Source organism: Anomaloglossus baeobatrachus, chromosome 4, assembly GCF_048569485.1.
Source record: "Anomaloglossus baeobatrachus isolate aAnoBae1 chromosome 4, aAnoBae1.hap1, whole genome shotgun sequence".
NCBI classification, from domain to species: Eukaryota; Metazoa; Chordata; class Amphibia; order Anura; family Aromobatidae; genus Anomaloglossus; species Anomaloglossus baeobatrachus.
Window position 1 is genome coordinate 701,480,422 of NC_134356.1, and position 142,100 is coordinate 701,622,521.

Sequence of the window (142,100 nt, forward strand, 5' to 3'; positions counted from 1 at the left end):
GTGAGGAGGGGTCGGGGGTCTGTAACTATGGCCAGAGTGGAGCCTTGTACTCTCAGACCCCCCAGTTTCCTCTTCTCTGTAAGGAGGGGTCGGTGGTCTGTCACTATGGTCAGAGTGGAGCCTTGTGCTCTCAGACCCCCCCAGTTTCCTCGTCTCTTCTCTGTGAGGAGGGGTCGGGGGTCTGTCACTATGGCTAGAGTGGAGCCTTGTACTCTCAGAACCCCAGTTTCCTCGTCTCTTCTCTGTGAGGAGGGATCGGGGGTCTGTCACTATGGCCAGAGTGGAGCCTTGTACTCTCAGAACCCCAGTTTCCTCGTCTCTTCTCTGTGAGGAAGAGTCGGGGGTCTGTCACTATGGCCAGAGTGGAGACTTGTGCTCTCAGACCCCCCAATTTCCTCTTCTGTGTGAGGAGGGGTCGGGGGTCTGTCACTATGGCCAGAGTGGAGCCTTGTACTCACAGACTCCCCAGTTTCCTCTTCTGTGTGAGGAGGGGTCGGGGGTCTGTCACTATAGCCAGAGTGGAGCCTTGTACTCTCAGACCCCCAGTTTCCTCTTCTCTCTGAGGAGGGGTCGGGGGTCTGTCACTATGGCCAGAGTGGAGCCTTGTGCTCTCAGACCCCCCAGTTTCCTTGTCTCTGTGAGGAGGGGTCGGGGGTCTGTCACTATGGCCAGAGTGGAGCCTTGTGCTCTCAGAACCCCAGTTTTCCTTGTCTCTGTGAGGAGGGGTCGGGGGTCTGTCACTATGGCCAGAGTGGAGCCTTGTGCTCTCAGACCCCCCAGTTTCCTCTTCTGTGTGAGGAGGGGTCGGGGGTCTGTCACTATGGCCAGAGTGGAGCCTTGTACTCTCAGACCCCCAGTTTCCTCTTCTCTGTGAGGAGGGGTCGGGGGTCTGTCACTTTGGCCAGAGTGGAGCCTTGTGCTCTCAGACCCCCCAGTTTCCTTGTCTCTGTGAGGAGGGGTCGGGGGTCTGTCACTATGGCCAGAGTGGAGCCTTGTGCTCTCAGACCCCCAGTTTTCCTTGTCTCTGTGAGGAGGGGTCGGGGGTCTGTCACTATGGCCAGAGTGGAGCCTTGTGCTCTCAGACCCCCCCAGTTTCCTCTTCTCTGTGAGGAGGGGTCGGGGGTCTGTCACTATGGCCAGAGTGGAGTCTTGTGCTCTCAGATCCCCCAGTTTCCTCTTCTCTGTGAGGAGGGGTCGGGGGTCTGTCACTATGGCCAGAGTGGAGCCTTGTGCTCTCAGACCCCCCCAGTTTCCTCGTCTCTTCTCTGTGAGGAGGGGTCGGGGGTCTGTCACTATGGCCAGAGTGGAGCCTTGTGCTCTCAGACCCCCCCAGTTTCCCCGTCTCTTCTCTGTGAGGAGGGGTCGGGGGTCTGTCACTATGGCCAGAGTGGAGCCTTGTGCTCTCAGACCCCCAGTTTCCCCGTCTCTTCTCTGTGAGGAGGGGTCGGGGGTCTGTCACTATGGCCAGAGTGGAGCCTTGTGCTCTCAGACCCCCCCCAGTTTCCTCTTCTCTGTGAGTAGGGGTCGGGGGTCTGTCACTATGGCCAGAGTGGAGACTTGTGCTCTCAGACCCCCCAATTTCCTCTTCTGTGTGAGGAGGGGTCGGGGGTCTGTCACTATGGCCAGAGTGGAGCCTTGTACTCACAGACTCCCCAGTTTCCTCTTCTGTGTGAGGAGGGGTCGGGGGTCTGTCACTATGGCCAGAGTGGAGCCTTGTGCTCACAGACTCCCCAGTTTCCTCTTCTGTGTGAGGAGGGGTCGGGGGTCTGTCACTATGGCCAGAGTGGAGCCTTGTACTCTCAGACCCCCAGTTTCCTCTTCTCTGTGAGGAGGGGTCGGGGGTCTGTCACTATGGCCGGAGTGGAGCCTTGTGCTCTCAGACCCCCCAGTTTCCTTGTCTCTGTGAGGAGGGGTCGGGGGTCTGTCACTATGGCCAGAGTGGAGCCTTGTGCTCTCAGACCCCCAGTTTTCCTTGTCTCTGTGAGGAGGGGTCGGGGGTCTGTCACTATGGCCAGAGTGGAGCCTTGTGCTCTCAGACCCCCCAGTTTCCTCTTCTGTGTGAGGAGGGGTCGGGGGTCTGTCACTATGGCCAGAGTGGAGCCTTGTACTCTCAGACCCCCAGTTTCCTCTTCTCTGTGAGGAGGGGTCGGGGGTCTGTCACTATGGCCAGAGTGGAGCCTTGTGCTCTCAGACCCCCCAGTTTCCTTGTCTCTGTAAGGAGGGGTCGGGGGTCTGTCACTATGGCCAGAGTGGAGCCTTGTGCTCTCAGACCCCCAGTTTTCCTTGTCTCTGTGAGGAGGGGTCGGGGGTCTGTCACTATGGCCAGAGTGGAGCCTTGTGCTCTCAGACCCCCCCAGTTTCCTCTTCTCTGTGAGGAGGGGTCGGGGGTCTGTCACTATGGCCAGAGTGGAGTCTTGTGCTCTCAGATCCCCCAGTTTCCTCTTCTCTGTGAGGAGGGGTCGGGGGTCTGTCACTATGGCCAGAGTGGAGCCTTGTGCTCTCAGACCCCCCCAGTTTCCTCGTCTCTTCTCTGTGAGGAGGGGTCGGGGGTCTGTCACTATGGCCAGAGTGGAGCCTTGTGCTCTCAGACCCCCCCAGTTTCCCCGTCTCTTCTCTGTGAGGAGGGGTCGGGGGTCTGTCACTATGGCCAGAGTGGAGCCTTGTGCTCTCAGACCCCCAGTTTCCCCGTCTCTTCTCTGTGAGGAGGGGTCGGGGGTCTGTCACTATGGCCAGAGTGGAGCCTTGTGCTCTCAGACCCCCAGTTTCCCCGTCTCTTCTCTGTGAGGAGGGGTCGGGGGTCTGTCACTATGGCCAGAGTGGAGCCTTGTGCTCTCAGACCCCCAGTTTCCCCGTCTCTTCTCTGTGAGGAGGGGTCGGGGGTCTGTCACTATGGCCAGAGTGGAGCCTTGTACTCTCAGACCCCCCCAGTTTCCTCTTCTCTGTGAGGAGGGGTCGGGGGTCTGTAACTATGGCCAGAGTGGAGCCTTGTACTCTCAGACCCCCCAGTTTCCTCTTCTCTGTGAGGAGGGGTCGGGGGTCTGTCACTATGGCCAGAGTGGAGCCTTGTGCTCTCAGACCCCCAGTTTCCTCTTCTCTGTGAGGAGGGGTCGGGGGTCTGTCACTATGGCCAGAGTGGAGCCTTGTGCTCTCAGACCCCCCCAGTTTCCTCTTCTCTGTGAGGAGGGGTCGGGGGTCTGTCACTATGGCCAGAGTGGAGCCTTGTGCTCTCAGACCCCCCCAGTTTCCTTGTCTCTGTGAGGAGGGGTCGGGGGTCTGTCACTATGGCCAGAGTGGAGTCTTGTGCTCTCAGACCCCCAGTTTCCTCTTCTCTGTGAGGAGGGGTCGGGGGTCTGTCACTATGGCCAGAGTGGAGCCTTGTGCTCTCAGACCCCCCCAGTTTCCTCTTCTCTGTGAGGAGGGGTCGGGGGTCTGTCACTATGGCCAGAGTGGAGCCTTGTGCTCTCAGACCCCCCCAGTTTCCTCTTCTCTGTGAGGAGGGGTCGGGGGTCTGTAACTATGGCCAGAGTGGAGCCTTGTGCTCTCAGACCCCCAGTTTCCTCTTCTCTGTGAGGAGGGGTCGGGGGTCTGTCACTATGGCCAGAGTGGAGCCTTGTGCTCTCAGACCCCCTGTCACAACCACCGGGGGGGGTCACTCAGAAATCCCCCGCGCTGGCTACCAGTACGTCACAATCGGGGGGTAACAAGTGGGGGTCACCCCTCCTTTATACCTCCCGACCGACAGACAGAGCACGTGACGCGCTCTCTAGCGCCCCTCTTATAGTCAGGCCAATTATGGATTTGCCCGACAATAAGCAAGGAGGCCGCTATACTACTTATGCCGATTATTGAAGGGTCCCCGGTGAGAGTAAGGTATATATTCCCCCGTCCTCCGCGGGCGGAATATATAAAATCTCCCCGAATCTCACTGGCCTCCCCACAATAATCCTTGGCACAATTCGCTGCCACCAACCGATTTACGGTAACTATTAGCCGAACACACAGACGTGGGATTCAAGATCGAGATAACAGAACAGCCCAAGATTAATTATATAATTTAATCAGCCTAAAGCACACTAGAACTACAATATATACAATAGGGAATCTACAGAATATACAGTTATGTCAGAGTACAGTTACAATCAAAGCATGGGTTACAAACAGGCATACACAGTTCCAGCAGTTACCTTGTTGCGTCTGGCCACAGGGGGGCGCTGTAGACCAGGTTTCCAGGAACTCCCTCACAGGTCTTTCCCAACCAGGCCCCCGAGCAGAAGAACCCTGGAAAATGGCCGAAGTAGGGTTATCAACCTGGGCAATCCAGGTCCCCTCCTACCTTAGTGACCTCACAGGGAAGCACTGCCACTCCCCCTGCATGGATCAGAATTATCCAGCAAAGGGGATATTGGCCATAACTTTGCCTGGGAGCGTCGTAGGCAGACGCCAATGCTCTCATTGTGACAGTTATGAATTTAGCTACAGAACGAGGGGACTCATGACCTGTCTGCCAGTTCCCCATTGGCTGATATCACGCCTGGGGCATTTCCCAATGTCCTGCTCCCATAAAAAGGGGGTGCCGGCATCGTCCACATGCGGAGACACCATTTTTATGGTTGCCATATTTATCGGAAATATGGCTTGCGAGATATGAACCATTTTTTACTGGAGTCGTTCTGTCTGGCTATTTCCATAGCCTTGCTAACTAGCTAGCAGCCCCCACTACAGGGTGACGGCAGGGAGTCATCCTGTGTCCATTGTCCTAAAGCCACCTAATTTCCATATCACAGGACATGGCCATGGGATTTGTTGCTAAACCAGTTGTGTGAAGGAAAGGGGGGGTGACACCAGGAGAGGGCTTCCTGACATACTTGAATATCATGATTTATCGTCATATCTCCGGATTTACCTCACACCTCCCCCCTTTTGAGGGCGCTAGGGGGCAGCACACTCCGGTGTTCCCCCGTGCGCCCGTCCGCGACCTCTCCTTGTCGGGACAGCCCGTCTGCGTTACCGTGGTCACGGCCCCTTTTGTGGCGAATGGTGAAGTTGTATTGCTGGAGCGCAAGGCTCCATCGCAACAATCGCCCATTCGTCCCAGAGACGGTGTGCAACCAGCTGAGGGGATTGTGGTCCGTCTCCACGATGAAGTGGCGCCCGTATAGATAGGGTTGCAGACGCTGCAGGGCCCACACTATGGCCAGGCACTCCTTCTCCATCGTGGAATAGGCCACTTCCCTTGGTAACAGCTTCCTGCTCAGGTACAAGACTGGGTGCTCTTGGCTCGCAGAGTCCACCTGGCTGAGCACCGCACCGAGGCCGAAGTCACTGGCGTCGGTCTGTACTACAAACGGCCGCGTGAAGTCGGCTGCCTGTAGCACGGGCGGGCTGGACAGGGCGTCCTTTAGGGCCCGGAAGGCTGTCTCGCAGTCCATTGTCCAATCGACTGCAGAGGGCAGCTTCTTCTTGGTGAGGTCCGTCAAGGGCTTTGCCAGGCTACTATAGCATGGAACAAACCTCCTATAGTACCCAGCGGTCCCCAAGAAGGACATCACCTGCTTCTTGGTCCTGGGGGTGGGCCAGGATGCGATGGCTTCCACTTTCTCAGGCTCGGGCTTCAGTGTTCTCCCGCCTACCCGGTGACCGAGGTACTGGACCTCGCTCATGGCCAGCTGACACTTTCCCGGCTTGATGGTCAAACCTGCCTGGTGGATCCGCCTGAGCACCTGTGCTAGATGCTCTAGGTGGTCCTCCCAGGTGGGACTGAAGACGGCAATGTCATCCAGGTACGCGGCCGCGTACCCTTCAAGTCCCTTGAGCAGGGTGTTGACCATCCGCTGGAAAGTGGCAGGGGCATTCCTCATCCCGAATGGCATCACCGTGGACTCGTACAGTCCAAATGGGGTAATAAAGGCAGAGCGTTCCCTGGCCTTGCGAGTCAGGGGGATCTGCCAATATCCCCGGCTCAGATCCATGATGGTCAGGTACTGAGCCCCGGCCAACTGATCGAGCAGGTCATCGATGCGTGGCATTGGGTACGCATCGGCGACCGTGACCGCATTGAGCCCCCTGTAGTCCACGCAGAACCGAGTGGTTCGGTCCTTCTTAGGGACGAGGACTACAGGCGAGGCCCAAGCGCTGTTGGATGCCTGGATCACCCCCAGCTTCAGCATCTCGTCAATCTCCTGGCGCATGTGTTGCTGCACCTCCAGGGAGACCCGATATGCTGAACGCCGGATCGGGGGATGATCCCCAGTGTCCACGTGATGGACAGCCAAGTCAGTCCTTCCGGGCTGGTTGGTAAACAACCCCCGGAAGGGGTGTAGGGTGGCCCACAGCTGGGACCGTTGGTCCTCCAAGAGCTGGTGGCCAACCTCCACATCCTCAATGGATCCGCCTGCCCTAACCTGGGCTAGCATATCCAAGAGGGTTTCCGCTTCTCCCTCCTCGGGCAGGTTGCACACGGGGAGCGCACATGCCTCCCGCTCATGATGTGCCTTCATCATGTTCACATGGAAGGGCTTCCGCCTTCCACGGGCAGGGTCCAGGGTGACCAGGTACGTCACAGGGTTGAGCTGCTGGTACACGAGGTATGGGCCTTCCCAGGCTGCCTGAAGCTTGTCCTGTGGTACGGGGACCAGTACCCACACCTCTTGACCCACTTGGTAGGTCCTCTCACAAGCGTTCTGGTCGTACCAACGCTTCTGATCGGCCTGGGCTTGAGCCATATTGTCGTGTACCAGTTGCGTCAAGGCCTGCATTTTGTCCCGGAAGCGCATGACATACTCGATAACCGACACTCCAGGGGTGGCCAAATCCCCTTCCCAAGCCTCTTTCACCAGAGCCAGGGGGCCCCGCACACGTCGCCCGTACAGGAGCTCAAACGGTGAGAATCCTGTTGAGGCCTGTGGAACCTCCCGGTAAGCAAATAACAGGTGTGGGAGATACCGCTCCCAGTCACGCCCATGGGAGTCGACCAACATCTTAAGCATCTGCTTTAAGGTGCCATTGAACCGCTCGCACAGGCCATTAGTCTGTGGATGGTACGGGCTGGCCACCAGATGTCGCACCTGGACTTGCTTACAGAGGGCCTCCATCAGCTGGGACATGAATTGGGTCCCCCGGTCAGTGAGCATTTCCTGGGGAAAACCCACTCGGGAGAAAATCTCCAGCAATGCGGTGGCCACCTTGTCAGCCCGAATGGACGACAAGGCCACTGCTTCTGGGTACCGGGTGGCATAGTCCACTACCGTCAGTATGAAGCGTTTCCCGGAGCTGCTGGGGATGGCCAGCGGGCCGACCAGATCCACAGCCACCCTCCTGAAAGGCTCATCGATGATGGGCAGAGATACCAGTGGGGCTTTGGGGCGTGGCCCCGCCTTCCCCACTCTCTGACAGGTTTCACACGAACGGCAGTAGGCAGCCACATCGGCCCCCATTTTTGGCCAGTAGAAATGCTGGTTTAACCTGGCCTTGGTCTTAGCGATCCCTAGGTGTCCGGCCATCGGAATCTCATGTGCGATCCGCAACAACTCCGTCCGGAACGGATAGGGTACCACTAACTGTCGGTCCCTGGGCCACGCCTCCGGTGAACCCTGCTGGACCGTGGCCCGGTACAGCCGTCCTTGGTCCCAGACCACTCGCTCCGGGTCCGAGTCCGAGGGAGGCTGTGCCGCCTGCTCCTTAAGAGCTTTCAGGCTGTCGTCAGCTTCTAACGCTGCCTGAAACCCCTGACTAGATGTGGCCAGAATCGACGAGACTGTCACATCTTCAGTCAGTACCCCGGGACCTGTGTCCTGGCCTCCACCTGACTCGGCTGCCACTTGGTCAGAAGGGGAAGAGCGATCGGACCTCCGGGAGGCCCCTTGGCTTCCAGCACTCCCACTGCGGGTGACAGCGGCCACAGCCGCTGCGACCGTGGGTCGTGCCTGCTCCTCCTCCGTTCCTGACCAAGTCGCCGGTTCAGGCAGACCTACCTGGCTTCCTGACACCCCGGTTGTGGGGGAACCATGCACCGAGATCTTACCTGGGAGCACTTCCGCTCCTGGACCGGCCCCAATCTCACCTGCCTGTTCCCCTCCTGCAGCAACAGAACCCCGCTGTGAAATCTCTGGGGACCCCACATTTGCTGTGGTAGCCCCCACCCCACACACTGGTCCTCCCCCTGCAGCACCCTGCTCTCTGCTTATCCCTGCAGAGGGCAACAGATCCCAGCTCACAGGCTGGTTACTTGTAGAGGCATTGTCACACCTTTCTCTGACCCCCTCCCCTCCTGTCACAGCTGCAGCTGCGTGTGTGTCTATGGTGTCTATGCAAGCAGAAATATCAGAGTTCACTCCCTCCTCCCTTACATCATTCATAGATAACACATTAACATTGTCCGGAGGCATGTCAATACTGGCTGAAGGTTCAGCCCTTGGTTGGGGCCCAAACTGGGAGGTTATCTGCCCCAAATCTGTCCCAAGTAGCACGTTTGCAGGGATCCGATCAGTTACCCCCACCTCCCTCACCCCTCGCCCTGCGCCCCAGTCCACATAAATGTCAGCAACAGGCAGCGCCGGGTCAATGCCTCCAATCCCGGAGACAGCGAGGGTTTTTCCAGGGATCAAGTCTTGGGGGGACACCATCTCAGGCCGCACCAGAGTCACCTCCGAGGCGCTGTCTCGCAGTCCTATGGTCACAGACCGGCCGACGGTGACAGGTTGGAAGCTGTCCAGGGACCTACCACCACCCCCACCCACACAATACACCTTGGGCGGCCCTTGGGACGGGGACGGAGCCGGGGCCTTGGGACGCTGAGGGCACATGGCCTTGAAGTGTCCAGGTAGGTTGCACTGGTGGCACCGTCTTGGTTCTGCCACGGGCCTGGAGAGGGGAGTTGAGGGGGACACCCCCTGCAGTCTAGGGGCAGGTGGGGCAGTCGCAGAATTCATCTTACCCCCTCTCCAGGTGCTGCTGGTGGCCGCTCTCCTGGCCTCAGGGGCCCGGTTGTTGGTGTAGTCATCGGCAAGGGCAGCTGTAGCCGTGGACCCCTTTGGCTTCTGGTCTCGGATGAACTGGCGGAGATCCTCAGGGCAGTTCCACAAGAGTTGCTCCGTGATGAACAAGTCCAGGATCTCCGGTCCGGTGGAAAGCTGCAGGCCTTGGGTCCAGTGGTCGGCAGCTCGGGCAAGTGCCCGCCGGTGGTCAGCCCAGGAGTCCTTTGGTCCCTTCTGTAGGCTCCGGAACTTCTTGCGGTAGGACTCTGGAGTGAGGTTGTACTGTTGGATCAGGGCCCGCTTGATGGTGTCGTAGCCCTGATCTGCCTCAGCAGGCAAGTCCCCAAGGACATCCAGGGCCTTACCCCTTAAACGGGGGGTCAGGTATTTGGCCCACTGGTCCTTGTTCAGATGGTGCTGCAAGCAAGTCCGTTCAAAAGCAGTCAGGAAAGAGTCCAAGTCTCCATCCTTCTCCAGCACTGGGAAGTCCTCAACACGGACCTTTGGAAGTTTGGTGTTTTGAAGGTCACATGTGGCTGATGAGGGCCGGAGCTGAGCTAGCTGCAGCTGGTAGTCACGGTCTGCCTGTCGCTCTCGCTCTTCACGCGCTGCCTGCCGCTCTCGCTCCGCAGCCTCACGCTCTGCGTGCCGCTCTGCCCTGCGCTCTGCCAGGAGTTCCTTGTAGCCCTTCTGGTCTCCAGCCTGGAGAAGGGCCATAGCCATTTGAAGAAGGCTATCCGAGCCTCCCAGGCTCGGTGGAATGGCACGTGGTGATCTGCGGCACGCTGCAGAGCTAGGCGATTCACTGTCCCTTTCAGAGCGGAGGGCTGGCATCTGGCTCGTTGAGGAACCTTGGGTGAGCTGCTCCTCATCTTGTCCAGCAGTGCCAGGTTGCGCAATGTCCTCGGCAGAACGGTTTTCTGGCGTCGAGCTCCTGGAGGACTCGTGGGCAACCTCCTCATTGCTGTCCACAGCACCGTCCTCCCTCTCTTCGGCTCCTGCCTTAGCATTGGCCAGTTGCATAGCTCTGCTCCTGGTGCCATCAGCCATTCTTGCAGACTTTTGGTCACTGACACAGAACTGACACCTGATGCCTCCACACACCTTACAGTATCTGCACTCTGACACTCTAGTGTTGAGCTAGTCTGAAGACCCCAGCAGCCACAGCTGCTGCAGGCAGTCTTTAGTGTCTGGGAGTATGGGTCTCACACTCACACACACTATTATCTCGATCCCACCGCTATGCCACCAATATGTCACAAACCACCGGGGGGATCACTCAGAAATCCCCCGCGCTGGCTACCAGTACGTCACAATCGGGGGGTAACAAGTGGGGGTCACCCCTCCTTTATACCTCCCGACCGACAGACAGAGCACGTGACGCGCTCTCTAGCGCCCCTCTTATAGTCAGGCCAATTATGGAATTGCCCGACAATAAGCAAGGAGGCCGCTATACTACTTATGCCGATTATTGAAGGGTCCCCGGTGAGAGTAAGGTATATATTCCCCCGACCTCCGCGGGCGGAATATATAAAATCTCCCCGAATCTCACTGGCCTCCCCACAATAATCCTTGGCACAATTCGCTGCCACCAACCGATTTACGGTAACTATTAGCCGAACACACAGACGTGGGATTCAAGATCGAGATAACAGAACAGCCCAAGATTAATTATATAATTTAATCAGCCTAAAGCACACTAGAAACTACAATATATACAATAGGGAATCTACAGAATATACAGTTATGTCAGAGTACAGTTACAGATAAAGCATGGTTTACAAACAGGTATGCAATTCAATCAGTTACCTTGTGCGTCTGGCCACAGGGGGGCGCTGTAGACCAGGTTTCCAGGAACTCCCTCACAGGTCTTTCCCAACCAGGCCCCCGAGCAGAAGAACCCTGGAAAATGGCCGAAGTAGGGTTATCAACCTGGGCAATCCAGGTCCCCTCCTACCTTAGTGACCTCACAGGGAAGCACTGCCACTCCCCCTGCATGGATCAGAATTATCCAGCAAAGGGGATATTGGCCATAACTTTGCCTGGGAGCGTCGTAGGCGGACGCCAATGCTCTCATTGTGACAGTTATGAATTTAGCTACAGAACGAGGGGACTCATGACCTGTCTGCCAGTTCCCCATTGGCTGATATCACGCCTGGGGCATTTCCCAATGTCCTGCTCCCATAAAAAGGGTGTGCCGGCATCGTCCACATGCGGAGACACCATTTTTATGGTTGCCATATTTATCGGAAATATGGCTTGCGAGATATGAACCATTTTTTACTGGAGTCGTTCTGTCTGGCTATTTCCATAGCCTTGCTAACTAGCTAGCAGCTCCTACTACAGGGTGACGGCAGGGAGTCATCCTGTGTCCATTGTCCTAAAGCCACCTAATTTCCATATCACAGGACATGGCCATGGGATTTGTTGCTAAACCAGTTGTGTGAAGGAAAGGGGGGGTGACACCAGGAGAGGGCTTCCTGACATACTTGAATATCATGATTTATCGTCATATCTCCGGATTTACCTCACACCCCCCCAGTTTCCTCTTCTCTGTGAGGAGGGGTCGGGGGTCTGTAACTATGGCCAGAGTGGAGCCTTGTACTCTCAGACCCCCCAGTTTCCTCTTCTCTGTGAGGAGGGGTCGGGGGTCTGTCACTATGGCCAGAGTGGAGCCTTGTGCTCTCAGACCCCCAGTTTCCTCTTCTCTGTGAGGAGGGGTCGGGGGTCTGTCACTATGGCCAGAGTGGAGTCTTGTGCTCTCAGACCCCCCCAGTTTCCTCTTCTCTGTGAGGAGGGGTCGGGGGTCTGTCACTATGGCCAGAGTGGAGTCTTGTGCTCTCAGACCCCCCCAGTTTCCTCTTCTCTGTGAGGAGGGGTCGGGGGTCTGTAACTATGGCCAGAGTGGAGCCTTGTACTCTCAGACCCCCCAGTTTCCTCTTCTCTGTGAGGAGGGGTCGGGGGTCTGTCACTATGGCCAGAGTGGAGCCTTGTGCTCTCAGACCCCCAGTTTCCTCTTCTCTGTGAGGAGGGGTCGGGGGTCTGTCACTATGGCCAGAGTGGAGTCTTGTGCTCTCAGACCCCCCCAGTTTCCTCTTCTCTGTGAGGAGGGGTCGGGGGTCTGTCACTATGGCCAGAGTGGAGTCTTGTGCTCTCAGACCCCCATTTTCCTCTTCTCTGTGAGGAGGGGTCGGGGGTCTGTAACTATGGCCAGAGTGGAGTCTTGTGCTCTCAGACCCCCCCAGTTTCCTTGTCTCTGTGAGGAGGGGTCGGGGGTCTGTAACTATGGCCAGAGTGGAGCCTTGTGCTCTCAGACCCCCCCAGTTTCCTCTTCTCTGTGAGGAGGGGTCGGGGGTCTGTCACTATGGCCAGAGTGGAGCCTTGTGCTCTCAGACCCCCCAGTTTCCTCTTCTCTGTGAGGAGGGGTCGGGGGTCTGTCACTATGGCCAGAGTGGAGTCTTGTGCTCTCAGCCCCCCAGTTTCCTCTTCTCTGTGAGGAGGGGTCGGGGGTCTGTCACTATGGCCAGAGTGGAGTCTTGTGCTCTCAGACCCCCAGTTTCCTCTTCTCTGTGAGGAGGGGTCGGGGGTCTGTCACTATGGCCAGAGTGGAGTCTTGTGCTCTCAGCCCCCCAGTTTCCTCTTCTCTGTGAGGAGGGGTCGGGGGTCTGTCACTATGGCCAGAGTGGAGTCTTGTGCTCTCAGACCCCCAGTTTCCTCTTCTCTGTGAGGAGGGGTCGGGGGTCTGTCACTATGGCCAGAGTGGAGTCTTGTGCTCTCAGACCCCCAGTTTCCTCTTCTCTGTGAGGAGGGGTCGGGGGTCTGTCACTATGGCCAGAGTGGAGTCTTGTGCTCTCAGACCCCCAGTTTCCTCTTCTCTGTGAGGAGGGGTCGGGGGTCTGTCACTATGGCCAGAGTGGAGTCTTGTGCTCTCAGACCCCCAGTTTCCTCTTCTCTGTGAGGAGGGGGTCGGGGGTCTGTCACTATGGCCAGAGTGGAGTCTTGTGCTCTCAGACCCCCAGTTTCCTCTTCTCTGTGAGGAGGGGTCGGGGGTCTGTCACTATGGCCAGAGTGGAGTCTTGTGCTCTCAGACCCCCAGTTTCCTCTTCTCTGTGAGGAGGGGTCGGGGGTCTGTCACTATGGCCAGAGTGGAGTCTTGTGCTCTCAGACCCCCAGTTTCCTCTTCTCTGTGAGGAGGGGTCGGGGGTCTGTCACTATGGCCAGAGTGGAGTCTTGTGCTCTCAGACCCCCAGTTTCCTCTTCTCTGTGAGGAGGGGTCGGGGGTCTGTCACTATGGCCAGAGTGGAGCCTTGTGCTCTCAGACCCCCCAGTTTCCTTGTCTCTGTGAGGAGGGGGCTTTGTCTTCGGACATAGTTTTTCCTCAGATTTGGCTTCACTGTTTTCGCTTTTCTTTCCTTCTGATTGGACGCGTCTTAGTTTGGAGACGTTTCCACTTGAAGATTTTTTGGTGTTTTTTTCCCTGATGAATTTTGGGTGATTTTTTCAGCTTTATGATCTGCTCATCCTGAGCCCTCCTGGTGCATGATAAGGGGAGAAGTCGGCCATTGTCCTACACAGGCAGCAGAAAAGCAGCCGTGCATGCTGAGCCTTGTAGTGCTCAGCAGCTGAAAACCCCACGATGATGTCAGTCATTCCTAAACTTTGTAGAAATTGTGCACTGCCCCTTTAAACCCCCCTCCCCTCTCGCCCCCTCTGTCCCTGGATTCTTTAATGTCAGCCGACACACTAGTTTCTTAAAGGGCTCATGAGTGGCATTCCTTTCAACCAATGAGAAGACAGAGCTGTGTCTGCCCCTTCTGTGATTGGACCATGCCCAGAGCTGTCTGCAGGAGGCGGGATCGAAGATAAAGGGGCAGGAGGTGATGCTCGGAGCTGCCCAGACATTGTGTCCTCGGGTGTCCGGACAGCATGAGTGGAGGAGTGTATGGGGGAGGTAAAGCTGCACTGCACCCACTGCATGCCGGGAGCAGACCCCGAGCACCCCCGAGTGCCCCCTGCTCCACCTGCACAGTGCCCCCTGCTCCACCTGCACAGTGCCCCCTGCTCCACCTGCACAGTGCCCCCCTGCTCCACCTGCACAGTGCCCCCCTCTGCTCCACCTGCACGGTGCCCCCCTGCTCCACCTGCACGGTGCCCCCCTGCTCCACCTGCACAGTGCCCCCTGCTCCACCTGCACAGTGCCCCCCTGCTCCACCTGCACAGTGCCCCCCTCTGCTCCACCTGCACGGTGCCCCCCTCTGCTCCACCTGCACGGTGCCCCCCTGCTCCACCTGCACGGTGCCCCCCTCTGCTCCACCTGCACGGTGCCCCCCTGCTCCACCTGCACGGTGCCCCCCTGCTCCACCTGCACGGTGCCCCCCTGCTCCACCTGCACAGTGCCCCCCTCTGCTCCACCTGCACAGTGCCCCCTGCTCCACCTGCACAGTGCCCCCCTGCTCCACCTGCACAGTGCCCCCCTGCTCCACCTGCACAGTGCCCCCCTGCTCCACCTGCACAGTGCCCCCCTCTGCTCCACCTGCACGGTGCCCCCCTCTGCTCCACCTGCACGGTGCCCCCCTCTGCTCCACCTGCACGGTGCCCCCCTCTGCTCCACCTGCACGGTGCCCCCCTCTGCTCCACCTGCACGGTGCCCCCCTGCTCCACCTGCACGGTGCCCCCCTGCTCCACCTGCACGGTGCCCCCCCTGCTCCACCTGCACGGTGCCCCCCCTGCTCCACCTGCACGGTGCCCCCCTGCTCCACCTGCACAGTGCCCCCCTGCTCCACCTGCACAGTGCCCCCCTGCTCCACCTGCACGGTGCCCCCCTGCTCCACCTGCACGGTGCCCCCCTGCTCCACCTGCACAGTGCCCCCCTGCTCCACCTGCACAGTGCCCCCCTGCTCCACCTGCACGGTGCCCCCCTGCTCCACCTGCACGGTGCCCCCCTGCTCCACCTGCACGGTGCCCCCCTGCTCCACCTGCACGGTGCCCCCCTGCTCCACCTGCACGGTGCCCCCCTGCTCCACCTGCACGGTGCCCCCCTGCTCCACCTGCACGGTGCCCCCCTGCTCCACCTGCACGGTGCCCCCCTGCTCCACCTGCACGGTGCCCCCCTGCTCCACCTGCACGGTGCCCCCCTGCTCCACCTGCACGGTGCCCCCCTGCTCCACCTGCACGGTGCCCCCCTGCTCCACCTGCACGGTGCCCCCCCCCCTTGCTCTGCCTGCACGGTGCCCCCCCCCCCCCTGCTCCGCCTGCACGGTGCCCCCCCCCCCCCTGCTCCGCCTGCACGGTGCCCCCCCCCTTGCTCCGCCTGCACGGTGCCCCCCCCTTGCTCCGCCTGCACGGTGCCCCCCCCTTGCTCCGCCTGCACACTGCCCCCCCCCCCCTGCTCCGCCTGCGCACTGCCCCCCCCCTTGCTCCGCCTGCACGGTGCCCCCCCCTGCTCCGCCTCCGTGGTGTTCCGTCCTGTGCTATATTCATTCAATTATCTTCCAGTCACTTCCAGAGCTACACTCACTCTTCTGCTGTTACATTGTGTCTTATCCATCCGTCTCCTCCGGAGCTGCGCTCACTATTCTGCTGTTACATTGTGTCTTGTGTCTTATCCATCCGTCTCCTCCGGAGCTGCACTCACTATTCTACTGTTACATTGTGTCTTATCCTCCAGTCACCAACGGAGCTGCACTCACTATTCTGCTGTTACATTGTGTCTTTTCCATCTGTCTGCTCCAGAGCTGCACTCACTATTCTGCTGTTACATTGTGTCTTATCCATCCGTCTCCTCCAGAGCTGCACTCACTATTCTGCTGTTACATTGTGTCTTATCCATCCGTCTCCTCCAGAGCTGCACTCACTATTCTGCTGTTACATTGTGTCTTATCCACCCGTCTCCTCCAGAGCTGCACTCACTATTCTGCTGTTACATTGTGTCTTATCCATCCGTCTCCTCCGGAGCTGCACTCACTATTCTGCTGTTACATTGTGTCTTATCTATCCGTCTCCTCCGGAGCTGCACTCACTATTCTGCTGTTACATTGTGTCTTATCCTCCAGTCACCAACAGAGCTGCACTCACTATTCTGCTGTTACATTGTGTCTTATCCATCCGTCTCCTCCGGAGCTGCACTCATTATTCTACTGTTACATTGTGTCTTATCCTCCAGTTACCAACGGAGCTGCACTCACTATTCTGCTGTTACATTGTCTTATCCATCCGTCTCCTCCGGAGCTGCACTCACTATTCTGCTGTTACATTGTGTCTTAGCCATCCGTCTCCTCCGGAGCTGCACTCACTATTCTGCTGTTACATCGTGTCTTATCCATCCGTCTCCTCCGGAGCTGCACTCACTATTCTGCTGTTACATTGTGTCTTATTCATCCGTCTCCTCCGGAGCTGCACTCACTATTTTGCTGTTACATTGTTCTTATCCATCCGTCTCCTCCGGAGCTGCACTCACTATTCTGCTGTTACATCGTGTCTTATCCATCCGTCTCCTCCGGAGCTGCACTCACTATTTTGCTGTTACATTGTGTCTTAGCCATCCGTCTCCTCTGGAGCTGCACTCACTATTCTGCTGTTACATCGTGTCTTATTCATCCGTCTCCTCCGGAGCTGCACTCACTATTCTGCTGTTACATCGTGTCTTATTCATCCGTCTCCTCCGGAGCTGCACTCACTGTTCTGCAGTCACTTTCTCACATGTTTGGCGGTAGCGGCAGCTGTCTGGCACACATGTGATGGCCGCCTTCGTGTGACCCCCCTCTGTTATGACCTGTTTTCGGACCCCCTGAATCCCCTTGTGTCTTGTAGATGAGGTCGGGGCGCTGGTGTTTGACATCGGGTCCTTCTCCGTCCGGGCTGGTTACGCCGGTGAAGACTGCCCTAAGGTACGGCCGTCCCCGGGACGCTCTGGAGGTCCTTGGTGCCCGTTGCTGTCACCAGTGGGTGCGACATTTGGGGGCATCTTGTGCAGAATAAGCCGGGGCGACCCCCACTGATGACCACACGAGACCCCCTAATCACCGCTCTTCTCCCCGCTCAGGCCGACTTCCCGACCACGCTGGGGGTCTTCTCTGCGGACGAGTCTCTGACCTCGGAGATGGAGAAGGACCGGAAGCTGAGCCGGGCGTATTACATAGACACCACGTGTCTCCACGTGCCACGGCCGCTCACCGAGGCCACGTCACCGCTGAAGAACGGCATGAGTGAGACGCATGCGCCAAAACGCAACCCAGCCATGTGTTGTCCGCAGCGCAGCGCTCACCGTGTGCCATCCTGTGCTTCCCGCTGCTGACGGCCACCGCAATCATTACCCATAATCCTTCATTGGGTGAGGGCATCTGTAGGGTGCGAGGGGCAGAAACTGCCATCCCCCGGTCACTATATACTATAACTATATATATATATATATATATATATATATATATCTATATATATATATATATATATATATATATATATATTACTATATACACCGCCCGATCTCACCTCGCTGGTGATGACACTCGCCCTCAGGCATCGCCATCATGTACTGCCCCGAAAATGCCTGTGCCCAACACAGCGACAGTGCCCTGACTACATCACCTACACAGGGCGCCCTCTAGTGGTGGCTGTAGATAGTAGTGATCCTTCCTCAGTGCTCCCTCTAGTGGTGGCTGTAGATAGTAGTGATACTTCCTCAGTGCTCCCTCTAGTGGTGGCTGTAGATAGTAGTGATTCTTCCTCAGTGCTCCCTCTAGTGGTGGCTGTACATAGTAGTGATGCTTCCTCAGTGCTCCCTCTAGTGGTGGCTGTAGATAGTAGTGATCCTTCCTCAGTGCTCCCTCTAGTGGTGTCTGTAGATAGTAGTGATCCTTCCTCAGTGCTCCCTCTAGTGGTGGCTGTAGATAGTAGTGATTCTTCCTCAGTGCTCCCTCTAGTGGTGGCTGTAGATAGTAGTGATCCTTCCTCAGTGCTCCCTCTAGTGGTGGCTGTAGATAGTAGTGATTCTTCCTCAGTGCTCCCTCTAGTGGTGGCTGTAGATAGTAGTGATTCTTCCTCAGTGCTCCCTCTAGTGGTGGCTGTAGATAGTAGTGATTCTTCCTCAGTGCTGCCTCTAGTGGTGGCTGTAGATAGTAGTGATCTTTCCTCAATGCTCCCTCTAGTGGTGGCTGTAGATAGTAGTGATCCTTCCTCAGTGCTCCCTCTAGTGGTGGCTGTAGATAGTAGTGATTCTTCCTCAGTGCTCCCTCTAGTGGTGGCTGTAGATAGTAGTGATCCTTCCTCAGTGCTGCCTCTAGTGGTGGCTGTAGATAGTAGTGATTCTTCCTCAGTGCTCCCTCTAGTGGTGGCTGTAGATAGTGGTGATGCTTCCTCAGTGCTCCCTCTAGTGGTGGCTGTACATAGTAGTGATGCTTCCTCAGTGCTCCCTCTAGTGGTGGCTGTAGATAGTAGTGATCCTTCCTCAGTGCTGCCTCTAGTGGTGGCTGTAGATAGTAATGATCCTTCCTCAGTGCTCCCTCTAGTGGTGGCTGTAGAAAGTAGTGATCCTTCCTCAGTGCTCCCTCTAGTGGTGGTTGTAGATAGTAGTGATTCTTCCTCAGTGCTCCCTCTAGTGGTGGCTGTACATAGTAGTGATCCTTCGTCAGTGCTGCCTCTAGTGGTGGCTGTAGATAGTAGTGATTCTTCCTCAGTGCTCCCTCTAGTGGTGGCTGTACATAGTAGTGATCCTTCCTCAGTGCTGCCTCTAGTGGTGGCTGTAGATAGTAGTGATTCTTCCTCAGTGCTCCCTCTAGTGGTGGCTGTAGATAGTGGTGATGCTTCCTCAGTGCTCCCTCTAGTGGTGGCTGTACATAGTAGTGATCCTTCCTCAGTGCTCCCTCTAGTGGTGGCTGTAGATAGTAATGATCTTTCCTCAGTGCTGCCTCTAGTGGTGGCTGTAGATAGTAGTGATCCTTCCTCAGTGCTCCCTCTAGTGGTGGCTGTAGATAGTAGTGATTCTTCCTCAGTGCTCCCTCTAGTGGTGGCTGTAGATAGTAGTGATGCTTCCTCAGTGCTCCCTCTAGTGGTGGCTGCAGATAGTAGTGATCTTTCCTCAATGCTCCCTCTAGTGGTGGCTGTAGATAGTAGTGATCCTTCCTCAGTGCTCCCTCTAGTGGTGGCTGTAGATAGTAGTGATTCTTCCTCAGTGCTCCCTCTAGTGGTGGCTGTAGATAGTAGTGATCCTTCCTCAGTGCTGCCTCTAGTGGTGGCTGTAGATAGTAGTGATTCTTCCTCAGTGCTCCCTCTAGTGGAGGCTGTAGATAGTAGTGATCCTTCCTCAGTGCTCCCTCTAGTGGTGGCTGTAGAAAGTAGTGATTCTTCCTCAGTGCTTCCTCTAGTGGTGGCTGTAGATAGTAGTGATCTTTCCTCAGTGCTCCCTCTAGTGGTGGCTGTAGATAGTAATGATTCTTCCTCAGTGCTCCCTCTAGTGGTGGCTGCAGATAGTAGTGATCTTTCCTCAGTGCTTCCTCTAGTGGTGGCTGTAGATAGTAGTGATCTTTCCTCAGTGCTCCCTCTAGTGGTGGCTGTAGATAGTAGTGATGCTTCCTCAGTGCTCCCTCTAGTGGTGGCTGTAGATAGTAGTTATTCTTCCTCAGTGCTCCCTCTAGTGGTGGCTGTAGATAGTAGTGATTCTTCCTCAGTGCTGCCTCTAGTGGTGGCTGTAGATAGTAGTGATTCTTCCTCAGTGCTCCCTCTAGTGGTGGCTGCAGATAGTAGTGATCTTTCCTCAGTGCTTCCTCTAGTGGTGGCTGTAGATAGTAGTGATCTTTCCTCAGTGCTCCCTCTAGTGGTGGCTGTAGAAAGTAGTGATTCTTCCTCAGTGCTTCCTCTAGTGGTGGCTGTAGATAGTAGTGATGCTTCCTCAGTGCTCCCTCTAGTGGTGGCTGTAGAAAGTAGTGATTCTTCCTCAGTGCTTCCTCTAGTGGTGGCTGTAGATAGTAATGATTCTTCCTCAGTGCTCCCTCTAGTGGTGGCTGTAGATAGTGGTGATGCTTCCTCAGTGCTCCCTCTAGTGGTGGCTGTACATAGTAGTGATCCTTCCTCAGTGCTCCCTCTAGTTGTGGCTGTAGATAGTAATGATCTTTCCTCAGTGCTGCCTCTAGTGGTGGCTGTAGATAGTAGTGATTCTTCCTCATTGCTCCATCTAGTGGTGGCTGTAGATAGTAGTGATCTTTCCTCAGTGCTCCCTCTAGTGGTGGCTGTAGATAGTAGTGATGCTTCCTCAGTGCTCCCTCTAGTGGTGGCTGTAGATAGTAGTTATTCTTCCTCAGTGCTCCCTCTAGTGGTGGCTGTAGATAGTAGTGATCTTTCCTCAGTGCTCCCTCTAGTGGTGGCTGTAGAAAGTAGTGATTCTTCCTCAGTGCTTCCTCTAGTGGTGGCTGTAGATAGTAGTGATCTTTCTCTAGTCCCTTCCACGACAGCATAGGAGGTTGTCTCTCCACGCCCTAATTGGGACAGGAAGTTCAAGAGGTTTAAAAGGACCCTCCCACCTCCCATAGCCAGTGTCTTTCCTGTCCCCATGGGGCATGGAGAGGTTTTTATTTTCTCCTATGCTGTGGTGGCCGGCGAACTACAGTATAATATTTTTTTTTTTTTTTTCTTCCCCTGTTACCTTAAGCCGGACAGCATCGGTCGGGCCTTCACCGCTCCTCCCTTGCTGTTCCCTCACGCTGTGGGGGACCGCTGCTCCAGCCTTCCGGAACCTCCTCTGGGGTGATGCAGGCTGTTGAGCTCCCCAGCCGGCGTCCTCCCTGAGCCGCCGGCCGCTTCCTGCATGCACGCTGCCGGAGCGATCCGGAAGTGCTCCCGGGGGCGGGACTTCCGGTCTTGCGAACTTCCGGTTGAGCGCTTCCGGTTTGCGGAGGCAGCGTGGAGGACACGCCGCCGCTGACACGGCCTGTCGGGGACCTGCTGCAGGAGGCGGGGAACATTACCAGTCGCTGGGGGGGGCAGGCCTTTCCACAGGAAGGCTGCCCGGAAGGCATCAGAACCACGGTAAGGTTTCTTCTGTGTGCACTGTCAGGTCTTCCTCTGCTTCTGCAGAGCCCAGCGTTTCCCCTGCTTCAGTAAGAGGCTGAGGGACGGTCCCTTATGCCTGGTATCAGGCTGACTTGGTGAGTGGTTTCCAGGAGGATGTGCCTGCTGGTATTTGTGTCAAGTCTGACAAGTGTGCAACGGAAACTTTGCCAGCAGTGTACGTCTGTCCCTTCCATGGGCTACTGGGAGTTGAATCTCAGTGGACACTCCTGGATATTGCTGTATCAGGATATGGGCTGGCTGCCTGGTCTGATGACGCCTCTCTGTTCCGTTGAGTGGAGAGGGCAGGCATCGTGTATATAGACACCGTCCCTTGTGCCAAGCTACGGTCCATGTTGATACAGGAGCTTCAGGCCTCGCTGGCCTCCCTCCCTGCTGCTGACCCTTCTGCCACAAAACGGTTACCTCCAGTCGTCTGATCCTGAGGCTGATTCCGCCTCGGTGGGTCCCGATAAAGCTTTTCCTCCGGGAGGCCTGACCGGTCTTTTCTTTTTCCCTGAGATGATTGGGGGATCTTAATGGAGCAGTTGGGTGCACTATGGGGTTGGAGGATGAGTAGGTCCTCCCCTCCGTTCAGGGCGAAATATTCGCGGACCTGAAAACCACTGGGCATGCTACTGTCCTGGATCTTCTCTCTAGAATGGGATTTCCTTGAGGAGCTTTCTGGAGTGTCCTCTGACACAGTTTCCCCTGGAGAGTTCTGGGTTGCTTTGGGAGATTCCCATGCAGGTGGCCAAGGTCGCTCTACAAACGGCACTCCCCCTTGCGGACGATTACCAGCTTGGGAATCTGATCGTTAGGTCAGGAGTCTCAGGAAGAAGTCCTAGGAGGCTTCGTCGTCTCCCATCGGGCCCATACTGCCTCCTCTTCGGTCCCCCTGTCCCTCCTTTGCAGGCTCGACCAGTGGATGCTCATTTCCTGGGGTGCTCCTAGGGTTGAGTACTGGAATCCCTTCCCTTACTTAGGAAGGAACTAGTTTGACAGGTACCTCTGTGTAGTCGGTCCGCCTGGCTGCCAGGACCTCAGTCTTGTCTAACTTGGACAGACGAGCTCTAGGCTAAGGCTTGGAGTAGGGACTCTCCTTCCACACTGCGGATTGCTCCCGTCTGTTTCAGGGTTGGGCCTGCCCTGGATGATATTCTGGACAGGGCGACTGATCGTCAGGCCAACCGGATACACCCTCCAGGCAACGGTCATTTCGTCCCTCGATACCTCGGGCCTCCCAGCCCAAGGGGTGAGGTGAGTCTGACCGTGGGAACTACCCTTTGGGTGAGGGGAGTACTTTTCTCATCCCTTCCCATCCACAAAGTCCTCAGCATGACGAACAGTGTGTCGGCTCGGGTGGGGAGACGGCTCTCTGCCTTTCTTCCCCAGTGGCGGGCCTTCTCCGCCTGGCCAGGGGTCCTACAAGCTCTTCTCAGAGGGTCTATTGGTCTCTTCCCCCAACCAACAGCCCCCCCCCCCCCCCGGCCTCCGCGACACACCATCTGGGGACGTCCGGTTTTTTTCATCTATCTGAGGCGTCTAATTCCAGCGGGTCAGATGCCGTCGTTTCATGCATGGAGTCTGGCAACTCTGTTGTTCCCCTGCTCGGTCTCCGCCACCTGTTGGCCTCGATTGCCCTGAGGGACGCCTAGTTCCATGTGCCCTTCCATCCTTGTCTCCGGCAGTACCTCAAAATTGCGGTTCTGCACGGAGGGGCCATGCTTCATTTCCACTTACAGATACTTCCCTTCGGGTTCTTCTCGGCTCCAAGGCTCTTTCAAGGATCAGGGTTGAGGTGGTCACCTTCCTCCGTTGCAGAGTTGGCCTCATCCTGACAGGCATCCTTCCCCCAGAGGATCACAGATTGACGCTGCTGGCCAAACTCTCTATGTTCATAGACAAGCGCGCCCGACCCTTCGAGGCGCTATATCGGCCCTGGGTTTATGACGTCCTGCATTCCCTCAGTCTTGTGGGCTCCGGCCCACTCTTGTTGTCTATGGGATCATATCCTGGTTCATTGGGTCGGACTCCCTTCCTTCCTGAACTCCGGTTTCGCCTGTCGGCACCCGTCTTCTCGTCCCTTCTCTGGTGTGTCCCTACAACCTGATGGTTGGGGTTGCCTGGACCCGGTCACCCCTGGTTACACTGGCAGCCGATGCCAGCCAGAGGGGCTGGGGGGCTATGGTGGACGACTATCAGTTCAGGGGGGCTGGAGCCCTTAGGTCGGCACCCAGTCCTCCAACTACCGGGAACTCGGGGTGGTCGGAGAAGCCCTCCTCGCTGCCCAGGATCCCATCCGGGACACTCATGTCCAGGTCTACTGGGACAATGGCTCCACAGTGGCACATCTCCGCCATCAGGGCAGTACTAGGTCGGCGCCCTGAAGTCTGTGTCCTCCCGGATCTTCCACTGGGCAGGGCAGTCCCTGCTGTCCCTTTCTGCAGTCCATCTACGAGGGTCCCTACACCTTCCAGCAGACTTCCTGAGTCGTCAGGATGTTCACCCAGAGGAGTGGAGTCTGGCCCAAGCGGTGTTCTGCTCTCTGGTGGCAAGGTGGGGTACTCCAGAGGTGGACCTCTTTGCTTCAGCAGGAACTCGCCAGGTCGCAACATTGTCTCCCTGAACCCTCGGGGCAACGCGTTGGGGGTGAACGCCTTCTGCCACGATTGGTCCTTTTTGCCTCGATACGCCTTCCCGCCTACTCCTCTTCTCGCACGAAGCCTGAGGACGATCAGGGACGACGGAGCCACGACCATCCTGGTCGCTCCTCTGTGGCCGCGACGGAGTTGGTACTGCCTGATCCTGACTCTCAGCCTCGACGGACCGGTCCTCCTGGGTTCAGACCCCAGTTTCCTGTCTCAGGATCAGATATTCCATCCGGTCCCCCAGGAGCTCCAGTTGGCTGCCTGGCTTCTGAGGCCCGAGCACTGAAGGCCCAAGGACTTTCTGACTAGGTCGTGGCTGCTCTACAAAAGGACCGTACACCAGTGGCTAGTAGTATTTCCCCTGAGGTCTGGATGAGATTTCCTCCTGGTGTGGTTCTCGGCCTCCTGACCCGCTCCGGCCTACCATTGCGCAGATTGTCGAGGTCATCCAGAGTGGATTGAACTTAGGCCTTCGGCCCAGCGCCCTGAGGGTGTAGATCTCGGCGCTTCGTACAGTCTTGTCCCGGCTCTGGCAGATCGTCGCTGGATCCACAGTTTCAGGGTGTCCGCTAGTAGGCTCTGTCCGCGGCGGAGGATCCTGACGCCTTGCTGAGATCTCAATGTGGTCCTTACCGGATTTTCTCGGTCACCCTTTGGGCCACTGTCCTCTTGTAACATTCGTTCTCTTTCTCACAAGACTGCCTTTCTTGTGCCTATTACGTCTTCTCGTAGAGTCGGGGAACTTCAGGCTTTGTCTATTCGGGAGCCTTCCGGACCGTCAGAGATGACAGCATTGTTTTCAGCTGGACCCTTCCTTCCTTCCCAAGGTGGTTTCGGCTTTTCACCATTCTCCGTCCTTCATCCTGCCTTCCTTCTGTCAGACTCCTCCGGGTGAGGAAGGGTTTCATTCTTTGGTTGTTCGTCGGACAGTGTTGCACTACCTGGAGGTTACTGCTTCCTGGCGCCTTGATTATATCCTGTTCATCCAGCCCTTTGGCCGACATAAGGGCAGGTAGGTGGCTAAGAGTGCCGTCGCCAACTGGATTGTGCGGGCAATTTGAGACGCCTACCTCGCTCAGCATCTCTCTCCGCCTACCGGATTCACGGCGCACTCCACCGGGGCTCCCTCTGTCTCCTGGGCTGCATGGGCAGGGGCTTCTCCTGAGCAGATCTGCAAGGCAGCTACGTGGTCTTCCCTCCATACTTTCATGAAGCATTATTGTCTGGATCCGGATTCCAGCAGGGATTGGCTTTTGGCAGGACAGTCCTGCAGGCTGTGGCCCCCCCCCCTAGGTATCAATTCTTTGGTATTCCTCCTATGCTGTCGTGGAAGGGACTAGAGAAATAAGAATTATTCTTACCGTTAATTCGATTTCTAGGACCTTCCACGACAGCAGGTAATTCCCTCCCCTTTTATATTCATATATTCATGGATATGTTGTACTTCTCATTTGCTATGGGTTCTTTGTAAGACACTGGCTATGGGAGGTGGGAGGGTCCTTTTAAACCTCTTGAACTTCCTGTCCCAATTAGGGCGTGGAGAGACAACCTCCTATGCTGTCGTGGAAGGTCCTAGAAATCGAATTAACGGTAAGAATAATTCTTATTTCCTCAGTGCTCCCTCTAGTGGTGGCTGTACATAGTAGTGATCCTTCCTCAGTGCTCCCTCTAGTGGTGGCTGTACATAGTAGTGATCCTTCCTCAGTGCTGCCTCTAGTGGTGGCTGTACATAGTAGTGATCCTTCCTCAGTGCTCCCTCTAGTGGTGGCTGTAGATAGTAGTGATGCTTCCTCAGTGCTCCCTCTATTGGCGGCTGTAGATAGTAGTGATCCTTCCTCAGTGCTCCCTCTAGTGGTGGCTGTAGATAGTAGTGATCCTTCCTCAGTGCTGCCTCTAGTGGTGGCTTTAGATAGTAGTGATTCTTCCTCAGTGCTCCCTCTAGTGGTGGCTGTAGAAAGTAGTGATTCTTCCTCAGTGCTCCCTCTAGTGGTGGCTGTAGATAGTAGTGATCCTTCCTCAGTGCTCCCTCTAGTGGTGGCTGTAGATAGTAGTGATCCTTCCTCAGTGCTCCCTCTAGTGGTGGCTGTAGATAGTATTGATCCTTCCTCAGTGCTGCCTCTAGTGGTGGCTGTAGATAGTAATGATTCTTCCTCAGTGCTCCCTCTAGTGGTGGCTGTAGATAGTAGTGATCCTTCCTCAGTGCTCCGTCTAGTGGTGGCTGTAGATAGTATTGATCCTTCCTCAGTGCTGCCTCTAGTGGTGGCTGTAGATAGTAATGATTCTTCCTCAGTGCTCCCTCTAGTGGTGGCTGTAGATAGTATTGATCCTTCCTCAGTGCTCCCTCTAGTGGTGGCTGTAGATAGTAGTGATCCTTCCTCAGTGCTGCCTCTAGTGGTGGCTGTAGATAGTAGTGATCCTTCCTCAGTGCTCCCTCTAGTGGTGGCTGTAGATAGTAATGATTCTTCCTCAGTGCTCCCTCTAGTGGAGGCTGTAGATAGTAGTGATGCTTCCTCAGTGCTCCCTCTAGTGGTGGCTGTAGATAGTAGTGATTCTTCCTCAGTGCTCCCTCTAGTGGTGGCTGCAGAAAGTAGTGATTCTTCCTCAGTGCTCCCTCTAGTGGTGGCTGCAGATAGTAGTGATCCTTCCTCAGTGCTCCCTCTAGTGGTGGCTGTAGATAGTAGTGATGCTTCCTCAGTGCTCCCTCTAGTGGTGGCTGCAGATAGTAGTGATCTTTCCTCAGTGCTCCCTCTAGTGGTGGCTGTAGATAGTAGTGATCCTTCCTCAGTGCTCCCTCTAGTGGTGGCTGTAGATAGTAGTGATGCTTCCTCAGTGCTCCCTCTAGTGGTGGCTGCAGATAGTAGTGATCTTTCCTCAGTGCTCCCTCTAGTGGTGGCTGTAGATAGTAGTGATCCTTCCTCAGTGCTCCCTCTAGTGGTGGCTGTAGATAGTAGTGATCCTTTTTCAGTGCTGCCTCTAGTGGTGGCTGTAGATAGTAATGATTCTTCCTCAGTGCTCCCTCTAGTGGTGGCTGTAGATAGTATTGATCCTTCCTCAGTGCTCCCTCTAGTGGTGGCTGTAGATAGTAGTGATTCTTCCTCAGTGCTCCCTCAAGTGGTGGCTGTAGATAGTAGTGATCCTTCCTCAGTGCTCCCTCTAGTGGTGGCTGTAGATAGTAGTGATTCTTCCTCAGTGCTCCCTCTAGTGGTGGCTGTAGATAGTAGTGATTCTTCCTCAGTGCTCCCTCAAGTGGTGGCTGTAGATAGTATTGATCCTTCCTCAGTGCTCCCTCTAGTGGTGGCTGTAGATAGTAGTGATTCTTCCTCAGTGCTCCCTCAAGTGGTGGCTGTAGATAGTAGTGATCCTTCCTCAGTGCTCCCTCTAGTGGTGGCTGCAGATAGTAGTGATCCTTCCTCAGTGCTCCCTCTAGTGGTGGCTGTAGATAGTAGTGATGCTTCCTCAGTGCTCCCTCTAGTGGTGGCTGTAGATAGTAGTGATCCTTCCTCAGTGCACCCTCTAGTGGTGGCTGTAGATAGTAGTGATGCTTCCTCAGTGCTTCCTCTAGTGGTGGCTGTAGATAGTAGTGATCCTTCCTCAGTGCTCCCTCTAGTGGTGGCTGTAGATAGTATTGATCCTTCCTCAGTGCTCCCTCTAGTGGTGGCTGTAGATAGTAGTGATTCTTCCTCAGTGCTCCCTCTAGTGGTGGCTGTAGATAGTATTGATCCTTCCTCAGTGCTCCCTCTAGTGGAGGCTGTAGATAGTAGTGATTCTTCCTCAGTGCTCCCTCAAGTGGTGGCTGTAGATAGTAGTGATCCTTCCTCAGTGCTCCCTCTAGTGGTGGCTGTAGATAGTAGTGATTCTTCCTCAGTGCTCCCTCTAGTGGTGGCTGTAGATAGTATTGATCCTTCCTCAGTGCTCCCTCTAGTGGAGGCTGTAGATAGTAGTGATGCTTCCTCAGTGCTCCCTCAAGTGGTGGCTGTAGATAGTAGTGATTCTTCCTCAGTGCTCCCTCAAGTGGTGGCTGTAGATAGTAGTGATTCTTCCTCAGTGCTCCCTGTAGTGGTGGCTGTAGATAGTAGTGATCCTTCCTCAGTGCTCCCTCTAGTGGTGGCTGTAGATAGTAGTGATTCTTCCTCAGTGCTGCCTCTAGTGGTGGCTGTAGATAGTAGTGATTCTTCCTCAGTGCTCCCTCTAGTGGTGGCTGTAGATAGTAGTGATGCTTCCTCAGTGCTCCCTCTAGTGGTGGCTGTAGATAGTAGTGATCCTTCCTCAGTGCACCCTCTAGTGGTGGCTGTAGATAGTAGTGATGCTTCCTCAGTGCTTCCTCTAGTGGTGGCTGTAGATCAGGGGTGGGGAACCTTTTTACTGCCGGGGGCCATTTGGAATTTCCTACTAACCTTTGGGGGCCGCACAACATTATCAACCTGAAAAATAACCCTGCTATATTTGGTCAAACGATTAACTCACCCCTATTGTGGTGGCCGGAGCTGCTTCTCTTTGGTGCGATTGTAATGTTCGGTGATATTGATCATCTTGTTTCTCGCAGCTGCTTTTCCAGGTTTGTCTCTGTCTGGAGATGCTGGGGGCATACACATCACAGGAGGGGCCAGGGCGCATAAATTACAGGAGACACTGGGAGTACACATCACAGGAGGGGCTGGGGCATATACATCACAGGAGGGGCTGGGGCATATACATCACAGGAGGGGCTGGGGCATATACATCACAGGAGGGGCTGGGGCATATACATCACAGGAGGGGCTGAGGCATATACATCACAGAAGGGGCTGGGGCATATACATCACAGGAGGGGCTGGGGCATATACATCACAGGAGGGGCTGGGGCATATACATCACAGGAGGGGCTGGGGCATATACATCACAGGAGGGGCTGGGGCATATACATCACAGGAGGGGCTGGGGCATATACATCACAGGAGGAGCTGGGGCATATACATCACAGGAGGAGCTGGGGCATATACATCACAGGAGGAGCTGGGGCATATACATCACAGGAGGGGCTGGGGCATATACATCAGTAGGGGGCATGGACAGCCCTGGCGGTGGCACAGACATGACTGGGGACACGCACAGCACTGGGTGGCAGCACGCACTGCACTGGGTGGCAGCACGCACTGCACTGGGTGGCAGCACGCGCTGCACTGGGTGGCAGCACGCGCTGCACTGGGTGGCAGCACGCGCTGCACTGGGTGGCAGCACGGACTGCACTGGGTGGCAGCACGGACTGCACTGGGTGGCAGCATTAGGGAGACAGACAGGTCTGGGGGAACATAGACATCAATAGGAGAGCACGGACTGGGGAGCATAGAAAGCAGTGGGAGGGTACAGACAGCAGTAGCGAGTTAAGAGCACTGAGGGGTGGCACACAGCACTGGGGAGCATGGACAGCATAAGGGGGACACAGGCAGCACTCACCGTGGCATGGACAGCACTGGTGGCAGCATGGACAGCATTAGGTGGTGCGGACAGCACTGGTGGGGGGGCATAGACATCACCCAGGGGGTACAGACAGCACTAGGGGGGGCACGGACAGCAGTGAGGGGTTACACCGCGCTGAGGGGGTACACAGCACTGGGGTGTACACAGCATTAGGGGGTACACACAGCACTAGGGGGTACACACAGCACCTGGGGGTACACAGCACTGGCGGGTACACACTGTACTAGGAGGTACACAGCATGAGGGGGTACACACAGCATGAGGGGGTACACACAGCACGAGGGGGTACACAGCACGAGGGGGTACACACAGCATTAAGGGGTACACAGCATTAGGGGGTACACACAGCATTAAGGGGTACACACAGCATTAAGGGGTACTCGCTGCACTAGGTGGTACACACTGCACTAGGGGGCACATAGCACTAGGGGGTACACACAGCACCTGGGGGTACACAGCACTGGGGGGTACACACTGTACTAGGAGGTACACAGCATGAGGGGGTACACACAGCACGAGGGGGTACACACAGCACGAGGGGGTACACACAGCACGAGGGGGTACACACAGCACGAGGGGGTACACAGCACGAGGGGGTACACAGCACGAGGGGGTACACAGCACGAGGGGGTACACAGCACGAGGGGGTACACAGCACGAGGGGGTACACACAGCATTAAGGGGTACACACAGCATTAAGGGGTACACACAGCATTAAGGGGTACACACAGCATTAAGGGGTACACACAGCATTAGGGGGTACACACAGCATTAGGGGGTACACACAGCATTAGGGGGTACACACAGCATTAGGGGGTACACACAGCATTAGGGGGTACACACAGCATTAGGGGGTACTCACTGTACTAGGGGGTACACACTGTACTAGGGGGTACACACTGCACTAGGGGGTACATACAGCACAAGGGGGTACACACAGCATTGGGGGGTACATACAGCACGAGGGGGTACACAGCACGAGGGGGTACATACAGCATTGGGGGGTACACACAGTACGAGGGTGTACACAGCACTGAGCGGGGGGGGGGCAGCGATGGGTTGAGTACTCGCAGTGAGGGGGAGGGAGAGTCACACACACACACAGCACAGTTTCGGGAGGCTGGTAAACCTGCTGCAGCTCTTCTGTGTGACTTTATCGCAGCTTGCTGCTTACCCGCCCACCAGAGCACACAGGCCGGGGATAAGCCTAGAATGTATGGGCTGCAGTCAGGTCCTGGAAGTCAGGATCTGGAGAGAGCCCGTACATTCTAGCATCTACCCACAGGGCATCAGGCTGTGGGATTTAAAGGGCCGGCAGCCGGGAAAAGCGCGGCTGCCACCAAAGCACAATGGTCCCCGGAAATGTGCCCGGGGGCCGCATAAAAAGTCGTCACGGGCCGTATACGGCCCGCGGGCCGGAGGTTCCCCACCCCTGCTGTAGATAGTAGTGATCCTTCCTCAGTGCTCCCTCTAGTGGTGGCTGTAGATAGTATTGATCCTTCCTCAGTGCTCCCTCTAGTGGTGGCTGTAGATAGTAGTGATGCTTCCTCAGTGCTCCCTCTAGTGGTGGCTGTAGATAGTAGTGATGCTTCCTCAGTGCTCCCTCTAGTGGTGGCTGTAGATAGTGATGATTCTTCCTCAGTGCTCCCTCTAGTGGTGGCTGTAGATAGTCGTGATCCTTCCTCAGTGCTCCCTCTAGTGGTGGCTGTAGATAGTAGTGATGCTTCCTCAGTGCTCCCTCTAGTGGTGGCTGTAGATAGTGGTGATTCTTCCTCATTGCTCCCTCTAGTGGTGGCTGTAGATGGTAATGATCCTTCCTCAGTGCTCCCTCTAGTGGAGGCTGTAGATAGTAATGATCCTTCCTCAGTGCTCCCTCTAGTGGTGGCGGTAGATAGTAGTGATCCTTCCTCAGTGCTCCCTCTAGTGGTGGCTGTAGATAGTACTGATCTTTCCTCAGTGCTCCTTCTAGTGGTGGCTGTAGATAGTAATGATCCTTCCTCAGTGCTGCCTCTAGTGGTGGCTGCAGATAGTATTGATCCTTCCTCAGTGCTCCCTCTAGTGGTGGCTGTAGATAGTAGTAGTGATTCTTCCTCAGTGCTCCCTCTAGTGGTGGCTGCAGATAGTAGTGATCTTTCCTCAGTGCTCCCTCTAGTGGTGGCTGTAGATAGTAGTGATTCTTCCTCAGTGCTCCCTCTAGTGGTGGCTGTAGAAAGTAGTGATGCTTCCTCAGTGCTCCCTCTAGAGGTGGCTGTACATAGTAGTGATTCTTCCTCAGTGCTCCCTCTAGTGGTGGCTGTACATAGTAGTGATTCTTCCTCAGTGCTCCCTCTAGTGGTGGCTGTAGATAGTAGTGATCCTTCCTCAGTGCTGCCTCTAGTGGTGGCTGTAGATAGTAGTGATTCTTCCTCAGTGCTCCCTCTAGTGGTGGCTGTAGATAGTAGTGATTCTTCCTCAGTGCTCCCTCTAGTGGAGGCTGTAGATAGTAATGATCCTTCCTCAGTGCTGCCTCTAGTGGAGGCTGCAGATAGTAGTAATCCTTCCTCAGTGCTCCCTCTAGTGGTGGCTGTAGATAGTATTGATCCTTCCTCAGTGCTCCCTCTAGTGGAGGCTGTAGATAGTAGTGATGCTTCCTCAGTGCTCACTCTAGTGGTGGCTGTAGATATTAGTGATCCTTCCTCAGTGCTCCCTCTAGTGGTGGCTGTACATAGTAGTGATCCTTCCTCAGTGCTCCCTCTAGTGGTGGCTGTAGATAGTAGTGATCCTTCCTCAGTGCTGCCTCTAGTGGTGGCTGTAGATAGTAGTGATTCTTCCTCAGTGCTTCCTCTAGTGGTGGCTGTAGATAGTAGTGATCCTTCCTCAGTGCTCCCTCTAGTGGTGGCTGTAGATAGTAGTGATCCTTCCTCAGTGCTCCCTCTAGTGGTGGCTGTAGATAGTAGTGATCCTTCCTCAGTGCTTCCTCTAGTGGTGGCTGTAGATAGTAGTGATCCTTCCTCAGTGCTCCCTCTAGTGGTGGCTGTAGATAGTAGTGATCCTTCCTCAGTGCTCCCTCTAGTGGTGGCTGTAGATAGTAGTGATCCTTCCTCAGTGCTCCCTCTAGTGGTGGCTGTAGATAGTAGTGATCCTTCCTCAGTGCTTCCTCTAGTGGTGGCTGTAGATAGTAGTGATTCTTCCTCAGTGCTGCCTCTAGTGGAGGCTGCAGATAGTAGTAATCCTTCCTCAGTGCTCCCTCTAGTGGTGGCTGTAGATAGTATTGATCCTTCCTCAGTGCTCCCTCTAGTGGAGGCTGTAGATAGTAGTGATGCTTCCTCAGTGCTCCCTCTAGTGGTGGCTGTAGATATTAGTGATCCTTCCTCAGTGCTCCCTCTAGTGGTGGCTGTAGATAGTAGTGATTCTTCCTCAGTGCTCCCTCTAGTGGTGGCTGCAGAAAGTAGTGATTCTTCCTCAGTGCTCCATCTAGTGGTGGCTGTAGATAGTAGTGATCCTTCCTCAGTGCTCCCTCTAGTGGTGGCTGTAGATAGTAGTGATGCTTCCTCAGTGCTCCCTCTAGTGGTGGCTGCAGATAGTAGTGATCTTTCCTCAGTGCTCCCTCTAGTGGTGGCTGTAGATAGTAGTGATCCTTCCTCAGTGCTCCCTCTAGTGGTGGCTGTAGATTGTAGTGATCCTTCCTCAGTGCTCCCTCTAGTGGTGGCTGTAGATAGTAGTGATCCTTCCTCAGTGCTCCCTCTAGTGGTGGCTATAGATAGTATTGATCCTTCCTCAGTGCTCCCTCTAGTGGTGGCTGTAGATAGTATTGATCCTTCCTCAGTGCTCCCTCTAGTGGTGGCTGTAGATAGTAGTGATTCTTCCTCAGTGCTCCCTCAAGTGGTGGCTGTAGATAGTAGTGATTCTTCCTCAGTGCTCCCTCTAGTGGTGGCTGTAGATAGTAGTGATGCTTCCTCAGTGCTCCCTCTAGTGGTGGCTGTAGATAGTAGTGATCCTTCCTCAGTGCTCCCTCTAGTGGTGGCGGTAGATAGTAGTGATCCTTCCTCAGTGCTCCCTCTAGTGGTGGCTGTAGATAGTAATGATCCTTCCTCAGTGCTGCCTCTAGTGGTGGCTGCAGATAGTTATTCTTCCTCAGTGCTCCCTCTAGTGGTGGCTGTAGATAGTAGTGAGCCTTCCTCAGTGCTCCCTCTAGTGGTGGCTGTAGATAGTAGTAGTGATTCTTCCTCAGTGCTCCCTCTAGTGGTGGCTGCAGATAGTAGTGATCTTTCCTCAGTGCTCCCTCTAGTGGTGGCTGTAGAAAGTAGTGATGCTTCCTCAGTGCTCCCTCTAGAGGTGGCTGCAGAAAGTAGTGATTCTTCCTCAGTGCTCCCTCTAGTGATGGCTGTACATAGTAGTGATTCTTCCTCAGTGCTCCCTCTAGTGGTGGCTGTAGATAGTAGTGATTCTTCCTCAGTGCTCCCTCTAGTGGAGGCTGTAGATAGTAATGATCCTTCCTCAGTGCTGCCTCTAGTGGTGGCTGTAGATAGTAGTGATCCTTCCTCAGTTCTCCCTCTAGTGGAGGCTGCAGATAGTAGTAATCCTTCCTCAGTGCTCCCTCTAGTGGTGGCTGTAGATAGTATTGATCCTTCCTCAGTGCTCCCTCTAGTGGAGGCTGTAGATAGTAGTGATGCTTCCTCAGTGCTCCCTCTAGTGGTGGCTGTAGATATTAGTGATCCTTCCTCAGTGCTCCCTTTAGTGGTGGCTGTACATAGTAGTGATCCTTCCTCAGTGCTCCCTCTAGTGGTGGCTGTAGATAGTAGTGATTCTTCCTCAGTGCTCCCTCTAGTGGTGGCTGCAGAAAGTAGTGATTCTTCCTCAGTGCTCCCTCTAGTGGTGGCTGTAGATAGTAGTGATCCTTCCTCAGTGCTCCCTCTAGTGGTGGCTGCAGATAGTAGTGATTCTTCCTCAGTGCTCCCTCTAGTGGTGGCTGTAGATAGTAGTGATTCTTCCTCAGTGCTCCCTCAAGTGGTGGCTGTAGATAGTAGTGATCCTTCCTCAGTGCTCCCTCTAGTGGTGGCTGTAGATGGTAGTGATCCTTCCTCAGTGCTCCCTCTAGTGGTGGCTGTAGATAGTAGTGATCCTTCCTCAGTGCTCCCTCTAGTGGTGGCTGTAGATAGTAGTGATTCTTCCTCAGTGCTCCCTATAGTGGTAGCTGCAGATAGTAGTGATCCTTCCTCAGTGCTCCCTCTAGTGGTGGCTGTAGATGGTAGTGATCCTTCCTCAGTGCTCCCTCTAGTGGTGGCTGTAGATAGTAGTGATCCTTCCTCAGTGCTCCCTCTAGTGGTGGCTGTAGATAGTAGTGATCCTTCCTCAGTGCTCCCTCTAGTGGTGGCTGTAGATAGTAGTGATCTTTCCTCAGTGCTCCCTCTAGTGGTGGCGGTAGATAGTAGTGATCCTTCCTCAGTGCTCCCTCTAGTGGTAGCTGTAGATAGTCGTGATCCTTCCTCAGTGCTCCCTCTAGTGGTGGCTGTAGATAGTAGTGATTCTTCCTCAGTGCTCCCTCTAGTGGTGGCTGTAGATTGTAGTGATCCTTCCTCAGTGCTCCCTCTAGTGGTGGCTGTAGATAGTAGTGATGATTCCTCAGTGCTCCCTCTAGTGGTGGCTGCAGATAGTAGTGATCTTTCCTCAGTGCTCCCTCTAGTGGTGGCTGTAGATAGTAGTGATTCTTCCTCAGTGCTCCCTCTAGTGGTGGCTGTAGATAGTAGTGATGCTTCCTCAGTGCTCCCTCTAGTGGTGGCTGTAGATAGTAATGATCCTTCCTCAGTGCTCCCTCTAGTGGTAGCTGTAGATAGTAGTGATCCTTCCTCAGTGCTGCCTCTAGTGGTGGCTGCAGATAGTAGTGATCCTTCCTCAGTGCTCCCTCTAGTGGTGGCTGCAAATAGTAGTGATCCTTCCTCAGTGCTCCCTCTAGTGGTGGCTGCAGATAGTAGTGATCCTTCCTCAGTGCTCCCTCTAGTGGTGGCTGTAGATAGTAGTGATTCCTCCTCAGTGCTCCCTCTAGTGGTGGCTGTAGATAGTAGTGATCCTTCCTCAGTGCTCCCTCTATTGGTGGCTGTAGATAGTAGTGATCGCTCCTCAGTGCTCCCTCTAGTGGTGGCTGCAGATAGTAGTGATCCTTCCTCAGTGCTCCCTCTAGTGGTGGCTGCAGATAGTAGTGATCTTTCCTCAGTGCTCCCTCTAGTGGTGGCTGCAGATAGTAGTGATTCTTCCTCAGTGCTCCCTCTAGTGGTGGCTGTAGATAGTAGTGATCCTTCCTCAGTGCTCCCTCTAGTGGTGGCTGTAGATAGTAGTGATGCTTCCTCAGTGCTCCCTCTAGTGGTGGCTGCAGATAGTAGTGATCCTTCCTCAGTGCTCCCTCTAGTGGTGGCTGTAGATAGTAGTGATCTTTCCTCAGTGCTCCCTCTAGTGGTGGCTGCAGATAGTAGTGATTCTTCCTTAGTGCTCCCTCTAGTGGTGGCTGTAGATAGTAGTAATCCTTCCTCAGTGCTCCCTCTAGTGGTGGCTGCAGATAGTAGTGATTCTTCCTCAGTGCTGCCTCTAGTGGTGGCTGCAGATAGTAGTGATTCTTCCTCAGTGCTCCCTCTAGTGGTGGCTGTAGATAGTAGTAATCTTTCCTCAGTGCTCCCTCTAGTGGTGGCTGCAGATAGTAGTGATCTTTCTTCAATGCTCCCTCTAGTGGTGGCTGTAGATAGTAGTGATCCTTCCTCAGTGCTCCCTCTAGTGGTGGCTGTAGATAGTAGTGATGCTTCCTCAGTGCTCCCTCTAGTGGTGGCTGTAGATAGTAATGATCCTTCCTCAGTGCTCCCTCTAGTGGTGGCTGCAGATAGTAGTGATCCTTCCTCAGTGCTCCCTCTAGTGGTGGCTGTAGATAGTAGTGATCCTTCCTCAGTGCTCCCTCTAGTGGTGGCTGTAGATAGTAGTGATGCTTCCTCAGTGCTCCCTCTAGTGGTGGCTGCAGATAGTAGTGATCCTTCCTCAGTGCTCCCTCTAGTGGTGGCTGTAGATAGTAGTTATCCTTCCTCAGTGCTCCCTCTAGTGGTGGCTGTAGATAGTATTGATCCTTCCTCAGTGCTCCCTCTAGTGGTGGCTGTAGATAGTAGTGATCTTTCCTCAGTGCTCCCTCTAGTGGTGGCTGCAGATGGTAGTGATTCTTCCTCAGTGCTCCCTCTAGTGGTGGCTGTAGATAGTAGTAATCTTTCCTCAGTGCTCCCTCTAGTGGTGGCTGTAGGTAGTAGTGATTCTTCATCAGTGCTCCCTCTAGTGGTGGCTGTAGATAGTAGTGATCCTTCCTCAGTGCTCCCTCTAGTGGTGGCTGTAGATAGTAGTGATCTTTCCTCAGTGCTCCCTCTAGTGGTGGCGGTAGATAGTAGTGATCCTTCCTCAGTGCTCCCTCTAGTGGTGGCTGTAGATAGTAGTGATCCTTCCTCAGTGCTCCCTCTAGTGGTGGCTGTAGATAGTAGTGATCCTTCCTCAGTGCTCCCTCTAGTGGTGGCTGTAGATAGTAGTGATTCTTCCTCAGTGCTCCCTCTAGTGGAGGCTGTAGATAGTAGTGATTCTTCCTCAGTGTTCCCTCTAGTGGAGGCTGTAGATAGTAGTGATCCTTCCTCAGTGCTCCCTCTAGTGGTGGCTGTAGATAGTAGTGATCCTTCCTCAGTGCTCCCTCTAGTGGTGGCTGTAGATAGTAGTGATCCTTCCTCAGTGCTCCCTCTAGTGGTGGCTGTAGATAGTAGTGATCCTTCCTCAGTGCTCCCTCTAGTGGTGGCTGTAGATAGTAGTGATGCTTCCTCAGTGCTCCCTCTAGTGGTGGCTGTAGATAGTAATGATCCTTCCTCAGTGCTCCCTCTAGTGGTGGCTGCAGATAGTAGTGATCCTTCCTCAGTGCTCCCTCTAGTGGTGGCTGTAGATAGTAGTGATCCTTCCTCAGTGCTCCCTCTAGTGGTGGCTGTAGATAGTAGTGATGCTTCCTCAGTGCTCCCTCTAGTGGTGGCTGCAGATAGTAGTGATCCTTCCTCAGTGCTCCCTCTAGTGGTGGCTGTAGATAGTAGTGATCCTTCCTCAGTGCTCCCTCTAGTGGTGGCTGTAGATAGTATTGATCCTTCCTCAGTGCTCCCTCTAGTGGTGGCTGTAGATAGTAGTGATCTTTCCTCAGTGCTCCCTCTAGTGGTGGCTGCAGATAGTAGTGATTCTTCCTCAGTGTTCCCTCTAGTGGTGGCTGTAGATAGTAGTAATCTTTCCTCAGTGCTCCCTCTAGTGGTGGCTGTAGGTAGTAGTGATTCTTCATCAGTGCTCCCTCTAGTGGTGGCTGTAGATAGTAGTGATCCTTCCTCAGTGCTCCCTCTAGTGGTGGCTGTAGATAGTAGTGATCTTTCCTCAGTGCTCCCTCTAGTGGTGGCGGTAGATAGTAGTGATCCTTCCTCAGTGCTCCCTCTAGTGGTGGCTGTAGATAGTAGTGATCCTTCCTCAGTGCTTCCTCTAGTGGTGGCTGTAGATAGTAGTGATTCTTCCTCAGTGCTCCCTCTAGTGGAGGCTGTAGATAGTAGTGATTCTTCCTCAGTGTTCCCTCTAGTGGAGGCTGTAGATAGTAGTGATCCTTCCTCAGTGCTCCCTCTAGTGGTGGCTGTAGATAGTAGTGATTCTTCCTCAGTGCTCCCTCTAGTGGTGGCTGTAGATAGTAGTGATTCTTCCTCAGTGCTCCCTCTAGTGGAGGCTGTAGATAGTAGTGATTCTTCCTCAGTGTTCCCTCTAGTGGAGGCTGTAGATAGTAGTGATCCTTCCTCAGTGCTCCCTCTAGTGGTGGCTGTAGATAGTAGTGATTCTTCCTCAGTGCTCCCTGTAGTGGTGGCTGTAGATAGTAGTGATCCTTCCTCAGTGCTCCCTCTAGTGGTGGCTGTATATAGTAGTGATTCTTCCTCAGTGCTGCCTCTAGTGGTGGCTGTAGATAGTAGTGATTCTTCCTCAGTGCTCCCTCTAGTGGTGGCTGTAGATAGTAGTGATGCTTCCTCAGTGCTCCCTCTAGTGGTGGCTGTAGATAGTAGTGATCCTTCCTCAGTGCACCCTCTAGTGGTGGCTGTAGATAGTAGTGATGCTTCCTCAGTGCTTCCTCTAGTGGTGGCTGTAGATAGTAGTGATCCTTCCTCAGTGCTCCTTCTAGTGGTGGCTGTAGATAGTATTGATCCTTCCTCAGTGCTCCCTCTAGTGGTGGCTGTAGATAGTAGTGATGCTTCCTCAGTGCTCCCTCTAGTGGTGGCTGTAGATAGTAGTGATGCTTCCTCAGTGCTCCCTCTAGTGGTGGCTGTAGATAGTGATGATTCTTCCTCAGTGCTCCCACTAGTGGTGGCTGTAGATAGTCGTGATCCTTCCTCAGTGCTCCCTCTAGTGGTGGCTGCAGATAGTACTGATGCTTCCTCAGTGCTCCCTCTAGTGGTGGCTGTAGATAGTGGTGATTCTTCCTCAGTGCTCCCTCTAGTGGTGGCTGTAGATGGTAATGATCCTTCCTCAGTGCTCCCTCTAGTGGAGGCTGTAGATAGTAATGATCCTTCCTCAGTGCTCCCTCTAGTGGTGGCGGTAGATAGTAGTGATCCTTCCTCAGTGCTCCCTCTAGTGGTGGCTGTAGATAGTACTGATCTTTCCTCAGTGCTCCTTCTAGTGGTGGCTGTAGATAGTAATGATCCTTCCTCAGTGCTGCCTCTAGTGGTGGCTGCAGATAGTAGTTATTCTTCCTCAGTGCTCCCTCTAGTGGTGGCTGTAGATAGTATTGATCCTTCCTCAGTGCTCCCTCTAGTGGTGGCTGTAGATAGTAGTAGTGATTCTTCCTCAGTGCTCCCTCTAGTGGTGGCTGCAGATAGTAGTGATCTTTCCTCAGTGCTCCCTCTAGTGGTGGCTGTAGATAGTAGTGATTCTTCCTCAGTGCTCCCTCTAGTGGTGGCTGTAGAAAGTAGTGATGCTTCCTCAGTGCTCCCTCTAGAGGTGGCTGTACATAGTAGTGATTCTTCCTCAGTGCTCCCTCTAGTGGTGGCTGTAGATAGTAGTGATTCTTCCTCAGTGCTCCCTCTAGTGGTGGCTGTACATAGTAGTGATTCTTCCTCAGTGCTCCCTCTAGTGGTGGCTGTAGATAGTAGTGATCCTTCCTCAGTGCTGCCTCTAGTGGTGGCTGTAGATAGTAGTGATTCTTCCTCAGTGCTCCCTCTAGTGGAGGCTGTAGATAGTAATGATCCTTCCTCAGTGCTGCCTCTAGTGGAGGCTGCAGATAGTAGTAATCCTTCCTCAGTGCTCCCTCTAGTGGTGGCTGTAGATAGTATTGATCCTTCCTCAGTGCTCCCTCTAGTGGAGGCTGTAGATAGTAGTGATGCTTCCTCAGTGCTCCCTCTAGTGGTGGCTGTAGATATTAGTGATCCTTCCTCAGTGCTCCCTCTAATGGTGGCTGTACATAGTAGTGATCCTTCCTCAGTGCTCCCTCTAGTGGTGGCTGTAGATAGTAGTGATCCTTCCTCAGTGCTGCCTCTAGTGGTGGCTGTAGATAGTAGTGATCCTTCCTCAGTGCTTCCTCTAGTGGTGGCTGTAGATAGTAGTGATCCTTCCTCAGTGCTCCCTCTAGTGGTGGCTGTAGATAGTAGTGATCCTTCCTCAGTGCTCCCTCTAGTGGTGGCTGTAGATAGTAGTGATCCTTCCTCAGTGCTCCCTCTAGTGGTGGCTGTAGATAGTAGTGATCCTTCCTCAGTGCTTCCTCTAGTGGTGGCTGTAGATAGTAGTGATTCTTCCTCAGTGCTGCCTCTAGTGGAGGCTGCAGATAGTAGTAATCCTTCCTCAGTGCTCCCTCTAGTGGTGGCTGTAGATAGTATTGATCCTTCCTCAGTGCTCCCTCTAGTGGAGGCTGTAGATAGTAGTGATGCTTCCTCAGTGCTCCCTCTAGTGGTGGCTGTAGATATTAGTGATCCTTCCTCAGTGCTCCCTCTAGTGGTGGCTGTAGATAGTAGTGATTCTTCCTCAGTGCTCCCTCTAGTGGTGGCTGCAGAAAGTAGTGATTCTTCCTCAGTGCTCCATCTAGTGGTGGCTGTAGATAGTAGTGATCCTTCCTCAGTGCTCCCTCTAGTGGTGGCTGTAGATAGTAGTGATGCTTCCTCAGTGCTCCCTCTAGTGGTGGCTGCAGATAGTAGTGATCTTTCCTCAGTGCTCCCTCTAGTGTTGGCTGTAGATAGTAGTGATCATTCCTCAGTGCTCCCTCTAGTGGTGGCTGTAGATTGTAGTGATCCTTCCTCAGTGCTCCCTCTAGTGGTGGCTGTAGATAGTAGTGATCCTTCCTCAGTGCTCCCTCTAGTGGTGGCTGTAGATAGTATTGATCCTTCCTCAGTGCTGCCTCTAGTGGTGGCTGTAGATAGTAATGATTCTTCCTCAGTGCTCCCTCTAGTGGTGGCTGTAGATAGTATTGATCCTTCCTCAGTGCTCCCTCTAGTGGTGGCTGTAGATAGTAGTGATTCTTCCTCAGTGCTCCCTCAAGTGGTGGCTGTAGATAGTATTGATCCTTCCTCAGTGCTCCCTCTAGTGGTGGCTGTAGATAGTAGTGATTCTTCCTCAGTGCTCCCTCAAGTGGTGGCTGTAGATAGTAGTGATCCTTCCTCAGTGCTCCCTCTAGTGGTGGCTGTAGATAGTAGTGATTCTTCCTCAGTGCTCCCTCTAGTGGTGGCTGTAGATAGTAGTGATTCTTCCTCAGTGCTCCCTATAGTGGTAGCTGTAGATAGTAGTGATCCTTCCTCAGTGCTGCCTCTAGTGGTGGCTGTAGATAGTATTGATCCTTCCTCAGTGCTCCCTCTAGTGGTGGCTGTAGATAGTATTGATCCTTCCTCAGTGCTCCCTCTAGTGGTGGCTGTAGATAGTAGTGATTCTTCCTCAGTGCTCCCTCAAGTGGTGGCTGTAGATAGTAGTGATTCTTCCTCAGTGCTCCCTGTAGTGGTGGCTGTAGATAGTAGTGATGCTTCCTCAGTGCTCCCTCTAGTGGAGGCTGTAGATAGTAGTGATCTTTCCTCAGTGCTCCCTCTAGTGGTGGCTGCAGATAGTAGTGATGCTTCCTCAGTGCTCCCTCTAGTGGTGGCTGTAGATAGTAGTGATTCTTCCTCAGTGCTCCCTCTAGTGGTGGCTGTAGATAGTAGTGATCCTTCCTCAGTGCTCCCTCTAGTGGTGTCTATAGATAGTAGTGATCCTTCCTCAGTGCTCCCTCTAGTGGTGGCTGTAGATAGTAGTGATGCTTCCTCAGTGCTCCCTCTAGTGGAGGCTGTAGATAGTAGTGATCCTTCCTCAGTGCACCCTCTAGTGGTGGCTGTAGATAGTAGTGATGCTTCCTCAGTGCTTCCTCTAGTGGTGGCTGTAGATAGTATTGATCCTTCCTCAGTGCTCCCTCTAGTGGTGGCTGTAGATAGTAGTGATTCTTCCTCAGTGCTCCCTCAAGTGGTGGCTGTAGATAGTAGTGATTCTTCCTCAGTGCTCCCTGTAGTGGTGGCTGTAGATAGTAGTGATGCTTCCTCAGTGCTCCCTCTAGTGGTGGCTGTAGATAGTAGTGATGCTTCCTCAGTGCTCCCTCTAGTGGTGGCTGTAGATAGTAGTGATCCTTCCTCAGTGCTCCCTCTAGTGGTGGCGGTAGATAGTAGTGAGCCTTCCTCAGTGCTCCCTCTAGTGGTGGCTGTAGATAGTAGTAGTGATTCTTCCTCAGTGCTCCCTCTAGTGGTGGCTGTAGATAGTAGTGATTCTTCCTCAGTGCTCCCTCTAGTGGTGGCTGTAGAAAGTAGTGATGCTTCCTCAGTGCTCCCTCTAGAGGTGGCTGCAGAAAGTAGTGATTCTTCCTCAGTGCTCCCTCTAGTGATGGCTGTACATAGTAGTGATTCTTCCTCAGTGCTCCCTCTAGTGGTGGCTGTAGATAGTAGTGATCCTTCCTCAGTGCTGCCTCTAGTGGTGGCTGTAGATAGTAATGATTCTTCCTCAGTGCTCCCTCTAGTGGTGGCTGTAGATAGTAGTGATCCTTCCTCAGTGCTCCCTCTAGTGGTGGCTGTAGATAGTAGTGATCCTTCCTCAGTGCTGCCTCTAGTGGTGGCTGTAGATAGTAGTGATCCTTCCTCAGTTCTCCCTCTAGTGGAGGCTGCAGATAGTAGTAATCTTTCCTCAGTGCTCCCTCTAGTGGTGGCTGTAGATAGTATTGATCCTTCCTCAGTGCTCCCTCTAGTGGAGGCTGTAGATAGTAGTGATGCTTCCTCAGTGCTCCCTCTAGTGGTGGCTGTAGATATTAGTGATCCTTCCTCAGTGCTCCCTCTAGTGGTGGCTGTACATAGTAGTGATCCTTCCTCAGTGCACCCTCTAGTGGTGGCTGTAGATAGTAGTGATTCTTCCTCAGTGCTCCCTCTAGTGGTGGCTGCAGAAAGTAGTGATTCTTCCTCAGTGCTCCCTCTAGTGGTGGCTGTAGATAGTAGTGATTCTTCCTCAGTGCTCCCTCTAGTGGTGGCTGCAGATAGTAGTGATTCTTCCTCAGTGCTCCCTCTAGTGGTGGCTGTAGATAGTAGTGATTCTTCCTCAGTGCTCCCTCAAGTGGTGGCTGTAGATAGTAGTGATCCTTCCTCAGTGCTCCCTCTAGTGGTGGCTGTAGATGGTAGTGATCCTTCCTCAGTGCTCCCTCTAGTGGTGGCTGTAGATGGTAGTGATCCTTCCTCAGTGCTCCCTCTAGTGGTGGCTGTAGATAGTAGTGATCCTTCCTCAGTGCTGCCTCTAGTGGTGGCTGTAGATAGTAGTGATTCTTCCTCAGTGCTCCCTATAGTGGTAGCTGTAGATAGTCGTGATCCTTCCTCAGTGCTCCCTCTAGTGGTGGCTGTAGATAGTAGTGATGCTTCCTCAGTGCTCCCTCTAGTGGTGGCTGTAGATAGTAGTGATTCTTCCTCAGTGCTCCCTATAGTGGTAGCTGTAGATAGTAGTGATCCTTCCTCAGTGCTGCCTCTAGTGGTGGCTGTAGATAGTATTGATCCTTCCTCAGTGCTCCCTCTAGTGGTGGCTGTAGATAGTATTGATCCTTCCTCAGTGCTCCCTCTAGTGGTGGCTGTAGATAGTAGTGATTCTTCCTCAGTGCTCCCTCAAGTGGTGGCTGTAGATAGTAGTGATTCTTCCTCAGTGCTCCCTGTAGTGGTGGCTGTAGATAGTAGTGATGCTTCCTCAGTGCTCCCTCTAGTGGAGGCTGTAGATAGTAGTGATCTTTCCTCAGTGCTCCCTCTAGTGGTGGCTGCAGATAGTAGTGATGCTTCCTCAGTGCTCCCTCTAGTGGTGGCTGTAGATAGTAGTGATTCTTCCTCAGTGCTCCCTCTAGTGGTGGCTGTAGATAGTAGTGATCCTTCCTCAGTGCTCCCTCTAGTGGTGTCTATAGATAGTAGTGATCCTTCCTCAGTGCTCCCTCTAGTGGTGGCTGTAGATAGTAGTGATGCTTCCTCAGTGCTCCCTCTAGTGGAGGCTGTAGATAGTAGTGATCCTTCCTCAGTGCACCCTCTAGTGGTGGCTGTAGATAGTAGTGATGCTTCCTCAGTGCTTCCTCTAGTGGTGGCTGTAGATAGTATTGATCCTTCCTCAGTGCTCCCTCTAGTGGTGGCTGTAGATAGTAGTGTTTCTTCCTCAGTGCTCCCTCAAGTGGTGGCTGTAGATAGTAGTGATTCTTCCTCAGTGCTCCCTGTAGTGGTGGCTGTAGATAGTAGTGATGCTTCCTCAGTGCTCCCTCTAGTGGTGGCTGTAGATAGTAGTGATGCTTCCTCAGTGCTCCCTCTAGTGGTGGCTGTAGATAGTAGTGATCCTTCCTCAGTGCTCCCTCTAGTGGTGGCGGTAGATAGTAGTGAGCCTTCCTCAGTGCTCCCTCTAGTGGTGGCTGTAGATAGTAGTAGTGATTCTTCCTCAGTGCTCCCTCTAGTGGTGGCTGTAGATAGTAGTGATTCTTCCTCAGTGCTCCCTCTAGTGGTGGCTGTAGAAAGTAGTGATGCTTCCTCAGTGCTCCCTCTAGAGGTGGCTGCAGAAAGTAGTGATTCTTCCTCAGTGCTCCCTCTAGTGATGGCTGTACATAGTAGTGATTCTTCCTCAGTGCTCCCTCTAGTGGTGGCTGTAGATAGTAGTGATCCTTCCTCAGTGCTGCCTCTAGTGGTGGCTGTAGATAGTAATGATTCTTCCTCAGTGCTCCCTCTAGTGGTGGCTGTAGATAGTAGTGATCCTTCCTCAGTGCTCCCTCTAGTGGTGGCTGTAGATAGTAGTGATCCTTCCTCAGTGCTGCCTCTAGTGGTGGCTGTAGATAGTAGTGATCCTTCCTCAGTTCTCCCTCTAGTGGAGGCTGCAGATAGTAGTAATCTTTCCTCAGTGCTCCCTCTAGTGGTGGCTGTAGATAGTATTGATCCTTCCTCAGTGCTCCCTCTAGTGGAGGCTGTAGATAGTAGTGATGCTTCCTCAGTGCTCCCTCTAGTGGTGGCTGTAGATATTAGTGATCCTTCCTCAGTGCTCCCTCTAGTGGTGGCTGTACATAGTAGTGATCCTTCCTCAGTGCACCCTCTAGTGGTGGCTGTAGATAGTAGTGATTCTTCCTCAGTGCTCCCTCTAGTGGTGGCTGCAGAAAGTAGTGATTCTTCCTCAGTGCTCCCTCTAGTGGTGGCTGTAGATAGTAGTGATCCTTCCTCAGTGCTCCCTCTAGTGGTGGCTGCAGATAGTAGTGATTCTTCCTCAGTGCTCCCTCTAGTGGTGGCTGTAGATAGTAGTGATTCTTCCTCAGTGCTCCCTCAAGTGGTGGCTGTAGATAGTAGTGATCCTTCCTCAGTGCTCCCTCTAGTGGTGGCTGTAGATGGTAGTGATCCTTCCTCAGTGCTCCCTCTAGTGGTGGCTGTAGATGGTAGTGATCCTTCCTCAGTGCTCCCTCTAGTGGTGGCTGTAGATAGTAGTGATCCTTCCTCAGTGCTGCCTCTAGTGGTGGCTGTAGATAGTAGTGATTCTTCCTCAGTGCTCCCTATAGTGGTAGCTGTAGATAGTCGTGATCCTTCCTCAGTGCTCCCTCTAGTGGTGGCTGTAGATAGTAGTGATGCTTCCTCAGTGCTCCCTCTAGTGGTGGCTGTAGATAGTAGTGATTCTTCCTCAGTGCTCCCTCTAGTGGTGGCTGCAGATAGTAGTGATCTTTCCTCAGTGCTCCCTCTAGTGGTGGCTGTAGATAGTAGTGATTCTTCCTCAGTGCTCCCTCTAGTGGTGGCTGTAGAAAGTAGTGATGCTTCCTCAGTGCTCCCTCTAGAGGTGGCTGTACATAGTAGTGATTCTTCCTCAGTGCTCCCTCTAGTGGTGGCTGTAGATAGTAGTGATTCTTCCTCAGTGCTCCCTCTAGTGGTGGCTGTAGATAGTAATGATTCTTCCTCAGTGCTCCCTCTAGTGGTGGCTGTAGATAGTAGTGATCCTTCCTCAGTGCTCCCTCTAGTGGTGGCTGTAGATAGTAGTGATCCTTCCTCAGTGCTCCCTCTAGTGGTGGCTGTAGATAGTAGTGATTCTTCCTCAGTGCTCCCTATAGTGGTAGCTGTAGATAGTCGTGATCCTTCCTCAGTCAGTGCTCCCTCTAGTGGTGGCTGTAGATAGTAGTGATCTTTCCTCAGTGCTCCCTCTAGTGGTGGCGGTAGATAGTAGTGATCCTTCCTCAGTGCTCCCTCTAGTGGTAGCTGTAGATAGTCGTGATCCTTCCTCAGTGCTCCCTCTAGTGGTGGCTGTAGATAGTAGTGATCCTTCCTCAGTGCTCCCTCTAGTGGTGGCTGCAGATAGTAGTGATCTTTCCTCAGTGCTCCCTCTAGTGGTGGCTGTAGATAGTAGTGATTCTTCCTCAGTGCTCCCTCTAGTGGTGGCTGCAGATAGTAGTGATCTTTCTTCAATGCTCCCTCTAGTGGTGGCTGTAGATAGTAGTGATCCTTCCTCAGTGCTCCCTCTAGTGGTGGCTGTAGATAGTAGTGATGCTTCCTCAGTGCTCCCTCTAGTGGTGGCTGTAGATAGTAGTGATGCTTCCTCAGTGCTCCCTCTAGTGGTGGCTGTAGATAGTAGTGATTCTTCCTCAGTGCTCCCTCTAGTGGTGGCTGCAGATAGTAGTGATCTTTCCTCAGTGCTCCCTCTAGTGGTGGCTGTAGATAGTAGTGATTCTTCCTCAGTGCTCCCTCTAGTGGTGGCTGCAGATAGTAGTGATCTTTCTTCAATGCTCCCTCTAGTGGTGGCTGTAGATAGTAGTGATTCTTCCTCAGTGCTCCCTCTAGTGGTGGCTGCAGATAGTAGTGATCTTTCCTCAGTGCTCCCTCTAGTGGTGGCTGTAGATAGTAGTGATTCTTCCTCAGTGCTCCCTCTAGTGGTGGCTGCAGATAGTAGTGATCTTTCTTCAATGCTCCCTCTAGTGGTGGCTGTAGATAGTAGTGATCCTTCCTCAGTGCTCCCTCTAGTGGTGGCTGTAGATAGTAGTGATGCTTCCTCAGTGCTCCCTCTAGTGGTGGCTGTAGATAGTAGTGATGCTTCCTCAGTGCTCCCTCTAGTGGTGGCTGCAGATAGTAGTGATCCTTCCTCAGTGCTCCCTCTAGTGGTGGCTGTAGATAGTAGTGATCCTTCCTCAGTGCTCCCTCTAGTGGTGGCTGTAGATAGTATTGATCCTTCCTCAGTGCTCCCTCTAGTGGTGGCTGTAGATAGTAGTGATCTTTCCTCAGTGCTCCCTCTAGTGGTGGCTGCAGATAGTAGTGATTCTTCCTCAGTGTTCCCTCTAGTGGTGGCTGTAGATAGTAGTAATCTTTCCTCAGTGCTCCCTCTAGTGGTGGCTGTAGGTAGTAGTGATTCTTCATCAGTGCTCCCTCTAGTGGTGGCTGTAGATAGTAGTGATCCTTCCTCAGTGCTCCCTCTAGTGGTGGCTGTAGATAGTAGTGATCTTTCCTCAGTGCTCCCTCTAGTGGTGGCGGTAGATAGTAGTGATCCTTCCTCAGTGCTCCCTCTAGTGGTGGCTGTAGATAGTAGTGATCCTTCCTCAGTGCTCCCTCTAGTGGTGGCTGTAGATAGTAGTGATTCTTCCTCAGTGCTCCCTCTAGTGGAGGCTGTAGATAGTAGTGATCCTTCCTCAGTGCTCCCTCTAGTGGTGGCTGTAGATAGTAGTGATTCTTCCTCAGTGCTCCCTCTAGTGGTGGCTGTAGATAGTAGTGATTCTTCCTCAGTGCTCCCTCTAGTGGAGGCTGTAGATAGTAGTGATTCTTCCTCAGTGTTCCCTCTAGTGGAGGCTGTAGATAGTAGTGATCCTTCCTCAGTGCTCCCTCTAGTGGTGGCTGTAGATAGTAGTGATTCTTCCTCAGTGCTCCCTCTAGTGGTGGCTGTAGATAGTAGTGATCTTTCCTCAGTGCTCCCTCTAGTGGTGGCGGTAGATAGTAGTGATCCTTCCTCAGTGCTCCCTCTAGTGGTGGCTGTAGATAGTAGTGATCCTTCCTCAGTGCTCCCTCTAGTGGTGGCTGTAGATAGTAGTGATTCTTCCTCAGTGTTCCCTCTAGTGGAGGCTGTAGATAGTAGTGATCCTTCCTCAGTGCTCCCTCTAGTGGTGGCTGTAGATAGTAGTGATTCTTCCTCAGTGCTCCCTCTAGTGGTGGCTGTAGATAGTAGTGATTCTTCCTCAGTGCTCCCTCTAGTGGAGGCTGTAGATAGTAGTGATTCTTCCTCAGTGTTCCCTCTAGTGGAGGCTGTAGATAGTAGTGATCCTTCCTCAGTGCTCCCTCTAGTGGTGGCTGTAGATAGTAGTGATTCTTCCTCAGTGCTCCCTCTAGTGGTGGCTGTAGATAGTAGTGATCCTTCCTCAGTGCTCCCTCTAGTGGTGGCTGTAGATAGTAGTGACTCTTCCTCAGTGCTCCTTCTAGTGGAGGCTGCAGATAGTAGTGATCCTTCCTCAGTGCTCCCTCTAATGGTGGCTGTACATATTAGTGATCCTTCCTCAGTGCTCCCTCTAGTGGTGGCTGTAGATAGTAGTGATGCTTCATCAGTGCTCCCTCTAGTGGTGGCTGTAGATAATAGTGATTCTTCCTCCGTGCTCCCTCTAGTGGTGGCTGTAGATAGTAGTGATCCTTCCTCAGTGCTCCCTCTAGTGGTGGCTGCAGATAGTAGTGATCCTTCCTCAGTGCTCCCTCTAGTGGTGGCTGTAGATAGTAGTGATCTTTCCTCAGTGCTGCCTCAAGTGGTGGCTGTAGATAGTAGTGATCTTTCCTCAGTGCTCCCTCTAGTGGTGGCTGTAGATAGTAGTGATCCTTCCTCAGTGCTCCCTCTAGTGGAGGCTGCAGATAGTAGTGATACTTCCTCAGTGCTCCCTCTAGTGGTGGCTGTAGATAGTAGTGATACTTCCTCAGTGCTCCCTCTAGTGGTGGCTGTAGATAGTAGTGATACTTCCTCAGTGCTCTCTCTAGTGGTGGCTGTAGAGAGTAGTGATCCTTCCTCAGTGCTCCCTCTAGTGGTGGCTGTAGATAGTAGTGATTCTTCCTCAGTGCTCCCTCTAGTGGTGGCTGTAGATAGTAGTGATCCTTCCTCAGTGCTCCCTCTAGTGGTGGCTGTAGATAGTAGTGATCCTTCCTCAGTGCTCCATCTAGTGGAGGCTGCAGATAGTAGTGATCCTTCCTCAGTGCTTCCTCTAGTGGTGGCTGTACATATTAGTGATCCTTCCTCAGTGCTCCCTCTAGTGGTGGCTGTAGATAGTAGTGATCCTTCCTCAGTGCTCCCTCTAGTGGTGGCTGTAGATAGTAGTGATCTTTCCTCAGTGCTCCCTCTAGTGGTGGCTGTAGATAGTAGTGATCCTTCTTCAGTGCTCCCTCTAGTGGTGGCTGCAGATAGTAGTGATCTTTCCTCAGTGCTCCCTCTAGTGGTGGCTGTAGATAGTAGTGATACTTCCTCAGTGCTCCCTCTAGTGGTGGCTGTAGATAGTGATTCTTCCTCAGTGCTCCCTCTAGTGGTGGCTGTAGATAGTAGTGATCCTTCCTCAGTGCTCCCTCTAGTGGTGGCTGTAGATAGTAGTGATCCTTCCTCAGTGCTCCCTCTAGTGGTGGCTGTAGATAGTAGTGATCCTTCCTCAGTGCTCCCTCTAGTGGTGGCTGTAGATAGTAGTGATCCGTCCTCAGTGCTCCCTCTAGTGGTGGCTGTAGATAGTAGTCATCCTTCCTCAGTGCTCCTTCTAGTGGTGGCTGTAGATAGTAGTGATCCTTCCTCAGTGCTCCCTCTAGTGGAGGCTGCAGATAGTAGTGATACTTCCTCAGTGCTCCCTCTAGTGGTGGCTGTAGATAGTAGTGATCTTTCCTCAGTGCTCCCTCTAGTGGAGGCTGCAGATAGTAGTGATCCTTCCTCAGTTCTCCCTCTAGTGGTGGCTGTACATATTAGTGATCCTTCCTCAGTGCTCCCTCTAGTGGTGGCTGTAGATAGTAGTGATCCTTCCTCAGTGCTCCCTCTAGTGGTGGCTGTAGATAGTAGTGATACTTCCTCAGTGCTCCCTCTAGTGGTGGCTGTAGATTGTAGTGATACTTCCTCAGTGCTCCCTCTAGTGGTGGTTGTAGATAGTAGTGATACTTCCTCAGTGCTCCCTCTAGTGGTGGCTGTAGATAGTAGTGATACTTCCTCAGTGCTCCCTCTAGTGGTGGCTGTAGATAGTAGTGATCTTTCCTCAGTGCTCCCTCTAGTGGAGGCTGCAGATAGTAGTGATCCTTCCTCAGTGCTCCCTTTAGTGGTGGCTGTACATATTAGTGATCCTTCCTCAGTGCTCCCTCTAGTGGTGGCTGTAGATAGTAGTGATTCTTCCTCCGTGCTACCTCTAGTGGTGGCTGTAGATAGTAGTGATACTTCCTCAGTGCTCCCTCTAGTGGTGGCTGTAGATGTAGTTATTCTTCCTCAGTGCTCCCTCTAGTGGTGGCTGTAGATAGTAGTGATTCTTCCTCCGTGCTCCCTCTAGTGGTGGCTGTAGATAGTAGTGATACTTCCTCAGTGCTCCCTCTAGTGGTGGCTGTAGATGTAGTTATTCTTCCTCCGTGCTCCCTCTAGTGGTGGCTGTAGATTGTAGTGATACTTCCTCAGTGCTCCCTCTAGTGGTGGTTGTAGATAGTAGTGATACTTCCTCAGTGCTCCCTCTAGTGGTGGCTGTAGATAGTAGTGATACTTCCTCAGTGCTCCCTCTAGTGGTGGCTGTAGATAGTAGTGATCTTTCCTCAGTGCTCCCTCTAGTGGAGGCTGCAGATAGTAGTGATCCTTCCTCAGTGCTCCCTCTAGTGGTGGCTGTAGATAGTAGTGATCCTTCCTCAGTGCTCCCTCTAGTGGTGGCTGCAGATAGTAGTGATACTTCCTCAGTGCTCCCTCTAGTGGTGGCTGTAGATAGTAGTGATACTTCCTCAGTGCTCCCTCTAGTGGTGGCTGTAGATGTAGTTATTCTTCCTCAGTGCTCCCTCTAGTGGTGGCTGTAGATAGTAGTGATACTTCATCAGTGCTCCCTCTAGTGGTGGCTGTAGATAGTAGTTATTCTTCCTCAGTGCTCCCTCTAGTGGTGGCTGTAGATAGTAGTGATCTTTCCTCAGTGCTCCCTCTAGTGGAGGCTGCAGATAGTAGTGATCCTTCCTCAGTTCTCCCTCTAGTGGTGGCTGTACATATTAGTGATCCTTCCTCAGTGCTCCCTCTAGTGGTGGCTGTAGATAGTAGTGATCCTTCCTCAGTGCTTCCCTCTAGTGGTGGCTGTAGATAGTAGTGATGCTTCCTCAGTGCTCCCTCTAGTGGTGGCTGTAGATAGTAGTGATCCTTCCTCAGTGCTCTCTCTAGTGGTGGCTGTAGATAGTAGTGATGCTTCCTCAGTGCTCCCTCTAGTGGTGACTGTAGATAGTAGTGATCCTTCCTCAGTGCTCCCTCTAGTGGTGGCTGTAGATAGTAGTGATTCTTCCTCAGTGCTCCCTCTAGTGGTGGCTGTAGATAGTAGTGATCTTTCCTCAGTGCTCCCTCTAGTGGAGGCTGCAGATAGTAGTGATCCTTCCTCAGTCCTCCCTCTAGTGGTGGCTGTAGATAGTAGTGATCCTTCCTCAGTGCTCCCTCTAGTGGAGGCTGCAGATAGTAGTGATACTTCCTCAGTGCTCCCTCTAGTGGTGGCTGTAGATAGTAGTGATCCTTCCTCAGTGCTCCCTCTAGTGGAGGCTGCAGATAGTAGTGATACTTCCTCAGTGCTCCCTCTAGTCGTGGCTGTAGATAGTAGTGATACTTCCTCAGTGCTCCCTCTAGTGGTGGCTGTAGATAGTAGTGATCTTTCCTCAGTGCTCCCTCTAGTGGAGGCTGTAGATAGTAGTGATACTTCCTCAGTGCTCCCTCTAGTGGTGGCTGTAGATAGTAGTGATCCTTCCTCAGTGCTCCTTCTAGTGGAGGCTGCAGATAGTAGTGATCCTTCCTCAGTGCTCCCTCTAGTGGAGGCTGCAGATAGTAGTGATCCTTCCTCAGTGCTCCCTCTAGTGGTGGCTGTACATATTAGTGATCCTTCCTCAGTGCTCCCTCTAGTGGTGGCTGTAGATAGTAGTGATCCTTCCTCAGTGCTCCTTTTAGTGGAGGCTGCAGATAGTAGTGATCCTTCCTCAGTGCTCCCTCTAGTGGTGGCTGTACATATTAGTGATCCTTCCTCAGTGCTCCCTCTAGTGGTGGCTGTAGATAGTAGTGATCCTTCCTCAGTGCTCCTTCTAGTGGAGGCTGCAGATAGTAGTGATCCTTCCTCAGTGCTCCCTCTAGTGGTGGCTGTAGATAGTAGTGATACTTCCTCAGTGCTCCCTCTAGTGGTGGCTGTAGATAGTAGTTATTCTTCCTCAGTGCTCCCTCTAGTGGTGGCTGTAGATAGTAGTGATACTTCCTCAGTGCTCCCTCTAGTGGTGGCTGTAGATAGTAGTGATCCTTCCTCATTGCTCCCTCTAGTGGTGGCTGTAGATAGTAGTGATCCTTCCTCAGTGCTCCCTCTAGTGGTGGCTGTAGATAGTAGTGATCCTTCCTCAGTGCTCCCTCTAGTGGTGGCTGCAGATAGTAGTGATCCTTCCTCAGTGCTCCCTCTAGTGTTGGCTGTAGATAGTAGTGATCCTTCCTCAGTGCTCCCTCTAGTGGTGGCTGTAGATAGTAGTGATGCTTCCTCAGTGCTCCCTCTAGTGGTGGCTGTAGATAGTAGTGATCCTTCCTCAGTGCTCCCTCTCGTGGTGGCTGTAGATAGTAGTGATCCTTCCTCAGTGCTCCCTCTAGTGGTGGCTGTAGATAGTAGTGATCCTTCCTCAGTCCTCCCTCTAGTGGTGGCTGTAGATAGTAGTGATCCTTCCTCAGTGCTCCCTCTAGTGGTGGCTGTACATATTAGTGATCCTTCCTCAGTGCTCCCTCTAGTGGTGGCTGTAGATAGTAGTGATCCTTCCTCAGTGCTCCTTCTAGTGGAGGCTGCAGATAGTAGTGATCCTTCCTCAGTGCTCCCTCTAGTGGTGGCTGTAGATAGTAGTGATACTTCCTCAGTGCTCCCTCTAGTGGTGGCTGTAGATAGTAGTTATTCTTCCTCAGTGCTCCCTCTAGTGGTGGCTGTAGATAGTAGTGATCTTTCCTCAGTGCTCCCTCTAGTGGTGGCTGTAGATAGTAGTGATCCTTCCTCAGTGCTCCCTGTAGTGGTGTCTGTATATAGTAGTGATCCTTCCTCAGTGCTGCCTCTAGTGGTGGCTGTAGATAGTAGTGATCCTTCCTCAGTGCTCCCTTCTAGTGGAGGCTGCAGATAGTAGTGATCCTTCCTCAGTGCTCCCTCTAGTGGTGGCTGCAGATAGTAGTGATCCTTCCTCAGTGCTCCCTCTAGTGGTGGCTGTAGAGTCGTGATCCTTCCTCAGTGCTCCCTCTAGTGGTGGCTGTAGATAGTAGTGATCCTTCCTCAGTGCTCCCTCTAGTGGTGGCTGTAGATAGTAGGGATCCTTCCTCAGTGCTCCCTCTAGTGGAGGCTGCAGATAGTAGTGATCCTTCCTCAGTGCTCCCTCTAGTGGTGGCTGTACATAGTAGTGATCCTTCCTCAGTGCTCCCTCTAGTGGTGTCTGTAGATAGTAGTGATCCTTCCTCAGTGCTCCCTCTAGTGGTGGCTGTAGATAGTAGTGATCCTTCCTCAGTGCTCCTTCTAGTGGAGGCTGCAGATAGTAGTGATCCTTCCTCAGTGCTCCCTCTAGTGGAGGCTGCAGATAGTAGTGATCCTTCCTCAGTGCTCCCTCTAGTGGTGGCTGTACATATTAGTGATCCTTCCTCAGTGCTCCCTCTAGTGGTGTCTGTATATAGTAGTGATCCTTCCTCAGTGCTGCCTCTAGTGGTGGCTGTAGATAGTAGTGATCCTTCCTCAGTGCTCCTTCTAGTGGAGGCTGCAGATAGTAGTGATCCTTCCTCAGTACTCCCTCTAGTGGTGGCTGTAGATAGTAGTGATCCTTCCTCAGTGCTCCCTCTAGTGGTGGCTGTAGATAGTAGTGATCCTTCCTCAGTGCTCCCTCTAGTGGTGGCTGTAGATAGTAGGGATCCTTCCTCAGTGCTCCCTCTCGTGGTGGCTGTAGATAGTAGTGATGCTTCCTCAGTGCTCCCTCTAGTGGTGGCTGTAGATAGTAGTGATCCTTCCTCAGTGCTCCCTCTAGTGGTGGCTGTAGATAGTAGTGATCCTTCCTCAGTGCTCCCTCTAGTGGTGGCTGTAGATAGTAGTGATCCTTCCTCAGTGCTCCTTCTAGTGGAGGCTGCAGATAGTAGTGATCCTTCCTCAGTGCTCCCTCTAGTGGTGGCTGTAGATAGTAGTGATGCTTCCTCAGTGCTCCCTCTAGTGGTGGCTGTAGATAGTAGTGATCCTTCCTCAGTGCTCCCTCTAGTGGTGGCTGTAGATAGTAGTGATGCTTCCTCAGTGCTCCCTCTAGTGGTGGCTGTAGATAGTAGTGATCCTTCCTCAGTGCTCCCTCTAGTGGAGGCTTCAGATAGTAGTGATACTTCCTCAGTGCTCCCTCTAGTGGTGGCTGTAGATAGTAGTGATACTTCCTCAGTGCTCCCTCTAGTGGTGGCTGTAGATAGTAGTGATCTTTCCTCAGTGCTCCCTCTAGTGGAGGCTGCAGATAGTAGTGATTCTTCCTCAGTGCTCCCTCTAGTGGTGGCTGTAGATAGTAGTTATTCTTCCTCAGTGCTCCCTCTAGTGGTGGCTGTAGATAGTAGTGATCTTTCCTCAGTGCTCCCTCTAGTGGTGGCTGTAGATAGTAGTGATCCTTCCTCAGTGCTCCCTGTAGTGGTGGCTGTAGATAGTAGTGATCCTTCCTCAGTGCTCCCTCTAGTGGTGGCTGTACATAGTAGTGATCCTTCCTCAGTGCTCCTTCTTCTAGTGGTGGCTGTAGATAGTAGTGATCCTTCCTCAGTGCTCCCTCTAGTGGTGGCTGTAGATAGTAGTGATCCTTCCTCAGTGCTCCCTCTAGTGGTGGCTGTAGATAGTAGTGATCCTTCCTCAGTGCTCCCTCTAGTGGTGGCTGTAGATAGTAGTGATCCTTCCTCAGTGCTCCCTCTAGTGGTGGCTGTAGATAGTAGTGATCCTTCCTCAGTGCTCCCTCTAGTGGTGGCTGTACATAGTAGTGATTCTTCCTCAGTGCTCCCTCTAGTGGTGGCTGTGGATAGTAGTGATCCTTCCTCAGTGCTCCCTCTAGTGATGGCTGTGGATAGTAGTGATCCTTCCTCAGTGCTCCCTCTAGTGGTCGCTGTAGATAGTAGTGATCCTTCCTCAGTGCTCCCTCTAGTGGTGGCTGTAGATAGTAGTGATTCTTCCTCAGTGCTCCTTCTAGTGGAGGCTGTAGATAGTAGTGATCCTTCCTCAGTGCTCCCTCTAGTGGTGGCTGTAGATAGTAGTGATCCTTCCTCAGTGCTCCCTCTAGTGGTGGCTGTAGATAGTAGTGATCCTTCCTCAGTGCTCCCTCTAGTGGTGGCTGTACATAGTAGTGATTCTTCCTCAGTGCTCCCTCTAGTGGTGGCTGTGGATAGTAGTGATCCTTCCTCAGTGCTCCCTCTAGTGGTGGCTGTAGATAGTAGTGATCCTTCCTCAGTGCTCCCTCTAGTGGTGGCTGTACATAGTAGTGATACTTCCTCAGTGCTCCCTCTAGTGGTGGCTGTAGATAGTAGTGATCCTTCCTCAGTGCTCCCTCTAGTGGTGGCTGTAGATAGTAGTGATACTTCCTCAGTGCTCCCTCTAGTGGTGGCTGTAGATAGTAGTGATACTTCCTCAGTGCTCCCTCTAGTGGTGGCTGTAGATAGTAGTGATCCTTCCTCAGTGCTCCCTCTAGTGGTGGCTGTAGATAGTAGTGATCCTTCCTCAGTGCTCCCTCTAGTGGTGGCTGTAGATAGTAGTGATCCTTCCTCAGTGCTGCCTCTAGTGGAGGCTGTGGATAGTATTGATCCTTCCTCAGTGCTGCCTCTAGTGGTGGCTGTAGATAGTAGTGATCCTTCCTCAGTGCTCCCTCTAGTGGTGGCTGTAGATAGTATTGATCCTACTTTTGGAAACATTTTTGATAAAATTGATGGTGTGAAAGTTTGTGAACCCTTCATCGATTTTCATATTTCTGCATTAATTTGACCTAAATTTACATTAGATTTTCAAGTCCTAAATTAAAGAGAGAACCAAATTCCAGAAATGAGTCAGAAATACGCGACTTCGTCTTTTTTTATATTGAGGCAAATTCTCCAGTTTCTCCAGTGTGAGTGATGAAAGTTTGTGACCCCCTCCCTCTCGGTGTCTGCAGTCATTGCTGATTAGTCCTGCACTGAAGATGGCGGCTCCTCTCTGCTATTGGTGATTCTCAAGATGTGACTGTGGAGACGCGGGGGTCAGTGGGTACTCTCCTGTGGAGACGCGGGGGTCAGTGGGTGCTCTCCTGTGGAGACGCGGGGGTCAGTGTGTGCTCTCCTGTGGAGACGCGGGGGTCAGTGGGTGCTCTCCTGTGGAGACGCGGGGGTCAGTGGGTGCTCTCCTGTGGAGACGCGGGGGTCAGTGGGTGCTCTCCTGTGGAGACGCGGGGGTCAGTGGGTGCTCTCCTGTGGAGACGCGGGGGTCAGTGGGTGCTCTCCTGTGGAGGCGCGGGGGTCAGTGGGTGCTCTCCTGTGGAGGCGCGGGGGTCAGTGGGTGCTCTCCTGTGGAGGCGCGGGGGTCAGTGGGTGCTCTCCTGTGGAGACGCGGGGGTCAGTGGGTGCTCTCCTGTGGAGACGCGGGAGTCAGTGGGTGCTCTCCTGTGGAGACGCGGGAGTCAGTGGGTGCTCTCCTGTGGAGACGCGGGAGTCAGTGGGTGCTCTCCTGTGGAGACGCGGGAGTCAGTGGGTGCTCTCCTGTGGAGACGCGGGAGTCAGTGGGTGCTCTCCTGTGGAGACGCGGGAGTCAGTGGGTGCTCTCCTGTGGAGACGCGGGAGTCAGTGGGTGCTCTCCTGTGGAGACGCGGGAGTCAGTGGGTGCTCTCCTGTGGAGACGCGGGAGTCAGTGGGTGCTCTCCTGTGGAGACGCGGGAGTCAGTGGGTGCTCTCCTGTGGAGACGCGGGAGTCAGTGGGTGCTCTCCTGTGGAGACGCGGGAGTCAGTGGGTGCTCTCCTGTGGAGACGCGGGAGTCAGTGGGTGCTCTCCTGTGGAGACGCGGGAGTCAGTGGGTGCTCTCCTGTGGAGACGCGGGAGTCAGTGGGTGCTCTCCTGTGGAGACGCGGGAGTCAGTGGGTGCTCTCCTGTGGAGACGCGGGAGTCAGTGGGTGCTCTCCTGTGGAGACGCGGGAGTCAGTGGGTGCTCTCCTGTGGAGACGCGGGAGTCAGTGGGTGCTCTCCTGTGGAGACGCGGGAGTCAGTGGGTGCTCTCCTGTGGAGACGCGGGAGTCAGTGGGTGCTCTCCTGTGGAGACGCGGGAGTCAGTGGGTGCTCTCCTGTGGAGACGCGGGAGTCAGTGGGTGCTCTCCTGTGGAGACGCGGGAGTCAGTGGGTGCTCTCCTGTGGAGACGCGGGGAGTCAGTGGGTGCTCTCCTGTGGAGACGCGGGGGGTCAGTGGGTGCTCTCCTGTGGAGACGCGGGGGGTCAGTGGGTGCTCTCCTGTGGAGACGCGGGGGGTCAGTGGGTGCTCTCCTGTGGAGACGCGGGGGGTCAGTGGGTGCTCTCCTGTGGAGACGCGGGGGGTCAGTGGGTGCTCTCCTGTGGAGACGCGGGGGTCAGTGGGTGCTCTCCTGTGGAGACGCGGGGGTCAGTGGGGTGCTCTCCTGTGGAGACGCGGGGGTCAGTGGGTGCTCTCCTGTGGAGACGCGGGGGTCAGTGGGGTGCTCTCCTGTGGAGACGCGGGGGTCAGTGGGTGCTCTCCTGTGGAGACGCGGGGGTCAGTGGGTGCTCTCCTGTGGAGACGCGGGGGTCAGTGGGTGCTCTCCTGTGGAGACACGGGGGTCAGTGGGGTGCTCTCCTGTGGAGACGCGGGGGTCAGTGGTGCTCTCCTGTGGAGACATGATGGTCAGTGGGTGCTCTCCTGTGGAGACGCGGGGGTCAGTGGGTGCTCTCCTGTGGAGACGCGGGGATCAGTGGTGCTCTTCCTGTGGAGACGCGGGGGTCAGTGGGTGCTCTCCTGTGGAGACACGGGGGGTCAGTGGTGCTCTCCTGTGGAGACACGGGGTCAGTGGGTGCTCTCCTGTGGAGACACGGGGGTCAGTGGTGCTCTCCTGTGGAGACACGGGGGTCAGTGGGTGCTCTCCTGTGGAGACGCGGGGGTCAGTGGGTGCTCTCCTGTGGAGACGCGGGGGTCAGTGGGTGCTCTCCTGTGGAGACACGGGGGTCAGTGGGTGCTCTCCTGTGGAGACACGATGGTCAGTGGGTGCTCTCCTGTGGAGACGCGGGGGGTCAGTGGGTGCTCTCCTGTGGAGACGCGGGGGTCAGTGGGTGCTCTCCTGTGGAGACGCGGGGGGTCAGTGGGTGCTCTCCTGTGGAGACACGGGGGTCAGTGGTGCTCTCCTGTGGAGACACGGGGTCAGTGGGTGCTCTCCTGTGGAGACACGGGGGTCAGTGGTGCTCTCCTGTGGAGACGCGGGGGTCAGTGGGTGCTCTTTTCTTCTGGCTGCACGGTCCGGGGCTCGTCCCACTGAACGCCCGCACTCTTTCCCCATGGGCAGAACACGACCCAGACAACACAGGGTGCGGGCACCACACATTGGTGAGACTTTTTTTGGTCACCAACAGGCAAAAACATATTGATCATTTCCAGGAAGAACACAAGATGTCTCACCCTTCCACTGGCCGCCAGGGATTAGAGTTTTTGGGGCTTTCAGGGCCAACTATCCCAGGCAGCCGCACCCAGTGAAAGGAGATATTGGCAAAATTAGGAAGCTGACCAAGCACAAGAGGGTATGTAGCCAGGTGACCAAGCACAACAGGGTATGTAGCCAGGTGACCAAGCACAACAGGGTATGTAGCCAGGTGACCAAGCACAAGAGGCTATGTAGCCAGGTGACCAAGCTCAAGAGGCTATGTAGCCAGGTGACCAAGCACAAGAGGCTATGTAGCCAGGTGACCAAGCACAAGAGGCTATGTAGCCAGGTGACCAAGCACAAGAGGCTATGTAGCCAGGTGACCAAGCTCAAGAGGCTATGTAGCCAGGTGACCAAGCTCAAGAGGGTATGTAGCCAGGTGACCAAGCACAAGAGGGTATGTAGCCAGGTGACCAAGCACAAGAGGGTATGTAGCCAGGTGACCAAGCACAAGAGGCTATGTAGCCAGGTGACCAAGCACAAGAGGCTATGTAGCCAGGTGACCAAGCACAACAGGGTATGTAGCCAGGTGACCAAGCACAAGAGGGTATGTAGCCAGGTGACCAAGCACTACAGGGTATGTAGCCAGGTGACCAAGCACAACAGGGTATGTAGCCAGGTGACCGAGTTGGTCTTACCTGGGTTCTCCAAGCGAATTTGTGAGCTCTGTGTTAAGTGAAGCCGTTCTGTCCTCCAGCTGGAACTGAAGCTCCTCGGCTGAGGTCATGTAGATTAACTCTCTGGTGAAAGAAGCAGGGCCCTGTTATACCCCTCAGTTCTCTTACAGGATTGGTGGAGATGGCTTCTCTCTTATTGGTCACTACTTCTATCCCACTGTATAATTTTCCTCTGACCTATGCCGTCAGAGGGGCTGAGGCAATTCACATTTACAGACAATAGGGCTCCGAGCAGTCTGACATGAGACAATGGTTATCTTCTCTTGATTTTAGCAAACAAAAGACCCATAAGTCTGGCCTAATTAAGAACTTGTCACCTCTCACACATGTCTTTTCAGAATTTCACCTTTATTCTTTTGCGGAGCGCTTGTGTTCTGAGTCACTGTTTTGCTTTATGTTCCTCGTTCTCTTGAGACTCTTGTCCTGACGCCCGGACATTTTCCTTTACAATTGTCTGGTATTATTTAGAGTTCATTGCCCTGTCAGCGATGTCGACCGTCCCGGCCCAGACCCCAACACAACCACTGCCGGGTGTCACAGATGCAGGAGGGTTTATGCTGTGATGCAGTTTTTTCAGTCTCCTCCATCCACAGAGCATAGTTTCGGCACCTTCCGATCTGTCCCGGTGATTGAGTAAAGTGCAGACAGGCAGCCATGTTGTTTTGGAGGGCAGTGGCTTTCTCCTTGCACTCCTGCCATGCAGATCATGGTTGTTCAGTGTCCTCGATGTGGTGCCTCATGATCCTTATTATTAGCCAATGTCAGAGAGGCCTTTAGTTGCTTAGCGGTGACCTTGGGTTCCTTTATGACCCCTTGGTTTATTGTTCGCCTTCCTTTTGGAGCGATGTTTGTTGGGCGACTGCTTCTGATGGTGGATTGGTGGAGTCCGGACTCTTCAGAGATGGTTTCTAACGTTTCTCACCCGAGGAACAGAAACAAGTCTCCTGAGCTCCTCAGACATCCCTCTTGTTCTTCGGGCGGAGTGCTCACCCACTCACACCAGATTCTCCTCCCATTGATTACAAACTGTCACCTTGCAATTATCTGTACATCCTAAGGGTTCACATACTTTTGCTTCTCACAGACGTGTGATATCTGATCACTTTCTCACAATATACAGATGACAAGATCTCGTCTCTGAATCTTTTGGGAAAATCTTCTGTAGTTTTAATTAAATTTCTGCAGAAAATTGTAGAATTCTGAGGGGTTCACAAACTTTCACTCATCACAGTATAAATGTTACTGGGGCGATGGCTTCTGTGCTGTGTCTGTAGCGTATCACCCCGTACCCGAGCCTCACGCTGTACCACCTCTGCCCTCCACAGTAGAAGATTGGGACGCCTTCCAGGCCATCCTGGACCACACCTTCCACAAGCACCTGAAGTCCGACCCCGGCCTGCACCCCATCCTCATGTCCGAAGCCCCCGTGAGTAATCTGCTGTACATCGGGAACTCGCTCCCTACTATCACCCTGCAGGGGGCGGGGTCACAGCTCCCTACTATCACCCTGCAGGGGGTGGGGTCACAGCTCCCTACTATCACCCTGCAGGGGGCGGGGTCACAGCTCCCTACTATCACCCTGCAGGGGGCGGGGTCTCAGCTCCCTTCTCTCACCCTGCAGGGGGCGGGGTCACAGCTCCCTACTATCACCCTGCAGGGGGCGGGGACACAGCTCCCTACTATCACCCTGCAGGGGGCGGGGTCACAGCTCCCTTCTCTCTGTATCACCCTGCAGGGGGCGGGGTCTCAGCTCCCTTCTCTCACCCTGCAGGGGGCGGGGTCACAGCTCCCTACTATCACCCTGCAGGGGGCGGGGTCACAGCTCCCTACTATCACCCTGCAGGGGGCGGGGTCACAGCTCCCTACTATCACCCTGCAGGGGGCGGGGTCGCAGCTCCCTACTATCACCCTGCAGGGGGCGGGGTCTCAGCTCCCTTCTCTCACCCTGCAGGGGGCGGGGTCTCAGCTCCCTTCTCTCACCCTGCAGGGGGCGGGGTCACAGCTCCCTACTATCACCCTGCAGGGGGCGGGGTCACAGCTCCCTACTATCACCCCTGCAGGGGGCGGGGGACACAGCTCCCTACTATCACCCTGCAGGGGGCGGGGTCACAGCTCCCTTCTCTCTGTATCACCCTGCAGGGGGCGGGGTCTCAGCTCCCTTCTCTCACCCTGCAGGGGGCGGGGTCTCAGCTCCCTTCTCTCACCCTGCAGGGGGCGGGGTCACAGCTCCCTACTATCACTCTGCAGGGGGCGGGGACACAGCTCCCTACTATCACCCTGCAGGGGGTGGGGTCACAGCTCCCTACTATCACCCTGCAGGGGGCGGGGTCACAGCTCCCTACTATCACCCTGCAAGGGGCGGGGTCACAGCTCCCTACTCTGTATCACCCTGCAGGGGGCGGGGTCACAGCTCCCTTCTATCACCCTGCAGGGGGCGGGGTCACAGCTCCCTACAATCACCCTGCAGGGGGCGGGGTCACAGCTCCCTACTATCACCCTGCAGGGGGTGGGGTCACAGCTCCCTACTATCACCCTGCAAGGGGCGGGGTCACAGCTCCCTACTATCACCCTGCAGGGGGCGGGGTCACAGCTCCCTTCTATCACCCTGCAGGGGGCGGGGTCACAGCTCCCTACAATCACCCTGCAGGGGGCGGGGTCACAGCTCCCTACTATCACCCTGCAGGGGGTGGGGTCACAGCTCCCTACTATCACCCTGCAAGGGGCGGGGTCACAGCTCCCTACTATCACCCTGCAGGGGGCGGGGTCACAGCTCCCTACTATCACCCTGCAGGGGCGGGGTCACAGCTCCCTACTATCACCCTGCAGGGGGCGGGGTCACAGCTCCCTTCTATCACCCTGCAGGGGGCGAGGTCACAGCTCCCTTCTCTGTATCACCCTGCAGGGGGCGGGGTCACAGCTCCCTACTATCACCCTGCGGGGGCGGGGTCACAGCTCCCTACTATCACCCTGCAGGGGGCGGGGTCACAGCGCCCTACTATCACCCTGCAGGGGCGGGGTCACAGCTCCCTACTATCACCCTGCAGGGGGCGGGGTCACAGCTCCCTTCTCTGTATCACCCTGCAGGGGGCGGGGTCACAGCTCCCTTCTATCACCCTGCAGGGGGCGAGGTCACAGCTCCCTTCTCTGTATCACCCTGCAGGGGGCGAGGTCACAGCTCCCTTCTCTCTGTATCACCCTGCAGGGGGCGGGGTCACAGCTCCCTTCTATCACCCTGCAGGGGGTGAGGTCACAGCTCCCTTCTCTGTATCACCCTGCATGGGGCGGGGTCACAGCTCCCTTCTATCACCCTGCAGGGGGCGGGGTCACAGCTCCCTTCTCTGTATCACCCTGCAGGGGGCGGGGTCACAGCTCCCTTGTCTGTATCACCCTGCAGGGGGCGGGGTCACAGCGCCCTTCTATCACCCTGCAGGGGGCGGGGTCACAGCTCCCTTCTCTCTGTATCACCCTGCAGGGGGCGGGGTCACAGCGTCCTTCTATCACCCTGCAGGGGCGGGGTCACAGCTCCCTTCTATCACCCTGCAGGGGCGGGGTCACAGCTCCCTACTATCACCCTGCAGGGGGCGGGGTCACAGCTCCCTTCTCTGTATCACCCTGCAGGGGGCGGGGTCACAGTTCCCTTCTATCACCCTGCAGGGGGCGAGGTCACAGCTCCCTTCTCTGTATCACCCTGCAGGGGGCGGGGTCACAGCTCCCTTCTCTCTGTATCACCCTGCAGGGGGCGGGGTCACAGCTCCCTTCTCTCTGTATCACCCTGCAGGGGGCGGGGTCACAGCTCCCTTCTATCACCCTGCAGGGGGCGAGGTCACAGCTCCCTTCTCTGTATCACCCTGCAGGGGGCGGGGTCACAGCTCCCTTCTATCACCCTGCAGGGGGCGGGGTCACAGCTCCCTTCTATCACCCTGCAGGGGGCGGGGTCACAGCTCCCTTCTATCACCCTGCAGGGGGCAGGGTCACAGCTCCCTACTATCACCCTGCAGGGGGCGGTACTTATGTTGTGTCTTGTTTTGCAGTGGAACGCCCGGGCGAAGCGTGAGAAGCTGACAGAGCTGATGTTTGAGCACTATAACATCCCGGCTTTCTTCCTGTGTAAGACGGCTGTGCTGACCGCGTATCTTTCACTTGTAGTGTCCGTCGTCTGTACAGCCCTTATGTGGGGTGACATGGTTACTGATGTCCTGGGGCGATGCGCTGCTTCATATGGCTCCGGGGGTCGTGCCTTGTCGCTTGAGGGCCGAGCTCTCCTTCGTGTCGTTCAGGGGAGGTGCTCTGTCGCTCGGGGGCGGTGCCCTATGACATCACTGGGGAGGCGGGGTCCTGCAATGTGTCGCTCGGGGGCGGGGCTCTGCGCAGTTTGCTTTCTTAACCCTTTCTTCTCTGTAGTTTTGCTAACGGCAGATCCACAGGTTTGGTATTAGACAGTGGAGCCACTCACACCACCGCCCTCCCAGTGCATGATGGGTATGTTCTGCAGCAAGGTGAGTGACACGACACCCCCAATACAGGATGCGCACCCCCCGCCCCAGTGATCCGGACCCTCTGCTCTGCGGCAGGTATTGTGAAGTCGCCCCTGGCCGGAGATTTCATCACAATGCAATGCAGGGAGTTATTCCAGGAGATGGGAGTAGAAATCATCCCCCCCTACATGATCGCATCCAAGGTAAGGCCTGGAGGGGGCGCCACACAGAGGGTATACAGGGGCCGCACAGAGGGTATACAGGGGCCGCACAGAGGGTATACAGGGGCCGCACAGAGGGTATACAGGGGCCGCACACAGGGTATGCAGGGGCCGCACAGAGGGTATACAGGGGCCGCACAGAGGGTATACAGGGGGCCGCACAGAGGGTATACAGGGGCCGCACAGAGGGTATACAGGGGCCGCACAGAGGGTATACAGGGGCCGCACACAGGGTATACAGGGGCCGCACACAGGGTATACAGGGGCCGCACACAGGGTATACAGGGGCCGCATACAGGGGCCATGCCGAGGATATACAGGGGATATACTGAGGATATATAGGGGTAATACTTTGTATATACAGATACAAGGGGTATACGGGCACACTACCATGTATATACAGATACAGGGGGTATACAGGGGCTATACCTTGTCTATACAGCTACAGGGTGTATATACTGTACAGCTACAGGGGATGTACAGGGGCTATACCATGTATATATAGCTACAGGGGTATACGGGGGCAGATAATAGATGTATGTGGTGTCCTGAAGAGATAACACCTCTGTACCTCTGAATAGACCATTATTCACATTATTGTAGAGTCTTCTCTCCTTTCGGACACACTCGTCCCCGTAGATTCCCCTCGCGCTCGTCCCCGTAGCTTCTCCTCGCGCTCGTCCCCGTAGCTTCCCCTCGCGCTCGTCCCCGTAGCTTCTCCTCGCGCTCGTCCCCGTAGCTTCCCCTCGGGCTCGTCCCCGTAGCTTCCCCTCGGGCTCGTCCCCGTAGATTCTCCTCGCGCTCGTCCCCGTAGCTTCCCCCTCGCGCTCGTCCCCGTAGCTTCTCCTCGCGCTCGTCCCCGTAGCTTCCCCTCGGGCTCGTCCCCGTAGCTTCCCCTCGCGCTCGTCCCCGTAGTTTCCCCTCGGGCTCGTCCCCGTAGATTCTCCTCGGGCTCGTCCCCGTAGCTTCCCCTCGGGCTCGTCCCCGTAGCTTCCCCTCGCGCTCGTCCCCGTAGCTTCCCCTCGGGCTCGTCCCCGTAGCTTCCCCTCGCGCTCGTCCCCGTAGCTTCCCCTCGCGCTCGTCCCCGTAGCTTCCCCTCGGGCTCGTCCCCGTAGTTTCCCCTCGCGCTCGTCCCCGTAGCTTCCCCTCGGGCTCGTCCCCGTAGCTTCCCCTCGCGCTCGTCCCCGTAGCTTCCCCCTCGGGCTCGTCCCCGTAGCTTCCCCTCGGGCTCGTCCCCGTAGCTTCCCCTCGGGCTCGTCCCCGTAGTTTCCCCTCGGGCTCGTCCCCGTAGCTTCCCCTCGGGCTCGTCCCCGTAGCTTCCCCTCGGGCTCGTCCCCGTAGCTTCCCCTCGGGCTCGTCCCCGTAGCTTCCCCTCGCGCTCGTCCCCGTAGTTTCTCCTTATACCTTCTTTGTATCCAGGAACCGGTGCGGGAAGGAGCCGCCCCAAACTGGAGAAAGAAAGACAAACTGCCGAGTGTCACCAAATCCTGGCAGAACTACATGAGTAACGTAAGTGTGAAGGCAGTGTGCACGGGTGATGAGTGGATGATGAGGGCAGTGTGTGCGGGTGATGAGTGGATGATGAGGGCAGTGTGTGCGGGTGATGAGTGGATGATGAGGGCAGTGTGTGCGGGTGATGAGTGGATGATGAGGGTAGTATGTGCGGGTGATGAGGGCGGTGTGTGCGGGTGATGAGGGCGGTGTGTGCGGGTGATGAGGGCGGTGTGTGCGGGTGATGAGGGCGGTGTGTGCGGGTGATGAGGGCGGTGTGTGCGGGTGATGAGGGCGGTGTGTGCGGGTGATGAGGGCGGTGTGTGCGGGTGATGAGGGCGGTGTGCGCGGGTGATGAGGGCGGTGTGCGCGGGTGATGAGGGTAGTATGTGCGGGTGATGAGGGCGGTGTGTGCGGGTGATGAGGGCGGTGTGTGCGGGGGATGAGGGTAGTATGTGCGGGTGATGAGGGCGGTGTGTGCGGGGGATGAGGGCGGTGTGTGCGGGGGATGAGGGCGGTGTGTGCGGGGGATGAGGGCGGTGTGTGCGGGGGATGAGGGCGGTGTGTGCGGGTGATGAGGGCGGTGTGTGCGGGTGATGAGGGCGGTGTGCGCGGGTGATGAGGGCGGTGTGCGCGGGGTGATGAGGGCGGTGTGCGCGGGTGATGAGGGCGGTGTGCGCGGGTGATGAGGGCGGTGTGCGGGGTGATGAGTGGACGATGAGGGCAGTGTGTGCGGGTGATGAGTGGACGATGAGGGCAGTGTGTGCGGGTGATGAGTGGATGATGAGGGCGGGTGATGAGGGCGGTGTGCGCGGGTGATGAGGGCGGTGTGCGCGGGTGATGAGGGTAGTATGTGCGGGTGATGAGGGCGGTGTGTGCGGGTGATGAGGGCGGTGTGTGCGGGTGATGAGGGCGGTGTGTGCGGGTGATGAGGGCGGTGTGTGCGGGTGATGAGGGCGGTGTGTGCGGGTGATGAGGGCGGTGTGTGCGGGTGATGAGGGCGGTGTGTGCGGGTGATGAGGGCGGTGTGTGCGGGTGATGAGGGCGGTGTGCGCGGGTGATGAGGGCCGGTGTGCGCGGGTGATGAGGGCGGTGTGCGCGGGTGATGAGGGCGGTGTGCGCGGGTGATGAGGGCAGTATTCGGGGTGACGTCTCTCTCTTGGTTCGGCAGGAGGTGATACAGGATTTCCAGGCTTCTGTCCTCCAAGTGTCTGACTCCCCTATGACGAGCAGTAAGTATCTCCCCCGGGGGCCGCACACAGCGCCCCCCGCCCTCCACCTCCTGATGGTGCCGGGGTCTTTACATGTGTCACACGAGCTGCCCCGGGCCTGCAGAGACTCCTGATGGTGCTGGGGTCTTTACATGCATCACACGAGCTGCCCCGGGCCTGCAGAGGCTCCTGATGGTGCTGGGGTCTTTACATGTGTCACACGAGCTGCCCGGGCCTGCAGAGACTCCTGATGGTGCCGGGGTCTTTACATGCGTCACATGAGCTGCCCCGGGCCTGCAGAGACTCCTGATGGTGCTGGGGTCTTTACATGCGTCACACGAGCTGCCCCGGGCCTGCAGAGACTCCTGATGGTGCCGGTGTCTTTACATGCGTCACATGAGCTGCCCCGGGCCTGCAGAGACTCCTGATGGTGCTGGGGTCTTTACATGCGTCACACGAGCTGCCCCGGGCCTGCAGAGGCTCCTGATGGTGCTGGGGTCTTTACATGTGTCACACGAGCTGCCCCGGGCCTGCAGAGACTCCTGATGGTGCTGGGGTCTTTACATGCGTCACACGAGCTGCCCCGGGCCTGCAGAGACTCCTGATGGTGCTGGGGTCTTTACATGCGTCACACGAGCTGCCCCGGGCCTGCAGAGACTCCTGATGGTGCTGGTGTCTTTACATGTGTCACACGAGCTGCCCGGGCCTGCAGAGACTCCTGATGGTGCTGGGGTCTTTACATGCGTCACACGAGCTGCCCCGGGCCTGCAGAGGCTCCTGATGGTGCTGGGGTCTTTACATGTGTCACACGAGCTGCCCGGGCCTGCAGAGACTCCTGATGGTGCCGGGGTCTTTACATGCGTCACACGAGCTGCCCCGGGCCTGCAGAGACTCCTGATGGTGCCGGTGTCTTTACATGCGTCACATGAGCTGCCCCGGGCCTGCAGAGACTCCTGATGGTGCTGGGGTCTTTACATGCGTCACACGAGCTGCCCCGGGCCTGCAGAGGCTCCTGATGGTGCTGGGGTCTTTACATGTGTCACACGAGCTGCCCCGGGCCTGCAGAGGCTCCTGATGGTGCTGGGGTCTTTACATGCGTCACACGAGCTGCCCCGGGCCTGCAGAGACTCCTGATGGTGCTGGGGTCTTTACATGCGTCACACGAGCTGCCCCGGGCCTGCAGAGACTCCTGATGGTGCTGGTGTCTTTACATGTGTCACACGAGCTGCCCGGGCCTGCAGAGACTCCTGATGGTGCTGGGGTCTTTACATGTGTCACACGAGCTGCCCCGGGCCTGCAGAGACTCCTGATGGTGCTGGGGTCTTTACATGCGTCACATGAGCTGCCCCGGGCCTGCAGAGACTCCTGATGGTGCTGGGGTCTTTACATGCGTCACACGAGCTGCCCCGGGCCTGCAGAGACTCCTGATGGTGCTGGTGTCTTTACATGCGTCACATGAGCTGCCCCGGGCCTGCAGAGACTCCTGATGGTGCCGGGGTCTTTACATGCGTCACATGAGCTGCCCCGGGCCTGCAGAGGCTCCTGATGGTGCTGGGGTCTTTACATGCGTCACACGAGCTGCCCCGGGCCTGCAGAGGCTCCTGATGGTGCTGGGGTCTTTACATGCGTCACATGAGCTGCCCCGGGCCTGCAGAGGCTCCTGATGGTGCCGGGGTCTTTACATGCGTCACACGAGCTGCCCCGGGCCTGCAGAGGCTCCTGATGGTGCTGGGGTCTTTACATGTGTCACATGAGCTGCCCCGGGCCTGCAGAGACGCCTGATGGTGCCGGGGTCTTTACATGCGTCACATGAGCTGCCCCGGGCCTGCAGAGACGCCTGATGGTGCCGGGGTCTTTACATGCGTCACACGAGCTGCCCCGGGCCTGCAGAGGCTCCTGATGGTGCCGGGGTCTTTACATGCGTCACATGAGCTGCCCCGGGCCTGCAGAGACTCCTGATGGTGCCGGGGTCTTTACATGCGTCACACGAGCTGCCCCGGGCCTGCAGAGACGCCTGATGGTGCCGGGGTCTTTACATGCGTCACACGAGCTGCCCCGGGCCTGCAGAGACTCCTGATGGTGCCGGGGTCTTTACATGCGTCACATGAGCTGCCCCGGGCCTGCAGAGGCTCCTGATGGTGCCGGGGTCTTTACATGCGTCACACGAGCTGCCCCGAGCCTGCAGAGACGCCTGATGGTGCCGGTGTCTTTACATGCGTCACACGAGCTGCCCCGGGCCTGCAGAGACGCCTGATGGTGCCGGTGTCTTTACATGCGTCACACGAGCTGCCCCGGGCCTGCAGAGACGCCTGATGGTGCCGGTGTCTTTACATGCGTCACATGAGCTGCCCCGGGCCTGCAGAGACTCCTGATGGTGCCGGGGTCTTTACATGCATCACATGAGCTGCCCCGGGCCTGCAGAGACTCCTGATGGTGCCGAGGTCTTTACATGCGTCACATGAGCTGCCCCGGGCCTGCAGAGACTCCTGATGGTGCCGGGGTCTTTACATGCGTCACACGAGCTGCCCCGGGCCTGCAGAGGCTCCTGATGGTGCCGGGGTCTTTACATGCGTCACACGAGCTGCCCCGAGCCTGCAGAGACGCCTGATGGTGCCGGTGTCTTTACATGCGTCACACGAGCTGCCCCGGGCCTGCAGAGACGCCTGATGGTGCCGGTGTCTTTACATGCGTCACACGAGCTGCCCCGGGCCTGCAGAGACGCCTGATGGTGCCGGTGTCTTTACATGCGTCACATGAGCTGCCCCGGGCCATTTATTATCTCCGCTCATGTCCTGGAGCCTCCACCTTGGAATATATCAGACGCTGCGGCTTTTGATCTGGGGTGTACTCATTTTTATATCAACTAATTTTAGTAAAACTGCACATGTCATGAACGTTCTGTGATTAACCCTCCTGTGCCCGGAGGAAACGTTCGAGGAAGTCAGCATGTGGGAGCTATTACCTGCCTCATCACAGGGGGTGTACTCATTTATGCTGAGCACGGTGTATATATATTCAGTCTCATTACTTCTCCTTTCTCGTCTCTGTAGAGTCGCTGCTCAGATGCCGACCGTCCACTATGAGATGCCCAACGGCTACAACACGGACTACGGAGCCGAGAGACTGCGAATCCCAGAGGGGCTGTTCGACCCGTCCAATGTGAAGGTCTGTGACTATACGCCATATCCACACGTGTAATACAGACACTCCCCTGTGTAATATCACACGTGTAATACAGACACTCTCCCCGTGTAATATCACACGTGTAATACAGACACTCCCCCGTGTAATATCACACGTGTAATACAGACGCTCCCCCCGTGTAATATCACACGTGTAATACAGGCACTCCCCCGTGTAATATCACACGTGTAATACAGACTCCACCGTGTAATATCACACGAGTAATACAGACACTGCCCCGTGTAATATCACACGTGTAATACAGACACTCCCCCGTGTAATATCACACGTGTAATACAGACACTCCCCTGTGTAATATCACACGTGTAATACAGACACTCCCCTGTGTAATATCACACGTGTAATACAGACACTCCCCTGTGTAATATCACACGTGTAATACAGACACTCCCCCGTGTAATACAGACACTCCCCCGTGTAATATCACACGTGTAATACAGACACTCCCCCCTGTGTAATATCACACGTGTAATACAGACACTCCCCCGTGTAATATCACACGTGTAATACAGACACTGCCCCGTGTAATATCACACGTGTAATACAGACACCCCCCTGTGTAATATCACACGTGTAATACAGACACTCCCCCGTGTAATATCACACGTGTAATACAGACACTCCCCCGTGTAATATCACACGTGTAATACAGACACTGCCCCGTGTAATATCACACGTGTAATACAGACACCCCCCTGTGTAATATCACACGTGTAATACAGACACTCCCCCGTGTAATATCACACGTGTAATACAGACACTCCCCCGTGTAATATCACACGTGTAATACAGACACTCCCCCGTGTAATATCACACGTGTAATACAGACACTGCCCCGTGTAATATCACACGTGTAATACAGACACCCCCCTGTGTAATATCACACGTGTAATACAGACACTCCCCCGTGTAATATCACACGTGTAATACAGACACTCCCCTGTGTAATATCACACGTGTAATACAGACACTCCCCTGTGTAATATCACACGTGTAATACAGACACCCCCCTGTGTAATATCACACGTGTAATACAGACACTCCCCCGTGTAATATCACACGTGTAATACAGACACCGCCCCGTGTAATATCACACGTGTAATACAGACACCCCCCTGTGTAATATCACACGTGTAATACAGACACTCCCCCTGTGTAATATCACACGTGTAATACAGACACTCCCCCGTGTAATATCACCCGTGTAATACAGACACTCCCCCGTGTAATATCACACGTGTAATACAGACACTCCCCCTGTGTAATATCACACGTGTAATACAGACACTCCCCCGTGTAATATCACACGTGTAATACAGACACCCCCCTGTGTAATATCACACGTGTAATACAGACACCCCCCCGTGTAATATCACACGTGTAATACAGACACCCCCCCGTGTAATATCACACGTGTAATACAGACACCCCCCTGTGTAATATCACACGTGTAATACAGACACTCCCCTGTGTAATATCACACGTGTAATACAGACACTCCCCTCGTGTAATATCACACGTGTAATACAGACACTCCCCTGTGTAATATCACACGTGTAATACAGACACCCCCCTGTGTAATATCACACGTGTAATACAGACACCCCCCTGTGTAATATCACACGTGTAATACAGACACCCCCCTGTGTAATATCACACGTGTAATACAGACACCCCCCTGTGTAATATCACACGTGTAATACAGACACTCCCCCTGTGTAATATCACACGTGTAATACAGACACTCCCCCGTGTAATATCACACGTGTAATACAGACACTCCCCCGTGTAATATCACACGTGTAATACAGACACCCCCCTGTGTAATATCACACGTGTAATACAGACACCCCCCCGTGTAATATCACACGTGTAATACAGACACCCCCCCGTGTAATATCACACGTGTAATACAGACACCCCCCCGTGTAATATCACACGTGTAATACAGACACTCCCCCGTGTAATATCACACGTGTAATACAGACATTCCCCCGTGTAATATCACACGTGTAATACAGACACTCCCCCGTGTAATATCACACGTGTAATACAGACATTCCCCCCGTGTAATATCACACGTGTAATACAGACATTCCCCCCGTGTAATATCACACGTGTAATACAGACACTCCCCCCGTGTAATATCACACGTGTAATACAGACACTACCCACACCGTGTAATATCACACGTGTAATACAGACACTCCCCCGTGTAATATCACACGTGTAATACAGACACTCCCCTGCGTGATATCACACTTACATACATGGCTGCTTTATTGTCCAGGGTCTTTCTGGGAATACGATGCTCGGCGTTGGACACGTCGTCACCAGTAGTATCGGCATGTGTGATATAGACATCAGGCCTGTAAGTATATGGCCCAGTCTTTCTTTTCGGACCTGCCCGTCATTGGGCGTCGGTGCTGGGGGTGCGGAGCTCTGGGAAGTCACTTAACGCCCCCATGTTATTCCCCAGGGTCTGTACGGCAGCGTCATCGTCACCGGGGGGAACACTCTGCTCCAGGGCTTCAATGACCGGCTGAACCGGGAGCTGTCCCAGAAGACCCCGCCGGTAAGATGGTCAGATGATCAGGGGCTGCCTCCTCACTACTCTTCATACACTTATGGTTTCCATAGAGAATCTGGGCCCTCCGCCCACCCTGAGATCCCCTGAGGACTACATATCCCAGGGTGCATTGCGCAGGCTTCACAGGCAGGTGGGGGGGGCGGTGAGCAGATCTCATGTATCAGATCAGTCCAGGTCACTGCAGGCATGTAGTGTCGCTGCGTGACTATGGGAAGTCTAGCATACGGCACAACACACCACACCACAAGGGGTACACCGGGGGCACAATAACAACGTAGGGCCTTAGCGCTAGTGAGGGGGAAGATGGGACACCTCTTCTGCTCACCCGCACCCTGCACTCCTAGCCAGTCCCTATACAGGCTCCACACCTGTCAATGAACAGGATACATAGAATCCTGTAGTAACCTTGGCTAGTGAGCTGGCAGGTGAGGATCGCTAGCCCCAACGCTGCACTAATATAACACTAGGGGAAGGAAGGACGGGAAACGGACAACGAAGGCCAACTGACAGCTGCAGGCAGAACCAGGACTACACAATACTCAGCTACTAGTGATAAGGGCTCCACCAGCTCCTTCCACCTCCAGGCCCAGCTTCCAAATGGAGCCAGAATAACCAGTATCCTCTACTGGGAGAAGAGGGTGTATATATACATATATAGATATATATGCACTGGGAGTGGTCCCAAACCGGAAGCACCTGAGGAGGTAATAAGAAACTGACATTAACCCTTAGCTCACCAAATGAAAGGAAACTAGATTTAATATGAAGAGTCTTACATGCAATGAAAGATTCTGACCCTGAACCAGTCCCCGGTCCCATAGAGAGACGGCCGTGACAGTGCCCCCCTTAACGAGAGGCCGCAGGACTCTGAAGATGGAGTCCATCCGACAGGATAGGCTGGTCCCACCGATTATTGTTCACCTCTAATGTGAACAAGCCCTTACGGTTACCAGTAACACATGCATCTCCCAACGCCGACCTGTGCACACGGTTATGGCCATTAAGTAGCGGGGGTAGCTCCAGCCGACAATGTCCGCCAATCGATACATACAAGTACGCCTCGAGCCCCAGAGGCACACTGCCACGTGAGGTCATTCACACACAGGTCTGGACCTGCACCTTCATTTCCAGGCAATCTCACTGAAGGACGCGCAAAAGAGGTAACTGCCAGCATAGCCATATACTCAGGAATCACAGCCGCCCCTCTGACCATCACTCCGGGGGAAATCCAGGCCTAACATTGGCCTGAGGAGGGGGAAGGGCATTGTACCGGAAAATCCTGAGCCAGCAAAGAGGGGAAAATGGAGGAAACATTCACGCTGTGGTCGCCTGTCTCTTCTTCATGCATCTCCTACTCTATCTACATATCTTCTCTCCGCGTCTGCCCCCTCTCTCCGCGTCTGCCCCCTCTCTCCGCGTCTGCCCCCTCTCTCCGCGTCTGCCCCCTCTCTCCGCGTCTGCCCCCTCTCTCCGCGTCTGCCCCCTCTCTCTCCTTCTCTCCCCCGTGGTTCCTTGTGTCTCCCCCTCTCTCCTTCTCTCCCCGCATTTCCTCGTGCCTCCCCCTCTCTCCTTCTCTCCCCGCATTTCCTCGTGTCTCCCCCTCTCTCCTTCTCTCCCCACAGTTCATCGTGTCTCCCTCTCTCTCCTTCTCTCCCCCGTGGTTCCTTGTGTCTCCCCCTCTCTCCTTCTCTCCCCCGCGGTTCCTCGTGTCTCCCCCTCTCTCCCTCGCGGTTCCTCGTGTCTCCCTCTCTCTCCTTCTCTCCCCCGCGGTTCCTCGTGTCTCCCCCTCTCTCCCTCGCGGTTCCTCGTGTCTCCCTCTCTCTCCTTCTCTCCCCCGTGGTTCCTTGTGTCTCCCCCTCTCTCCTTCTCTCCCCCGCGGTTCCTCGTGTCTCCCCCTCTCTTCTTCTCTCCCCGCATTTCCTCGTGTCTCCCCCTCTCTCCTTCTCTCCCTGCGGTTCCTCGTGTCTCCCTCTCTCTCCCCGCGGTTCCTCGTGTCTCCCCGCGGTTCCTCGTGTCTCCCCCGCGGTTCCTCGTGTCTCCCCGCGGTTCCTCGTGTCTCCCCGCGGTTCCTCGTGTCTCCCCGCGGTTCCTCGTGTCTCCCCGCGGTTCCTCGTGTCTCCCCGCGGTTCCTCGTGTCTCCCCCTCTCTCCTTGTCTCCCCGCGGTTCCTCGTGTCTCCCCGCGGTTCCTCGTGTCTCCCCGCGGTTCCTCGTGTCTCCCCGCGGTTCCTCGTGTCTCCCCGCGGTTCCTCGTGTCTCCCCGCGGTTCCTCGTGTCTCCCCGCGGTTCCTCGTGTCTCCCCGCGGTTCCTCGTGTCTCCCCGCGGTTCCTCGTGTCTCCCCGCGGTTCCTCGTGTCTCCCCGCGGTTCCTCGTGTCTCCCCGCGGTTCCTCGTGTCTCCCCGCGGTTCCTCGTGTCTCCTTCTCTCCCCGCGGTTCCTCGTGTCTCCTTCTCTCCCCGCGGTTCCTCGTGTCTCCTTCTCTCCCCGCGGTTCCTCGTGTCTCCTTCTCTCCCCGCGGTTCCTCGTGTCTCCTTCTCTCCCCGCGGTTCCTCGTGTCTCCCCCTCTCTCCTTCTCTCCCTGCGGTTCCTCGTGTCTCCCTCTCTCTCCCCGCGGTTCCTCGTGTCTCCCCGCGGTTCCTCGTGTCTCCCCGCGGTTCCTCGTGTCTCCCCGCGGTTCCTCGTGTCTCCCCGCGGTTCCTCGTGTCTCCTTCTCTCCCCGCGGTTCCTCGTGTCTCCTCCGTCTCATCTCTCTGTGTCCTCCTACAGAGTATGCGCCTGAAGCTCATCGCCAGTAACAGCTCCATTGAACGCCGCTTCAGCTCCTGGATTGGGGGGTCTATTCTGGCCTCGCTGGTGAGTTATCTATAGTAAATGACAATCTGCTTGCTTTCAGTGAATTGAAGCGGGGATTGTTGGCTTCTTTGCACTCTGGCCTAGACCTGTCACACAGCTGCTGGCTTTTGCAATGAATCGTTGTTCAGGAGATGGACGTTAACCCTCCATGTCTTCTTCAAGGGAACGTTCCAGCAGATGTGGATCTCCAAGCAAGAATATGAGGAGGGCGGGAAGCAGTGCGTGGAGCGGAAGTGTCCCTGATTCCCAGAAGGAAGCGTCCCCGCTCCCCGGACATTACTGTCCCTGCCCCTCTCCCCGGACAGTCGCTCCCCGGACATTACCATCCGTGCCCCGCTCCCCGGACAGTCGCGCCCCCTCTCCCCAGACAGTCGCGCCCCCTCTCCCCAGACAGTCGCGCCCCCTCTCCCCAGACAGTCGCGCCCTCTCTCCCCAGACAGTCGCGCCCCCTCTCCCCGGACAGTCGCGCCCCCTCTCCCCAGACAGTCGCGCCCCCTCTCCCCAGACAGTCGCGCCCCCTCTCCCCAGACAGTCGCGCCCCCTCTCCCCGGACAGTCGCGCCCCCTCTCCCCGGACAGTCGCGCCCCCTCTCCCCGGACAGTCGCGCCCCCTCTCCCCAGACAGTCGCGCCCCCTCTCCCCAGACAGTCGCGCCCCCTCTCCCCAGACAGTCGCGCCCCCTCTCCCCAGACAGTCGCGCCCCCTCTCCCCAGACAGTCGCGCCCCCTCTCCCCAGACAGTCGCGCCCCCTCTCCCCAGACAGTCGCGCCCCCTCTCCCCAGACAGTCGCTCCCCCTCTCCCCAGACAGTCGCGCCCCCTCTCCCCAGACAGTCGCTCCCCGGACATTACCATCCGTGCCCCGCTCCCCGGACAGTCGCGCCCTCTCTCCCCAGACAGTCGCGCCCCCTCTCCCCAGACAGTCGCGCCCCCTCTCCCCAGACAGTCGCGCCCCCTCTCCCCGGACAGTCGCGCCCCCTCTCCCCGGACAGTCGCGCCCCCTCTCCCCGGACAGTCGCGCCCCCTCTCCCCAGACAGTCGCGCCCCCTCTCCCCAGACAGTCGCGCCCCCTCTCCCCAGACAGTCGCGCCCCCTCTCCCCAGACAGTCGCGCCCCCTCTCCCCAGACAGTCGCGCCCCCTCTCCCCAGACAGTCGCGCCCCCTCTCCCCAGACAGTCGCTCCCCCTCTCCCCAGACAGTCGCGCCCCCTCTCCCCAGACAGTCGCTCCCCGGACATTACCATCCGTGCCCCGCTCCCCGGACAGTCGCGCCCTCTCTCCCCAGACAGTCGCGCCCCCTCTCCCCAGACAGTCGCGCCCCCTCTCCCCAGACAGTCGCGCCCCCTCTCCCCAGACAGTCGCGCCCCCTCTCCCCGGACAGTCGCTCCCCGGACATTACCATCCGTGCCCCGCTCCCCGGACAGTCGCGCCCTCTCTCCCCAGACAGTCGCGCCCTCTCTCCCCAGACAGTCGCGCCCTCTCTCCCCAGACAGTCGCGCCCTCTCTCCCCAGACAGTCGCGCCCCCTCTCCCCAGACAGTCGCGCCCCCTCTCCCCAGACAGTCGCGCCCCCTCTCCCCAGACAGTCGCGTCCCCTCTCCCCAGACAGTCGCTCCCCGGACATTACCATCCGTGCCTCTCTCCCCGGACAGTCGCGCCCCCTCTCCCCGGACAGTCGCGCCCCCTCTCCCCGGACAGTCGCGCCCCCTCTCCCCGGACAGTCGCGCCCCCTCTCCCCGGACAGTCGCGCCCCCTCTCCCCGGACAGTCGCGCCCCCTCTCCCCGGACAGTCGCGCCCCCTCTCCCCGGACAGTCGCGCCCCCTCTCCCCGGACAGTCGCGCCCCCTCTCCCCGGACAGTCGCGCCCCCTCTCCCCGGCCAGTCGCGCCCCCTCTCCCCGGCCAGTCGCGCCCCCTCTCCCCGGCCAGTCGCTCCCCCTCTCCCCGGCCAGTCGCTCCCCCTCTCCCCGGCCAGTCGCTCCCCCTCTCCCCGGCCAGTCGCTCCCCCTCTCCCCGGCCAGTCGCTCCCCCTCTCCCCGGCCAGTCGCTCCCCCTCTCCCCGGCCAGTCGCTCCCCCTCTCCCCGGCCAGTCGCTCCCCCTCTCCCCGGCCAGTCGCTCCCCCTCTCCCCGGCCAGTCGCGCCCCCCCTCCCCGGACAGTCGCGCCCCCCCCCTCCCCGGCCCCTCTCCCCGGCCAGTCGCACCCACTCTCCCCGGCCAGTCGCGCCCCCGCTCCCCGGACAACACCAGACAGTATTGTCTCTGCTCCCCAGACAGAACCATCATCGCTCCCCGAGCAACATCATCAACAAAGTCCACACTCCCTAGACAGAACCGGCCCCGAACCTCTGGCAGAACCGGCCCCGAACCTCTGGCAGAACCGGCCCCGAACCTCTGGCAGAACCGGCCCCGAAGCTCTGGCAGAATCGCCCTCAAACACTGGACAGAATTGCCCCCGCTCCCCGGACAGAAGCTTCACCGTTCCTCAGACTGAAGCACCCCTGTCCCTTGGACAGAACCGTCCCCGCTCAGGACCGCGTGCAGAGGAGACCTGACTTCCCCGCAGAGCTGGGACCAGGAATCATCCATCCTGTCAGCTCATCGGAGAGCTGAGTAACAACCCGTCCGGCCGCCATTCCAGCTCCCACATTGGTTGTCATCACCCATATTTCCCAGGAACAGATACAAATGGGTGATGACTGTAAGGGAAACGCAATCTACATTCACCACATCCCTCAGAAGACTCCTCCTGGAAATGTAATAAAAACAGCCAGAAATCATAGCGTCCGCAGCGTGATTAATATCCTCATCCTCAGGCCTGACAACAGCCTGTGTATCCTGCGTGAGAGGTTGTCAGCCCCGCCCCTGGTGATGACATCACTATACAATGCTGCAGCATCCATGTTGTTCTGCTCCTCTGTTGTTCCTCCTGTAAATACGCTCCAGTCACAGCTGACTGGACACAACCCTTTACCAGAGGAAGGTAACCGTCCATTATTACATTTCAGAGGAGCAGGATGTTGTAAGTCTATGGGGGGTTTGTTATTCCATGGGGGCGTCAGGCGAGCGCTCGGGCCGGCTCACACACAGGGAGCGCTTGTCCTGGCACGTGGTGGAGGACCCTGGACATGTGCGCTGATGCCCGTTACTAGCACCATGTCCTGTCCACATGTCATTCTACCTTATCCCCACCCATCGCAGCTCCATTGCCCAAACAGGGGACCGGGGTGTCGACCCTGACCCGTGGCGCCAGCCGGCTGCAGACAGGAGACGGGCTGCCGGGGCGGCACACTGGGCACGGGTCACTTGTTTACCAGAGATGGGGGACGGCGGGCGGCAGCCCAGATCATTGCCGTAACTCCACTTACACAACACACTGGTCTGAGCGGCTGCGGCTCCGTCCGGGGTGGACTTTGCTTTATTTATACATCGTAGGAGAGCGAGACGCAGAAAGGTGAGGCGCAAAATATACATTGTATAGGCAGACGGGGCTGCGGGGAAAAGGGCACCAGTGCTGGGGGGCAGCTGGGGGGACGGGGGAGGTGGGGGGCAGGGAACGTGACAACAAGCCCTGGGAGAGGGCAAGAAACTCAGCCTGGGAGAGGGCTCGTTACATCTCTGTGTATGTGCATATCAGCATGGTGTGTGTGTGTCTACATATCAGCATGGGGTGTGTGTGTGTGTGTCTACATATCAGCATGGGGTGTGTGTGTGTGTGTCTACATATCAGCACGGTGTGTGTGTGTGTGTCTACATATCAGCATGGTGTGTGTGTGTCTACATATCAGCATGGGGTGTGTGTGTGTGTGTCTACATATCAGCATGGGGTGTGTGTGTGTGTGTCTACATATCAGCATGGTGTGTGTGTGTCTACATATCAGCATGGGGTGTGTGTGTGTGTGTCTACATATCAGCATGGGGTGTGTGTGTGTGTGTCTACATATCAGCATGGGGTGTGTGTGTGTGTGTCTACATATCAGCACGGTGTGTGTGTGTGTGTGTCTACATATCAGCATGGTGTGTGTGTGTCTACATATCAGCATGGGGTGTGTGTGTGTGTGTCTACATATCAGCATGGGGTGTGTGTGTGTGTGTCTACATATCAGCATGGGGTGTGTGTGTGTGTGTCTACATATCAGCACGGTGTGTGTGTGTGTATGTGTCTACATATCAGCATGGTGTGTGTGTGTGTGTGTGTCTACATATCAGCAGGGTGTGTGTGTGTGTGTGTCTACATATCAGCATGGGGTGTGTGTGTGTGTGTGTCTGTGTGTGTCTACATATCAGCATGGTGTGTGTGTGTCTACATATCAGCATGGGGTGTGTGTGTCTACATATCAGCATGGTGTGTGTGTGTGTGTGTGTGTGTGTGTCTACATATCAGCATGGTGGGTGTGTGTGTGTGTCTACATATCAGCATGGTGTGTGTGTGTGTGTGTGTCTACATATCAGCAGGGTGTGTGTGTGTCTACATATCAGCATGGGGTGTGTGTGTGTGTGTCTGTGTGTGTCTACATATCAGCATGGGGTGTGTGTGTCTACATATCAGCATGGGGTGTGTGTGTGTGTGTGTCTGTGTGTCTACATATCAGCATGGTGTGTGTGTATGTGTCTGTTGCATACCCCGTCACAAACTGGTGGCAGCGGCGGGATCAGAGCAGAAGAAATGGAGGACAACGGCCAATCAACGTCTGAAACCAGAACCTCAGGATACAGGAACTGGACTGTGGTGAGCCTACAAACAAAGGCCCGTGAAGTAGGAGTTCGTTTCAAAGGACTCTCCAAGGAGCAGCTGATTGAGGCGCTAGAAGGAGTCTGCTCGCAAAATGACGCTGAGGAAGGATCCTCACAGCAAACGGAAGAAACACGGGAGCTGGAGGTAAATACCCAAAAAAGTCAGTGGGTTGTGTGGTATGAGGAGGAGATGGCACTGCTGGGAGATGAGGTCACCATTGAATATAAGAGGGATGCTATTCGCAGAGCTCAAGAGAGGGCATTGCTGGAGAGGAGATTTGCTGTGGAAGCAGCTAGAGGCTCCAGACAGACTGTAACCACAGCACCAACTATGGAGGAATTCTCCAGAGTGTCCCGCAAGGACTTTAAGCCATTTAATGAGGCTGCTGGTGACATTGAGGGCTTCTTCCAGGACTTTGAGCATCAGTGTCGATTAATGGAAGTCCCGGACAGGGAGCGTGTCCGGCATCTGGTTGGGCTCCTAGAGGGGGGAGCTGCTGAAGCCTATAGAGCTATGGACCCTCGGTGGAACTGTGAGTATGCGGAGATTAAACAGACTATTCTAGAACATTATGCTGTGACCCCAGACACTTACAGGACTCAGTTCCGTGCTTTAGCCTGTGATGGGGAAGTGTCTTTTAAGATATATGCTCATAGACTCAAACAAATATGTAATCGCTGGCTGGAGGCAGAGGAGGCCTTATCTTGGGAGACCTTCCTGCAGGTCATCCTAAAAGAACAATTCTTTGCCCAGTGCCCCGCTGAGATCCGGGAATGGGTGCGTGAGAGAAAACCAGCGACAGTGGAGGAAGCTGCTGCTCTCGCTGATGAGGCTCTCACCATCAAGCCTCAGTGGAGGGTTCTGTTGGAGGATGGAGAGACGCCTAACAGCTCCACAACACCGGATGCCCCCAGTTATTCTGCCCCCATTGTTCCCCGTTCCTCTAAGCCACCACATGTTGATACCCGTGTTAATGTGCCTCCAGTTGCTTCTACTGCACTTTCTGGAATACGCCGAGGAGAGGAAGTAACAGAGCGCAGGTGTTATGTTTGTAGGCATCCCAGACATTTGCAGGCCTCATGCCCAGCCAGGCCATGGAGGAATCATCCTCAAACCCCTACAGCACCTTCAGGTGGGAGCCGGCCTCCAAGTTCCCCTACCCCTTACCCAAGAGGACACCTTGGATGGAGGGAGACCCAGCTCAGATGCTATCAATGTGGACAGCCAGGGCATCGGCAAGTCTCCTGCCCAGCTGTTCAAATGAGGACTGATCCTGCGCCCAATCGGATTGTTAATTATTTACAGCCCAGTGCCATGGAGGAAGATGTGGCACCGTTATGTGAGGACTGGCCTAGTGACCCAGCCCCCCATGTTGCACCACCAGGAGTTTACGGGGTGCGACCCGCAGTTATGACGACTTCTGCTCATCGAGGTAAGCACTTGCAGGAGGTTGTGCTGGATGGACAGAGACTTGTTGGATTTTGTGACTCGGGTGCTTTCCTCACACTGGCTGATCCCCGAGTGGTTCGGCCTGAGGCAATCCATAGAGGACCTGGGATTGTTATTGAACTGGCTGGTGGACAATGGAGGACTATTCCCACAGCCACTGTGGATCTGAACTTTGGTTTTGGGGTCAGGCGATGTGTGGTTGGGGTGATGGGTGGTCTGCCTGCAGCTGTTCTCCTGGGCAATGATGTGGGAGAGCTACGATGCCAATTCGTGGCTGCATGAAGCCACATGTAACTAACGCTCTGCCTGTGTGTACTTAACCAGTGACCTGTAGAGGTCCCTAGTACGTACACAAGTTGGGAGGGGAAGGAATTGTCATGATGTATGTAGTTTTCTCCATCCCATATTTTTGTATAAGATGCCATGTGATGTATTTTACCTTCTCACTGTATTTGCTGTAATACTATGTCTTGGGATGTAAGTGACCATACCTTCCCCCCCAGAATGGATCATATTGCACTCAGGCTTCAGCAGTAGCTATTGTCATTGATTTGGTGGGGGTTGCATATATATATTGTGCTTCTCAGCATGGGACTTCTCCAATCTACAACTTGGTAAACAGAACAGAGCCAGCAGTCTAAAGTCCATTCATGCATCAAATGGCCAGGGGGAGGTGTGCCCACCTAAGGGGCTGATCCCAGGAGAGAAGAACATGTTGGTTCAGTTAGTTGGATCTCGGCTGGAGAAGGACTAGGATCTATAGCTGAGGCTGGATCCTGGGGTCTGTGTGTGTGGACTGTTACAGACTGGAGATCCGCGGCCACGTGGGATTGTGTTTTGTTGTTCACCTGTTGGACTCAAGGAACTCCTATAAGGACCATTGCCCTAATTCCCCTGGCATCGGAATACCAGGCGGTGCCCCTGGATCTTTTGTTTTTCTGTTGTGGACTCCTTGCAGATTTGAAGGATTTATATTTATGTTTGCTGCTTATTCTTTGTGGTTCCAATAAAGCCCTTTGGATTGTTCCTTGGCCTGGCGTCCCTCACTGCTCTGTTGCATACCCCATCACAGTGTCTACATATCAGCATGGTGTGTGTCTACATAGCATGGTGTGTGTGTGTGTGTGTGTGTGTGTCTACATATCAGCACGGTGTGTGTGTATGTCTCTACATATCACCATGGTGTGTGTGTGTGTGTGGTTGTGTGTCTACATATCAGCATGGTGTGTGTGTGTGTGTCTACATATCAGCATGGTGTGTGTGTGTGTGTCTACATATCAGCATGGTGTGTGTGTGTGTCTACATATCAGCATGGTGTGTGTGTGTGTGTCTACATATCAGCATGGTGTGTGTGTGTGTGTGTGTGTGTGTGTACGGCGAGTGAAATAAGTATTGAACACGTCACCAATTTTCTCAGTAAATATATTTCTATAGCTGCTATTAACATGGATTTCTCACTAGATGTTATTAACAACCCATCCAATCCAAACAGGCAAAGAAATCAAACTATAGATGTCCATAAATTATGTGTAATAATGAGAAATGACACAGGGAAATGTATTGAACACGTGAAGAAAGAGGTGAAAAAAGTCCTGACACCAGCTGAAATCTATCAGTAATTAGAAAGCAATCCTGCCACTGAGTGACAAATATCAGCCAGTTCATCTGATGGCCGATAAAAAGGTGTCTCATTACCAAGGAGCCACACAAGAAACCTCTCATCATGGGTAAAACCAGTGAGCTGTCTCAAGACCTTCACAATCTTATTGTTGCAAAATATACTGATGGCATTGGAGGAATAATGTTTAAACTACTGAAGGCTCCAGTGGCTGGGACCATAATACTGAAGTGAATAGGACATAATTTCACCATAAACTGAGCACGACCAGGAGCTTTCCTGCAACATTTCACACAGGAGTGAAAATAATTATCCGAAGATTTGTCCAAGAGCCACAGACCAGGTGTGGAGAGCGACAGAAAGACCTGGGGTCAGCAGACACAAATGTTTCACAGAAAACAATGAATACTGCACTCCCCCTCCATGGCTTATGTGCACGCTCCTGTATGCACGCTCCTGTATGCACGCTCACCATGGAAGACTCCATTGCTGAACACAAAGCAGGTTCAAAAGCATTTAGAATTTGCTCCACAAAATACTGGAGAATGTAGTTCAAACCTGAACTCTTTGGAAGCCATAATACACTCGATGTTTGAAGGCCAAAAGACAAGTCGCCTCAAAAACACCAACAACAGTGAAGTGTGGAGGAGGGAACATCATGGAGTTCCATGGCTTTTCAGCAGACAGCGCTGGCTAACCTCATATCATAGAAGAAAGGATGAATGGACCAAAATCCACCTGAGCAATGCAGGTGACTAGTGTCTCCATACAGGATGTGAGGAGTGTGTGCGGAAGAATGGACCAAAATCCACCTGAGCAATGCAGGCGACTAGTGTCTCCATACAGGATGTGAGGAGTGTGTGCGGAAGAATGGCCAAAATCCACCTGAGCAATGCAGGCGACTAGTGTCTCCATACAGGATGTGAGGAGTGTGTGCGGAAGAATGGGCAAAAATCCACCTGAGCAATGCAGGTGACTAGTGTCTCCATACAGGATGTGAGGAGTGTGTGCGGAAGAATGGGCCAAAATCCACCTGAGCAATGCAGGAACTAGTGTCTCCATACAGGATGTGAGGAGTGTGTGCGGAAGAATGGACCAAAATCCACCTGAGCAATGCAGGCGACTAGTGTCTCCATACAGGATGTGAGGAGTGTGTGCGGAAGAATGGACCAAAATCCACCTGAGCAATGCAGGGACTAGTGTCTCCATACAGGATGTGAGGAGTGTGTGCGGAAGAATGGGCCAAAATCCACCTGAGCAATGCAGGAACTAGTGTCTCCATACAGGATGTGAGGAGTGTGTGCGGAAGAATGGGCCAAAATCCACCTGAGCAATGCAGGCGACTAGTGTCTCCATACAGGATGGGAGGAGTGTGTGCGGAAAAATGGGCCAAAATCCACCTGAGCAATGCAGGCGACTAGTGTCTCCATACAGGATGTGAGGAGTGTGTGCGGAAGAATGGACCAAAATCCACCTGAGCAATGCAGGTGACTAGTGTCTCCATACAGGATGTGAGGAGTGTGTGCGGAAGAATGGACCAAAATCCACCTGAGCAATGCAGGCGACTAGTGTCTCCATACAGGATGTGAGGAGTGTGTGCAGAAGAATGGGCCAAAATCCACCTGAGCAATGCAGGCGACTAGCGTCTCCATACAGGATGTGAGGAGTGTGTGCGGAAGAATGGGCCAAAATCCACCTGAGCAATGTAGGTGACCAGTGTCTCCATACAGGATGTGAGGAGTGTGTGCGGAAGAATGGCCAAAATCCACCTGAGCAATGCAGGCGACTAGTGTCTCCATACAGGATGTGAGGAGTGTGTGCGGAAGAATGGACCAAATCCACCTGAGCAATGCAGGCGACTAGTGTCTCCATACAGGATGAGAGGAGTGTGTGCAGAAGAATGGACCAAAATCCACCTGAGCAATGCAGACGACTAGTGTCTCCATACAGGATGTGAGGAGTGTGTGCGGAAGAATGGGCCAAAATCCACCTGTGCAATGCAGGTGACTAGTGTCTCCATACAGGATGTGAGGAGTGTGTGCGGAAGAATGGGCCAAAATCCACCTGAGCAATGCAGGTGACTAGTGTCTCCATACAGGATGTGAGGAGTGTGTGCGGAAGAATGGGCCAAAATCCACCTGAGCAATGCAGGCGACTAGTGTCTCCATACAGGATGTGAGGAGTGTGTGCGGAAGAATGGACCAAAATCCACCTGAGTAATGCAGGCGACTAGTGTCTCCATACAGGATGTGAGGAGTGTGTGCGGAAGAATGGGCCAAAATCCACCTGTGCAATGCAGGTGACTAGTGTCTCCATACAGGATGTGAGGAGTGTGTGCGGAAGAATGGGCCAAAATCCACCTGAGCAATGCAGGCGACTAGTGTCTCCATACAGGATGTGAGGAGTGTGTGCGGAAGAATGGACCAAAATGCACCTGAGTAATGCAGGCGACTAGTGTCTCCATACAGGATGTGAGGAGTGTGTGCGGAAGAATGGACCAAAATCCACCTGAGCAATGCAGGCGACTAGTGTCTCCATACAGGATGTGAGGAGTGTGTGTGCGGAAGAATGGGCCAAAATCCACCTGAGCAATGTAGGTGACCAGTGTCTCCATACAGGATGTGAGGAGTGTGTGCGGAAGAATGGGCCAAAATCCACCTGAGCAATGCAGGCGACTAGTGTCTCCATACAGGATCTGAGGAGTGTGTGTGGAAGAATGGGCCAAAATCCACCTGAGCAATGCAGGCGACTAGTGTCTCCATACAGGATGTGAGGAGTGTGTGCGGAAGAATGGGCCAAAATCCACCTGAGCAATGCAGGTGAGTAGTGTCTCCATACAGGATGTGAGAAGTGTGTGCGGAAGAATGGACCAAAATCCACCTGAGCAATGCAGGCGACTAGTGTCTCCATACAGGATGTGAGGAGTGTGTGCAGAAGAATGGGCCAAAATCCACCTGAGCAATGCAGGCGACTAGTGTCTCCATACAGGATGTGAGGAGTGTGTGCGGAAGAATGGCCAAAATCCACCTGCGCAATGCAGGTGACTAGTGTCTCCATACAGGATGTGAGGAGTGTGTGCGGAAGAATGGGCCAAAATCCACCTGAGCAATGCAGGTGACTAGTGTCTCCATACAGGATGTGAGGAGTGTGTGCGGAAGAATGGGCCAAAATCCACCTGAGCAATGCAGGTGACTAGTGTCTCCATACAGGATGTGAGGAGTGTGTGCGGAAGAATGGACCAAAATCCACCTGAGCAATGCAGGCGACTAGTGTCTCCATACAGGATGTGAGGAGTGTGTGCGGAAGAATGGGCCAAAATCCACCTGAGCAACGCAGGTGACTAGTGTCTCCATAGAGGATGTGAGGAGTGTGTGCGGAAGAATGGCCAAAATCCACCTGAGCAATGCAGGTGACTAGTGTCTCCATACAGGATGTGAGGAGTGTGTGCGGAAGAGTGTGCCAAATCCACCTGAGCAATGCAGGCGACCAGTGTCTCCATACAGGATGTGAAGAGTGTGTGCGGAAGAATGGGCCAAAATCCACCTGAGCAATGCAGGTGACTAGTGTCTCCATACAGGATGTGAGGAGTGTGTGCGGAAGAATGGACCAAAATCCACCTGAGCAATGCAGGTGACTAGTGTCTCCATACAGGATGTGAGGAGTGTGTGCGGAAGAATGGGCCAAAATCCACCTGAGCAATGCAGGTGACTAGTGTCTCCCTACAGGATGTGAGGAGTGTGTGCGGGGGAAGAATGGGCCAAAATCCACCTGAGCAATGCAGGTGACTAGTGTCTCCATACAGGATGTGAGGAGTGTGTGCGGAAGAATGGGCCCAAATCCACCTGAGCAATGCAGGTGACTAGTGTCTCCATACAGGATGTGAGGAGTGTGTGCGGAAGAGTGTGCCAAATCCACCTGAGCAATGCAGGCGACCAGTGTCTCCATACAGGATGTGAAGAGTGTGTGCGGAAGAATGGGCCAAAATCCACCTGAGCAATGCAGGTGACTAGTGTCTCCATACAGGATGTGAGGAGTGTGTGCGGAAGAATGGGCCAAAATCCACCTGAGCAATGCAGGTGACTAGTATCTCCATACAGGATGTGAGGAGTGTGTGCGGAAGAATGGACCAAAATCCACCTGAGCAATGCAGGTGACTAGTGTCTCCATACAGGATGTGAGGAGTGTGTGCGGAAGAATGGGCCAAAATCCACCTGAGCAATGCAGGCGACTAGTGTCTCCATACAGGATGTGAGGAGTGTGTGCAGAAGAATGGACCAAAATCCACCTGAGCAATGCAGGTGACTAGCGTCTCCATACAGGATCTGAGGAGTGTGTGCAGAAGAATGGGCCAAAATCCACCTGAGCAATGCAGGCGACTAGTGTCTCCATACAGGATGTGAGGAGCGTGTGCGGAAGAATGGGCCAAAATCCACCTGAGCAAGGCAGGTGACTAGTGTCTCCATACAGGATGTGAGGAGTGTGTGTGCGGAAGAATGGACCAAAATCCACCTGAGCAATGCAGGCGACTAGTGTCTCCATACAGGATGTGAGGAGTGTGTGCGGAAGAATGGACCAAAATCCACCTGAGCAATGCAGGTGACTAGTGTCTCCATACAGGATGTGAGGAGTGTGTGCGGAAGAATGGGCCAAAATCCACCTGAGCAATGCAGGCGACTAGTGTCTCCATACAGGATGTGAGGAGTGTGTGCGGAAGAATGGGCCAAAATCCACCTGAGCAATGCAGGTGACTAGTGTCTCCATACAGGATGTGAGGAGTGTGCGGAAGAATGGGCCAAATCCACCTGAGCAATGCAGGTGACTAGTGTCTCCATACAGGATGTGAGGAGTGTGTGCGGAAGAATGGGCCAAATCCACCTGAGCAATGCAGGCGACTAGTGTCTCCATACAGGATGTGAGGAGTGTGTGCAGAAGAATGGGCCAAATCCACCTGAGCAATGCAGGCGACTAGTGTCTCCATACAGGATGTGAGGAGTGTGTGCGGGAGAATGGGCCAAAATCCACCTGAGCAATGCAGGTGACTAGTGTCTCCATACAGGATGTGAGGAGTGTGTGCGGAAGAATGGCCAAAATCCACCTGAGCAATGCAGGTGACTAGTGTCTCCATACAGGATGTGAGGAGTGTGTGCGGAAGAATGGGCCAAAATCCACCTGAGCAATGCAGGTGACTAGTGCCTCCATTCAAGATGTGAGGAGTGTGTGCGGAAGAATGGCCAAAATCCACCTGAGCAATGCAGGTGACTAGTGCCTCCATACAGGATGTGAGGAGTGTGTGCGGAAGAATGGGCCAAATCCACCTGAGCAATGCAGGTGACTAGTGTCTCCATACAGGATGTGAGGAGTGTGCGGAAGAATGGGCCAAATCCACCTGAGCAATGCAGGTGACTAGTGTCTCCATACAGGATGTGAGGAGTGTGTGCGGAAGAATGGGCCAAATCCACCTGAGCAATGCAGGCGACTAGTGTCTCCATACAGGATGTGAGGAGTGTGTGCGGAAGAATGGGCCAAAATCCACCTGAGCAATGCAGGCGACTAGTGTCTCCATACAGGATGTGAGGAGTGTGTGCAGAAGAATGGGCCAAAATCCACCTGAACAATGCAGGTGACTAGTGCCTCCATACAGGATGTGAGGAGTGTGTGCGGAAGAATGGGCCAAAATCCACCTGAGCAATGCAGGCGACTAGTGTCTCCATACAGGATGTGAGGAGTGTGTGCAGAAGAATGGTCCAAAATCCACCTGAGCAATGCAGGTGACTAGTGTCTCCATACAGGATGTGAGGAGTGTGTGCAGAAGAATGTGCCAAAATCCACCTGAGCAATGCAGGTGACTAGTGTCTCCATACAGGATGTGAGGAGTGTGTGCGGAAGAATGGGCCAAAATCCACCTGAGCAATGCAGGTGACTAGTGCCTCCATACAGGATGTGAGGAGTGTGTGCGGAAAAATGGCCAAAATCCACCTGAACAATGCAGGCGACTAGTGTCTCCATACAGGATGTGAGGGGGGTGTGCGGAAGAATGGGCCAAAATCCACCTGAGCAATGCAGGTGACTAGTGTCTCCATACAGGATGTGAGGAGTGTGTGCAGAAGAATGGCCAAAATCCACCTGAGCAATGCAGGCGACTAGTGTCTCCATACAGGATGTGAGGAGTGTGTGCGGAAGAATGGCCAAAATCCACCTGAGCAATGCAGGCGACTAGTGTCTCCATACAGGATGTGAGGAGTGTGTGCGGAAGAATGGGCCAAAATCCACCTGAGCAATGCAGGCGACTAGTGTCTCCATACAGGATGTGAGGAGTGTGTGCGGAAGAATGGGGCAAAATCCACCTGAGCAATGCAGGCGACTAGTGTCTCCATACAGGGTGTGAGGAGTGTGTGCAGAAGAATGGGCCAAATCCACCTGAGCAATGCAGGTGACTAGTGTCTCCATACAGGATGTGAGGAGTGTGTGCGGAAGAATGGGCCAAATCCACCTGAGCAATGCAGGCGACTAGTGTCTCCATACAGGATGTGAGGAGTGTGTGCGGGAGAATGGGCCAAAATCCACCTGAGCAATGCAGGTGACTAGTGTCTCCATACAGGATGTGAGGAGTGTGTGCGGAAGAATGGCCAAAATCCACCTGAGCAATGCAGGTGACTAGTGTCTCCATACAGGATGTGAGGAGTGTGTGCGGAAGAATGGCCCAAAATCCACCTGAGCAATGCAGGTGACTAGTGCCTCCATACAGGATGTGAGGAGTGTGTGCGGAAGAATGGCCAAAATCCACCTGAACAATGCAGGCGACTAGTGTCTCCATACAGGATGTGAGGAGTGTGTGCGGAAGAATGGGCCAAAATCCACCTGAGCAATGCAGGCGACTAGTGTCTCCATACAGGATGTGAGGAGTGTGTGCGGAAGAATGGGCCAAAATCCACCTGAGCAATGCAGGTGACTAGTGTCTCCATACAGGATGTGAGGAGTGTGTGCGGAAGAATGGCCAAAATCCACCTGAGCAATGCAGGTGACTAGTGTCTCCATACAGGGTGTGAGGAGTGTGTGCAGAAGAATGGGCCAAATCCACCTGAGCAATGCAGGTGACTAGTGTCTCCATACAGGATGTGAGGAGTGTGTGCGGAAGAATGGGCCAAATCCACCTGAGCAATGCAGGCGACTAGTGTCTCCATACAGGATGTGAGGAGTGTGTGCGGGAGAATGGGCCAAAATCCACCTGAGCAATGCAGGTGACTAGTGTCTCCATACAGGATGTGAGGAGTGTGTGCGGAAGAATGGCCAAAATCCACCTGAGCAATGCAGGTGACTAGTGTCTCCATACAGGATGTGAGGAGTGTGTGCGGAAGAATGGGCCAAAATCCACCTGAGCAATGCAGGTGACTAGTGCCTCCATACAGGATGTGAGGAGTGTGTGCGGAAGAATGGCCAAAATCCACCTGAGCAATGCAGGCGACTAGTGTCTCCATACAGGATGTGAGGAGTGTGTGCGGAAGAATGGGCCAAAATCCACCTGAGCAATGCAGGCGACTAGTGTCTCCATACAGGATGTGAGGAGTGTGTGCGGAAGAATGGGCCAAAATCCACCTGAGCAATGCAGGTGACTAGTGTCTCCATACAGGATGTGAGGAGTGTGTGCGGAAGAATGGCCAAAATCCACCTGAGCAATGCAGGTGACTAGTGTCTCCATACAGGATGTGAGGAGTGTGCGGAAGAATGGGCCAAATCCACCTGAGCAATGCAGGTGACTAGTGTCTCCATACAGGATGTGAGGAGTGTGTGCGGAAGAATGGGCCAAAATCCACCTGAGCAATGCAGGTGACTAGTGTCTCCATACAGGATGTGAGGAGTGTGCGGAAGAATGGGCCAAATCCACCTGAGCAATGCAGGTGACTAGTGTCTCCATACAGGATGTGAGGAGTGTGTGCGGAAGAATGGGCCAAATCCACCTGAGCAATGCAGGCGACTAGTGTCTCCTTACAGGATGTGAGGAGTGTGCGGAAGAATGGGCCAAATCCACCTGAGCAATGCAGGTGACTAGTGTCTCCATACAGGATGTGAGGAGTGTGTGCGGAAGAATGGGCCAAATCCACCTGAGCAATGCAGGCGACTAGTGTCTCCATACAGGATGTGAGGAGTGTGTGCGGAAGAATGTGCCAAAATCCACCTGAGCAATGCAGGTGACTAGTGTCTCCATACAGGATGTGAGGAGTGTGTGCGGAAGAATGGGCCAAAATCCACCTGAGCAATGCAGGCGACTAGTGTCTCCATACAGGGTGTGAGGAGTGTGTGCAGAAGAATGGGCCAAATCCACCTGAGCAATGCAGGTGACTAGTGTCTCCATACAGGATGTGAGGAGTGTGTGCGGGAGAATGGGCCAAAAGCCACCTGAGCAATGCAGGTGACTAGTGTCTCCATACAGGATGTGAGGAGTGTGTGCGGAAGAATGGCCAAAATCCACCTGAGCAATGCAGGTGACTAGTGTCTCCATACAGGATGTGAGGAGTGTGTGCGGAAGAATGGGCCAAAATCCACCTGAGCAATGCAGGTGACTAGTGCCTCCATTCAAGATGTGAGGAGTGTGTGCGGAAGAATGGCCAAAATCCACCTGAACAATGCAGGTGACTAGTGCCTCCATACAGGATGTGAGGAGTGTGTGCGGAAGAATGGGCCAAAATCCACCTGAGCAATGCAGGTGACTAGTGCCTCCATACAGGATGTGAGGAGTGTGTGCGGAAGAATGGCCAAAATCCACCTGAACAATGCAGGCGACTAGTGTCTCCATACAGGATGTGAGGGGGGTGTGCGGAAGAATGGGCCAAAATCCACCTGAGCAATGCAGGTGACTAGTTTTTCCATACAGGATGTGAGGAGTGTGTGCAGAAGAATGGCCAAAATCCACCTGAGCAATGCAGGCGACTAGTGTCTCCATACAGGATGTGAGGAGTGTGTGCGGAAGAATGGCCAAAATCCACCTGAGCAATGCAGGCGACTAGTGTCTCCATACAGGTTGTGAGGAGTGTGTGCGGAAGAATGGGCCAAAATCCACCTGAGCAATGCAGGCGACTAGTGTCTCCATACAGGATGTGAGGAGTGTGTGCGGAAGAATGGGCCAAATCCACCTGAGCAATGCAGGCGACTAGTGTCTCCATACAGGATGTGAGGAGTGTGTGCGGAAGAATGGGCCAAAATCCACCTGAGCAATGCAGGTGACTAGTGTCTCCATACAGGATGTGAGGAGTGTGTGCGGAAGAATGGCCAAAATCCACCTGAGCAATGCAGGCGACTAGTGTCTCCATACAGGATGTGAGGAGTGTGTGCGGAAGAATGGGCCAAAATCCACCTGAGCAATGCAGGTGACTAGTGTCTCCATACAGGATGTGAGGAGTGTGTGCGGAAGAATGGCCAAAATCCATCTGAGCAATGCAGGCGACTAGTGTCTCCATACAGGATGTGAGGAGTGTGTGCGGAAGAATGGGCCAAAATCCACCTGAGCAATGCAGGTGACTAGTGCCTCCATTCAAGATGTGAGGAGTGTGTGCGGAAGAATGGCCAAAATCCACCTGAACAATGCAGGTGACCAGTGTCTCCATACAGGATGTGAGGAGTGTGTGCGGAAGAATGGCCAAAATCCACCTGAACAATGCAGGCGACTAGTGTCTCCATACAGGATGTGAGGGGGGTGTGCGGAAGAATGGACCAAAATCCACCTGAGCAATGCAGGTGACTAGTGTCTCCATACAGGATGTGAGGGGGGTGTGCGGAAGAATGGGCCAAAATCCACCTGAACAATGCAGGTGACTAGTGCCTCCATACAGGATGTGAGGAGTGTGTGCGGAAGAATGGCCAAAATCCACCTGAACAATGCAGGCGACTAGTGTCTCCATACAGGATGTGAGGGGGGTGTGCGGAAGAATGGGCCAAAATCCACCTGAGCAATGCAGGTGACTAGTGTCTCCATACAGGATGTGAGGAGTGTGTGCAGAAGAATGGCCAAAATCCACCTGAGCAATGCAGGCGACTAGTGTCTCCATACAGGATGTGAGGAGTGTGTGCGGAAGAATGGCCAAAATCTACCTGAGCAATGCAGGCGACTAGTGTCTCCATACAGGTTGTGAGGAGTGTGTGCGGAAGAATGGGCCAAAATCCACCTGAGCAATGCAGGCGACTAGTGTCTCCATACAGGATGTGAGGAGTGTGTGCGGAAGAATGGGCCAAAATCCACCTGAGCAATGCAGGCGACTAGTGTCTCCATACAGGATGTGAGGAGTGTGTGCGGAAGAATGGCCAAAATTCACCTGAACAATGCAGGCGACTAGTGTCTCCATGCAGGATGTGAGGTGTGTGTGTGGAAGAATGGGCCAAAATCCACCTGAGCAATGCAGGCGACTAGTGTCTCCATACAGGATGTGAGGAGTGTGTGCGGAAGAATGGGCCAAAATCCACCTGAGCAATGCAGGCGACTAGTGTCTCCATACAGGATGTGAGGAGTGTGTGCGGAAGAATGGGCCAAAATCCACCTGAGCAATGCAGGCGACTAGTGTCTCCATACACGATGTGAGGAGTGTGTGCGGAAGAATGGGCCAAAATCCACCTGAGCAATGCAGGTGACTAGTGTCTCCATACAGGATGTGAGGAGTGTATGTGGAAGAATGGGCCAAAATCCACCTGAGCAATGCAGGTGACTAGTGTCTCCATACAGGATGTGAGGAGTGTGTGCGGAAGAATGGGCCAAAATCCACCTGAGTAATGCAGGTGACTAGTGTCTCCATACAGGATGTGAGGAGTGTGTGCGGAAGAATGGGCCAAAATCCACCTGAGCAATGCAGGTGACTAGTGTCTCCATACAGGATGTGAGGAGTGTGTGCGGAAGAATGGACCAAAATCCACCTGAGCAATGCAGGGACTAGTGTCTCCATACAGGATGTGAGGAGTGTGTGCGGAAGAATGGGCCAAAATCCACCTGAGCAATGCAGGTGATTAATGTCTCCATACAGGATGTGAGGGGTGTGTGCAGAAGAATGGGCCAGCATCCACCTGAGCAATGCAGGTGACCAGTGTCTCCATACAGGATGTGAGGAGTGTGTGCGGAAGAATGGGCCAAAATCCACCTGAGCAATGCAGGTGACTAGTGTCTCCATACAGGGTGTGAGGAGTGTGTGCGGAAGAATGGCCAAAATCCACCTGAGCAATGCAGGTGATTAATGTCTCCATACAGGATGTGAGGAGTGTGTGCAGAAGAATGGGCCAAAATCCACCTGAGCAATGCAGGTGACTAGTGTCTCCATACATGATGTGAGGAGTGTGTGCGGAAGAATGGGCCAAATCCACCTGAGGAATGCAGATGACTAGTGTCACCATACAGGATGTGAGGAGTGTGTGCAGAAGAATGGCCAAAATCCACCTGAGCAATGCAGGTGACCAGTGTCTCCATACAGGATGTGAGGAGTGTGTGTGGAAGAATGGGCCAAAATCCACCTGAGCAATGCAGGCGACTAGTGTCTCCATACAGGATGTGAGGAGTGTGTGCAGAAGAATGGGCCAAATCCACCTGAGCAATGCAGGCGACTAGTGTCTCCATACAGGATGTGAGGAGTGTGTGCAGAAGAATGGGCCAAAATCCACCTGAGCAATGCAGGTGACCAGTGTCTCCATACAGGATGTGAGGAGTGTGTGTGGAAGAATGGGCCAAAATCCACCTGAGCAATGCAGGCGACTAGTGTCTCTATACAGGATGTGAGGAGTGTGTGCTGAAGAATGGGCCAAAATCCACCTGAGCAATGCAGGTGACTAGTTTCTCCATACAGGATGTGAGGAGTGTGTGTGGAAGAATGGGCCAAAATCCACCTGAGCAATGCAGGCGACTAGTGTCTCCATACAGTATGTGAGGAGTGTGTGTGGAAGAATGGGCCAAAATCCACCTGAGCAATGCAGGCGACTAGTGTCTCCATACAGGATGTGAGGAGTGTGTGCTGAAGAATGGGCCAAAATCCACCTGAGCAATGCAGGTGACTAGTTTCTCCATACAGGATGTGAGGAGTGTGTGCGGAAGAATGGACCAAAATCCACCTGAGCAATGCAGGCGACTAGTGTCTCCATACAGGATGTGAGGAGTGTGTGCGGAAGAATGGGCCAAAATCCACCTGAGCAATGCAGGCGACTAGTGTCTCCATACAGGGTGTGAGGAGTGTGTGCAGAAGAATGGGCCAAAATCCACCTGAGCAATGCAGGTGACTAGTGCCTCCATTCAAGATGTGAGGAGTGTGTGCTGAAGAATGGGCCAAAATTCACCTGAGCAATGCAGGTGACCAGTGTCTCCATACAGGATGTGAGGAGTGTGTGCGGAAGAATGGGCCAAAATCCACCTGAGCAATGCAGGTGACTAGTGCCTCCATTCAAGATGTGAGGAGTGTGTGCTGAAGAATGGGCCAAAATCCACCTGAGCAATGCAGGTGACCAGTGTCTCCATACAGGATGTGAGGAGTGTGTGCGGAAGAATGGGCCAAAATCCACCTGAGCAATGCAGGCGACTAGTGTCTCCATACACGATGTGAGGAGTGTGTGCGGAAGAATGGGCCAAAATCCACCTGAGCAATGCAGGTGACTAGTGTCTCCATACAGGATGTGAGGAGTGTATGTGGAAGAATGGGCCAAAATCCACCTGAGCAATGCAGGTGACTAGTGTCTCCATACAGGATGTGAGGAGTGTGTGCGGAAGAATGGGCCAAAATCCACCTGAGTAATGCAGGTGACTAGTGTCTCCATACAGGATGTGAGGAGTGTGTGCAGAAGAACGGGCCAAATCCACCTGAGCAATGCAGGTGACTAGTGTCTCCATACAGGATGTGACGAGTGTGTGCAGAAGAATGGACCAAATCCACCTGAGCAATGCAGGCGACTAGTGTCTCCATACAGAATGTGAGGAGTGTGTGCGGAAGAATGGGCCAAAATCCACCTGAGCAATGCAGGTGACTAGTGTCTCCATACAGGATGTGAGGAGTGTGTGCGGAAGAATGGACCAAAATCCACCTGAGCAATGCAGGTGACTAGTGTCTCCATACAGGATGTGAGGAGTGTGTGCGGAAGAATGGGCCAAAATCCACCTGAGCAATGCAGGCGACTAGTGTCTCCATACAGGATGTGAGGAGTGCGTGCGGAGGAATGGGCCAAAATCCACCTGAGCAATGCAGGTGACTAGTGTCTCCATACAGGGTGTGAGGAGTGTGTGCGGAAGAATGGACCAAAATCCACCTGAGCAATGCAGGTGACTAGTGTCTCCATACAGGATGTGAGGAGTGTGTGCAGAAGAATGGGCCAAAATCCACCTGAGCAATGCAGGGACTAGTGTCTCCATACAGGATGTGAGGAGTGTATGTGGAAGAATGGGCCAAAATCCACCTGAGCAATGCAGGTGACTAGTGTCTCCATACAGGATGTGAGGAGTGTGTGCGGAAGAATGGGCCAAAATCCACCTGAGTAATGCAGGTGACTAGTGTCTCCATACAGGATGTGAGGAGTGTGTGTGCGGAAGAATGGACCAAAATCCACCTGAGCAATGCAGGCGACTAGTGTTTCCATACAGGATGTGAGGAGTGTGTGCGGAAGAATGGGCCAAAATCCACCTGAGCAATGCAGGCGACTAGTGTCTCCATACAGGATGTGAGGAGTGTGTGCGGAAGAATGGGCCAAAATCCACCTGAGCAATGCAGGTGACTAGTGTCTCCATACAGGATGTGAGGAGTGTGTGCGGAAGAATGGACCAAAATCCACCTGAGCAATGCAGGTGACTAGTGTCTCCATACAGGATGTGAGGAGTGTGTGCAGAAGAATGGGCCAAAATCCACCTGAGCAATGCAGGGACTAGTGTCTCCATACAGGATTTGAGGAGTGTATGTGGAAGAATGGGCCAAAATCCACCTGAGCAATGCAGGTGACTAGTGTCTCCATACAGGATGTGAGGAGTGTGTGCGGAAGAATGGGCCAAAATCCACCTGAGTAATGCAGGTGACTAGTGTCTCCATACAGGATGTGAGGAGTGTGTGTGCGGAAGAATGGACCAAAATCCACCTGAGCAATGCAGGCGACAAGTGTCTCCATACAGGATGTGAGGGGTGTGTGCAGAAGAATGGGCCAGCATCCACCTGAGCAATGCAGGTGACCAGTGTCTCCATACAGGATGTGAGGAGTGTGTGCGGAAGAATGGGCCAAAATCCACCTGAGCAATGCAGGTGACTAGTGTCTCCATACAGGGTGTGAGGAGTGTGTGCGGAAGAATGGCCAAAATCTACCTGAGCAATGCAGGTGACTAGTGTCTCCATACAGGATGTGAGGAGTGTGTGCGGAAGAATGGCCAAAATCCACCTGAGCAATGCAGGTGATTAATGTCTCCATACAGGATGTGAGGAGTGTGTGCAGAAGAATGGGCCAAAATCCACCTGAGCAATGCAGGTGACTAGTGTCTCCATACAGGATGTGAGGAGTGTGTGCGGAAGAATGGCCAAAATCCACCTGAGCAATGCAGGTGATTAATGTCTCCATACAGGATGTGAGGAGTGTGTGCAGAAGAATGGGCCAAAATCCACCTGAGCAATGCAGGTGACTAGTGTCTCCATACATGATGTGAGGAGTGTGTGCGGAAGAATGGGCCAAATCCACCTGAGGAATGCAGATGACTAGTGTCACCATACAGGATGTGAGGAGTGTGTGCGGAAGAATGGACCAAAATCCACCTGAGCAATGCAGGTGACTAGTGTCTCCATACAGGATGTAAGGAGTGTGTGCGGAAGAATGGGCCAAAATCCACCTGAGCAATGCAGGTGACCAGTGTCTCCATACAGGATGTGAGGAGTGTGTGTGGAAGAATGGGCCAAAATCCACCTGAGCAATGCAGGTGACTAGTGTCTCCATACAGGATGTGAGGAGTGTGTGCGGAAGAATGGGCCAAAATCCACCTGAGCAATGCAGGGACTAGTGTCTCCATACAGGATGTGAGGAGTGTGTGTGGAAGAATGGGCCAAAATCCACCTGAGCAATGCAGGTGACTAGTGTCTCCATACAGGAGGTGAGGAGTGTGTGTGGAAGAATGGACCAAAATCCACCTGAGCAATGCAGGCGACTAGTGTCTCCATACAGGATGTGAGGAGTGTGTGCGGAAGAATGGGCCAAAATCCACCTGAGCAATGCAGGCGACTAGTGTCTCCATACAGGATGTGAGGAGTGTGTGCGGAAGAATGGGCCAAAATCCACCTGAGCAATGCAGGGACTAGTGTCTCCATACAGGATGTGAGGTGTGTATGCGGAAGAATGGGCCAAAATCCACCTGAGCAATGCAGGTGACTAGTGTCTCCATACAGGATGTGAGGAGTGTGTGTGGAAGAATGGGCCAAAATCCACCTGAGCAATGCAGGTGACTAGTGTCTCCATACAGGATGTGAGGAGTGTGTGTGGAAGAATGGGTCAAAATCCACCTGAGCAATGCAGGCGACTAGTGTCTCCATACAGGATGTGAGGAGTGTGTGCGGAAGAATGGGCCAAAATCCACCTGAGCAATGCAGGCGACTAGTGTCTCCATACAGGATGTGAGGAGTGTGTGCGGAAGAATGGGCCAAAATCCCACCTAAGCAATGCAAATGACTAGGGTCTCCATACAGGATGTGAGGAGTGTGTGCGGAAGAATGGACCAAAATCCACCTGAGCAATGCAGGCGACTAGTGTCTCCATACAGGATGTGAGGAGTGTGTGTGGAAGAATGGGCCAAAATCCACCTGAGCAATGCAGGTGACTAGTATCTCCATACAGGATGTGAGGAGTGTGCGGAAGAATGGGCCAAAATCCACCTGAGCAATGCAGGCGACTAGTGTCTCCATACAGGATGTGAGGAGTGTGTGCGGAAGAATGGGCCAAAATCCACCTGAGCAATGCAGGGGACTAGTGTCTCCATACAGGATGTGAGGAGTGTGTGCGGAAGAATGGGCCAAAATCCACCTGAGCAATGCAGGCGACTAGTGTCTCCATACAGGATGTGAGGAGAGTGTGCGGAAGAATGGGGCAAAATCCACCTGAGCAATGCAGGCGACTAGTGTCTCCATACAGGATGTGAGGAGTGTGTGCGGAAGAATGGGCCAAAATCCCACCTAAGCAATGCAAATGACTAGGGTCTCCATACAGGATGTGAGGAGTGTGTGCGGAAGAATGGACCAAAATCCACCTGAGCAATGCAGGCGACTAGTGTCTCCATACAGGATGTGAGGAGTGTGTGCGGAAGAATGGGCCAAAATCCACCTGAGCAATGCAGGCGACTAGTGTCTCCATACAGGATGTGAGGAGTGTGTGCGGAAGAATGGGCCAAAATCCACCTGAGCAATGCAGGGACTAGTGTCTCCATACAGGATGTGAGGTGTGTATGCGGAAGAATGGGCCAAAATCCACCTGAGCAATGCAGGTGACTAGTGTCTCCATACAGGATGTGAGGAGTGTGTGTGGAAGAATGGGCCAAAATCCACCTGAGCAATGCAGGCGACTAGTGTCTCCATACAGGATGTGAGGAGTGTGTGTGGAAGAATGGGTCAAAATCCACCTGAGCAATGCAGGCGACTAGTGTCTCCATACAGGATGTGAGGAGTGTGTGCGGAAGAATGGGCCAAAATCCACCTGAGCAATGCAGGCGACTAGTGTCTCCATACAGGATGTGAGGAGTGTGTGCGGAAGAATGGGCCAAAATCCACCTGAGCAATGCAGGTGACTAGTGTCTCCATACAGGATGTGAGGAGTGTGTGCAGAAGAATGGACCAAAATCCACCTGAGTAATGCAGATGAATAGTGTCTCCATACAGGGTGTGAGGAGTGTGTGCGGAAGAATGGGCCAAAATCCACCTGAGCAATGCAGGCGACTAGTGTCTCCATACAGGATGTGAGGAGTGTGTGTGGAAGAATGGGCCAAAATCCACCTGAGCAATGCAGGGACTAGTGTCTCCATACAGGATGTGAGGTGTGTATGCGGAAGAATGGGCCAAAATCCACCTGAGCAATGCAGGTGACTAGTATCTCCATACAGGATGTGAGGAGTGTGCGGAAGAATGGGCCAAAATCCACCTGAGCAATGCAGGCGACTAGTGTCTCCATACAGGATGTGAGGAGTGTGTGCGGAAGAATGGACCAAAATCCACCTGAGCAATGCAGGCGACTAGTGTCTCCATACAGGATGTGAGGAGCGTGTGCGGAAGAATGGGGCAAAATCCACCTGAGCAATGCAGGCGACTAGTGTCTCCATACAGGATGTGAGGAGTGTGTGCGGAAGAATGGGCCAAAATCCACCTGAGCAATGCAGGTGACTAGTGTCTCCATAAAGGATGTGAGGAGTGTGTGCGGAAGAATGGGCCAAAATCCCACCTAAGCAATGCAAATGACTAGGGTCTCCATACAGGATGTGAGGAGTGTGTGCGGAAGAATGGACCAAAATCCACCTGAGCAATGCAGGTGACTAGTGTCTCCATACAGGATGTGAGGAGTGTGTGCGGAAGAATGGGCCAAAATCCACCTGAGCAATGCAGGCGACTAGTGTCTCCATACAGGATGTGAGGAGTGTGTGCGGAAGAATGGGCCAAAATCCATCTGAGCAATGCAGGGACTAGTGTCTCCATACAGGATGTGAGGAGTGTGTGCGGAAGAATGGGCCAAAATCCATCTGAGCAATGCAGGGACTAGTGTCTCCATACAGGATGTGAGGAGTGTGTGCGGAAGAATGGGCCAAAATCCACCTGAGCAATGCAGGTGACTAGTGTCTCCATACAGGATGTGAGGAGTGTGTGTGGAAGAATGGGCCAAAATCCACCTGAGCAATGCAGGCGACTAGTGTCTCCATACAGGATGTGAGGAGTGTGTGTGGAAGAATGGGTCAAAATCCACCTGAGCAATGCAGGCGACAAGTGTCTCCATACAGGATGTGAGGAGTGTGTGCGGAAGAATGGGCCAAAATCCACCTGAGCAATGCAGGCGACTAGTGTCTCCATACAGGATGTGAGGAGTGTGTGCGGAAGAATGGGCCAAAATCCACCTGAGCAATGCAGGTGACTAGTGTCTCCATACAGGATGTGAGGAGTGTGTGCAGAAGAATGGACCAAAATCCACCTGAGTAATGCAGATGAATAGTGTCTCCATACAGGGTGTGAGGAGTGTGTGTGCGGAAGAATGGGCCAAAATCCACCTGAGCAATGCAGGCGACTAGTGTCTCCATACAGGATGTGAGGAGTGTGTGTGGAAGAATGGGCCAAAATCCACCTGAGCAATGCAGGGACTAGTGTCTCCATACAGGATGTGAGGTGTGTATGCGGAAGAATGGGCCAAAATCCACCTGAGCAATGCAGGCGACTAGTGTCTCCATACAGGATGTGAGGAGTGTGTGCGGAAGAATGGGCCAAAATCCACCTGAGCAATGCAGGCGACTAGTGTCTCCATACAGGATGTGAGGAGTGTGTGCAGAAGAATGGACCAAAATCCACCTGAGCAATGCAGGCGACTAGTGTCTCCATACAGGATGTGAGGAGTGTGTGCGGAAGAATGGGCCAAAATCCACCTGAGCAATGCAGGTGACTATCGTCTCCATACAGGATGTGAGGAGTGTGTGCGGAAGAATGGTCCAAAATCCACCTGAGCAATGCAGGGACTAGTGTCTCCATACAGGATGTGAGGAGTGTGTGCAGAATAATGGACCAAAATCCACCTGAGCAATGCAGGCGACTAGTGTCTCCATACAGGAGGTGAGGAGTGTGTGCGGAAGAATGGACCAAAATCCACCTGAGCAATGCAGGGACTAGTGTCTCCATACAGGAGGTGAGGAGTGTTTGCGGAAGAATGGGCCAAAATCCACCTGAGCAATGCAGGGACTAGTGTCTCCATACAGGAGGTGAGGAGTGTGTGCGGAAGAATGGGCCAAAATCCACCTGAGCAATGCAGGGACTAGTGTCTCCATACAGGATGTGAGGAGTGTGTGCGGAAGAATGGACCAAAATCCACCTGAGCAATGCAGGCGACTAGTGTCTCCATACAGGATGTGAGGAATGTGTGCGGAAGAATGGGACAAAATCCATCTGAGCAATGCAGGGACTAGTGTCTCCATACAGGATGTGAGGAGTGTGTGCGGAAGAATGGACCAAAATCCACCTGAGCAATGCAGGCGACTAGTGTCTCCATACAGGATATGAGGAGTGTGTGCGGAAGAATGGGCCAAAATCCATCTGAGCAATGCAGGTGACCAGTGTCTCCATACAGGATGTGAGGAGTGTGTGCGGAAGAATGGGCCAAAATCCACCTGAGCAATGCAGGGACTAGTGTCTCCATACAGGATGTGAGGAGTGTGTGCGGAAGAATGGACCAAAATCCACCTGACCAATGCATGCGACTAGTGTCTCCATACAGGATATGAGGAGTGTGTGCGGAAGAATGGGCCAAAATCCACCTGAGCAATGCAGGTGACTAGTGTCTCCATACAGGATGTGAGGAGTGTGTGTGCGGAAGAATGGGCCAAAATCCACCTGAGCAATGCAGGCGACTAGTGTCTCCATACAGGAGGTGAGGAGTGTGTGCGGAAGAATGGACCAAAATCCACCTGAGCAATGCAGGGACTAGTGTCTCCATACAGGATGTGAGGAGTGTGTGCGGAAGAATGGCCAAAATCAACCTGAGCAATGCAGGGACTAGTGTCTCCATACAGGATGTGAGGAGTGTGTGCGGAAGAATGGGCCAAAATCCACCTGAGCAATGCAGGCGACTAGTGTCTCCATACAGGATGTGAGGAGTGTGTGCGGAAGAATGGGCCAAAATCCACCTGAGCAATGCAGGTGACGAGTGTCTCCATACAGGATGTGAGGAGTGTGTGTGGAAGAATGGGCCAAAATCCACCTGAGCAATGCAGGCGACTAGTGTCTCCATACAGGATGTGAGGAGCGTGTGCGGAAGAATGGGGCAAAATCCACCTGAGCAATGCAGGTGACTAGTGTCTCCATACAGGATGTGAGGAGTGTGTGTGCGGAAGAATGGGCCAAAATCCCACCTAAGCAATGCAAATGACTAGGGTCTCCATACAGGATGTGAGGAGTGTGTGCGGAAGAATGGGCCAAAATCCACCTGAGCAATGCAGGCGACTAGTGTCTCCATACAGGATGTGAGGAGTGTGTGCAGAAGAATGGACCAAAATCCACCTGAGTAATGCAGATGAATAGTGTCTCCATACAGGATGTGAGGAGTGTGTGTGCGGAAGAATGGGCCAAAATCCACCTGAGCAATGCAGGCGACTAGTGTCTCCATACAGGATGTGAGGAGTGTGTGCGGAAGAATGGACCAAAATCCACCTGAGTAATGCAGGTGACTTGTGTCTCCATACAGGATGTGAGGAGTGTGTGCGGAAGAATGGGCCAAAATCCACCTGAGCAATGCAGGCGACTAGTGTCTCCATACAGGATGTGAGGAGTGTGTGCAGAAGAATGGGCCAAAATCCACCTGAGCAATGCAGGTGACTAGTGTCTCCATACAGGATGTGAGGAGTGTGTGCAGAAGAATGGGCCAAAATCCACCTGAGCAATGCAGGTGACTAGTGTCTCCATACAGGATGTGAGGAGTGTGTGCGGAAGAATGGACCAAAATCCACCTGAGCAATGCAGGCGACTAGTGTCTCCATACAGGATGTGAGGAGTGTGTGTGCGGAAGAATGGGCCAAAATCCACCTGAGCAATGCAGGCGACTAGTGTCTCCATACAGGATGTGAGGAGTGTGTGCGGAAGAATGGACCAAAATCCACCTGAGCAATGCAGGCGACTAGTGTCTCCATACAGGATGTGAGGAGTGTGTGCGGAAGAATGGGCCAAAATCCACCTGAGCAATGCAGGTGACTAGTGTCTCCATACAAGATGTGAGGAGTGTGTGTGCAGAAGAATGGGCCAAAATCCACCTGAGCAAAGCAGGTGACTAGTGTCTCCATACAGGATGTGAGGAGTGTGTGCAGAAGAATGGACCAAAATCCACCTGAGCAATGCAGGTGACTAGTGTCTCCATACAGGATGTGAGGAGTGTATGCGGAGGAATGGGCCAAAATCCACCTGAGCAATGCAGGCGACTAGTGTCTCCATACAGGATGTGAGGAGTGTGTGCGGAAGAATGGGCCATAATCCACCTGAGCAATGCAGGTGACTAGTGTCTCCATACAGGATGTGAGGAGTGTGTGCGGAAGAATGGGCCAAAATCCACCTGAGCAATGCAGGCGACTAGTGTCTCCATACAGGATGTGAGGAGTGTGTGCTGAAGAATGGGCCAAAATCCACCTGAGCGATGCAGGGGACTAGTGTCTCCATACAGGATGTGAGGAGTGTGTGCTGAAGAATGGGCCAAAATCCACCTGAGCGATGCAGGTGATTAGTGTCTCCATACAGGATGTGAGGAGTGTGTGCAGAAGAATGGGCCAAAATCCACCTGAGCAATGCAGGCGACTAGTGTCTCCATACAGGATGTGAGGAATGTGTGCGGAAGAATGGACCAAATCCACCTGAGCAATGCAGGTGACTAGTGTCTCCATACAGGATGTGAGGTGTGTGTATGCGGAGGAATGGGCCAAAATCCACCTGAGCAATGCAGGCGACTAGTGTCTCCATACAGGATGTGAGGAGTGTGTGCGGAAGAATGGGCCATAATCCACCTGAGCAATGCAGGTGACTAGTGTCTCCATACAGGATGTGAGGAGTGTGTGCGGAAGAATGGGCCAAAATCCACCTGAGCAATGCAGGCGACTAGTGTCTCCATACAGGATGTGAGGAGTGTGTGCTGAAGAATGGGCCAAAATCCACCTGAGCGATGCAGGTGATTAGTGTCTCCATACAGGATGTGAGGAGTGTGTGCAGAAGAATGGGCCAAAATCCACCTGAGCAATGCAGGCGACTAGTGTCTCCATACAGGATGTGAGGAATGTGTGCGGAAGAATGGACCAAATCCACCTGAGCAATGCAGGTGACTAGTGTCTCCATACAGGATGTGAGGAGTGTGTGCGGAAGAATGGGCCAAAATCCACCTGAGCAATGCAGGTGACTAGTGTCTCCATACAGGATGTGAGGAGTGTGTGCGGAAGAATGGGCCAAAATCCACCTGAGCAATGCAGGCGACTAGTGTCTCCATACAGGATGTGAGGAGTGTGTGCGGAAGAATGGGCCAAAATCCACCTGAGCAATGCAGGCGACTAGTGTCTCCAAACAGGATGTGAGGAGTGTGTGCAGAAGAATGGACCAAAATCCACCTGAGCAATGCAGGCGACTAGTGTCTCCATACAGGATGTGAGGAGTGTGTTCAGAAGAATGGGCCAAAATCCACCTGAGCAATGCAGGCGACTAGTGTCTCCATACAGGATGTGAGGAGTGTGTGCAGAAGAATGGACCAAAATCCACCTGAGCAATGCAGGCGACTAGTGTCTCCATACAGGATGTGAGGAGTGTGTGCAGAAGAATGGGCCAAAATCCACCTGAGCAATGCAGGTGACTAGTGTCTCCATACAGGATGTGAGGAGTGTGTGCGGAAGAATGAGCCAAAATCCACCTGAGCAATGCAGGTGACCAGTGTCTCCATACAGGATGTGAGGAATGTGTGCGGAAGAATGGACCAAATCCACCTGAGCAATGCAGGTGACTAGTGTCTCCATATAGGATGTGAGGAATGTGTGCGAAAGAATGGACCAAAATCCACCTGAGCAATGCAGGTGACTAGTGTCTCCATACAGGGTATGAGGAGTGTGTGCGAAAGAAAGGACCAAAATCCACCTGAGCAATGCAGGTGACTAGTGTCTCCATACAGGATGTGAGGAGTGTGTGCAGAAGAATGGACCAAAATCCACCTGAGCAATGCAGGCGACTAGTGTCTCCATACAGGATGTGAGGAGTGTGTGCAGAAGAATGGGCCAAAATCCACCTGAGCAATGCAGGTGACTAGTGTCTCCATACAGGATGTGAGGAGTGTGTGCGGAAGAATGGACCAAAATCCACCTGAGCAATGCAGGCGACTAGTGTCTCCATACAGGATGTGAGGAGTGTGTGCAGAAGAATGGGCCAAAGTCCACCTGAGCAATGCAGGTGACTAGTGTCTCCATACAGGATGTGAGGAGTGTGTGCGGAAGAATGGACCAAAATCCACCTGAGCAATGCAGGCGACTAGTGTCTCCATACAGGATGTGAGGAGTGTGTGTGCGGAAGAATGGGCCAAAATCCACCTGAGCAATGCAGGCGACTAGTGTCTCCATACAGGATGTGAGGAGTGTGTGCGGAAGAATGGACCAAAATCCACCTGAGCAATGCAGGCGACTAGTGTCTCCATACAGGATGTGAGGAGTGTGTGCGGAAGAATGGGCCAAAATCCACCTGAGCAATGCAGGTGACTAGTGTCTCCATACAAGATGTGAGGAGTGTGTGTGCAGAAGAATGGGCCAAAATCCACCTGAGCAAAGCAGGTGACTAGTGTCTCCATACAGGATGTGAGGAGTGTGTGCAGAAGAATGGACCAAAATCCACCTGAGCAATGCAGGTGACTAGTGTCTCCATACAGGATGTGAGGAGTGTATGCGGAGGAATGGGCCAAAATCCACCTGAGCAATGCAGGCGACTAGTGTCTCCATACAGGATGTGAGGAGTGTGTGCGGAAGAATGGGCCATAATCCACCTGAGCAATGCAGGTGACTAGTGTCTCCATACAGGATGTGAGGAGTGTGTGCGGAAGAATGGGCCAAAATCCACCTGAGCAATGCAGGCGACTAGTGTCTCCATACAGGATGTGAGGAGTGTGTGCTGAAGAATGGGCCAAAATCCACCTGAGCGATGCAGGGGACTAGTGTCTCCATACAGGATGTGAGGAGTGTGTGCTGAAGAATGGGCCAAAATCCACCTGAGCGATGCAGGTGATTAGTGTCTCCATACAGGATGTGAGGAGTGTGTGCAGAAGAATGGGCCAAAATCCACCTGAGCAATGCAGGCGACTAGTGTCTCCATACAGGATGTGAGGAATGTGTGCGGAAGAATGGACCAAATCCACCTGAGCAATGCAGGTGACTAGTGTCTCCATACAGGATGTGAGGAATGTGTGCGGAAGAATGGGCCAAAATCCACCTGAGCAATGCAGGCGTCTAGTGTCTCCATACAGGATGTGAGGTGTGTGTATGCGGAGGAATGGGCCAAAATCCACCTGAGCAATGCAGGCGACTAGTGTCTCCATACAGGATGTGAGGAGTGTGTGCGGAAGAATGGGCCATAATCCACCTGAGCAATGCAGGTGACTAGTGTCTCCATACAGGATGTGAGGAGTGTGTGCGGAAGAATGGGCCAAAATCCACCTGAGCAATGCAGGCGACTAGTGTCTCCATACAGGATGTGAGGAGTGTGTGCTGAAGAATGGGCCAAAATCCACCTGAGCGATGCAGGTGATTAGTGTCTCCATACAGGATGTGAGGAGTGTGTGCAGAAGAATGGGCCAAAATCCACCTGAGCAATGCAGGCGACTAGTGTCTCCATACAGGATGTGAGGAATGTGTGCGGAAGAATGGACCAAATCCACCTGAGCAATGCAGGTGACTAGTGTCTCCATACAGGATGTGAGGAGTGTGTGCGGAAGAATGGGCCAAAATCCACCTGAGCAATGCAGGTGACTAGTGTCTCCATACAGGATGTGAGGAGTGTGTGCGGAAGAATGGGCCAAAATCCACCTGAGCAATGCAGGCGACTAGTGTCTCCATACAGGATGTGAGGAGTGTGTGCGGAAGAATGGGCCAAAATCCACCTGAGCAATGCAGGCGACTAGTGTCTCCAAACAGGATGTGAGGAGTGTGTGCAGAAGAATGGACCAAAATCCACCTGAGCAATGCAGGCGACTAGTGTCTCCATACAGGATGTGAGGAGTGTGTTCAGAAGAATGGGCCAAAATCCACCTGAGCAATGCAGGCGACTAGTGTCTCCATACAGGATGTGAGGAGTGTGTGCAGAAGAATGGACCAAAATCCACCTGAGCAATGCAGGCGACTAGTGTCTCCATACAGGATGTGAGGAGTGTGTGCAGAAGAATGGACCAAAATCCACCTGAGCAATGCAGGCGACTAGTGTCTCCATACAGGATGTGAGGAGTGTGTGCAGAAGAATGGGCCAAAATCCACCTGAGCAATGCAGGTGACTAGTGTCTCCATACAGGATGTGAGGAGTGTGTGCGGAAGAATGAGCCAAAATCCACCTGAGCAATGCAGGTGACCAGTGTCTCCATACAGGATGTGAGGAATGTGTGCGGAAGAATGGACCAAATCCACCTGAGCAATGCAGGTGACTAGTGTCTCCATATAGGATGTGAGGAATGTGTGCGAAAGAATGGACCAAAATCCACCTGAGCAATGCAGGTGACTAGTGTCTCCATACAGGGTATGAGGAGTGTGTGCGAAAGAAAGGACCAAAATCCACCTGAGCAATGCAGGTGACTAGTGTCTCCATACAGGATGTGAGGAGTGTGTGCGGAAGAATGGACCAAAACCCACCTGAGCAATGCAGGCGACTAGTGTCTCCATACAGGATGTGAGGAGTGTGTGCGGAAGAATGGCCAAAATCCACCTGAGCAATGCAGGCGACTAGTGTCTCCATACAGGATGTGAGGAGTGTGTGCGGAAGAATGGACCAAATCCACCTGAGCAATGCAGGTGACTAGTGTCTCCATACAGGATGTGAGGAATGTGTGCGGAAGAATGGGCCAAAATCCACCTGAGCAATGCAGGCGACTAGTGTCTCCATACAGGATGTGAGGAGTGTGTGCGGAAGAATGGGCCAAAATCCACCTGAGCAATGCAGGCGACTAGTGTCCCCATACAGGATGTGAGGAGTGTGTGCGGAAGAATGGACCAAAACCCACCTAAGCAATGCAGGCGACTAGTGTCTCCATACAGGATGTGAGGAGTGTGTGCAGAAGAATGGGCCAAAATCCACCTGAGCAATGCAGGTGACTAGTGTCTCCATACAGGATGTGAGGAGTGTGTGCAGAAGAATGGGCCAAAATCCACCTGAGCAATGCAGGTGACTAGTGTCTCCATAAAGGATGTGAGGAGTGTGTGTGGAAGAATGGGCCAAAATCCACCTGAGCAATGCAGGTGACTAGTGTCTCCATACAGGATGTGAGGAGTGTGTGCAGAAGAATGGGCCAAAATCCACCTGAGCAATGCAGGCGACTAGTGTCTCCATACAGGATGTGAGGAATGTGTGCGGAAGAATGGACCAAATCCACCTGAGCAATGCAGGTGACTAGTGTCTCCATACAGGATGTGAGGAATGTGTGCGAAAGAATGGACCAAAATCCACCTGAGCAATGCAGGTGACTAGTGTCTCCATACAGGGTATGAGGAGTGTGTGCGAAAGAAAGGACCAAAATCCACCTGAGCAATGCAGGTGACTAGTGTCTCCATACAGGATGTGAGGAGTGTGTGCGGAAGAATGGACCAAAACCCACCTGAGCAATGCAGGTGACTAGTGTCTTCATACAGGATGTGAGGAGTGTGTGCGGAAGAATGGACCAAAACCCACCTGAGCAATGCAGGCGACTAGTGTCTCCATACAGGATGTGAGGAGTGTGTGCGGAAGAATGGCCAAAATCCACCAGAGCAATGCAGGTGACTAGTGTCTCCATACAGGATGTGAGGAGTGTGTGCGGAAGAATGGGCCAAAATCCACCTGAGCAATGCAGGCGACTAGTGTCTCCATACAGGATGTGATGAGTGTGTGCAGAAGAATGGGCCAAAATCCACCTGAGCAATGCAGGTGACTAGTGTCTCCATACAGGATGTGAGGAGTGTGTGCGGAAGAATGGGCCAAAATCCACCTGAGCAATGCAGGCGACTAGTGTCTCCATACAGGATGTGATGAGTGTGTGCGAAAGAAAGGAACAAAATCCACCTGAGCAATGCAGGTGACTAGTGTCTCCATACAGGATGTGAGGAGTGTGTGCGGAAGAATGGACCAAAACCCACCTGAGCAATGCAGGTGACTAGTGTCTTCATACAGGATGTGAGGAGTGTGTGCGGAAGAATGGACCAAAACCCACCTGAGCAATGCAGGCGACTAGTGTCTCCATACAGGATGTGAGGAGTGTGTGCGGAAGAATGGCCAAAATCCACCTGAGCAATGCAGGCGACTAGTGTCTCCATACAGGATGTGAGGAATGTGTGCGAAAGAATGGACCAAAATCCACCTGAGCAATGCAGGTGACTAGTGTCTCCATACAGGGTATGAGGAGTGTGTGCGAAAGAAAGGAACAAAATCCACCTGAGCAATGCAGGTGACTAGTGTCTCCATACAGGATGTGAGGAGTGTGTGCGGAAGAATGGACCAAAACCCACCTGAGCAATGCAGGTGACTAGTGTCTTCATACAGGATGTGAGGAGTGTGTGCGGAAGAATGGACCAAAACCCACCTGAGCAATGCAGGCGACTAGTGTCTCCATACAGGATGTGAGGAGTGTGTGCGGAAGAATGGCCAAAATCCACCTGAGCAATGCAGGCGACTAGTGTCTCCATACAGGATGTGAGGAATGTGTGCGGAAGAATGGACCAAATCCACCTGAGCAATGAAGGTGACTAGTGTCTCCATACAGGATGTGAGGAATGTGTGCGGAAGAATGGGCCAAAATCCACCTGAGCAATGCAGGCGACTAGTGTCTCCATACAGGATGTGAGGAGTGTGTGCGGAAGAATGGGCCAAAATCCACCTGAGCAATGCAGGCGACTAGTGTCTCCATACAGGATGTGAGGAGTGTGTGCGGAAGAATGGACCAAAATCCACCTGAGCAATGCAGGCGACTAGTGTCTCCATACAGGATGTGAGGAGTGTGTGCGGAAGAATGGGCCAAAATCCACCTGAGCAATGCAGGCGACTAGTGTCCCCATACAGGATGTGAGGAGTGTGTGCGGAAGAATGGACCAAAACCCACCTGGGCAATGCAGGCGACTAGTGTCTCCATACAGGATGTGAGGAGTGTGTGCGGAAGAATGGGCCAAAATCCACCTGAGCAATGCAGGTGACTAGTATATCCATACAGGATGTGAGGAGTGTGTGCGGAAGAATGGACCAAAACCCACCTGAGTAATGCAGATGAATAGTGTCTCCATACAGGATGTGAGGAGTGTGTGCGGAAGAATGGGCCAAAATCCACCTGAGTAATGCAGGTGACTAGTGTCTCCATACAGGATGTGAGGAGTGTGTGTGTAAGAATGGGCCAAAATCCACCTGAGCAATGCAGGCGACTAGTGTCTCCATACAGGATGTGAGGAGTGTGTGCAGAAGAATGTGCCAAAATCCACCTGAGCAATGCAGGCGACTAGTGTCTCCATACAGGATGTGAGGAGTGTGTGCGGAAGAATGGGCCAAAATCCACCTGAGCAATGCAGGTGACTAGTGTCTCCATACAGGATGTGAGGAGTGTGTGCGGAAGAATGAGCCAAAATCCACCTGAGCAATGCAGGTGACTAGTGTCTCCATACAGGATGTGAGGAGTGTGTGCGGAAGAATGGGCCAAAATCCACCTGAGCAATGCAGGCGACTAGTGTCTCCATACAGGATGTGAGGAGTGTGTGCGGAAGAATGGACCAAAATCCACCTGAGCAATGCAGGCGACTAGTGTCTCCATACAGGATGTGAGGAGTGTGTGCGGAAGAATGGCCAAAATCCACCTGAGCAATGCAGGAGACTAGTGTCTCCATACAGGATGTGAGGAGTGTGTGCGGAAGAATGGGCCAAAATCCACCTGAGCAATGCAGGAGACTAGTGTCTCCATACAGGATGTGAGGAGTGTGTGCGGAAGAATGGGCCAAAATCCACCTGAGCAATGCAGGAGACTAGTGTCTCCATACAGGGTGTGAGGAGTGTGTGCAGAAGAATGGACCAAAATCCACCTGAGCAATGCAGGCGACTAGTGTCTCCATACAGGATGTGAGGAGTGTGTGCGGAAGAATGGGCCAAAATCTACCTGAGCAATGCAGGCGACTAGTGTCTCCATACAGGATGTGAGGAGTGTGTGCGGAAGAATGGGCCAAATCCACCTGAGCAATGCAGGCGACTAGTGTCTCCATACAGGATGTGAGGAGTGTGTGCGGAAGAATGGGCCAAAATCCACCTGAGCAATGCAGGTGACTAGTGTCTCCATACAGGATGTGAGGAGTGTGTGCGGAAGAATGGGCCAAAATCCACCTGAGCAATGCAGGCGACTAGTGTCTCCATACAGGATGTGAGGAGTGTGTGCGGAAGAATGGACCAAAACCCACCTGAGCAATGCAGGCGACTAGTGTCTCCATACAGTATGTGAGGAGTGTGTGCGGAAGAATCGGCCAAAATCCACCTGAGCAATGCAGGCGACTAGTGTCTCCATACAGGATGTGAGGAGTGTGTGCGGAAGAATGGGCCAAAATCCTCCTGAGCAATGCAGGTGACTAGTGTCTCCATACAGTATGTGAGGAGTGTGTGCGGAAGAATGGGCCAAAATCCACCTGAGCAATGCAGGCGACTAGTGTCTCCATACAGGATGTGAGGAGTGTGTGCGGAAGAATGGACCAAAATCCACCTGAGCAATTCAGGCGACTAGTGTCTCCATACAGGATGTGAGGAGTGTGTGTGCGGAAGAATGGTCCAAAATCCACCTGAGCAATGCAGGTGACTAGTGTCTCCATACAGGATGTGAGGAGTGTGTGTGCGGAAGAATGGGCCAAAATCCACCTGAGCAATGCAGGCGACTTGTGTCTCCATACAGGATGTGAGGAGTGTGTGCGGAAGAATGGACCAAAATCCACCTGAGTAATGCAGGTGACTTGTGTCTCCATACAGGATGTGAGGAGTGTGTGCGGAAGAATGGGCCAAAATCCACCTGAGCAATGCAGGCGACTAGTGTCTCCATACAGGATGTGAGGAGTGTGTGCAGAAGAATGGGCCAAAATCCACCTGAGCAATGCAGGTGACTAGTGTCTCCATACAGGATGTGAGGAGTGTGTGCAGAAGAATGGGCCAAAATCCACCTGAGCAATGCAGGTGACTAGTGTCTCCATACAGGATGTGAGGAGTGTGTGCGGAAGAATGGACCAAAATCCACCTGAGCAATGCAGGCGACTAGTGTCTCCATACAGGATGTGAGGAGTGTGTGCAGAAGAATGGGCCAAAGTCCACCTGAGCAATGCAGGCGACTAGTGTCTCCATACAGGATGTGAGGAGTGTGTGCGGAAGAATGGGCCAAAATCCACCTGAGCAATGCAGGTGACTAGTGTCTCCATACAGGATGTGAGGAGTGTGTGCGGAAGAATGGACCAAAATCCACCTGAGCAATGCAGGCGACTAGTGTCTCCATACAGGATGTGAGGAGTGTGTGTGCAGAAGAATGGACCAAAATCCACCTGAGTAATGCAGATGAATAGTGTCTCCATACAGGATGTGAGGAGTGTGTGTGCGGAAGAATGGGCCAAAATCCACCTGAGCAATGCAGGCGACTAGTGTCTCCATACAGGATGTGAGGAGTGTGTGCGGAAAAATGGACCAAAATCCACCTGAGTAATGCAGGTGACTTGTGTCTCCATACAGGATGTGAGGAGTGTGTGCGGAAGAATGGACCAAAATCCACCTGAGCAATGCAGGCGACTAGTGTCTCCATACAGGATGTGAGGAGTGTGTGCAGAAGAATGGGCCAAAATCCACCTGAGCAATGCAGGTGACTAGTGTCTCCATACAGGATGTGAGGAGTGTGTGTGGAAGAATGGGCCAAAATCCACCTGAGCAATGCAGGCGACTAGTGTCTCCATACAGGATGTGAGGAGTGTGTGCGGAAGAATGAGCCAAAATCCACCTGAGCAATGCAGGTGACTAGTGTCTCCATACAGGATGTGAGGAGTGTGTGTAGAAGAATGGGCCAAAATCCACCTGAGCAATGCAGGCGACTAGTGTCTCCATACAGGATGTGAGGAGTGTGCGGAAGAATGGGCCAAAATCCACCTGAGCAATGCAGGTGACTAGTGTCTCCATACAGGATGTGAGGAGTGTGTGCAGAAGAATGGGCCAAAATCCACCTGAGCAATGCAGGTGACTAGTGTCTCCATACAGGATGTGAGGAGTGTGTGCAGAAGAATGGGCCAAAATCCACCTGAGCAATGCAGGTGACTAGTGTCTCCATACAGGATGTGAGGAGTGTGTGCGGAAGAATGGGCCAAAATCCACCTGAGCAATGCAGGTGACTAGTGTCTCCATACAGGATGTGAGGAGTGTGTGCAGAAGAATGGACCAAAATCCACCTGAGTAATGCAGATGAATAGTGTCTCCATACAGGATGGGAGGAGTGTGTGCGGAAGAATGGGCCAAAATCCACCTGAGCAATGCAGGTGACTAGTGTCTCCATACAGGATGTGAGGAGTGTGTGTGGAAGAATGGGCCAAAATCCACCTGAGCAATGCAGGCGACTAGTGTCTCCATACAGGATGTGAGGAGTGTGTGCGGAAGAATGGGCCAAAATCCACCTGAGCAATGCAGGTGACTAGTGTCTCCATACAGGATGTGAGGAGTGTGTGCGGAAGAATGGGCCAAAATCCACCTGAGCAATGCAGGTGACTAGTGTCTCCATACAGGATGTGAGGAGTGTGTGCGGAAGAATGGGCCAAAATCCACCTGAGCAATGCAGGTGACTAGTGTCTCCATACAGGATGTGAGGAGTGTGTGCGGAAGAATGGGCCAAAATCCACCTGAGCAATGCAGGCGACTAGTGTCTCCATACAGGATGTGAGGAGTGTGTGCGGAAGAATGGGCCAAAATCCACCTGAGCAATGCAGGCGACTAGTGTCTCCATACAGGATGGGAGGAGTGTGTGCGGAAGAATGGGCCAAAATCCACCTGAGCAATGCAGGAGACTAGTGTCTCCATACAGGATGTGAGGAGTGTGTGCAGAAGAATGGACAAAATCCACCTGAGCAATGCAGGCGACTAGTGTCTCCATACAGGATGTGAGGAGTGTGTGCAGAAGAATGGACCAAAATCCACCTGAGCAATGCAGGTGTTACGGGGGGCTGTCTGATAATAACCGAAAGGAGTATCAGACAGTCAGGGTCCACCGTGCAAAGACTTTGCTGCAGACTATGGCAGAGTGCGATACCTCTGTTAACTCACAGAAGGATATAATAAGAAAGTAAAGCAATTCCTCCCTTACTTGGAGGGTGTGTGGAATGATCTCTGTTAATAATCACAGAGACAAAGGCAATGTGTGCGAAATGGCACCTACCTAGGTCCGCTCTTCTAGTGGTGCAAAAGAGACGAACAGCAGCGTAAGCCGCACAAAGCTCCTACCTGCGTTCGCTCCACTAGTGTGCGAGGACACGAACCACTAGATATGGCACCTGCCTAGGTCCGCTCTTCTAGTGGTGCAAAAGAGACGAACAGCAGCGTAAGCCGCACAAAGCTCCTACCTCTGTTCGCTCCCCTAGTGTGCGAGGATACGAACAACTGCCAGACGCAGTATAAGGAACGTTACCCTAGCGGCAACGTCCACCTACGAGTACAATCACAAGGCCCAGCCAGACCATGTGCCTCAGGCACCTGCCTATGTCCGCTCCCCTAAGAGGTAAGGATACGGACAGCAGCCGAAGCTGTAAGGTATAAGAACGCTACCCTGCCGGTAGCGCTCACCTAGCATAGACAGAGGAATGCCTAGAGGAACGCGCACAGAGCGTCTACTCATATGCATGAACCAAGAGGACTGAGCACCATGCGGCGTGTGTCAGGGTCTTATATAGACTCTGTGCCTCATCCAAGATGGAGGACACCAGAGCCAATCCGCTTCCAGAACGACAGGAGTGACGTCATGCTGGCCTATCACCGAGCAAGACGTCACAAGCACATGACCAGCGACCAATCGGCATAGAAGGTGTCAGAGACATGTGACCTCGTGTCAGCGATGATGTCACCCGCACATGTGCAATGGCTCCAAGATTGGACTTAGTCTCCGGCGCTCGCACATGTGCAGTAGCAAGAAATCTGGACTTAGTCTCCAGCGCTCGCACATGTGCAGTAGCAAGAAATCTGGACTTAGTCTCCAGCGCTCGCACATGTGCAGTAGCAAGAAATCTGGACTTAGTCTCCAGCGCTCGCACATGTGCAGTAGCAAGAAATCTGGACATAGTCTCCAGTGCTCGCAGCAACCGTAACAGTACCTCCCCCTCAAGGGCCCCCCTCCCGGTGACGCAGATAATCGTCAACTAAGTCGGGAGCATGGACAGCCTCCTCAGGCTCCCAAGAGCGATGTTCCGGGCCATAGCCCTCCCAATCTATCAAGAAGAACCTGCGCCCTCTAACCATCTTAGAACCAACTATGGCTCGTACCTCATAGCTAGAGCGAGAGGAATCAGAGGCAGGAGAGTGCACTTCACGAGCGTGAGGTAAAATAGCCGGCTTTAGCAGTGAGACATGGAATTTGTCATGAATCCTAAGATGGACAGGTAACTTCAATTGATAGACTACAGGATTTACCTGTCGAAGAACCTCATAAGGACCCAGGAAGCGAGGAGCAAATTTGACAGAGCTCACTCTAAGTCTCACGTGTTTTGCAGAGAGCCACACAAAGTCCCCTGGAGAAAAGACAGGAGCCGGGCGACGAAACCGATCGGACACCGTCTTCATACGGTCCTTAGCTGCTTGGATCGACTCTTGAGTCCGATCCCAAACCTCTCTGGCATTAGTTGCCCAGTCGGCCACAAGAGGAGGAGGTGCAGCAGCGGGAAACGGTACCGGTACCCTAGGGTGTTGCCCATTATTGAGTACGAACGGTGTCTGCCCAGTGGCCTCAGCCAGCGAATTGTTAAGGGCAAATTCTGCCCAGGGTAGGAGGGAGGACCAGTTATCGTGGTTCTCAGCAACAAAGTGTCGAAGGTATATAATCATAGATTGATTGGTACGTTCAACCAAACCATTAGTCTCCGGATGGTATGCCGAAGAGAGATTCAACTCAATTTGCAGAAGGCTACAAAGATCTCGCCAGAAACGGGAAGTAAATTGCGGGCCTCTATCACAAATGATACGATCTGGCATCCCGTGAAGCCTAAAGACATGCTTGAGGAATAGTTTGGCTAGTACCCTGGAAGATGGGATTCTCGATAACGGTACGAGATGAACCATCCGGGAGAAATGGTCCGTAATAACCCACACAAATCTATGTCCCTGTGAACATGGAAGATCACCCACAAAGTCCATGCCTACCACCTCCCATGGTCTATCTGGCACTGGTAAAGGATGCAAGAGCCCAGCCGGTCTCTGCCGTAATGGACGGTTGCGAGCACACGAGTAGCAGGAACCGACATATCTCTTGACGTGGCTGGCTAAGTGTGGCCACCAATACCACCTCTCCAGTAACTCTCGTGTCCGCCTAATACCAAAATGCCCACCCACCTTTGAGGTGTGGGCCCATGACAGTATATCATTCTGTCGATCAGGCGGAACAAATGTCTTGCCCGGTGGGATTTGGTCTAACGTCACAGGGGAGAGCGTATGAAAAACCCTGGAGGGAAGGATAAGACGAGGTTCGTCAATCTCTTCCTGGGTAGAAAGCATAGAGCGAGACAGGGCGTCTGCCTTGTTATTCTTACTCCCAGACAAATAGTTGATGGAGAAGTGAAAGCGGGAGAAAAACAAGGACCAGCGGGCTTGGCGAGGATTCAGACGCTGAGCGGTTTGTAAGTACGTCAGATTCTTATGGTCTGTATAGACCTGGAAAGGATGTTTCGCTCCTTCCAGCAAGTGACGCCACTCCTCCAAGGCTAATCTCAAGGCGAGCAGTTCCCTATCCCCAATGGTATAGTTTCTCTCTGCCGGTGAAAAGGTTTTAGCAAAGAAGAAACACGGCCTTTTTCTACCTGCACTGTTCTTTTGATACAAGACCGCACCAGCACCCACTGAAGAGGCATCAACCTCTAAGAGGAAGGGCTTACTCTCATCGGGTCTTTGAAGAACGGGAGCAGTTGAAAAGTGTATTTTTACTGCCTCAAAAGCCTGAGATGTCTCAGTAGACCAGGCTTTGGGATTAGCACCTTTCTTAGTCAAGGCCACCAAAGGGGCCACCAAAGTAGAAAAATGGGGTATGAACTGCCTGTAATAATTTATGAATCCTAAGAAGCGTTGCACCGCCTTCAAGGAATGAGGTTCGGACCATTGCAGGACAGCAGAGAGCTTCGCAGGATCCATAGCCAGACCCTCTTGTGAGATAATGTAACCCAAAAAAGGCAATGAGGACTGCTCGAATACACATTTCTCGAGTTTAGCAAACAATGAGTGCTCCCTTAAACGGGAAAGGACACGAACGACATCCTGACGATGAGTCTCCAGATCAGGAGAAAAAATCAGGATGTCGTCCAGATACACCACTACTGAGGATAACAGTAAATCCCTGAACACATCATTTACGAAGTCCTGAAATACTGCGGGTGCATTACATAACCCAAAAGGCATGACGAGGTATTCATAGTGACCGTCTCGGGTGTTAAAAGCGGTCTTCCATTCGTCACCCTCTCGAATTCGTACCAAGTTATACGCACCCCGCAGATCCAACTTTGTAAAAACTTGAGCTCCTCTCAGTCTGCCAAAGAGCTCCGAAATTAAAGGTAATGGGTATTTGTTCTTTATTGTGATTGCGTTGAGACCCCTGTAATCTATGCAGGGACGCAAATCACCCTCTTTCTTCCGAACAAAGAAAAACCCAGCTCCCGCGGGAGAGACAGACTTACGAATGAACCCCTTCTCTAAGCTCTCTCTTATATAGGTCGACATGGCCTCCGACTCAGGTATCGACAGGGGGTAAACCCTGCCTTTAGGTGGAACCGAACCTGGGATAAGGTCTATGGCACAGTCATACGGCCTATGGGGTGGAAGAACCTCAGCACCCTGTTTGGAGAACACGTCAGCGAAATCCAAATAGGGTGTAGGTATGGGAGAGAGATCAGTTGATGCAACTGCAACGACCTTAGGTGGTAAGGGAAGACATCGGGACTGACATTTCGAACCCCAACTAATAATGCTGTCAGACTCCCAGTCAATGTGAGGAGCATGAGTCCGAAGCCATGGAAGACCCAGAAGGACGTCGTCTATACCCTCAGGCAAAACAAGAAAAGAAATCTCCTCTATGTGACCCTGAGACAGGGAAAGGCGCAAGGGAACTGTCCTCAATGTAATGGAGTCAGACAACATAGTTCCATTAACAACACGGACAGGAATAGGCGCCTCTAACATGATAGAGGGAATATTGTGTCCCTTTACAAATCTTGAGGACACAAAAATCCCGTCAGCTCCGGAATCCACAAAAGCCATAATAGGCCATGTACTCTCAGATAACGAGAGCTGACCTGGGATACAACACTTAGAGGGTGCAGAAGACGTCTCTAGTAACCCCCCTCTAATGGTTACTAGGCCAGGGAGTTTCCCTGACGACTAGGACACTTGTTGGCATAGTGCCCAGCCTGACGACATACGTAACATATAGGAGGACCAGACTTGCGTAGTCTGGAGAACGTATGACCTAACTCCATAGGAGTGGGAGATGTTTCAGATGCTGAGGAAGATGGTAGTGGACCCTCAACAACTGGAATAGCCCGATGCTTAGGGCGTGAGGAAGAGACCTCGAGTCTACGTTCCTTATGGCGTACATCGATCCTCGTTGCTACTGTGATCAAGTCCTCCAGAGAAGCAGGGACTTCACGAGTAGCAAGGGCATCCTTGACATAGCCAGCCAACCCTCTCCAGAAGATAGGAATCAACACCTTCTCTGGCCAATCTAGTTCTGCCACCAGAGTTCTAAAAGCAATGGCATAAGAACTAGTGGATAACGAACCCTGAGATAGATCTAACAGTCTCAGGGCCGCATCATGGGTAACCTGCGGACCCATGAATACCGCCTTAAGAGCATCAAGAAAGTCTTGATGTCTCAGAGTAACCACATCAGAGCGCTCCCATAGGGGAGTCGCCCATTCTAAGGCTTTGTCCTGAAGTAAGGAGATGATAAAGCCTACTCTGGACCTCTCCGTAGAGAAGCGAGAAGAGTTAACCTCTAGGTGTATCTGACACTGACTAATGAAACCACGACATGATCTGGCATCGCCAGAATATCTGTTTGGTAGAGCAAGTCGAGGATCATGTGCAGATGTCACCATGGTCTGAGGTTTATCCTCTATACTCTTGAGCCGTGACTCAAGTACTTGTATGTAACGGTGTAACTGCTGATATTCTGCCATAACTGCCAGACCCTTGGCTCAGTCCTAATGTTACGGGGGGCTGTCTGATAATAACCGAAAGGAGTATCAGACAGTCAGGGTCCACCGTGCAAAGACTTTGCTGCAGACTATGGCAGAGTGCGATACCTCTGTTAACTCACAGAAGGATATAATAAGAAAGTAAAGCAATTCCTCCCTTACTTGGAGGGTGTGTGGAATGATCTCTGTTAATAATCACAGAGACAAAGGCAATGTGTGCGAAATGGCACCTACCTAGGTCCGCTCTTCTAGTGGTGCAAAAGAGACGAACAGCAGCGTAAGCCGCACAAAGCTCCTACCTGCGTTCGCTCCACTAGTGTGCGAGGACACGAACCACTAGATATGGCACCTGCCTAGGTCCGCTCTTCTAGTGGTGCAAAAGAGACGAACAGCAGCGTAAGCCGCACAAAGCTCCTACCTCTGTTCGCTCCCCTAGTGTGCGAGGATACGAACAACTGCCAGACGCAGTATAAGGAACGTTACCCTAGCGGCAACGTCCACCTACGAGTACAATCACAAGGCCCAGCCAGACCATGTGCCTCAGGCACCTGCCTATGTCCGCTCCCCTAAGAGGTAAGGATACGGACAGCAGCCGAAGCTGTAAGGTATAAGAACGCTACCCTGCCGGTAGCGCTCACCTAGCATAGACAGAGGAATGCCTAGAGGAACGCGCACAGAGCGTCTACTCATATGCATGAACCAAGAGGACTGAGCACCATGCGGCGTGTGTCAGGGTCTTATATAGACTCTGTGCCTCATCCAAGATGGAGGACACCAGAGCCAATCCGCTTCCAGAACGACAGGAGTGACGTCATGCTGGCCTATCACCGAGCAAGACGTCACAAGCACATGACCAGCGACCAATCGGCATAGAAGGTGTCAGAGACATGTGACCTCGTGTCAGCGATGATGTCACCCGCACATGTGCAATGGCTCCAAGATTGGACTTAGTCTCCGGCGCTCGCACATGTGCAGTAGCAAGAAATCTGGACTTAGTCTCCAGCGCTCGCACATGTGCAGTAGCAAGAAATCTGGACTTAGTCTCCAGCGCTCGCACATGTGCAGTAGCAAGAAATCTTGACTTAGTCTCCAGCGCTCGCACATGTGCAGTAGCAAGAAATCTGGACATAGTCTCCAGTGCTCGCAGCAACCGTAACAGCAGGCGACTAGTGTCTCCATACAGGATGTGAGGAGTGTGTGCGGAAGAATGGCCAAAATCCACCTGAGCAATGCAGGAGACTAGTGTCTCCATACAGGATGTGAGGAGTGTGTGCGGAAGAATGGGCCAAAATCCACCTGAGCAATGCAGGAGACTAGTGTCTCCATACAGGATGTGAGGAGTGTGTGCGGAAGAATGGGCCAAAATCCACCTGAGCAATGCAGGAGACTAGTGTCTCCATACAGGGTGTGAGGAGTGTGTGCAGAAGAATGGACCAAAATCCACCTGAGCAATGCAGGCGACTAGTGTCTCCATACAGGATGTGAGGAGTGTGTGCGGAAGAATGGCCAAAATCCACCTGAGCAATGCAGGCGACTAGTGTCTCCATACAGGATGTGAGGATTGTGTGCGGAAGAATGGGCCAAAATCCACCTGAGCAATGCAGGTGACCAGTGTCTCCATACAGGATGTGAGGAGTGTGTGCGGAAGAATGGGCCAAAATCCACCTGAGCAATGCAGGAGACCAGTGTCTCCATACAGGATGTGAGGAGTGTGTGCAGAAGAATGGACCAAAATCCACCTGAGCAATGCAGGCGACTAGTGTCTCCATACAGGATATGAGGAGTGTGTGCGAAAGAATGGACCAAAATCCACCTGAGCAATGCACGCGACTAGTGTCTCCATACAGGATGTGAGGAGTGTGTGCGGAAGAATGGGCCAAAATCTACCTGAGCAATGCAGATGACTAGTGTCTCCATACAGGATGTGAGAAGTGTGTGCAGAAGAATGGGCCAAAATCCACCTGAGCAATGCAGGTGTCTAGTGTCTCCATACAGGATGTGAGGAGCGTGTGCGGAAGAATGGGCCAAAATCCACCTGAGCAATGCAGGTGACCAGTGTCTCCATACAGGATGTGAAGAGTGTGTGCAGAAGAATGGGCCAAAATCCACCTGAGCAATGCAGGTGACCAGTGTCTCCATACAGGATGTGAGGAGTGTGTGTGGAAGAATGGACCAAAATCCACCTGAGCAATGCAGGCGACTAGTGTCTCCATACAGGATGTGAGGAGTGTGTGCGGAAGAATGGGCCAAAATCCACCTGAGCAATGCAGGCGACTAGTGTCTCCATACAGGATGTGAGGAGTGTGTGTGCAGAAGAATGGGCCAAAATCCACCTGAGCAATGCAGGTGACTAGTGTCTCCATACAGGATGTGAGGAGTGTGTGCGGAAGAATGGGCCAAAATCCACCTGAGCAATGCAGGTGACCAGTGTCTCCATACAGGATGTGAGGAGTGTGTGTGCAGAAGAATGGGCCAAAATCCACCTGAGCAATGCAGGCGACTAGTGTCTCCATACAGGATGTGAGGAGTGTGTGCGGAAGAATGGACCAAAATCCACCTGAGCAATGCAGGTGACTAGTGTCTCCATACAGGATGTGAGGAGTGTGTGCGGAAGAATGGCCAAAATCCACCTGAGCAATGCAGGCGACTAGTGTCTCCATACAGGATGTGAGGAGTGTGTGCGGAAGAATGGACCAAAATCCACCTGAGCAATGCAGGCGACTAGTGTCTCCATACAGGATGTGAGGAGTGTGTGCGGAAGAATTGGCCAAAATCCACCTGAGCAATGCAGGTGACTAGTGTCTCCATACAGGATGTGAGGAGTGTGTGTGGAAGAATGGGCCAAAATCCACCTGAGCAATGCAGGCGACTAGTGTCTCCATACAGGATGTGAGGAGTGTGTGCGGAAGAATGGACCAAAACCCACCTGAGCAATGCAGGCGACTAGTGTCTCCATACAGTATGTGAGGAGTGTGTGCAGAAGAATCGGCCAAAATCCACCTGAGCAATGCAGGCGACTAGTGTCTCCATACAGGATGTGAGGAGTGTGTGCGGAAGAATGGGCCAAAATCCACCTGAGCAATGCAGGTGACTAGTGTCTCCATACAGTATGTGAGGAGTGTGTGCAGAAGAATGGGCCAAAATCCACCTGAGTAATGCAGGCGACTAGTGTCTCCATACAGGATGTGAGGAGTGTGTGCGGAAGAATGGACCAAAATCCACCTGAGCAATGCAGGCGACTAGTGTCTCCATACAGGATGTGAGGAGTGTGTGCGGAAGAATGGGCCAAAATCCACCTGAGCAATGCAGGGACTAGTGTCTCCATACAGGATGTGAGGAGTGTGTGCGGAAGAATGGGCCAAAATCCACCTGAGCAATGCAGGGACTAGTGTCTCCATACAGGATGTGAGGAGTGTGTGCGGAAGAATGGGCCAAAATCCACCTGAGCAATGCAGGTGACTAGTGTCTCCATACAGGATGTGAGGAGTGTGTGTGCGGAAGAATGGTCCAAAATCCACCTGAGCAATGCAGGTGACTAGTGTCTCCATACAGGATGTGAGGAGTGTGTGTGCGGAAGAATGGGCCAAAATCCACCTGAGCAATGCAGGCGACTAGTGTCTCCATACAGGATGTGAGGAGTGTGTGCGGAAGAATGGACCAAAATCCACCTGAGCAATGCAGGGGACTAGTGTCTACATCCAGGATGTGAGGAGTGTGTGCGGAAGAATGGACCAAAATCCACCTGAGCAATGCAGGCGACTAGTGTCTCCATACAGGATGTGAGGAGTGTGTGCAGAAGAATGGGCCAAAATCCACCTGAGCAATGCAGGTGACTAGTGTCTCCATACAGGATGTGAGGAGTGTGTGCAGAAGAATGGGCCAAAGTCCACCTGAGCAATGCAGGTGACTAGTGTCTCCATACAGGATGTGAGGAGTGTGTGCGCAAGAATGGACCAAAATCCACCTGAGCAATGCAGGCGACTAGTGTCTCCATACAGGATGTGAGGAGTGTGTGTGCAGAAGAATGGACCAAAATCCACCTGAGTAATGCAGATGAATAGTGTCTCCATACAGGATGTGAGGAGTGTGTGCGGAAGAATGGGCCAAAATCCACCTGAGCAATGCAGGCGACTAGTGTCTCCATACAGGATGTGAGGAGTGTGTGCGGAAAAATGGACCAAAATCCACCTGAGTAATGCAGGTGACTTGTGTCTCCATACAGGATGTGAGGAGTGTGTGCGGAAGAATGGGCCAAAATCCACCTGAGCAATGCAGGTGACTAGTGTCTCCATACAAGATGTGAGGAGTGTGTGTGCAGAAGAATGGGCCAAAATCCACCTGAGCAAAGCAGGTGACTAGTGTCTCCATACAGGATGTGAGGAGTGTGTGCAGAAGAATGGACCAAAATCCACCTGAGCAATGCAGGCGTCTAGTGTCTCCATACAGGATGTGAGGTGTGTGTATGCGGAGGAATGGGCCAAAATCCACCTGAGCAATGCAGGCGACTAGTGTCTCCATACAGGATGTGAGGAGTGTGTGCGGAAGAATGGGCCAAAATCCACCTGAGCGATGCAGGGGACTAGTGTCTCCATACAGGATGTGAGGAGTGTGTGCTGAAGAATGGGCCAAAATCCACCTGAGCGATGCAGGTGATTAGTGTCTCCATACAGGATGTGAGGAGTGTGTGCAGAAGAATGGGCCAAAATCCACCTGAGCAATGCAGGCGACTAGTGTCGCCATACAGGATGTGAGGAGTGTGTGCGGAAGAATGGGCCAAAATCCACCTGAGCAATGCAGGTGACTAGTGTCTCCATACAGGATGTGAGGAGTGTGTGCGGAAGAATGGGCCAAAATCCACCTGAGCAATGCAGGCGACTAGTGTCTCCATACAGGATGTGAGGAGTGTGTGCGGAAGAATGGGCCAAAATCCACCTGAGCAATGCAGGCGACTAGTGTCTCCAAACAGGATGTGAGGAGTGTGTGCAGAAGAATGGACCAAAATCCACCTGAGCAATGCAGGCGACTAGTGTCTCCATACAGGATGTGAGGAGTGTGTTCAGAAGAATGGGCCAAAATCCACCTGAGCAATGCAGGCGACTAGTGTCTCCATACAGGATGTGAGGAGTGTGTGCAGAAGAATGGGCCAAAATCCACCTGAGCAATGCAGGCGACTAGTGTCTCCATACAGGATGTGAGGAGTGTGTGCAGAAGAATGGGCCAAAATCCACCTGAGCAATGCAGGCGACTAGTGTCTCCATACAGGATGTGAGGAGTGTGTGCAGAAGAATGGACCAAAATCCACCTGAGCAATGCAGGCGACTAGTGTCTCCATACAGGATGTGAGGAGTGTGTGCAGAAGAATGGGCCAAAATCCACCTGAGCAATGCAGGTGACTAGTGTCTCCATACAGGATGTGAGGAGTGTGTGTGGAAGAATGGGCCAAAATCCACCTGAGCAATGCAGGTGACTAGTGTCTCCATACAGGATGTGAGGAGTGTGTGCGGAAGAATGAGCCAAAATCCACCTGAGCAATGCAGGTGACTAGTGTCTCCATACAGGATGTGAGGAGTGTGTGCGGAACAATGGGCCAAAATCCACCTGAGCAATGCAGGCGACTAGTGTCTCCATACAGGATGTGAGGAATGTGTGCGGAAGAATGGACCAAATCCACCTGAGCAATGCAGGTGACTAGTGTCTCCATATAGGATGTGAGGAATGTGTGCGAAAGAATGGACCAAAATCCACCTGAGCAATGCAGGTGACTAGTGTCGCCATACAGGGTATGAGGAGTGTGTGCGAAAGAAAGGACCAAAATCCACCTGAGCAATGCAGGTGACTAGTGTCTCCATACAGGATGTGAGGAGTGTGTGCGGAAGAATGGACCAAAACCCACCTGAGCAATGCAGGCGACTAGTGTCTCCATACAGGATGTGAGGAGTGTGTGCGGAAGAATGGACCAAATCCACCTGAGCAATGCAGGTGACTAGTGTCTCCATACAGGATGTGAGGAGTGTGTGTGGAAGAATGGGCCAAAATCCACCTGAGCAATGCAGGTGACTAGTGTCTCCATACAGGATGTGAGGAGTGTGTGCGGAAGAATGAGCCAAAATCCACCTGAGCAATGCAGGTGACTAGTGTCTCCATACAGGATGTGAGGAGTGTGTGCGGAACAATGGGCCAAAATCCACCTGAGCAATGCAGGCGACTAGTGTCTCCATACAGGATGTGAGGAATGTGTGCGGAAGAATGGACCAAATCCACCTGAGCAATGCAGGTGACTAGTGTCTCCATATAGGATGTGAGGAATGTGTGCGAAAGAATGGACCAAAATCCACCTGAGCAATGCAGGTGACTAGTGTCGCCATACAGGGTATGAGGAGTGTGTGCGAAAGAAAGGACCAAAATCCACCTGAGCAATGCAGGTGACTAGTGTCTCCATACAGGATGTGAGGAGTGTGTGCGGAAGAGTGGACCAAAACCCACCTGAGCAATGCAGGCGACTAGTGTCTCCATACAGGATGTGAGGAGTGTGTGCGGAAGAATGGACCAAATCCACCTGAGCAATGCAGGTGACTAGTGTCTCCATACAGGATGTGAGGTGTGTGTATGCGGAGGAATGGGCCAAAATCCACCTGAGCAATGCAGGCGACTAGTGTCTCCATACAGGATGTGAGGAGTGTGTGCGGAAGAATGGGCCAAAATCCACCTGAGCGATGCAGGTGATTAGTGTCTCCATACAGGATGTGAGGAGTGTGTGCAGAAGAATGGGCCAAAATCCACCTGAGCAATGCAGGCGACTAGTGTCGCCATACAGGATGTGAGGAGTGTGTGCGGAAGAATGGGCCAAAATCCACCTGAGCAATGCAGGTGACTAGTGTCTCCATACAGGATGTGAGGAGTGTGTGCGGAAGAATGGGCCAAAATCCACCTGAGCAATGCAGGCGACTAGTGTCTCCATACAGGATGTGAGGAGTGTGTGCGGAAGAATGGGCCAAAATCCACCTGAGCAATGCAGGCGACTAGTGTCTCCATACAGGATGTGAGGAGTGTGTGCAGAAGAATGGGCCAAAATCCACCTGAGCAATGCAGGCGACTAGTGTCTCCATACAGGATGTGAGGAGTGTGTGCAGAAGAATGGGCCAAAATCCACCTGAGCAATGCAGGCGACTAGTGTCTCCATACAGGATGTGAGGAGTGTGTGCAGAAGAATGGACCAAAATCCACCTGAGCAATGCAGGCGACTAGTGTCTCCATACAGGATGTGAGGAGTGTGTGCAGAAGAATGGGCCAAAATCCACCTGAGCAATGCAGGTGACTAGTGTCTCCATACAGGATGTGAGGAGTGTGTGTGGAAGAATGGGCCAAAATCCACCTGAGCAATGCAGGTGACTAGTGTCTCCATACAGGATGTGAGGAGTGTGTGCGGAAGAATGAGCCAAAATCCACCTGAGCAATGCAGGTGACTAGTGTCTCCATACAGGATGTGAGGAGTGTGTGCGGAACAATGGGCCAAAATCCACCTGAGCAATGCAGGCGACTAGTGTCTCCATACAGGATGTGAGGAATGTGTGCGGAAGAATGGACCAAATCCACCTGAGCAATGCAGGTGACTAGTGTCTCCATACAGGATGTGAGGAGTGTGTGCGAAAGAATGGACCAAAATCCACCTGAGCAATGCAGGTGACTAGTGTCGCCATACAGGGTATGAGGAGTGTGTGCGAAAGAAAGGACCAAAATCCACCTGAGCAATGCAGGTGACTAGTGTCTCCATACAGGATGTGAGGAGTGTGTGCGGAAGAATGGACCAAAACCCACCTGAGCAATGCAGGCGACTAGTGTCTCCATACAGGATGTGAGGAGTGTGTGCGGAAGAATGGCCAAAATCCACCTGAGCAATGCAGGCGACTAGTGTCTCCATACAGGATGTGAGGAGTGTGTGCGGAAGAATGGACCAAATCCACCTGAGCAATGCAGGTGACTAGTGTCTCCATACAGGATGTGAGGAATGTGTGCGGAAGAATGGGCCAAAATCCACCTGAGCAATGCAGGCGACTAGTGTCTCCATACAGGATGTGAGGAGTGTGTGCGGAAGAATGGGCCAAAATCCACCTGAGCAATGCAGGCGACTAGTGTCCCCATACAGGATGTGAGGAGTGTGTGCGGAAGAATGGACCAAAACCCACCTGAGCAATGCAGGCGACTAGTGTCTCCATACAGGATGTGAGGAGTGTGTGCGGAAGAATGGGCCAAAATCCACCTGAGCAATGCAGGTGACTAGTGTCTCCATACAGGATGTGAGGAGTGTGTGCAGAAGAATGGGCCAAAATCCACCTGAGCAATGCAGGTGACTAGTGTCTCCATACAGGATGTGAGGAGTGTGTGCAGAAGAATGGGCCAAAATCCACCTGAGCAATGCAGGCGACTAGTGTCTCCATACAGGATGTGAGGAGTGTGTGCAGAAGAATGGGCCAAAATCCACCTGAGCAATGCAGGCGACTAGTGTCTCCATACAGGATGTGAGGAGTGTGTGCAGAAGAATGGACCAAAATCCACCTGAGCAATGCAGGCGACTAGTGTCTCCATACAGGATGTGAGGAGTGTGTGCAGAAGAATGGGCCAAAATCCACCTGAGCAATGCAGGTGACTAGTGTCTCCATACAGGATGTGAGGAGTGTGTGCGGAAGAATGAGCCAAAATCCACCTGAGCAATGCAGGTGACTAGTGTCTCCATACAGGATGTGAGGAGTGTGTGCGGAAGAATGGGCCAAAATCCACCTGAGCAATGCAGGTGACTAGTGTCTCCATACAGGATGTGAGGAGTGTGTGCGGAAGAATGGGCCAAAATCCACCTGAGCAATGCAGGCGACTAGTGTCTCCATACAGGATGTGAGGAGTGTGTGCGGAAGAATGGCCCAAAATCCACCTGAGCAATGCAGGCGACTAGTGTCTCCATACAGGATGTGAGGAGTGTGTGCAGAAGAATGGGCCAAAATCCACCTGAGCAATGCAGGCGACTAGTGTCTCCATACAGGATGTGAGGAATGTGTGCGGAAGAATGGACCAAATCCACCTGAGCAATGCAGGTGACTAGTGTCTCCATACAGGGTATGAGGAGTGTGTGCGAAAGAAAGGACCAAAATCCACCTGAGCAATGCAGGTGACTAGTGTCTCCATACAGGATGTGAGGAGTGTGTGCGGAAGAATGGACCAAAACCCACCTGAGCAATGCAGGTGACTAGTGTCTTCATACAGGATGTGAGGAGTGTGTGCGGAAGAATGGACCAAAACCCACCTGAGCAATGCAGGCGACTAGTGTCTCCATACAGGATGTGAGGAGTGTGTGCGGAAGAATGGCCAAAATCCACCTGAGCAATGCAGGCGACTAGTGTCTCCATACAGGATGTGAGGAGTGTGTGCGGAAGAATGGCCAAAATCCACCTGAGCAATGCAGGCGACTAGTGTCTCCATACAGGATGTGAGGAATGTGTGCGGAAGAATGGACCAAATCCACCTGAGCAATGCAGGTGACTAGTGTCTCCATACAGGATGTGAGGAATGTGTGCGGAAGAATGGACCAAAATCCACCTGAGCAATGCAGGTGACTAGTGTCTCCATACAGGAAGTGAGGAGTGTGTGCGGAAGAATGGACCAAAATCCACCTGAGCAATGCAGGCGACTAGTGTCTCCATACAGGATGTGAGGAGTGTGTGCGGAAGAATGGGCCAAAATCCACCTGAGCAATGCAGGCGACTAGTGTCTCCATACAGGATGTGAGGAGTGTGTGCAGAAGAATGGGCCAAAATCCACCTGAGCAATGCAGGTGACTAGTGTCTCCATACAGGATGTGAGGAGTGTGTGTGGAAGAATGGGCCAAAATCCACCTGAGCAATGCAGGTGACTAGTGTCTCCATACAGGATGTGAGGAGTGTGTGCGGAAGAATGAGCCAAAATCTACCTGAGCAATGCAGGTGACTAGTGTCTCCATACAGGATGTGAGGAGTGTGTGCAGAAGAATGGGCCAAAATCCACCTGAGCAATGCAGGCGACTAGTGTCTCCATACAGGATGTGAGGAATGTGTGCGGAAGAATGGACCAAATCCACCTGAGCAATGCAGGTGACTAGTGTCTCCATACAGGATGTGAGGAATGTGTGCGAAAGAATGGACCAAAATCCACCTGAGCAATGCAGGTGACTAGTGTCTCCATACAGGGTATGAGGAGTGTGTGCGAAAGAAAGGACCAAAATCCACCTGAGCAATGCAGGTGACTAGTGTCTCCATACAGGATGTGAGGAGTGTGTGCGGAAGAATGGACCAAAACCCACCTGAGCAATGCAGGTGACTAGTGTCTTCATACAGGATGTGAGGAGTGTGTGCGGAAGAATGGACCAAAACCCACCTGAGCAATGCAGGCGACTAGTGTCTCCATACAGGATGTGAGGAGTGTGTGCGGAAGAATGGCCAAAATCCACCTGAGCAATGCAGGCGACTAGTGTCTCCATACAGGATGTGAGGAATGTGTGCGGAAGAATGGACCAAATCCACCTGAGCAATGCAGGCGACTAGTGTCTCCATACAGGATGTGAGGAATGTGTGCGGAAGAATGGGCCAAAATCCACCTGAGCAATGCAGGCGACTAGTGTCTCCATACAGGATGTGAGGAGTGTGTGCGGAAGAATGGACCAAAATCCACCTGAGCAATGCAGGCGACTAGTGTCTCCATACAGGATGTGAGGAGTGTGTGCGGAAGAATGGGCCAAAATCCACCTGAGCAATGCAGGCGACTAGTGTCCCCATACAGGATGTGAGGAGTGTGTGCGGAAGAATGGACCAAAACCCACCTGAGCAATGCAGGCGACTAGTGTCTCCATACAGGATGTGAGGAGTGTGTGCGGAAGAATGGGCCAAAATCCACCTGAGCAATGCAGGTGACTAGTATCTCCATACAGGATGTGAGGAGTGTGTGCGGAAGAATGGGCCAAAATCCACCTGAGCAATGCAGGTGACTAGTGTCTCCATACAGGATGTGAGGAGTGTGTGCAGAAGAATGGGCCAAAATCCACCTGAGCAATGCAGGTGACTAGTGTCTCCATACAGGATGTGAGGAGTGTGTGCAGAAGAATGGGCCAAAATCCACCTGAGCAATGCAGGTGACTAGTGTCTCCATACAGGATGTGAGGAGTGTGTGCAGAAGAATGGACCAAAATCCACCTGAGTAATGCAGATGAATAGTGTCTCCATACAGGATGTGAGGAGTGTGTGTGCGGAAGAATGGGCCAAAATCCACCTGAGCAATGCAGGCGACTAGTGTCTCCATACAGGATGTGAGGAGTGTGTGCGGAAGAATGGGCCAAAATCCACCTGAGCAATGCAGGTGACTAGTGTCACCATACAGGATGTGAGGAGTGTGTGCGGAAGAATGGACCAAAACCCACCTGAGTAATGCAGATGAATAGTGTCTCCATACAGGATGTGAGGAGTGTGTGCGGAAGAATGGGCCAAAATCCACCTGAGTAATGCAGGTGACTAGTGTCTCCATACAGGATGTGAGGAGTGTGTGCGGAAGAATGGACCAAAATCCACCTGAGCAATGCAGGTGACTAGTGTCTCCATACAGGATGTGAGGAGTGTGTGCGGAAGAATGGGCCAAAATCCACCTGAGCAATGCAGGTGACTAGTGTCTCCATACAGGATGTGAGGAGTGTGTGTGGAGGAATGGGCCAAAATCCACCTGAGCAATGCAGGCGACTAGTGTCTCCATACAGGATGTGAGGAGTGTGTGCGGAAGAATGGGCCATAATCCACCTGAGCAATGCAGGTGACTAGTGTCTCCATACAGGATGTGAGGAGTGTGTGTGGAAGAATGGGCCAAAATCCACCTGAGCAATGCAGGCGACTAGTGTCTCCATACAGGATGTGAGGAGTGTGTGCGGAAGAATGGGCCAAAATCCACCTGAGCAATGCAGGTGACTAGTGTCTCCATACAGGATGTGAGGAGTGTGTGCGGAAGAATGGGCCAAAATCCACCTGAGCAATGCAGGTGACTAGTGTCTCCATACAGGATGTGAGGAGTGTGTGCGGAAGAATGGGCCAAAATCCACCTGAGCAATGCAGGTGACTAGTGTCTCCATACAGGATGTGAGGAGTGTGTGCGGAAGAATGGGCCAAAATCCACCTGAGCAATGCAGGTGACTAGTGTCTCCATACAGGATGTGAGGAGTGTGTGCGGAAGAATGGGCCAAAATCCACCTGAGCAATGCAGGCGACTAGTGTCTCCATACAGGATGTGAGGAGTGTGTGCGGAAGAATGGGCCAAAATCCACCTGAGTAATGCAGGCGACTAGTGTCTCCATACAGGATGGGAGGAGTGTGTGCGGAAGAATGGGCCAAAATCCACCTGAGCAATGCAGGAGACTAGTGTCTCCATACAGGATGTGAGGAGTGTGTGTGCGGAAGAATGGACCAAAATCCACCTGAGCAATGCAGGCGACTAGTGTCTCCATACAGGATGTGAGGAGTGTGTGTGCGGAAGAATGGACCAAAATCCACCTGAGCAATGCAGGCGACTAGTGTCTCCATACAGGATGTGAGGAGTGTGTGTGCGGAAGAATGGACCAAATTCCACCTGAGCAATGCAGGCGACTAGTGTCTCCATACAGGATGTGAGGAGTGTATGCGGAAGAATGGCCAAAATCCACCTGAGCAATGCAGGAGACTAGTGTCTCCATACAGGATGTGAGGAGTGTGTGCGGAAGAATGGGCCAAAATCCACCTGAGCAATGCAGGAGACTAGTGTCTCCATACAGGATGTGAGGAGTGTGTGCGGAAGAATGGGCCAAAATCCACCTGAGCAATGCAGGCGACTAGTGTCTCCATACAGGGTGTGAGGAGTGTGTGCAGAAGAATGGACCAAAATCCACCTGAGCAATGCAGGCGACTAGTGTCTCCATACAGGATGTGAGGAGTGTGTGCGGAAGAATGGCCAAAATCCACCTGAGCAATGCAGGCGACTAGTGTCTCCATACAGGATGTGAAGAGTGTGTGCGGAAGAATGGGCCAAAATCCACCTGAGCAATGCAGGTGACTAGTGTCTCCATACAGGATGTGAGGAGTGTGTGCGGAAGAATGGGCCAAAATCCACCTGAGCAATGCAGGTGACTAGTGTCTCCATCCAGGATGTGAGGAGTGTGTGCGGAAGAATGGGCCAAAATCCACCTGAGCAATGCCGGAGACTAGTGTCTCCATACAGGATGTGAGGAGTGTGTGCGGAAGAATGGGCCAAAATCCACCTGAGCAATGCAGGAGACCAGTGTCTCCATACAGGATGTGAGGAGTGTGTGCAGAAGAATGGACCAAAATCCACCTGAGCAATGCAGGCGACTAGTGTCTCCATACAGGATGTGAGGAGTGTGTGCGGAAGAATGGGCCAAAATCCACCTGAGCAATGCCGGAGACTAGTGTCTCCATACAGGATGTGAGGAGTGTGTGCGGAAGAATGGGCCAAAATCCACCTGAGCAATGCAGGAGACCAGTGTCTCCATACAGGATGTGAGGAGTGTGTGCGGAAGAATGGGCCAAAATCCACCTGAGCAATGCAGGCGACTAGTGTCTCCATACAGGATGTGAGGAGTGTGTGCAGAAGAATGGACCAAAATCCACCTGAGCAATGCAGGCGACTAGTGTCTCCATACAGGATATGAGGAGTGTGTGCGAAAGAATGGACCAAAATCCACCTGAGCAATGCACGCGACTAGTGTCTCCATACAGGATGTGAGGAGTGTGTGCGGAAGAATGGGCCAAAATCTACCTGAGCAATGCAGATGACTAGTGTCTCCATACAGGATGTGAGAAGTGTGTGCAGAAGAATGGGCCAAAATCCCACCTGAGCAATGCAGGTGTCTAGTGTCTCCATACAGGATGTGAGGAGCGTGTGCGGAAGAATGGGCCAAAATCCACCTGAGCAATGCAGGTGACCAGTGTCTCCATACAGGATGTGAAGAGTGTGTGCAGAAGAATGGGCCAAAATCCACCTGAGCAATGCAGGTGACTAGTGTCTCCATACAGGATGTGAGGAGTGTGTGCGGAAGAATGGACCAAAATCCACCTGAGCAATGCAGGCGACTAGTGTCTCCATACAGGATGTGAGGAGTGTGTGCGGAAGAATGGGCCAAAATCCACCTGAGTAATGCAGGCGACTAGTGTCTCCATACAGGATGGGAGGAGTGTGTGCGGAAGAATGGGCCAAAATCCACCTGAGCAATGCAGGCGACTAGTGTCTCCATACAGGATGTGAGGAGTGTGTGCGGAAGAATGGGCCAAAATCCACCTGAGTAATGCAGGCGACTAGTGTCTCCATACAGGATGGGAGGAGTGTGTGCGGAAGAATGGGCCAAAATCCACCTGAGCAATGCAGGAGACTAGTGTCTCCATACAGGATGTGAGGAGTGTGTGTGCGGAAGAATGGACCAAAATCCACCTGAGCAATGCAGGCGACTAGTGTCTCCATACAGGATGTGAGGAGTGTGTGTGCGGAAGAATGGACCAAAATCCACCTGAGCAATGCAGGCGACTAGTGTCTCCATACAGGATGTGAGGAGTGTGTGTGCGGAAGAATGGACCAAATTCCACCTGAGCAATGCAGGCGACTAGTGTCTCCATACAGGATGTGAGGAGTGTGTGCGGAAGAATGGCCAAAATCCACCTGAGCAATGCAGGAGACTAGTGTCTCCATACAGGATGTGAGGAGTGTGTGCGGAAGAATGGGCCAAAATCCACCTGAGCAATGCAGGAGACTAGTGTCTCCATACAGGATGTGAGGAGTGTGTGCGGAAGAATGGGCCAAAATCCACCTGAGCAATGCAGGCGACTAGTGTCTCCATACAGGGTGTGAGGAGTGTGTGCAGAAGAATGGACCAAAATCCACCTGAGCAATGCAGGCGACTAGTGTCTCCATACAGGATGTGAGGAGTGTGTGCGGAAGAATGGCCAAAATCCACCTGAGCAATGCAGGCGACTAGTGTCTCCATACAGGATGTGAAGAGTGTGTGCGGAAGAATGGGCCAAAATCCACCTGAGCAATGCAGGTGACTAGTGTCTCCATACAGGATGTGAGGAGTGTGTGCGGAAGAATGGGCCAAAATCCACCTGAGCAATGCAGGTGACTAGTGTCTCCATCCAGGATGTGAGGAGTGTGTGCGGAAGAATGGGCCAAAATCCACCTGAGCAATGCCGGAGACTAGTGTCTCCATACAGGATGTGAGGAGTGTGTGCGGAAGAATGGGCCAAAATCCACCTGAGCAATGCAGGAGACCAGTGTCTCCATACAGGATGTGAGGAGTGTGTGCAGAAGAATGGACCAAAATCCACCTGAGCAATGCAGGCGACTAGTGTCTCCATACAGGATGTGAGGAGTGTGTGCGGAAGAATGGGCCAAAATCCACCTGAGCAATGCCGGAGACTAGTGTCTCCATACAGGATGTGAGGAGTGTGTGCGGAAGAATGGGCCAAAATCCACCTGAGCAATGCAGGCGACTAGTGTCTCCATACAGGATGTGAGGAGTGTGTGCAGAAGAATGGACCAAAATCCACCTGAGCAATGCAGGCGACTAGTGTCTCCATACAGGATATGAGGAGTGTGTGCGAAAGAATGGACCAAAATCCACCTGAGCAATGCACGCGACTAGTGTCTCCATACAGGATGTGAGGAGTGTGTGCGGAAGAATGGGCCAAAATCTACCTGAGCAATGCAGATGACTAGTGTCTCCATACAGGATGTGAGAAGTGTGTGCAGAAGAATGGGCCAAAATCCCACCTGAGCAATGCAGGTGTCTAGTGTCTCCATACAGGATGTGAGGAGCGTGTGCGGAAGAATGGGCCAAAATCCACCTGAGCAATGCAGGTGACCAGTGTCTCCATACAGGATGTGAAGAGTGTGTGCAGAAGAATGGGCCAAAATCCACCTGAGCAATGCAGGTGACTAGTGTCTCCATACAGGATGTGAGGAGTGTGTGCGGAAGAATGGACCAAAATCCACCTGAGCAATGCAGGCGACTAGTGTCTCCATACAGGATGTGAGGAGTGTGTGCGGAAGAATGGGCCAAAATCCACCTGAGCAATGCAGGCGACTAGTGTCTCCATACAGGATGTGAGGAGTGTGTGTGCAGAAGAATGGGCCAAAATCCACCTGAGCAATGCAGGTGACTAGTGTCTCCATACAGGATGTGAGGAGTGTGTGCGGAAGAATGGGCCAAAATCCACCTGAGCAATGCAGGTGACCAGTGTCTCCATACAGGATGTGAGGAGTGTGTGTGCAGAAGAATGGGCCAAAATCCACCTGAGCAATGCAGGCGACTAGTGTCTCCATACAGGATGTGAGGAGTGTGTGCGGAAGAATGGACCAAAATCCACCTGAGCAATGCAGGTGACTAGTGTCTCCATACAGGATGTGAGGAGTGTGTGCGGAAGAATGGCCAAAATCCACCTGAGCAATGCAGGCGACTAGTGTCTCCATACAGGATGTGAGGAGTGTGTGCGGAAGAATGGACCAAAATCCACCTGAGCAATGCAGGCGACTAGTGTCTCCATACAGTATGTGAGGAGTGTGTGCAGAAGAATCGGCCAAAATCCACCTGAGCAATGCAGGCGACTAGTGTCTCCATACAGGATGTGAGGAGTGTGTGCGGAAGAATGGGCCAAAATCCACCTGAGCAATGCAGGTGACTAGTGTCTCCATACAGTATGTGAGGAGTGTGTGCAGAAGAATGGGCCAAAATCCACCTGAGCAATGCAGGCGACTAGTGTCTCCATACAGGATGTGAGGAGTGTGTGCGGAAGAATGGACCAAAATCCACCTGAGCAATGCAGGCGACTAGTGTCTCCATACAGGATGTGAGGAATGTGTGCGGAAGAATGGCCAAAATCCACCTGAGCAATGCAGGGGACTAGTGTCTCCATACAGGATGTGAGGAGTGTGTGCGGAAGAATGGACCAAAATCCACCTGAGCAATGCAGGCGACTAGTGTCTCCATACAGGATGTGAGGAGTGTGTGCGGAAGAATGGGCCAAAATCCACCTGAGCAATGCAGGCGACTAGTGTCTCCATACAGGATGTGAGGAGTGTGTGCAGAAGAATGGGCCAAAATCCACCTGAGCAATGCAGGCGACTAGTGTCTCCATACAGGATGTGAGGAGTGTGTGCGGAAGAATGGCCAAAATCCACCTGAGCAATGCAGGTGACTAGTGTCTCCATACAGGATGTGAGGAGTGTGTGCGGAAGAATGGGCCAAAATCCACCTGAGCAATGCAGGTGACTAGTGTCTCCATACAGGATGTGAGGAGTGTGTGTGGAAGAATGGGCCAAAATCCACCTGAGCAATGCAGGCGACTAGTGTCTCCATACAGGATGTGAGGAGTGTGTGTGGAAGAATGGACCAAAATCCACCTGAGCAATGCAGGCGACTAGTGTCTCCATACAGGATGTGAGGAGTGTGTGCGGAAGAATGGGGTAAAATCCACCTGAGCAATGCAGGCGACTAGTGTCTCCATACAGGATGTGAGGAGTGTGTGCGGAAGAATGGGCCAAAATCCACCTGAGCAATGCAGGCGACTAGTGTCTCCATACAGGATGTGAGGAGTGTGTGTGGAGGAATGGGCCAAAATCCACCTGAGCAATGCAGGCGACCAGTGTCTCCATACAGGATGTGAGGAGTGTGTGTGGAAGAATGGGCCAAAATCCACCTGAGCAATGCAGGCGACTAGTGTCTCCATACAGGGTGTGAGGAGTGTGTGCGGAAGAATGGACCAAAATCCACCTGAGCAATGCAGGCGACTAGTGTCTCCATACAGGATGTGAGGAGTGTGTGCGGAAGAATGGACCAAAATCCACCTGAGCAATGCAGGCGACTAGTGTCTCCATACAGGATGTGAGGAGTGTGTGCGGAAGAATGGACCAAAATCCACCTGAGCAATGCAGGCGACTAGTGTCTCCATACAGGATATGAGGAGTGTGTGCAGAAGAATGGGCCAAAATCCACCTGAGCAATGCAGGCGACTAGTGTCTCCATACAGGATGTGAGGAGTGTGTGCAGAAGAATGGGCCATAATCCACCTGAGCAATGCAGGCGACTAGTGTCTCCATACAGGATGTGAGGAGTGTGTGCGGAAGAATGGGGCAAAATCCACTTGAGCAATGCAGGTGACTAGTGTCTCCATACAGGATCTGAGGAGCGTGTGCGGAAGAATGGGCCAAACTCCACCTGAGCAATGCAGGTGACTAGTGTCTCCATACAGGATGTGAGGAGTGTGTGCGGAAGAATGGACCAAAATCCACCTGAGCAATGCAGGCGACTAGTGTCTCCATACAGGATGTGAGGAGTGTGTGCGGAAGAATGGGCCAAATCCACCTGAGCAATGCAGGCGACTAGTGTCTCCATACAGGATGTGAGGAGTGTGTGCGGAAGAATGGCCAAAATCCTCCTGAGCAATTCAGGCGACTAGTGTCTCCATACAGGATGTGAGGAGTGTGTGCGGAAGAATGGACCAAAATCCACCTGAGCAATGCAGGCGACTAGTGTCTCCATACAGGATGTGAGGAGTGTGTGCGGAAGAACGGGCCAAAATCCACCTGAGCAATGCAGGCGACTAGTGTCTCCATACAGGATGTGAGGAGTGTGTGTGGAAGAATGGACCAAAATCCACCTGAGCAATGCAGGCGACTAGTGTCTCCATACAGGATGTGAGGAGTGTGTGCGGAAGAATGGGCCAAAATCCACCTGAGCAATACAGGTGACTAGTGTCTCCATACAGGATGTGAGGAGTGTGTGCGGAAGAATGGGCCAAAATCCACCTGAGCAATGCAGGCGACTAGTGTCTCCATACAGGATGTGAGGAGTGTGTGCGGAAGAATGGGCCAAAATCCACCTGAGCAATGCAGGTGACTAGTGTCTCCATACAGGATGTGAGGAGTGTGTGCGGAAGAATGGACCAAAATCCACCTGAGCAATGCAGGTGACTAGTGTCTCCATACAGGATGTGAGGAGTGTGTGTGGAAGAATGGGCCAAAATCCACCTGAGCAATGCAGGGACTAGTGTCTCCATACAGGATGTGAGGAGTGTGTGCGGAAGAATGGGCCAAAATCCACCTGAGCAATGCAGGCGACTTGTGTCTCCATACAGGATGTGAGGAGTGTGTGCGGAAGAATGGGCCAAAATCCACCTGAGCAATGCAGGCGACCAGTGTCTCCATACAGGATGTGAGGAGTGTGTGCGGAAGAATGGGCCAAAATCCACCTGAGCAATGCAGGCGACCAGTGTCTCCATACAGGATGTGAGGAGTGTGTGCGGAAGAATGGTCCAAAATCCACCTGAGCAATACAGGTGACTAGTGTCTCCATACAGGATGTGAGGAGTGTGTGTGCGGAAGAATGGGCCAAAATCCACCTGAGCAATGCAGGCGACTAGTGTCTCCATACAGGATGTGAGGAGTGTGTGCGGAAGAATGGGCCAAAATCCACCTGAGCAATGCAGGCGACTAGTGTCTCCATACAGGATGTGAGGAGTGTGTGTGCGGAAGAATGGCCCAAAATCCACCTGAGCAATGCAGGAGACTAGTGTCTCCATACAGGATGTGAGGAGTGTGTGCGGAAGAATGGACCAAAATCCACATGAGCAATGCTGGTGACTAGTGTCTCCATACAGGATGTGAGGAGTGTGTGCGGAAGAATGGGCCAAAATCCACCTGAGCAATGCAGGTGACTAGTGTCTCCATACAGGATGTGAGGAGTGTGTGCAGAAGAATGGGCCAAAATCCACCTGAGCAATGCAGGCGACTAGTGTCTCCATACAGGATGTGAGGAGTGTGTGCGGAAGAATGGCCAAAATCCACCTGAGCAATGCAGGTGACTAGTGTCTCCATACAGGATGTGAGGAGTGTGTGCGGAAGAATGGTCCAAAATCCACCTGAGCAATGCAGGTGACTAGTGTCTCCATACAGGATGTGAGGAGTGTGTGCGGAAGAATGGCCAAAATCCACCTGAGCAATGCAGGTGACTAGTGTCTCCATACAGGATGTGAGGAGTGTGTGCGGAAGAATGGACCAAAATCCACCTGAGCAATGCAGGTGACTAGTGTCTCCATACAGGATGTGAGGAGTGTGTGCGGAAGAATGGGCCAAAATCCACCTGAGCAATGCAGGTGACTAGTGTCTCCATACAGGATGTGAGGAGTGTGTGCGGAAGAATGGACCAAAATCCACCTGAGCAATGCAGGTGACTAGTGTCTCCATACAGGATGTGAGGAGTGTGTGTGGAAGAATGGGCCAAAATCCACCTGAGCAATGCAGGGACTAGTGTCTCCATACAGGATGTGAGGAGTGTGTGCGGAAGAATGGGCCAAAATCCACCTGAGCAATGCAGGCGACTTGTGTCTCCATACAGGATGTGAGGAGTGTGTGCGGAAGAATGGGCCAAAATCCACCTGAGCAATGCAGGCGACCAGTGTCTCCATACAGGATGTGAGGAGTGTGTGCGGAAGAATGGGCCAAAATCCACCTGAGCAATGCAGGCGACCAGTGTCTCCATACAGGATGTGAGGAGTGTGTGCGGAAGAATGGTCCAAAATCCACCTGAGCAATACAGGTGACTAGTGTCTCCATACAGGATGTGAGGAGTGTGTGTGCGGAAGAATGGGCCAAAATCCACCTGAGCAATGCAGGCGACTAGTGTCTCCATACAGGATGTGAGGAGTGTGTGCGGAAGAATGGGCCAAAATCCACCTGAGCAATGCAGGCGACTAGTGTCTCCATACAGGATGTGAGGAGTGTGTGTGCGGAAGAATGGCCCAAAATCCACCTGAGCAATGCAGGCGACTAGTGTCTCCATACAGGATGTGAGGAGTGTGTGCGGAAGAATGGACCAAAATCCACATGAGCAATGCTGGTGACTAGTGTCTCCATACAGGATGTGAGGAGTGTGTGCGGAAGAATGGGCCAAAATCCACCTGAGCAATGCAGGTGACTAGTGTCTCCATACAGGATGTGAGGAGTGTGTGCGGAAGAATGGGCCAAAATCCACCTGAGCAATGCAGGCGACTAGTGTCTCCATACAGGATGTGAGGAGTGTGTGCGGAAGAATGGCCAAAATCCACCTGAGCAATGCAGGTGACTAGTGTCTCCATACAGGATGTGAGGAGTGTGTGCGGAAGAATGGTCCAAAATCCACCTGAGCAATGCAGGTGACTAGTGTCTCCATACAGGATGTGAGGAGTGTGTGCGGAAGAATGGGCCAAAATCCACCTGAGCAATGCAGGCGACTAGTGTCTCCATACAGGATGTGAGGAGTGTGTGCGGAAGAATGGGCCAAAATCCACCTGAGCAATGCAGGTGACTAGTGTCTCCATACAGGATGTGAGGAGTGTGTGTGCGGAAGAATGGGCCAAAATCCACCTGAGCAATGCAGGCGACTAGTGTCTCCATACAGGATGTGAGGAGTGTGTGCGGAAGAATGGCCCAAAATCCACCTGAGCAATGCAGGTGACTAGTGTCTCCATACAGGATGTGAGGAGTGTGTGTGGAAGAATGGGCCAAAATCCACCTGAGCAATGCAGGCGACTAGTGTCTCCATACAGGATGTGAGGAGTGTGTGCGGAAGAATGGCCCAAAATCCACCTGAGCAATGCAGGCGACTAGTGTCTCCATACAGGATGTGAGGAGTGTGTGCGGAAGAATGGCCCAAAATCCACCTGAGCAATGCAGGTGACTAGCGTCTCCATACAGGATCTGAGGAGTGTGTGCAGAAGAATGGGCCAAAATCCACCTGAGCAATGCAGGCGACTAGTGTCTCCATACAGGATGTGAGGAGCGTGTGCGGAAGAATGGGCCAAACTCCACC

At 53.3% G+C, this 142,100-nt stretch overlaps 1 protein-coding gene across 1 annotated transcript; it reads left to right on the top strand.

Annotated features, from left to right (window-relative positions):
• Nucleotides 1-13,823: 13,823 nt before the first annotated feature.
• On the top strand, nt 13,824-75,457 carry ACTL6B (actin like 6B). The gene is given in 15 exon segments (XM_075346747.1): nt 13,824-13,923; nt 16,782-16,858; nt 17,014-17,176; nt 60,414-60,514; nt 63,120-63,217; nt 63,490-63,584; nt 63,660-63,766; nt 65,204-65,293; nt 66,447-66,492; nt 66,495-66,507; nt 69,537-69,651; nt 71,981-72,061; nt 72,170-72,265; nt 75,045-75,131; nt 75,294-75,457. Coding segments are annotated over 15 exon segments (1,275 nt in total). The 5' UTR covers nt 13,824-13,898; the 3' UTR covers nt 75,375-75,457.
• Nucleotides 75,458-142,100: the final 66,643 nt, after the last annotated feature.